At 37.1% G+C, this 125,964-nt stretch overlaps 1 protein-coding gene across 3 annotated transcripts; it reads left to right on the top strand.

Moving 5' to 3' along the window:
- Positions 1–18,028: 18,028 nt before the first annotated feature.
- Enoph (enolase-phosphatase E1) lies at positions 18,029–109,795 on the top strand. 3 transcript variants are annotated; one of them, XM_090375629.1, is made up of 7 exons: positions 18,029–18,487; positions 30,899–31,000; positions 48,432–48,643; positions 59,280–59,412; positions 76,954–77,077; positions 92,550–92,692; positions 109,723–109,795. In XM_090375629.1, the coding sequence occupies exons 1-6, from the start codon at positions 18,407–18,409 to the stop codon at positions 92,678–92,680; spliced, it is 783 nt and encodes a 260-aa protein (XP_090231755.1). In that variant the 5' UTR covers positions 18,029–18,406; the 3' UTR covers positions 92,681–92,692; positions 109,723–109,795. The 3 variants fall into 3 exon arrangements, with proteins under 3 accessions (XP_090231755.1, XP_090231754.1, XP_090231756.1); XM_090375628.1 differs by lacking the exon at positions 109,723–109,795 and having other exon boundaries at positions 18,030–18,487; positions 92,550–92,704; XM_090375630.1 differs by lacking the exons at positions 18,029–18,487; positions 109,723–109,795 and adding an exon at positions 18,494–19,415 and having other exon boundaries at positions 92,550–92,704.
- Positions 109,796–125,964: the final 16,169 nt, after the last annotated feature.

The raw sequence follows: 125,964 nt of genomic DNA, 5'->3' as shown, positions 1-125,964 counted from the left end.
ACACACACACACACACACACACACACACACACACACACACACACACACACACACACACACACACACACACACACACACACACACACACACACACACACACACACACACACACACACACACACACACACAGGGGGTAACTCGGGAATTTTTTTTTTTTTTGGCTGGTGCAGCATAAGCCTCAGGCTTCCTTGTACCATATGGCTAATATTAATTACCACTCTCTGTATTCTCCCCCTCAACCACCCTTTATCCACAGCAGCAATTTGCCACCAATGCCACACTGTTCCAATTTGTGCAGCAGTCTTCCATGTGCAACAGTATCAAAAGCCTTTCTAAGATCCAAGTATATAATATCAAAGTTATTCCCAGCATCCAGTTCTTTTGTGACTGCATCATAGTATCCAATCAAATTGGTCAGGCAAGACTTCCCCTTATTAAAACCATGCTGTGTCTGAGCTATGACTGAAGTCTTGTCTAGATGATCCTGCAGTGCTTCTTTAACCAGTGCCTCCATTAATTTTCCAGGAACATAAATTAAACTAACAGGTCTATAATTATTTGTGTCGCCCTTTGATCCTCCTTTATGAATTGGGGTTACATTTGCCCATCTCCAGTCCATGGGTACTTCCCCTGAGTCCAAGGAAGCTCTCATAATTATGGCTAAGGGTTTGCTTATTTCCTTTGCTGCTTCCTTTAATATAACTGGATAGATCCCATCCACCCCAGGTGCCTTTCTTGTATTTATCTTCAACAATTTCTCCTCCACTTTACTCTCAATTATTACAAGATACTCTAGCTTACTGCCAGAGTTGAATACACCTCTGGCATTCCCCTTCCTGAATAACTCCTCATGTGTGAATGTCGATGCAAAATATTCATTCAGTTTGTTAGCTACTTGAGCAGGATCATCAACAGTTGACCCATCGATATCAAGTGGACCAATCTGATTCATCCCCTTCCTTCTAGAGTTTACATAAATAAAGAACTCTTTGCTGTTTTTCTTTGCATCCCTTGCCAAAGATTTCTCGTAATCTGCCTTCGCCTGCCTAACCTCCTTTGTAACTTGGTTACAGATCAACTTGTATCTATCATAGGCTTCTGTGTCACCCATTAATTTATATGTATCCCATGCATTTTTCTTCTCTGCCATATGTCTCATTAGTTCATCTGACATCCACTTAGGCCTAAACCTTGAACAATATTTCTTAGTTGGTATGTAAAGCCTAGTAGCTTCCAAGATAAGTTCTTTGAATGCGTCCCATTTTGCATTTGCTGTTGGTAACATCATCAGTTGGTCCCACTGTATAGAATTTAAATACTGTCTCAGTCCATTGTAGTCGCCTTTACGAAAGCAATACCCCTTCCCTTTACCCCTAATGGTAGTTACCTCTTTGAGTAACTCCCACTTCAGCACACTATGATCATGCCACGTAGCGGTTCATTTACCTGCAGATTCTTAATGCATGAAGAATCACTACTGATAATCAAATCAAGAGTATTACTCCCGAGTTGCCTCCCGAACATGCTGATGTAGAAAACAATCATCCAATAAATCCACAAAAGCCTTGCTAGTGTGTGGGTGACCAGCCCCCCAAATTCCAGTCAATATCTGGGAAATTAAAATCCCCCATTATAAGACTCTCTGATTTATTGGCCCACTCTATTTCCCCGTACAGTTTCTTATTATACTCATCAGAGTCATTAGGCCTATAGCACACTCCTACTCTCAATTTTGATCTCCCAATGCTTATGTCACACCAAACTGACTCGACACTGCACTGTCCAGCAATGTCGACTGGCTTCACTTCCTTGGATTTTATGCATTTCTTAACTAATAGCTATATAATATCGGTGTAAATATACCATAGTTAACCCATATATTTGAGCTACGATTGTAGCGTAGAAGGCATCGTTTTAATTGTATCTCATAATGTGGTTTGCCTTCACAACAAGATAGCTACTATTGAATTACTTCAAATAAATAACGCTTCTCTAGTAGAGAAGGCTACTGTTATTTATTTTCAGCGGTACCACCACCCAGACGATCGTTTCGAAGCTGTTTGGCTTCGAAACGGGCAGGTACCCAGGTAATACAACAAGCCATCTCAGTTGCGAAGTTATATCCACATACAGAAGTCTAGGTGTGGTAATACAACAAGCCATCTCGCAACTGAGATGGCTTGTTGTATTACCTGGGTAACTGCCCGCCCACTGATGACTAAGCCAAACAGCTTTGAAACGATCGTCTGGGTGGTGGTACCGCTGAAAATAAATAACAGTAGCCTTCTCTACTAGAGAAGCGTTATTTATTTGAAGTAATTCAATAGTAGCTATCTTGTTGTGAAGGCAAACCACATTATGAGATACAATTAAAACTATGCCTTCTACGCTACAATCGTAGCTCAAATATATGGGTTAACTATGGTGTATTTACACCGATATTATATAGTTAATTATCAAAACCCATAAGGATTATGCCTAGTGCATTTAATTTTCCAAATACATTAACTAATAGCATAACCCCTCCTTCCTTCCTACCCTGTCTATCCTTTCTGTAGACATTGTACTCCCCAAATTCCAGTTCTGCATTCCTTATATCTGTGTGACACCACGTCTCTGATATCCCAACAATATCTGCCTTTGATGTTTTGAGCAATACCTCAAATTCATCAAATTTATTTACTAAACTCCTAGCATTGGTGTGCACGCAAGTATACATGCACCTGTTCTTCTTCTTAGCTACCCTAACACGACCTATGTGTTTATTTGTACCCCAGTGATTCCCAGCAGTCTCTGAACTATCCTGCATCTTATTTTCCAGGCTGCGGCTCATTCCAATAGAAGCAGTGCAAGAATCACTTTCACATCTGCCAGTGGCTACTGTTAATCTATTAGTTCTTGTATCCCCCCAATCTAGCAGTTTTCCGACCCACCTAACACTGCCTCGATAGCATCAGCAAATAATCTTGCACCCTCTCTAGTTAAGTGTATCCCATCCATGAAGAAGCAGTCTCTCCTGTTAACAAGTACAGACCAGGCTGAAAATAATTCTACCCCTTGAGCCTTGCACAATCCTTCCAGGGCCGAATTGAACGACAGGGCTCTCATCATATACTCCCTCCTATCGTGTCTGGGCAGAATTGCAGACACTTTCAAATTCAACCCTAATTCACGGCTGTTTTTCAACAGAGACCTGTACTTGTTAAGTAATTCCGCCGGTCTCCTACTCTTAATATCATTAGTGCCAACGTGTACAACTATATCACCTTTTGTGCCCTTCAAATCACCTTTATCACCTATATCACCTTTTGTGCCCTATTATGATGTAGGTCGGATGTAGTGACGTGGCTACCATGTAGGCAAGCAAGGCAATTGCCTACAGGCCTTTGGCTGTCTCCTCTTTTTGCAATATTCATTAATTAAGTAGGGGCCCGAACATGTTCTTTGCCTCCAGGCCCGAAAAAGGGTAGCTACGCTGCTGGTCCGACGTATGTATCATGTCTGCAAATTGAGTGTGTTCTGAGGTCGATTTATTGTTTTCTGGAACGAAAAATCCCAAATTTCCGAGAGAAAAAAAAAAAGAACGTTACCTTCGGCAGAGACCGCCTAACTCAGCCACGTTAAGACAACAGCCGATAAAATTTCTTTGGATCATTGATGGGATTCAAACCAGGGAAAATGTTTACCCCGTGAATTCAAGGCGGATTCTAAAAACTGTGCTACTCCTGGAAATTTAGTGGCTTTTTTTTTACTCCGTGGATGATTAAGACGGTCTCAGGCGTAGATACCGAGATTTCCCTCCGAGAAACTGGGATTGTTTCGTCCACAAACAGGCAAATCGACCAGAAAACACACGCAATTTACAGACATAATAAATATATGGGTAGATGTAATCATTTAAAGGGGACGCTAAGATCATATTTTGTTGTGCAACTCATGAGAACAAGCATTTTGGTACCTCCGTGATAGTGTCGTAGCTTTTCCAATTGCCTTTCTAGATGGAAGTCCGTCCCATCAATCAACCACCCGCTGGCTAAAGGAAAATTTCCGCACATCTATTCTACAACTGTCTTTACTCAATTTGAATCGATGCCCCCTCAGGTTCTTAATCTGAGGAAGAGATTTCAAGGCCTTATACACCTCAATCAGATCGCCTCGCAGGTGCATACACTCCAGGAGCTGAAATTTGCAGAAGTTAAACCTTTCTTGGTAAGAACATCCCATTGTTCCCCTCACCAATCTTGTTGCCCTTCTTTGTACTCGTTATAGCAAATATACATCCTTCCTAAAATGAGGCCTTCAGACCTGAATACAGAAGTCTAGGTGTGGTCTGACAATTGCCTTCTAAAACAGGATAATTAACTCCCTGTCTTTGAAAGCAAAATTCCTATATATCATTGTCAAGATTCCATGACCTGCCCTGGCAGCCCGTCTGCACCCTCAGCAAACTTCATATTTGACTGCACCATTACTCCAAGGTCTTTTACACTTCATTCAGTGTAGTACAACACAGTTGGTACGTTTCTCTTCGGATATTAGCATTAGCATTAGTAGAGGCATTTGATGCAAGAAAGCAAGCTTATGCAGCATCAGCCAAAAAAAAAAAAAAAAACCACTACTTCACCCCTCTGTTCGTTCAAAATACCTGTCCAACTGAGCCTTAAACTTATTTAGGCTATCAACTTCCACGACAAGGGATGGAAGTCTCTTCCACCATCCAACCACCCGCTGGCTAAAGGCAAATTTCCGCACGTATATCCTACATCTGTCTTTCCTCAATTTGAATTTATGCCATCTCAGGTGATTATTCTGAGCGAGAGGAAGAATCCCATCAGCATTGAGCATGCTCAAACCATTCAAGGCCTTATACACCTCTATCAGATCACCTCGCTGGTGCCTGGTCTCCAGACACTGTAATTTGCAAAACTTAAGCCTTTCTTCGTAAGAGCACCCCTTTGTTCCATTCACTAATCTTGTTGCCCTTCTCTGTACTCGTTCCAGCAGCTCTACATCCTTCTTGAAATGAGGCCTCCAGACCTGTATACAGTACTCTAGGTGTGGCCTGACCATCGCCTTATACAAGGGAATAATCACCTCCTTATCCCTGCTAGAAAAATTCCTATATATCATTGACAATACACCATGAGCTACTCTTGCAGCCCGTCTGCACTGCTCAGAGAACTTCATATCTGCCTGCATATTGCTATCCATATGCAGTACTTGGCAATTGTCAATGTTAAACTTCAATTGCCACTTCTCAGCCAATTTGCCCAACTTGTCAAGATCCAGTTGGAGTTGCATACTGCTTTACTGTAGTTAACAACCCTGTAAACCTTTGTATCATCTGAAAACTTGGACATTAATCCTGATATACCTTCATTAATATCATTGAAAAGTACACAAAATTTGTACAGCAGTCTTCCATGTGCAACAGTATCAAAAGCTTTCCTGAAATCCAAGTACGGTATATGATATCAAAATTATTTTTGACATTCAGTTCCTTTGTAACCACATCATAGTATCCAATCAAACAATTCAGACAAGAGCTCCCTTTAACGAACCCGTGCTGTGTCTTAACTATTATTGCAGTCTTGTCTAGATGATCCTACAATGCTTCTTTAACCAGTGTCTCCATTATTTGAACACAAGTTTAACTAACAGGTCTAGAGATACTTGTCACCGTTTGAACCCCCTTTGTGAATTGGTGATACATTTGCACACATCCAGTCCATGGGGACCTCCCCTCAGTCCAAGGAAGCTCTCATAATTATGGCTAAGGGTTTGCTTACTTCCTTTGCTGCCTCCATTAATATAACTGGATAGATCCCATCCACCAGAGGTGCCTTCCTTATGTTTAACTTCAACAATTTCTCCTCCACTTTCACCTCAGTTATTACAAAATCACTTAACTCTCTGTTAGAATTTGAAAAACTTCTGGCATTCCCCTCGTTGAATAACTCCTCATGTGTGAATCATGCAAAATACTCATTCAGTTTATCAGCTACTTGAGCATGATCATCAATAGTCAACCCATCTATGTTAAGTGGTCCAATCTGATTCATTCCTTTCCTTCTAGAGTGTTCATAAGTAAAGAACTCTTTGCTGTTTTTCTTTGCATCCTTTGCCAAATATTTCTCGTAATCTGCTTTTGCCTGCCAAATCTCCTTTGTGACTTGACTATACGCAAGCTTATATCTGCCATAGGCCTCTGTCACCTGATAATTTATATGCATCCCACATTTTCTTCTCTGCCACGAGCCTCATTAATTCATCTGACATCCATTTAGGCCTGAACCTTGAACAATATTTCTTCGAGGAATAGGAGCCTACAAGATTAAGTCTCTGAAGGCTTTCCATTTAGAATTCCACGTTGGTAACATCATCAGTTGATCTCAATGAACAGAATTTAAAAACTGTCTGAGAACCCTGTAGTCGCCTTTACGGAAGCAAAGGCCCTTCCTTTTATCCTTGATGGTAGATACATCTTTAAGTAATTCCCATATCAGTACATTGTGACCACTGTCACCCAGTGGTTCCTTTATCTCCAAATTCTTAATGCATGAATAATCACTGCTGATAATCAGATCAAGAGTATTTCTCCCTCTGGTTGCCTCTCGAACATGCTGCTTTAGAAAACAGTCATCAAATAAATCCAAAAAGGTCTTGCTAGTGTGCGAGTGACGAACCGAAAGTTCCAGTCAATATCGGGAAATTTAAAATCCTCCATTATAAGACATTTTGATTTGCTGACCCCCTCTATTTCTCTGCACAATTACTCCTTATACTCATCAGACTTATGTCATACCAAACAGACTCAACATTGCATTGTCCACCAATATCAATTGGATGCACTTTCTTAGATTTTATGTGTTTCTTAACTAACAGATAACCCCTCCTCCCTTCCTGTCCTGTCTATCCTTTCTGTACACATTGTACCCCAAGTCCAAATCTGCTCTGCTTATATCTGTGTGACACCACGTCTCTGATATCCCAACAATATCTGCCCTTGATATCTTGGCTAACATTTCAAGCTCATCAAATTTATTAACTATACTCCTAGCGTTGGTGTACATGCACCTGTTCTTACCCTTAGTTGCCCTAACACAGCCCTTGTATTTACTTGTTTCATGCTGATTCCCAGTAGCTCTTGAAATCTCCAGCAACTTGCTCTCTAGGCTGCTGCTTATTACAATGGAAGCAATGGAAGAATCACTTTCGCCTCGGCCTGCGGCTACTGTTAATCTATTAGTCCTTGAATACCCCCTCAAGCTAGCAGTTTTCCAACCAACCTAACACTGCCTCTATAGCATCAGCAAATATTCTTGCACCCTTTCTTTTTAAGTGTATCCCATCCCTGTAGAAGCAGTCTCTCCTGTTAACAAGCACAGACCAGGCTGAAAAAAAAATCTACCTCTTGAGTCTTGCACAATCTCTCCAGGGCCGAATTGATCGACAAGGCTCTCATTATATACTCTCTCCTATCGTGTCTGGGCAGAATTGCATACACTTTCATAATCAAACCTAACTCGCCACTTTTTTTCAACATTGACCTATACTGGTTGAGTAAATCTGCAGTTCTCTTACTCTTAATATCATTAGTTCCAATGTATGCAACAATGTCACCTTTTGTGCCGTTAAAAGAGTATATATGCTCTACAACGTCATCAACTTTTTTTCCCTGGCAGAGATACCCTGGTCCTGTTCCACCTATCCTTCTTGCATAGTATATGCCTCTTCTCCCTAACAACAGAGACACGAACAATAACTAGTACCTTTGGTACCAGCTATGCTACGGAACGACCACCAGGTCAGTGGCGTTTACAATCATTCATCAATACAGGCGTTAATCTTATTTAGTAGTCACGGGCTGTAACCCTGGTCCACTCAAAGAACGCGTGCTACCGCACTCTTGTTCAAATCAACTAAAGAATAGAAGAAAATTTCAGGCCCTGTCTGGTATTTTCATATTTACATTTTTCACACTTTCAATGAGATTTTATCACCAGTCCCCGAAGAATCTCACCTTGGTTATTCCTTTAGAAACTTCAAGAGAAGGATTAAACCACACAGGTCTAATTTTGCAGTGCTGATAATGTTAACTGCCCCTAGTTGGAACTAGGGATTTATTATTATTGTTATTATTATATTAGGGTCACCCGTAATTCATTACATAAATCGTATTTGTGTCTGTAAATTGCGTACGTTTCCTTGTCGATTTGCCTGTTTTGCTGGACGACAAAAACCCCACTTTCTGGGGAAAAAATCCTTGTTATCCACTTCTGAGACCGACTAACTCAGCCACGCTGTGAAGAAAGTCCATTAAAGTTCCTCGAGTCGTCGACGGGATTCGAACCCGGCCTTTTACCCCCGGTGTGGGGAGGACGGTGGTGATACCACTGTGCTACTGCGCAGACTTGGAAGTATTTGATAACAAAATATACTAGAAATAAAATCCATATGTTGATTATGTGATAATGGAAAATCGTATAGAGATACTACAGATATATGGTCACCAATATGTCGAAATTTAACATACATACATATATCGATATATCGAAAATTTTATATTATGCACTTCCAGTTCTTCACCACTGAAATGCAAGGTTCTCTATATGGGTAACAGTAATCCCATTTTAACGTATTAGCTATAAGTGTAACAACCACTTTCAGGGTAGAATGGAAAACTGTATTATTATTATTATTATTATTATTATTATTATTATTATTATTATTATTATTAGCTATGTGGTGCAAGGAAGCCTGAGCATTGCTGCACCAACCAAAAAAAAAAAAAAAAAAAAAAAATCCTTAGTTACCCTGAGAGAGAAACGAAAGTAGAAAGGAATCACCAGGAAAGAGAAGAATGATGATATCCAGCTCAGGACCCTGGGTGTGCCAAGCCCATACTCACCAGATGTGAGTCCCTCGGGGTATATATGTAGGAGTACTTGTACAGTCAGATAAGAAATACATTGAATGAACAGAAATCATTACATACCTACCTACCTAGTAAAGGGTAGGCCCACCTTTCGCCCGGATAAGGCCAGTCACACACCCATGCAGTGAATCCACAAAAACATTCCATAGGTATTTCCATTCATGCTTGCTGCACCGCTGTTCACAAATCCGTCTCATTCCTGGGTGGAGGCTCCGAAGCTCAAATGGGACTTTCCAGAGCATCCCAAAGATGTTACACAGGGTTCCTGTCCGGTGAAGGGGGTGGGCCATTCCATGGTGGTGAAATCTGTGGAATGCTCTTTGAAACATGTTATAGTCACCACGGCTTTGTGGGGAGGCGCTTTTTTCTGTTGGAAGAGTCCGTTATCCTGTGGGTGCACGATAACCATAAGGGATGCAGATGGTCTGCAAGGATCGAAACTTAATCTGGACCGTTCAGAGATGCGTCTATACGTACTAGAGGTCCAAAGGTGTGCCAGTTGAATACGCCCTAGACCATTATCGACCGTCCACCTACCTGAACAGTTCCTTGTTCACATGACAGGTGCATAGCTTCGTGCGGTTTCCGGCAGACATGCACCCGACCGTCCGCTCGAAATAACTGGAACGGGACTCATCGAACTAGGAAACTCGTCCCTAATGATCCAAAATCCAATGCCAACGTTCTTTCGGTCATGTTGAAGCGTAGAGTCCGTGTCGTGGTGCTAGCAATGGCACTCTAGTGGGTCGACGGCCCCCATAAACTATTTCGGCTAATGCTCGCCTGATATTCTTGGTGGAGGCATTTCAGACAAATCCTTCGTTGAAGTCGGCGGTGATTCGTGCCACTGTCACTCTCCAGTTGGGTGAAATAATGCGAGACAGACGTCCACGGCCATGTTCATCCAACACATTTCTCGTCCCACAGCGTTGCCCACAATAAGATGTTATTCCAGAAATGCCGTTTTCCTGATTCACTTTTAGCATTAGCATTAGCATTAGTAGAGGCATACGATGCAAGAAAGCAAGCTTATTCAGCATCAGCCAAAAAAAAAAAAAAAACCCTCTCCCATTTCACCCCTCCGTTCGTTCGAAATACCTGTCCAGTGAGCTTTAAATTTGTTTAGGCTATCAACTTCAACAACAAGTGATGGAAGTCGGTTCCACCAACCAACCACCCGCTGGCCAAAGGCAAATTTCCGCACATCTATCCGACATCCGTCCTTCCTCAATTTGAATTTATGCCCTCTGAGGTGATTATTCTGAGAAAGATGAAGAATCCCATTGGCATTGAGCATGCTCAAACCATTCAAGGCCTTATACACCTCTATCAGATCACCTCGCCGGTGCCTAGTCTCCAGACTCTGTAATTTGCAAAACTTAAGCCTTTCTTCGTAAGAGCAACCCTTTGTTCCATTTACTAATCTTGTTGCCCTTCTCTGTACCCGTTCCAGCAGCTCTACATCCTTCTTGAAATGAGGCCTCCAGACCTGTATACAGTACTCAAGATGTGGCCTAACCATTGCCTTATACAAGGGAATAATCACCTCCTTATCCCTGCTAGAAAAATTCCTGTATATCATTGACAAGACACCATGAGCTACTCTTGCAGCTCGTCTGCACTGCTCAGAGAACTTCATATCTCCCTGCACAATTACCCCCAGGTCCTTTTCATTCTCCACCACTGTCAGTGTGGTACCGCAGAGTTGATACGTTGCTCTGGGGTTACTGTTTCCCATATGCAGTACTTTACATTTGTCAATGTTAAACTTCATTTGCCACCTCTCAGCCCATCTGTTCAACCTTTCCAGATCCTGTTGCAGCAGCATAGCGTCAGTAGTGTCCTTGACGACCCTGCCAACCTTTGTATCATCTGCAAACTTGGACATTAAACTTGATATCCCATCATCAATATCATTCATAAACACCGAAAACAACAACGGACCCAACACTGAACCTTGAGGAACTCCACTAATAACATTAGTCCACGTTGAGCAGTGTCCATTGATTACCACTCTCTGTCTTCTGCCACTCAACCATCCCCTTATCCATAGCAGCAATTTGCCTCCAATGCCACACTGCTCCAATTTGTGCAGCAGTCTTCCATGTGCAACAGTATCAAAAGCCTTTCTAAGATCCAAATATATAATATCAAAGTTATTCCCTGCATCCAGTTCTTTTGTGACTACATCATAGTATCCAATCAAATTGGTCAAGCAAGACCTGCCCTTAACAAAACCATGCTGCGTCTGAGCTATAACTGAATTCTTGTCTAGATGATCCTGCAGTGCTTCTTTAACCAGTGCCTCCATTAATTTACCTGGAACAGAAGTTAAACTAACAGGTCTATAATTACTTGTGTCAGCCTTTGATCCTCCTTTGTGAATTGGGGTTACATTTGCACATCTCCAGTCTATGGGTACCTCCCCTGAGTCCAAAGAAGCTCTCATAATTATGGCTAGGGGTTTGCATACTTCCTTTGCTGCCTCCTTTAATATAACTGGATAGATCCCATCCACCCCAGGTGCCTTTTTTATGTTTATCCTCAACAATCTCTCCTCCACTTTTGATACTGTCGAACGGGGACAGTGCTATTTCCTTACGAATTCCGCGATAGAGTGACTAATTCGAGCATCCACTATCATCCCTCTTTCAAAGTCGATTAACTCACGACGTTTATCAGTACTGACATCGAATTACCGTCTCCGTGAATCCAATGCACCTGCATAGCTGTGAAGTCATCCACTGGAAAAAGGAATGACAGTGTCGCGTTGCCCAGGAACCAGGTATCCCATGTATTTTGTGCTTCAAGTTTCCTCTAGGCAGCAGGGTATCGTGGGTAGCACAGTTGGTAGGATCGCCTTCCTCTCCAAACGAGGAGGTGAGGAATTTTTATGGGTTCGAAGAGTGATAACCGAGCCACTGAGTTAGTCGGTCTCAGGCGTGGGTAGCATGTTTTTTCTCCCGTAAACTGGTGATTTTCATCCAGCAAACAGAAAATCGGCCTCAGAACACACGCAATTTACAGACAATATACACGGAGAACCATTGCCTTAGTTGCTAATGTTTCTGAAATCCGATAATAACAACAGCAAATACACGGAGAACCATTGCCTTAGTTGCTAATGTTTCTGAAATCCGATAATAACAACAGCAATTGGGAAGTAGGGTGCCTCCTGGGTTAATCGCTTAGGATTTTATTAATGATATATATGAATTTTAAGAATAAGGATGAGGAGGTCATCATCCCACTGTATAAGGCAATGGCTAGACCACATGTTGAATACTGGAAGTTCTAAAAGGTTCGTTTTCAGAAGGATTTATTTGCTGTTGCTACCGAGGCAGAGTTAGGTGGGTCGCAATACTGATAGCTTGGGGGGGGGGACACACGGAGTAATAGATTAACAGTAGCCACTGGCAGAAAGTGATTCTTGCACGCTTCTACTGAAATGCAATTGATCAGAAGCCTGGAAAGCAATGCAATGGGGATTTCCAGGACTGCTCAGAGTCATAGTGGAACAAGTAAACACATGCACTATGTTAGGATAACTAAGAGTAGAAACAGGCATTTATACTTGTGTGTACACCAATGCTAGGAGTATAGTTATAAAATTTTATGAGCTTGAAGTGCTAGTCAAGACATCAAAGGCAGACATTGTTAGGACATCAGAGACGTGCTGTCACACAAGACATAAGCAGTGACGAATTGGAATTTACGGAGTACAATATGTACAGAAAGGTAAGACTGGACAGAAAGGTAGGAGGAGTTATGCTGTTAGTTAAGAGACACGTAAAATCTAAGGACAACATTGCATTGTCTACCAATTGATATTGGTGGACAATGCACTGTTGAGTCTGTTTGGTGTGACATAAGCACTGGAAAAGGAAAAATGAGAGGTGTGTGTTATAGGTCTAATGAATCTAATGAGTATAATGAGCAATTCTGCAGAGAAATAAAGTGGGCCAGTAAATCAGAGTGTCCTATAATGGGAGATTTTAACTTCCCAGAGATTGACTGGAATTTGTGGGTTGGTCACTCACACACTAGCAAGGCTTTCTTGGATTTATTGGATGATTGTTTTCTATAGCAGCATGTTCGGGAGATAATCAGAGGGAGTAATACTCTTGATCTGATTATCAGTAGTGATTCTTTATGCATTAAGAATCTGCAGGTAAAGGAACCACTGGGTGGCAGTGATCACAATGTGCTGAAGTGGGATTTACTCAAAGAGGTAACTACCATCAGGGGTAAAGGGAAGGGTTTTTGCTTTCGTAAAGTTGACTACGGCGGTCTGAGTCTGTATTTAAATTCTAAACGGTAGGACCAACTGATGATATTACCAACAGCAAATTCAAAATGGGAAGCATTCAAAGAAATAATCTTGGAAACTACCAGGCTTTTCGAACCACCTAAGAAATATTTTTCAAGATTTAGGCGTAAATGTATGTCAGATGAACTAATTAGACACGTGGCAGAGAAGAAAAATGCATGGGATACATGAATTAACAGGTAACGCAGAAGCCTATTATAGATATAAGCTGGTCTGTAACCAAGTCACAACGGAGATTAGGCAGGCAAAGGCAAATTCGAGAAATCTTTGGCAAAGGATGCAAAGTAAAACGGAAAAGAGTTCTTTATTTATGTAAACTCTAGAAGGAAGGGAATGAATCAGATTGGTCCACTTGATAACGATGGGTCAACTGTTGATGATCCTGCTCAGGTAGCTAACAAACTAAATGAATATTTTGCATCGACATTCACACATTAGGAGTTATTCAGGAAGGGGAATGCCAAAGGTGTATTGAACACTGGCAGTAAGCTAGATAATCTTGTAATAACTGAGAGTAAAGTGGAGGAGAAATTGTTGAAGATAAACATAAGAAAGCAACTGGAGTGGACGGAATCTATCCAATTATATTAAAAGAGGCAGCAAAGGAAGTAAACAGACCCTTAGCCATAATTATGACAGCTTCTTTGGACTCAGTTGTGTCCAAAGAAACCCTTTGGACTGGAAATGACTAGAAAAGAAGTACCTGTGACTGGAAATGTGCAAATGTGACCCCAATCCACAATGGAGGATCAAAGTGAGACACGGGTAATTACAGACCTGTCATTTTAACTTCTGTTCGAGGGAAATTAATGGAGGCACTGGTTAAAGAAGCATTGCATGATCATCTTGACAAGACTTTAGTTATAGCTCAGACACAGCATGAGTTTGTTAAGTGGAAGTCTTGTGTGACCAATTTGATTGGATATTATGATGTAGTCACAAAGGAACTGGATCAAAGAATAAATTTTATATCATATATTTGGATCTTAGAAAGGCTTTTGATACCGTTGCACATGGAAGATTGCTGCACAAATTGGAGCAGTGTGGCATTGGAGGCAAATATCTGCTAGAGATAAAGGGATGGTTGAGTGGGAGAAGACAGGCAGTGGTAATCAATGGACAATTCTCTTCGTGGACTAAGGTTATTAGTGGAGTCCCCCAGAGTTCAGTGTTGGGTCTATTGTTGTTTTATGTACTCACTAATGATATTGATGATGGTGTGTCAGGCTTAATGTTCAGGTTTGCAGATGATACGAGGTCGGGAAGGTCGATAATGACAGTACGCTGCTGCAACAGGATCTAGAAATGTTGAGTAGGTGGGCTGAGAGGTGGCAACTGAAATTTAACATTGACAAATGTAAAGTACTACATATGGGAAGCAGTAACCCGAGAGTAACGTATAAACTGTGTGGTACTACCCTGACAGAGGTAGACATAAAAAGGACCTGGCGGTAATTGTTCAGGCCGATATGTAGTTTCCTGAGTAGTGGAGAACCGTCTGCAAGAGTTGCTCACGGTGTCTTGTCAATGATATACAGGAATTTTTCTAGCAGGGATGAGGAGTTGATTATCCCCTTTTATAAGGCAATAGTCAGGCCACACCTTGAGTACTGTATACAGGTCTGGGGGCCTCATTTTAAGAAGGATGTAAAGCTGTTAGAAAGTATACACAGAAGGGCAAGGAGATTAGTGAATGAAACAAAGGGTTGCTCTAACGAAGAAAGGATAAGTTTTGCAAATTACAGCGTGTGGAGACTAGGCACCTGCGAGGTGATCTGACTGAGGTGTATAAAGCCTTGAATGGTTTGAGCATTCTAAATTGTGATGGGATTCTTCCTCTTGCTCAGAATAATCGCCTGAGCAGGCATAGATTCAAATTGAAGAAAGACAGTTGTAGGATAGATTTGTGGAAGTTTGCCTTTAGCCAGCGTCAGTTGATTGCTGGAACAAACTTCCATCTGTCGTTGCAGAAGTTGATAGCTTAAATAGATTCAAGGCAGAAGTTGGCAAACATTTGGAGCTAGTGGATGGGTGAAATAAGGGTTTTTTTTTTTTTTGGCTGATGCTAAATAAGCTTGCTTTCTTGCATCACGTGCCTTTTCTAATGCTAAATTGCAGCAGATGGAGACTAGCCACCTGCGAGGTTTGTTTTGTTATTTGGTTTTTAGGAGTATTAGCAACTAAGGCCATATTGCTCCAGGATATGCGGTGGTCATTCCCTGACCTTTCCGCATCCTCCGTATTTGGTGGTGACGGGCTCGAACCCCGGTCTAATCAAGAAGCGTGTGCTACGCACTGCTGCTCCTTCCTACCTGGCTACGGAGGTGGCCACCTGCGAGGTGATCTGATTGAGGCGTATAAGGCCTTGAATGTGTTGATCATGTTGAATTCTGATGGGTTGCTGCTGCTTTCTGAGATTATGAATATGAGAGGGAATAAATTCAAATTGAGGAAGGACAGTTGTAGAACAGATGTTTGGAAATTTGTCTTTAGCCAGCGGGTGGTTAATTGCTGGAAGAAACTTCGATATGTCATTGTGGAATTTGATAGCTTAAACAGATTCAAGGAGAAACTGGATGAAATTTAAGAGGGAATGGATTTGTGAAATGTTTTTTTCTTCCGCTTTTGGGCGATGCTACTTAAGTTCATACGCTTGCTTTCTTGCATCCCATGGCTCCATTACTGTTACTACTATCTCTACAAAAACTACTAACTTTGCTACCATTCGAAAGCGTGTTACACAAAAGCAATATATGTATTTTTTTGTTTTGCTTTTTGAAATCTGTTTATTATCAGCCTAGATTCCACTGAATGTAGGAGAAGAACCTAGATAAAACATCGTATTTTCTTTTTTTTTTATTTTTTTATTGTAATTATACATGACCACTCGAAACTGAAAAATGGTATTAACTGAAACGCCAGCAGGGAACATGGAATAGTGAATATATGGACTGGCACCAAATTCAAAGATTTATAACTTATCATAAATGTCTCACATTAATGAAGCATCTACTTTTCGTAATTCTAAACATGCCATGAGGGTGAGGTTTCTCTATTCTCGCAAGTTTAGTGGAAATGCAAACAACATTTCAAAAAAACGAATGTTGATTTCAAAAATGTTCTACTTGGACGGGTCATTCACTTTTCCGATTTAAAAATAAGGGCATAGAGGGATTATATCCCCGGCCCCTACAAAGTTTTTTAACCGGGCAAATGGATAAATGGATATTTTGTCCTGTTATCGGTCCATCACATCACACTGTCATCATATAAAGTAAACGGTGGTGTAACGTACCTTCATTAGGTTAATATATGAAAAAAACATTTAATTATATACAAAGGCTTAAAAGAAAAAATTCCCTGAATTTTGAATAATTCTGAACAATTCAGTAAAATAACAATAAAAAAAAAGGTTATAGTAGTAATATAGATTATTGCTATAGTAATCTTCTTTATCTTCGCCTTCTTCCCACGTTTATATGGGGTCAGTATTTCCGTCCTTAATTCTTTTCCTCCATTCCTCCCTATCCTGGGCTTCCTCTCTCCTCCATCCTCTCTCTTTTAAATCCTCTGCCACCTTGTCCTTTCATCTCAGCTTAGGTCTCCCCCTCTTCCTCTTCCTTATCACCTCCAACTTTTCGCACCTCTTCCCCACATACTCCTCACTTCTTCGTTCCACATGTCCAAGCCACCTCAACCTAGATTCCTGCATTTTTTTACTCAGAGGCCCCACTTTAACCGTACCTCTGATGTAGTCGTTTCTTATCCTGACCTTCCTCGTCACACCACACATCCATCTTAGCATCCTCATCTCCGCCACTTCCATATTTTTCTACTGGGCCCTTGTAATCGCCCATGTCTCAGCACCGTACGTCAATGCGGATCTAACCACAGTTTTATACACTCTTCCCTTCATTTTACAATTTACTTTCTTATCAAACAGCACCCCACTCATCTTTCTCCAGTTCAACCATCCACATTGCACTCTATGCTGTATTTCTGCGCTCAGTCCTCCATCCCTCTCAACGTTCGATCCCAGATACTTAAATTTCGAAACTGATGGTAGCTTTTCCTCCTGCAGGTTTATAGAGCTCTCATCTTCTCCATTTAATACCATATATTCTGCCTTTGTTCTACTTATCCTCATGCCTCTTTCTTCCAACGCTTTCCTCCATTCCTCCAATTTCTTCTCTACCTTTCCTTGAGATGGTTCGCCCAGTACGATATCATCCGCGAACAGCATACTCCATGGTGCTCTACTCTTCACTTCTCTCACCAACACAGCCATTACCAGATCAAACAGATATGGGCTGAGAGCTGATCCCTGGTTCAGTCCAACTTCTACAGAGAACCCCTCAGTCATACCTACACTACTCTTAACCTAAGTCACCGCTCCCGCGTACATTTCCTTCACAAGCCTTATGTACTTTTCTGATGCACCCTTCTCCCTCATGCATCTCCATACCTCTTGTCTGGGCACTCTATCATATGCTTTTTCCAGGTCTATGAACACCATGTGCAACTCTACTTGCATCTCCCTGTATCTTTCCATCACCTGCCTTAAAGCAAAGACCGCATCTGTTGTAATAATACACACAAAATAACAGCTCATTGATAATGAGGGCGCTGCAAACACTTTTCGTTGAACTTGAGTAACTGTTCTTGTAAATTTGCAGTGATGTATATTTTTTTAACGATTTATACAGACATTATTATGTTTAATAATGAGAAAAAAAAAATGTAGAAAAACGTAACGATTTGAAACGTTATTCGATCTTTCTGACTGCGGGGGTAGACTGTTTCGTTACACATTTGATCTGTGAAACGTCTGTAGCAGTAACAAAGTCACTGGTTGCGATTTCGTGACCCATCCCTAATTTGTGTGACCGCGTTGTTCCCATTTCTCGTGAACGTTTATGGATCTCGTTGGTTGTATAATTTTTTGGGGTATAGATAACATATCCATTTACTTACTATCGTTTATTCATTAGTGGTGATAACTTTTTATGATCACCACTTTCGCAAACGTGGAAACAATGGGCCTTATAAGAGAGTCCAACTGACGTAGTGTTACGACTTTGAACTGTGGCAGTGGGTTATAGAATTGAATTAGTGTTACTGGATAGACCGCTTAAAAAATGAAAAAAGTTTCAGTACAGAATGTGAAATGTGTTTTGCTAGATATTGAAGGAACCGTCACACCGATAAGTTTTGTAAAGGTGAAGTGACTTTCTTTTTCTCTTCAAATGAACATAGCAGATTTTCACGTAAAAAAACTCACGGTTAGGGAGTTTTTTACGTGAAAATCTATCTATACGAATATGGTTGATGTTATATTAAAAAGTTGGGCATATAGTCTTAATGTTTGAACAGAGAAATTACATTACATCAGAGAATGATGAAGTTCAGCAATTAAACTATGCCCTATGGTGACAACTGGCATGAGACCAAATATGCCGAGAAAAATTGCACACCTCCATTGTGGTGCCATATATTTGTTTCCTTAAGCAGTTAAGTTTGTTTTTTTGATTGCACAATCCATGTTCTATATGGATTGTGCAGTCAAATAATAAAGTTACTGTAACAGGATGGTCCATGTGCATGCAGAAAGTAAGACTGAAAATTCTTACAACACCATGGTATGGTGTATTGGAGCAAAGTCATCTAACCAAGCCACCTTGGAAAGTGTTGGTAATACACATCCATGGGAAACTTCAAGCAGCATTAGGAAGTGCTGTGTTTGTCAGTTCCAGTCAGACTCACATTATGATAGTATTAATAGTGACCAGTGATGCAAGAAAGCAAACTTATACAGCATTAGCCAAAAGGAAAAAAAAATTTCCATTTCACCTATCAATCCCCTCCAATAGTTTGTCTAGTTCTTCCTTGAATTTATTCACACTAACACAACAGATGGAAGCTTGTTCCAGCAATCAACTGCCTGTTGGCTGAAGGCAAACTTCTGTTCTGCGACTGCCCTTCCTTACTTTGAATTTATGCCCCATCATGTGCATAGCCTGAACAATAGGAAGAATCCATTAGCATTGAGTTTGCTCAAGCCATTTGAAGCCTTAAACACCTCACTTAGTTCATTCACAGGTGCCTAGTCTCCAGATGCTGCAATTCACAAAACTGAAGCCATTCTTGGTAAGAACACCCCTTTGTTTACCTCACCAATCTCATTGCCCTTTTCTGTACCCATTCCAGCAGCTCTACATCTACATCTTTCCTAAAATGAGGCTTCTAGACCTGTATGCAGTACTCAAGATGTGGCCTGACCATTTCCCTATACAATGGGATAATCACCTCTTTATCCCTGCTAGCAAAATTCCTGTACAGGGAAGGGGGGGTCCCCGGTATCCGAGTACCCACAGTTATGAGGATTTGAAAATTAAAGAATTAACAGAAGCCCTTTAAAAAATTGACCAAGCACTTTAATATTTTTGAGAGAATGATCTTCTTCACAATTGTGCAGCAAAAGTTAAGCACAAAGTTAAAGACATAACTAAATGCCATGACACAATTTTATCTAAAAACAATACGGCAAAAAACAAAACAAACAAACAACTGTGGATTTATTCTTTATTCGTAAAACTGAAAAACAGGGTAACACCAATAGACTTTTCTTAACCTTACATTGTTCAACATATAATAAAAAATGTCTAATAAAATAATTGTCTCATTTTTTAGTTCCTTCAATCTATATTTACTATGTACTAGTACATAATACACATGAAAATTTGGTCCTGTTTTAAGTGGAATTTTTCTGGAAACAATTATCCTCGGATAACAAGAACCCCCTTTATATTATTAAAAAAAACCCATGAGCTGCACTGCAAAGAGGACATCATATCTGGCTGCACTGCAAAGAGGACATCATATCTGGCTGCACATTTACCTGCATGTCCTTTTCAGTTTCCACTTCCTGAGTAGTACTACACAGTTGGTACATTACTCTGTGATTACTGCTAGCCATATGCAGTACCTTGCATTTGTCAGTGTTAAACTTTTTCAGTTGCCATTCTTCAGCCCATTGCTTAATATTTCTAGATCTTGTTGCAGCGGCATACCTTCATTACTGTCATTAACGACTCTGCCAACCTGTATAATATCTTGGTAAAGATTTAGTACTCGGTGCACCTTTCAAAATGGCGGCAGTGGTTAAAATCGGCAACTCGTTTTCCTATTTTAAAACAGCTGGAATAGGGGGAATAAACACCCCAAGACCGCCGTTTTAAAATCGGCAACTTGTTTTCCTATTTTAAAACAGCTGGAAGAGGGGGAATAAACACCCCAAGACCATTGCCTCGTCGGCGAGCATAGAGGGTGCACCGAGTACTAAATCTTAGCCATATCTACTAACTTAGATATTAAGCCTGGTATACCATCAGTATTATTTATGAAAAACTGTATCATATATATTGGGTAACAAATTTATTGGGTGCACTGCATTTTCCAAGGAATTTGTGGCATTATCAGCATGTTGGTGTTTGTACCAGGCTGTATAGGGATAGTGTGCATACAATTCAGTGAAAGAATGGGCCAACGGCATGACCTAAGTAATTTTGTGTGTGGTATGATTGTTGGAACTAGATATAAAGTGCAAGTATCATGGATACTGCTTTTTGGATCATACAGTACATTGGACCTTGTTATGGTTGAAGTAAAGCAGTAGATGATCACACTTGATTCTGCCCTTGTCAGTCAAAAATAAGCAGCTATGAGGAGAAAAGTTTGCCTGGTCTGATGAATCTCAATTACAGTTGTTCCAGGGATACTTCTTAATGAGCAGAATAAATCAGTGTGTCAATCTTGCCAGGTATCAACACTGTAGACACTGGTAGTGGCATTGTGGTGATGTGGGAAGTGATTTTGAGACATGCATATTAGTTGTCCTCCGATTTTGGTATCCCCCCCCTGATATGGGTGGATAAATCTCTTAATACTGCTACAGGTACATTGTTATCAGCAAGATTCATTCCTTCATGCTAAGTCATTTCCAACTGGATAATGTGTCATATTGCGAAACACTGAATCAACTGAATATCACACGCAAATCACTGAATATGCCCAAACACTGAATCAATTTGACTGACCATCTATAGGATGAGGGGTATCAGCTCAGACACCAGGGGATTCCTGTTTGTGGCAGGAATCGCCTGCTGTCTGAGCTGATAGTAAGTCTGTATGGGCCAATATCTCTGTGGAATGTTTTTGGCACCTCTTGAATTTGATAATGATTTGACTTGAGGCTGTTCTGAGTGCTAGAGGAGGTACTACAGTACTTGTTATTATGTTGGCATGCCTAATAAGCTGGCCACTTGGTGTGGTATATCTCCCATTGGTTATTCCTAATTACAGAAAGCTGATGTCATTTAGGCAATGTTATATGAATTTGAAAAGTGATCATTTTTTTTTTTTTAGTTTCAAATTTGCGTAATATAATCTGATGTAATGATTGCATACAGTTAGGGTGAAAAAATTCATTGAAGTATATATAGAATAACATAGAATAATTTATTACTGTATTTCCAATTTGTTGTTAAGCCTCTAGTGGCTGTGTGGTTTATTTTATACACCATTTAGCTCTACAGGGAGAAAAAAAAAAGCAAGAATTAGTTTAAAAATAGCATACTTTATAATTTTATTCTTTATTATATTGGATAATAAGAATAAATAACATATTTAATAACAGTAGTCTTGTACTAAGAATGAAAGGCTTTGTTTAGTTTTACTATTCTGCACGAACTAAAAATGATTTATTGACTAGCAGTAAGTGCTTATGACATATAGGCTAAAAAAATAATAAATGGGTGCAGAAAGCAACAAGAATAGTGAGAGGAACAAAATGGTGTTAACATCACGAAAGGCTTCCATTCTGTAAATTGTAGTGTCTGGAGATTAGGCACCTTTGATCACATCTGATTGAGGTTTTTAAGGCTTTGAATGGATTGAGTAAGTTCGATGCTGGTGGAGTCCTTTTTGTTGCCCAGACTACACACAGGCATAAATTCAAATTGAGGAGGGATGGTTGCAGGTTAAATTATAATTATTATTATTATTAGCCATGAGGTGCAAGGAAGCCTGAGGCTTATACTGCATCAGCCAAAAAAAAAAATTTTATTTACCCTGTGACCCAGAGAGAAAGAGGAGGGGAGAGAGAGAGAGAAGTAAAAGGAAATCACCAAGAAAGAGAAAAATGATGATATCCAGCTCAGGACCCTGGGTGTGCCAAGCCCATACTCACCAGATGTGAGCCCCTGGGGTTAAATGTGCAGGAATTTGCCTTGAGCCAGTGAGTAGTTGATTGTTGGAACAAACTCCCAATTGGTGTGGTAGAGATGGATAGTTTGAACAATTCAAGGAAGAACTAAGAACTAAATACACTGTTATTATAGGGGATGGACAGGTGATATGGGAAGTTTTTTTTTTTTTTTTTTGTGGCTGATGATGTATAAGCTTGCTTTATTTCTGTGTCATTTGCCACTGCTAATACTAATATTAAACACCAGTGAAACCCAAAAAAGAAAAAAAGTAAGGGAAGGAGAGATTACTATGTGTTTTAGCCGAAGTGTTACAGCCTTCAACAATAGATTTTGGGGTTTTTTTTAGACTGAGAAAATACAGGATATAATCAAAACTACATGGAAATAATCAGTGAATTGTTTCTAGTTTATACAGCATGGTATTCTACCTTCTATTCTTTGTGTATCAAGTTATCAATGTGGAAGATGCCCTTCAGCTCATGTTATGAACAGCAGTTTATTATTTGAAGAAAATTATTTTTCTTATAAACTTCAAATAACTTTGCAAAAGTTAGGTGACATAAGTTCCTGTCAGTTGTAGTTAGAGAAACTGGCAAGAGGCATACATCATAGTTTTGTTATCATCACACCATCCAATCATATAGTGAGTTTGAGTAATATCGAAAACTTATTGCTTTCTGGCACTGCTGAAAGTTTCCCATGGGTACAAATAACTAACAATTGCCTCCATTCTTTCCAATAAAAGAAGCCTTCAATCAGACTAGGGACAATCCCATCATTATGAAACAGATCAGCTTTTTATGGAGTCTCATCAAAATGCTACTGAGCAAATTGTCTGCATTTCTGAAGCTTCGCACTAAATGGCTTTATGTGATGAATGTTACTTGGTGTGGGTGTATTTGAAAAGTTTCTGGTCTACCATATATTTTATTATTTGAAAATAAATAAACACTAATATTAAATTATAGATATTTATATGCATTAATGTAATTTTTAGAGTAATGTCTTGAATATTATGAATTCTTTTTTAGGTTTAAAAAAATCATGTCCTCCAAAACTAATTTCACAAAAGTGCTGTGCAGTAATGAAATATTGTTTTTTTTTGTAGACATGATTGTGATTGTCAGTTTGGGCTATGGTACATAGTAAAGACACAAAATGTGTTCTGTGCTCAAGTGTATCATGCTGTCTGCAAAGAATTGAACAGCAAAAAATTTTTAACAAAATAAGTTCTGATAATGAATTGAAAGATATAAGTGCAGACCAGGAGAAGGGTGAATTTTGTAAAGACATTTCTCAAGAAATTTTCCTGGGATTCAAACAAGTGTCAGCCATGAATGATACTTGGATTCATTACTGTGATCCAAAGTTCAATGTTAAAATATGAATATGATAAAACTTTTGAATTTATCATAGCTGATTTAGCACAAAGCATTCAACTGATAATTGATACCGTTCATGTTCAGTAAAACTTGTGTGTTTGTGTGTAGATAGGTAGTGTCTCAAAAGTTTGAGGACTGACTATAAAAAAAAAAAAGGAAGAAAAAATACAAGATATTTATGGATTGTGGGTGGCTCCTTTAAGGTAGCTTTCCTCTTCATTGATATGCTGTTGCTAGCATTGTTTAAGGTCATTGAAGCAGCTCTGGAATGCACATTTTTACTATTTTTTTGCTGTTTATATGTTTAAAAATAAATTTAGGCAATGTGAAAACTTCAATTTTTTCCACCCTCCTGTCACTTATTCTTCCTAAACTAGGACCTTGTGCATCTCAAAGGATTATGTATAGACATAAAAACCTCCAGCCACCATCAGTGTCACTCTCTCTCAGCAGCACATTGTCAACATTATGTTCTTTGCTATGTAGCAAGTCCATGACAGCTAGAACTCATGACTATATTGTATTTTTCGCTATCCATAGCCTCTCTTTCAGCCAGCAATACCTGTCAACCCTTTCGAATCAAGACAGCATATACTACATGACGGAATTGTAGTCTTTGATGCAGTTCCTAACTTTTATTATATTCCTTTCAGGAAATTGTTTGCTTGTTACATTTCTGCTTAGTAGGACATACTTTTTAGGCACATATTTGTTGCATTAAGCAAGAAATTACAGAAGAATTCTAAGTATCCAAAATTTCATTTAATCAAAAATTCCTTTTCACTTTTATTTTTCTTTTCTCTATTTTATTTTTCCTTTTGCCTTTATTTATTACGCCTAGTTTCCCTGACAGAAATTAACATTATACTTAAGTGTAAGAAACAAAACTGTTGCATGAATATAATTTGCTATGATTCCTTTAACTTCAAAGGTGCATATGTCTGCTCTGACATTCCTTGCCAGGCACCTCCATAGCCAGGTGGGCAGGAGCATCAGTGCGTAGCACACGCTTCTTGATTAGACTGGGGTTTGAGCCCGTGACCACCAAATACAGAGGATGCGGAAAGGTCGGGGAATGACCACCGCATATCCCCAGAGCAATATGGCCTTAGTTGCTAATGCTCAAAACAACAACAACAGCAGGGCATATTCCTTGCCAGAGACTTCCTAACTTGGAATCTCCTTTTTTTTTTTTTTTTTTCTAATCTAGCTTAAAACCTTCCTCTTCTCAATTCTGTTGTCTCTATCATTCTCCCATCTCCACTAAATGCTCGGAACTCTCTGACTTCCTTTCTTTGAAACTTTACTTTTCTCCATTCTAACTTTCCTAACAGAGGTAGTTTTCCTTGGTGATTTTAATGTTCCCAACCCATTTTGCTTCAGTTTTATAGATGCATGCACCAGCTGGTTGAGATTGTGTGACTTTTGTATTTACCAATGGCCTCACACAGTTTGTTTATTTACCTACCAGAATATTAGATAATCCAAACCACATAATCAACACCCTTGACTTTTTTCTCCCCAACAAATCTTCTAAGTACCCCCATGGGCTCACATTTGGTGAGTATGGGCTTGGCACACCTAGGGACCTGAGCTGAATATCATCATTCTTCTCTTTCTTGGTGATTCCCTTTGACTTGTGACTCTCTCTCTCTCACTCAGGGTAACTCGGGAATTTTTTTTTTTTTTTTTTTGGCTTGTGCAGCATAGAGAAGGGCAAGACCATCCAGCCCCACCAACTGGAAGTGCTTCCTGTGCAACTGCACTAGTGACCACCCAGGAAGGAAGAAAATGCGAACGCATGAAGTGGAGCACTGAAATGAATAATTACATCATGCGAGCATACTATGAAATAACCAGGCTAGGGACCGATATGACAATGTACAGGTCGTGACTACATACCAAGTAGTTGGAACGATACCCGGATATTCAGGTCACTGAACAGCAATTAATGGACCAAAGAAGGACCATCGTCACGAAGAACCTAATAGCTCCTGCCATCTTGGAAAAAATCAAGCAGGATGTGAGCGATAAACTACAAAGCACAAAGAATATGGTCAATATGGAACCAGAGGAAGAACAGCATACCAAGGAACCAGAGGAGGAAGAGCAAGAAGAAATACAACCCAGAGTAGCTGAAGTGGAAAGAGACGAAGTCATGATATCTAGAATAAAAGACGAGTAGAAGAAGGCCCTAACAGAATTCGAAGGAATGGACTCCACAAGAACCCACGTGATACCTAAGCAGAGGCCAAATAAAATCCTGTGGAGAGTAACAGACCACCTCAATCGGCAAATAATACCACATTACCTTGACAACAATGCTGCAACGCTGGAGGCTATCTACACAGCCATATACTGTGCTGCCATAGCAGCTACTAGGATTAATGGAAAAGAAACGAGAGACCAGCAGCAGAAGAACCGAAAATAGAAGGAACCAAAAACAGAAGGAACCGCCAGCTTGGGAAAGAAGACTTCAGCAGAAGATAGAAGAATTAAGAGTCAAGATAGGTCAGTTGATCCAGTACCAACAGGGTAATAGAAGTAAGAAATTGATTGGAAAGGTGAAGAGCATCCTCAAGAGAGACAGCGTCCACATCAAAACATCAAACATGAGAGCAGAAATCAGAGAATAGGAGAATACTTGGACACACTGAAGCAGAACCTCCTTGCACTTAGCAAGAGACTACACCCATACAAAGAGAGCACCCAGAGGAAAATAAACAACTGAATCTTCGATGAGGACCAAAGAGCCTTCTACAGGAAACTGGGTGAAGATGAGAAAGCAGGAAATGGACCACCCAAGAAGAAGACGATCGAGGAGTTCTGGGGAAATATCTGGAGCAGTGAGGTAAGACATAACAGCAGAGCACCCTGGATAGAAGTAGAATGGAAGAAAACCAAGGACATACAAGAGATGAGAGAGAGAGAGAGAGAGAGAGAGAGAGAGAGTGGGAGATTCGAGAAGAAGTAAAACAGTCGATCAGCAATACACACAACTGGCGAACTCCAGGAATTGATAACATCCACAACTACTGGTACAAGAAGCTCACCTGCACACACAAGCACCTAGCAGAGCAGTTCACTCGAATGATAAGGCACCACAGACAATCCCAAAGAAACCTGGCAAAATACAGTCCAATCACCTACAAAGCCATTAATTAAGTAAATTAGTATTAGTGTTAATAGTGGCAAATGATGCAAGAAAGCAAGCTTACAGAGCATCAGCCAAAAAAAATGCCCATCTCACGTGTCTATCCCCTCCAAGAATTTGTCTGGTTCTTTCTTGAATTTATTCAAACTACCTACTTCTGCAACAATAGATGGTCATTTGTTCCAATGATAAATTACCCACTGACTGAAGGCAACTTTGCACATCTATCCTGCAACCATCCTTCCTTGAGTTGAATTTATTCCCCCACATGTGTGTCTCAGCAAGAGGAAAAATGCCATCTACATTGAGCTTACTCAATTCATTTAAGGCTGTAAACACCCCAGTCAGGTCTGCTTGCAGGTGCCTAGTGTCCAGACACTGCAATTTGCAGAACTGAAGCCTTTTTTTGGGAAGAGCACCCTTTTGTTCTCTTCACCAATCTCATCGCCCTTTTCTGCAACCCATTTCAACCAATCTACATCCTTCCTAAAATAAGGTCTCCAGACCTGTATACAGTGGTCAAGATGCAGCAAAACTGTGGCCTTGTACAAAGGTATAATCACCTCCTTATCCTTGCTAGCAAAGTTCCTGTATATCATTGACAAAATGCAATGAGCTTTCCTGGTAGGTTGTCTGCACTGCTCAGAGAACTTCATATCTGACTCCACTGTTCCCCCAAGTCTTTTTCATTTTCCACTTCTGAATGTTTTACCTCTGTACAGTGAAGTTTTTTTATGATCATGGCTAGAATCTTAGGACAAGAAGAAAAACAATTTCCAGTTATTTTCTGATGAAGCAACAGTAATGGATTTGGAAGTGGCAGAAGAGCAACAGTCAAGTATACTACAAAATGCATTAAGTGCATACTCTTCAGAAACCCAATTTCTGAAGACAAAACTGGCAATGCTATATCATTCTATGATGTAGGTGGTGCATCTGCTCTAAGGCCCTGTGCTCAGGGAGGGGCCCAAAACCAAAAGAGAAAAATGTAAGTTGCATAAATAAAAAAATAAATTACATTGCACTTGGGCTTTAATGGCATATCAGTTTGTGGTGATATGCCATTGGAAATAGCTGTTTTATCAATAGATTCCTAGAAAAAGTTCGGTTTTTCAGAAAGGAGACATGTAAAGACTGGAAAATTGCCAAAGAAAGATTAATTGTATTTTTGTTGTGTAGTGTTACTAGAAAAAATTGACACCTTCAGTGTTCAACAATGCTGCACAACCTCAGTTTATTTAGGAATGTCATGGGAACATGAAACATCTTCCCATTATTTGGTGTTCCAATAAGAAGGCATGGGTGACTACAACACTATTAGAAGAATGGCTTATAATTATGAACTAGCATATGAAGATAGAAAAATCAGATTCTGCTGCTGATTGATAATGCTACCAGTCATCATGGAACAAAAGTAATGAGCCTATAATGATGAAATTTCTTCCACTGACTGAAACCGAAGAAACTGACTGAAGTTCAGACATTAGACGAAGGAATAATATGAGCCATTAAAGTCCATTTCTGAAAGAAGAGATACTGCAGTATCTAATATTCAGTTGCAGAAATCAATATTAGAATTTTATGCATTTTTATGGTTAATCAGTGTTTGGAAGGAAATTTCACAAGAAAAGTATTGTGTGGTGCTTCCAACATGTAGGTTTCCATCACTATGTGATAGAAGAAGGTGAATGTGAAGAAGACATTAGTCTAGCTAATGTGATTTGTTCTGTTTTGAATATTCAGAAGGATGTGTTCTCTGACAACAATATGGAAAATTCTGGTAATGATGCACTTATTGGCCTGCAGTGATTAAGTGCACAGTAATTAGTCACAAAAAATAAATTTTAAGTTGGGCATATTTCAATTGAACTGCACGTGGTCACCATGACAGGTTTCATTATTTTTATAATTTTCTATAAAAATACTTTCACTAAATATGGCCGTAGAAGGTTCTGCTGCCATATTTTGTTTTCTTGTTGAACCAGTTTCTTTCATTGATATATACTAATCTGCTTATTTTGAAAACATTGTGTATGGTAATTATTTTCCACGCTGCAAGTAGGCTGATGACACGGATAGCTGAGTGTAATTTTAAATGCATGACTATTCTTAATAATTGTGCTTTAAAACAAAAAGAAATGTAGCCAAGTGGACAGACAATCAGTGTGGTGGTGGCTCTGACTAACCATGTCCACTGTACTATTAGGAATAAGCTATCAGTGGTTGGTATACCTTATATCTGCTTTTTACTCACATTTAATAGGATCACTATAACTATTGGTGTAATATATCAGTGATTTCCAACCTTTTTGTGAATGCAACCTATTTGACAATTCGGTAAGCTTTGCAACCCAAGTCAATTCAAATATGGGAAAGGTCTTGAATAGGAAAATTGTTTTGAAAATAATGATGTCAAATACACCAAATGGAAGCTGTTTTCATATTACATCAAAGGGAAAAGGAATACACATTTCCACCCTTGCTATGATTATCAAAGTAAATCTGTACTTGATGTCGTCAACATACTTTCTGTTTGCTGAAATTATTTTTCAAATAAAGGCCAAAAAATATTGCTGTATACTAATAACACACATGCACGCACACACATAAATAAGGTTGCACAAAGAAAACATCAGATTGTCACTTTACTAATGAAAATTGTGTACATGTTAAGATTGTATGAGCCGACCGGGCTAGCCGAGTGGGGAAAGTACCTGCCCGGCAACCCAAAGGTCGCGGGTTCGATTCCCGCCTCAGGCTTGGATCAAAGTACTGCAAAAACCTTGAGAGGTGCAATATGGCCACAGAAGCCGATGCGCCAACAACTACCAAATCAAAAAAAAAAAAAAAAAAAAAGATTGTATGATGTTGACTGATTATGTCAAAAAAGTGAAGCCAAACATGTGTTGTGACAAGTAGCATAAGTTTAGTACTGCATATGTAGTAATTGTTTCATTCACATTGTTAAAAGTAATATTTTATTAAATATTATTTATCAATATTTTATTAAATATATAAATATAGCCATAATAAAAATATATGTTTGTGATCCATAGCAAATCTGGTGGTGACACACGTTTGTGTTAGAATTCATGTTTGGAATCACCTTAATACATGGATGGGATACATATTATTGAATATTAAAATGCTGGCTGGACAGAAGTAAAAAAAAGCCTAACATGTCTGGTAATCATACTTATAACAAGATATCTGCATCATTCTGATCTGGTATTAAAGCTGCATCATCCAGGTTGATGCAATAAGTTATGAGTTTTGTTGCACTTTTACCTAATGAAAAATTTAATGATCACTTGCTTATCCATTCCTGTACATCATTATTATAATTACATGATGTGCAAGCTTAACAACCATGCCCATCCTGCTTTCTCTAGTAGCAGGAATGAATTATTCAGAGCCATTTGTAAGTTGACAGATGAATCCAGTTTGTTCTGCTGGTTAAATTCAGTTCAGATTTTGTTGTTAAAAAAAATCAGTCTTGGAACTTTTATTTTATTTACAGATTTTTATTTTAACTCTCCCAGTGAAGATACCAATAAATCAGGATAATAGAATATACTTTAAGGCTAAGCTAATGGAAGTATTCATTTCATAGTTTAAGGGTGGATGGCAGAACTCAGAGGAGCAGAATATAGACAATACTATTATAGGAGCAGAATATAGGACAATACTATTAGTTCACAAATGGGAATAGGAAGTAGGCTTTACATGATATTAATGTTGTGTTGTATAAATGTTTTTAAATATGCATACTAATAATAATAGACATATAACAAGTGTATGACAGTTGAAAGTTTTTTTTTTTTTCAGGAGACACTTTTTCCCTACATAAGACAGAATATTGAAGAGTATATTAAACACCATTGGGGTGATTCACAATTAGCAGAGGATGTGGAGGCACTTAGAAAACAGGTATAATTTAAAATATTGACAAAATGATTAATTTTTAAAAGAATTTGCTTTTTAAGAATCATAAATTGGATATTTATTTAAAATTTATAGAATAGGGGGATGAATGTATTTTTTGTAAGTGGATAATTGCACTGATTCATTTAAGTAGCATGTGTTTACATGTGTGTGAACTCCCCCTGCTAAGGAGACCAGATTTTCAATGATGAAAAAATTGGGACATTTCTGGGACCTATCTGTAAGCCAGAGTGATGCAGTTTTTAAGGATGCCCTAATATTTCATAAAATTTAATAAAAGTTCATAAAATATTAGGGCATTCTTTTCAAGGATTCCCTAATATTTCATAAAACTGTACAAAAAAGATCCTAATTTTATTTTTGGTTCAAGTAAACTTATCAGCCAGGAAGGAACATTAACCTTAATCCAGATAAAATTATCATGTTTTATGCAAGAAAACATTAACAGTAGGAACCCAAATATCAAAATATATTTTACATTAAAAAATACTATACTTGATAATCCTATAATAACCATTAGTTAGTAGAGGCATACGATGCAAGAAAGCAAGCTTATGCAGCATTATGAGAGCTTCCTTGGACTCAGGGGAGGTACCCATAGACTGGAAATGTGCAAATGTGACCCCAATTCACAAAGGAGGATCAAAGGCTGACACAAGTAATTATAGACCTGTGAGCTTAACTTCTGTTCCAGGAAAATTAATGGAGGCACTGGTTAAAGAAGCACTGCAGGATCATTTAGACAAGACTTCAGGTATAGCTCAGACACAGCATGGTTTTGTTAAGGGGAAGTCTTGCCTGACCAACTTGATTGGATACTATGATGCAGTCACAAAAGAACTGGATGCAGGGAATAACTTTGATATTATATACTTGGATCTTAGAAAGGCTTTTGATACTGTTGCACATGGAAGACTGCTACACAAATTGGAGCAGTGTGACATTGGAGGCAAATTACTGCTATGGATAAAGGGGTGGTTGAGGGGGAGAAGACAGAGAGTGGTAATCAATGGACACTGCTCATCGTGGACTGATGTTATTAGTGGAGTCCCTCAGGGCTCAGTGTTGGGTCCATTATTGTTTTCTGTATTTATAAATGATATTGATGATGGTATATCGGGATTAATGTCCAAGTTTGCAGACGATACAAAGGTTGGCAGGGTTGTCAAGGACACTACTGACACTATGCTGCTGCAACAGGATCTGGAAAGGTTGAGCAGATGGGCTGAGAGGTGGCAAATGAAGTTTAACATTGACAAATGTAAAGTACTACACATGGGAAACAGCAACCCCAGAGCAACGTATCAACTCTGTGGTACAACACTGACAGTGGTAGAGAATGAAAGGGACTTGGGGGTGGTTGTGCAGGCAGATATGAAGTTCTCTGAGCAGTGCAGACGGGCTGCAAGAGTAGCTCATGGAGTATTGTCAATGATATACAGGAATTTTTCCAGCAGGGATAAGGAGGTGATTATTCCATTGTATAAGGCGATGGTCAGGCCACACCTAGAGTACTGTATACAGGTCTGGAGGCCTCATTTCAAGAAGGATGTAGAGCTGCTGGAACGAGTACAGAGAAGGGCAACAAGATTAGTGAATGGAACAAAGGGGTGCTCTTACGAAGAACGGCTTAAGTTTTGCAAATTACAGTGTCTGGAGACTAGGCACCAGCGAGGTGATCTGATAGAGGTGTATAAAGCCTTGAATGGTTTAAGCATGCTCAATGCTGATGGGATTCTTCCTCTAGCTCAGAATAATCACCTGAGAGGGCATAAATTCAAATTGAGGAAAGACAGATGTAGGATAGACGTGCGGAAATTTGCCTTTAGCCAGCGGGTGGTTGGTTGGTGGAACAGACTTCCATCCCTTGTGGTGGAGGTTGATAGCCTAAATAAGTTTAAGGCTCAGCTGGACAGGTATTTTGAACGAACGGAGGGGTGAAGTGGAAGTGGTTTTTTTTTTTTTTTTTTGGCTGATGCTGCATAAGCTTGCTTTCTTGCATCAAATGCCTCTGCTAATGCTAATGCTAATTAGCCAAAAAAAAAAAAAAAAAAACCCTTCCATTTCACCCCTCCATTCGTTCTAAATACCTGTCCAGCCCAGTCTTAAATTTATTTAGGCTATTAGCCTCCACAACAAAAGATGGAAGCCTGTTCCACCAATCAACTACCCACTGGCTAAAACTGTGCTATTCACCATATCCTATCTTGCTTAGAAGTTTTTCTGTTTTATAACAGAATTAAAAATTTCATATAAAACAACTTGTACTCATGTGATTTCGTTCTTCTGTCCAGTGCATATTCAAATAAATATTATTTCTGCATCTAAATGATGTTAGAGAATTTGGATAAAAAAAATAAATAAAGATATTGGCATAGCTTCATCTTTTTAAGTATGGAAAAGACCTGGATTCAAATTCTGTATTGACAGGAGAAACTATCATCATCCTTTTTCATAATGTTGCTGAAGCTCAGCTTGATGAGTGGGGTTGGATGGTTTCTTTCTCCTGAAAATTGTTTTTCATTGCAAAATGACTGAAGAATGTCTCAGTTATAGACGCAATATTTTTATGCTTCATAGCCTTAGTTGCTTTGACACTCAATACAAGTCACCTTTTGAGTATTGCATTGTTTGATCACATTTTTATAAAGAACAATGCTTTTCAGCAGTACTAAGAAAATCGGTGGGAAAAGTTTGGCAGCACTTTATTTTAATTCTTTATTAGAATGCTATTCGTTAAAAAAAAAAAAAATAAATAATAATAATCGATTTGTTTTGAACAATCTGGAGTCAGTGCTTCAGCCAGAGCCCACATTAACATGGAGGACTGAACATTCAGGTGGTAGCACCCAGGGGGCAAAAATATAGTAGTTTTACTGTATTCTTTTCATGTAATGAGTGGTGGCATTTGCTGTTTGCATCGGACATAGTGATATCTTGGAAAGCCCTGTGTGCATGGAAAAACTACCATACCACCAAGTCAGCCGTCATAGAGGTACTCAAAAGTTCAGAAGACTGAACAGTTGATTTGGTATGGTTGTTAAAGAACCTAGGGTGGGTTAATTTGAGTATCTCACAATGTAAGGGCAGACAGAATTTGTAATTCCATCTCTGCAATTTATCTTGTTTTCTTTATTTTAAATAGGCATTTATATCACCATGTCTATTACTTAAAAATGTGCATTCATCTTTATCATCAACGTGATCTCTTTTTGTTAAATTTCCATTCCTTCAAATATTGTTCCTTATAAATATATTGTAATATAATAACTAATTCTCTATTTTATCAATATGATAAAAGCTCCTGCTTTTTGCTTAATTATTTAATGCATGAAAACAGTACATGATATCAATAAGTAGTGCATGAATAAGCAGAGCATATTGTTAGTACTGATGCTTTGTTTCCCTGTGCTTCGAGAGTATAAGATATAAAATGTATGAGTGTTGCTATTTATTACAATGATATTAATTGTTATTCTAAATTAATAAAGCAATATTAATTTTAACATCGTATATTTGAACATATCCATTATCTCCAGTGAAGAAAAAAAAAACATTGAATAGCTAGATTTTCCCAAAAAAATAATGGTCAGTTTTTGAAGAAGGCTGATTTTGATTGAGATTTTAGAGATAGAGAAGGCTAATTTTGATTGAGATTTTAGAGATAGAGAAGGCTAATTTTGATTGAGATTTTAGAGATAGAGAAGGCTAATTTTAGAGATAGATCTGACTATAAATAAGGAAAGATATTGTCAAATGCTTTTTAAGCTTAATAGGGCTATAAAACAAAAAGGGAAAGGTAACAGGACACAAATTACACATTACATTATGATATGCCAAGCCACACACACTGCCCATATGATTCCGACGAAAGTTGCAGAACTACAGTGGAGAGTTTTGCCTCATCCTGCTTGTAGCTGAGACTTGGCTCTGTCTGATTTTTTTTTTTTTTTTTTTTTGTATTTGGGCATATGAAGAGGTGCTCATGGAAAAAGCGTTTTGTGTGATGAGCTGAAGAGGACAGTGACAGTCTGGCTTCAACAGCTGGGTCCATCATTTTACCCAGTATATATGTGAGTTGGAAAGAATGATGACAAAAGTGTATTGATAAACAGGATGGATATATAGAATATCCAAATGCTTTCCAATTTTTTTTTGTCATCTCTGACAGCATGGATATATAAGCTTGCATGATGGAGCATTTGAAATCTAGCAAAGACAAAGGATCTTTTGCAATTGTGGAATGATAAATCCTTGCATTTACTAATTCAACATCAAGACAGTTAGTAAGCAGACTAAAGTACCATTTCTTGGATCTGATTGATTCAGAATATGTTCTGAATGAGTCAATAAAGATGATCAACTCCACCTGTTAATTTATTGTACTCTTTGTTGTAATTTGTTGTAACACACATTTTGGCAATGCGAATTTGCTCCAATGTGATTGATATATTTGGGAACAATGCGAGTATAACGCGATTTTCATGTTGGCTCATGCACGATTTTGTCTAGTCATCGAACCGGGTTTTGCTTTCAACACCAGGTGAATGCAAAACCCGGCACCGAGTTGAATGTAGCGATCTGCGCAGCAATACAAGCTTATGCAGCTTAAAAAATGTCACATGTGTGAGAGCTATATTTCCTGTAGTTGTATTGGTCGGAGACACACTGTTGTCATTCGCTGTATTCACAAGATAACAGGTGATATTGTAGGACGACTCACATTTTCAGGAGCTTACATTTTTCCGTTCGAACATAAATTTTGTGAGGCATGATAGCATGAGCAGAGGAGCACATTTCTGGTGGTCACTACCATAAAACAATAAAAACAATTTGCAGTTCCCTGTTTATTGAGCTTTTCTGTTAGTGCAATAAATGGATAATAAACTCGATCTTATTGCATTTGTGATAATACCAATAGCTGGAATTCTGGAATTATTATGGTGAAATGTGTTTCCCCTTCATTGAAATCATTTAATAAATATAAATAATTTTCAGAATCTTCTCTTCATTCCTATTTTTTAAATACTTTTACTCTGTATCTCACTTGTGCAATTTGTTCGTGCTGTATTCATTGTTATTGATTGTTTATCTTTTTTACTGTTTTAAATTTTACAATCCAAAAAAAAATGTCATTGAACAGAAATATCAATTAGTATGTATTATATTACAGTGCTATATTTACTGTAATATTTATTTATTTATTAGAAATTTAAGACGTTTTAACTTATGTTAGTAATTTTATTGGGTTTCTGTTTTTAGTGTTTTACTTACCACACCGAACAAATTTTTTGAGTGCTCTGCCCCTATGCCTATTTTTTCCATAAGCCCAGTTGTTTTTAATGTGCGAAATACCATAATGCGGGGATTTTTAGGAACACATGTACTGCATTATAGCAGAATTTACTATACTTACCTATGAAGGAAATGAAATAGAGGAAAAAATCTGTTTTTATTTTTCAATGTAACTCCCTTGAACTTGTTCCATTTTGTTGGCAGTGAGGAAATACCAGACAAATAAAATTCTTTGCCCTGTCCATCAAAGAAAGCAGAAACAGCAGACTTCAGTTCTTTATCATTAGCAAAGTGATGTCCACTTAAGCTTTTCTTGAGGTGTTGAAACAGGAAATATTCTGGGGGCCAGATCTGGAATGTAAGAGTGATGGGTAAGTTCTGTAAAGTCAGTCTTTCAAACAGCATGGACATGTGACCTGTGCACTGGTTATGTCATCATGAAGATGCTGCACCTCTGCAAAGTTTTTCCATGGCATTTTTCCTTTATGACATCCCTTAGGTTGTACAGTAGGGATGGGATGCATATAACTCCCTAATAACTGTCTGCTTTTGTTCCAAGTAGTGAATGTACAAAATTCCCTCATCATCCAAAAATGGTGGCCATAATCTTGTCTGCTGAAGGTGTCTAAAATTTTTTGGGTGGGGGAGAACCTTTGTGCTTCCATTGCATTGATCCTTGCTTAGTCTCAGGATCCCAGTGATGAACCAATGCTTTATCAGCTGTAACATTTCTGGAGATGAAAGTTTCAGGATCCATTCCATAAAGCTCTAAATTCTCCTTGCAACACCGTACTCTGAATTGCTTCTGCACAGGGGTCAGAAATCTGGGGATCCACTTTGCACTACCATAGTCATCCCCAAATGTACATGGAGAATGGTTATAACTGCTCCCTCAGATATGTTATATTCCCTAGAGATTTGGGACACCTTTAAACATCTGTCATTCAGAACAAGGATTTCCACAGCTTGGCACATTTTTGGAGTGGTCACTGTCACAGGCTTTCCTGGACATGGATCATCTTCGATGGACTCTTTATCCCACTTGAATTGTTTTGATCAGAATTTCACCTGATACTTTGAAGGTGCACTGTTGCCATACACAACCAACATCCTTTCATGAATGGCCTTTGACTCATTCCCTTCTCTGGTGAGAAACTTGATGACCGAATGAGGCTCAAATTTCAGAAAATCCCTAATTTGATACGGGTATCTTCCTTCTTTGTGTTACAGCAGCACAACCTAAAAACATAGTGAGATCAAAATTAGTGTGATTCAAGTTGAGATATGTAGGAACATGGTAAATCACGAATCATGTTCCTACATGATTCATGATTTATCGATTTATGGAAATATAACTATGGAAAGTACCTTAGGTAGATAATTTATTGAATGCCCCTCTTATTTCTTTTTAATGGGAATTAAACCATCTCTTAGCACTTCCAGGAGGGTTGAGCGATTGGTGCCTACTGAAGCTATGCTGTTGTCATTCCATTTGACAAATAATATTTATTTCTTATCAAACTGTAGTCAGAGGCCCCCCCCTTGCATTCTTTTTTTAAATTTTTTCATGCATTTTTCTTCTTTCATGTGAATCTCATAGTTCTATTTGTCTGTGTAGTCCCCACGACTCTGATTCCTAAGGATTTTATGTGAACTAACAAGCTGTAACTTATAAAAAAGTTATATATATTTCATGATTTCTGGAGTTTGTAAATGTTGTATCATCAGCAAAACAACTTGTGAACCATGGTTGTTTTGTTTACCACTGAGTGATGAAATTCCATGATTGTTTTCTGGAAAAAAAAAAAGAAAAAAAAGTTATATATAAATATAATAATCAACTATTTGAAATAATTAGTTGCAACGTTGAAAAGTTCCCCATAAACTATGAATTTTCTATAATTTATGTCCATCAAAGAAAATAAAGATTTTGTCATACACATGACCATAGTCCTAAAATAAGGACCAAAGTTATAGTAACTATGACTACTAAATAGAGAATATTTAGATATTATGAAGTGTAACATACCAAAATATAATGAATAAATAATATTTTTTGGAAATATGACATTATTTAATTGGGAACATTTGTAAATAATTGTCAATATAACATGAGAGAAAATGAAATGCAGCTTGTCTCTGCGATTTCAGGGTTAATGATTTGCCAACTTTTCAAGAAAAGTTGGCAATTGAGGATAAAAATTTTCATCACACTTTTCTTTAATAAAATAATTTATAGAAACCTAGATAACACACACTCTCTGAAAAGTATAGTGAAAAATTTGAGTAGTCCTTAAAAAAGTCGATATTCTGCAACTGTCTTTCCTCAATTTGACTCTATGCCCCTTCAGGTTCATAATCTGAGCAAGCGGAAGAATCCCATCAGCATTCAGCCTGCTCAAACCATTCAATGGCTTATACACCTCAATCAGATCACCTTGCAGGTGTCTAGTCTCCAGATGCTGCAACTAAGCCTTTCTTGGTAAGAGCAACCTTTTGTTCCTCTCGTCAATCTTGTTGCCCTTTGTACTCGTTCTTGCAACTCTACATCCTTCCTAAAATGCGGCCTCCAAATCTGTATGCAGTACTCACCAAGAAAGGTGTGGCCTGACCATTGCCTTATGCAAGGGGATGATCACCTCCTTGTCTCTGCTAGCAAAATTCCTATATATATCATTGAGAAGAATCCATGACCTGCTCTGGCAGCCTATCTGCATTGCTCAGAGAACTTCATATCTGACTGCACAATTACCCCCAAGTCTTTTTCATTCTCCATTTCTCTGAGTGTAGTAACCACACAGTTGGTATGTTTCTCTTGGGTTACTGCTACCCACATGTAGTACTTAGCATTTGCCAATGTTAAACTTCGGTTTCCACTTCTCTGCCCATCTGTCTAATGAGAGTAAAGACAGTAGCATACTGTCTTTACTGTCATTAACAACCTTGCCAACCTTTGTATCATCTGCGAACTTGGACATTAAGCCTGATATATCTTCATTGATAGTATTGATAAATAAACAAAACAACAATGGACCCAGCACTGAACTCTGGGGGATTCCACTAATAACATTAGTCTACGAAGAGCAGTATCCATTTATTAGCACTCTCTGTCGCATCCCACTCAACCATCCCTTTATCCATTGTAGCAAATTGCCCTTAATGTCATACGGGTCCAATTTGTACAGCAGTCTTCCATGTGCAACAGTATTAAAAGCTTTCCTGAAATCCAAGTATATGATATCAAAATTATTTTTTGCATCCAGTTCCTTTGTGATCATAGTATCCAATCAAATTGGTCAGACAAGACTTCCCCTTAACAAACCCATGCTGTGTCTAAACTATTACTGCAATCTTGTCTAGATGATCCTGCAATATTTTTTTAACCAGTGACTCCATTATTTTCCCCCAAACAGAAGTTAAACGAACAGGTCCATCTATAATTCTATAATTATTTGTGTCATCCTTTGAACTCCTTTTGTGAATTGGGGATACATTTATACATCTCCAGCCCATGGGGACCTCCCATGAATCTATGGATGCACTCATAATTATGGTTAAGGGCTTGCTTACTTCCCTCGCTGCCTCCTACAATATAACTGGATAGATTCCATCCACCCCAGCTGCCTTTTTTATGTTTAACTTCAACAATTTCTCCTCCACTTTGCTCTCCGTTATTACAAAATCATTTAGCTCCCTGTTAGAGTTTAGCAAGCTTCTGTCCTCCCCTTCCTTACAGAATTCCTCATGTGTGAATGTAGATGCAAAATACTCATTGTTTGTCAGCTATCTGAGCAGGATCATCAACAGTCAAACCATCAATGTCAAATGGACCAATCTGATTCATCCCCTTCCTTCTAGAGTTTACATACGTAAAGAAGTCTTTGCATCCTTTCCCAAGGATTTGTCGTAATCAGCCTTCGCTTGTCTAACCTCCTTTGTGGCTTGATTACAGACTAGCTTATATCTCCCATAGGCTTCTGTCTCACCTGATAATTTATATGCATCCCATGCATTTTTCTTCTCTGCCACAAGTCTCATTAGTGACATCCATTTAGGTCTAAATCTAAAAGTATTTCTTAGTTGGTATGAAATTAGAATTCACTGTTTTTAACATCATCAGTTGATCCCACTTTATAGAATTTAAAAACTGTCTGAGACCACTGTAGTCACTTTTATGAAAGCAAAAATCCTTCCCTTTACCCTTGATGGTAGTTAAATCTTTAAGTAAATCCCACATCAGTACACTGATCACTATCACCTAGTGGTTCCTTTATCTGCAAATTCTTAATGCATGAATAATCACTTCTGATAATCAGATCAAAAGCATTACTCCTTCTGGTTGCCCCTCAAACATGTTGCTGTAGAAAACAATCCTCCAATAAATCCACAAAAGTTTTGCTGGCATGCTTGTGACCAACCAAAAGTTCTAGTCAATATCTGGAAAGTTAAAATCCCCATTACAAGACATTCTGATTTACTGGCCTACTCAATTTCTCTTCAGTTGTTCATTGTACTCATGAGTCATTAGGCCTATAACACACACCTTCTCTCATTTTCCCTTTCCCAGTGCTTCTGTCACACCAAACTATCTCAACATTGACTGCCCACCAATATTAACTGGATGCACTTTCTTAGCTAAATTTTATGTGTTTGTTAACTAACAGCATAACCCCTTCCCCCTCTTCCTACCTTTCTGCACACATTGTACTCTGCAAATTCAATTCTGCACTTCTTATGTCTGTGTGACACCATGTCCCTGATATCTCAACAATATCTACCTTTGATGTTTTGATCAGCATTTCAAATATATCAAATTTATTTACTATACTTCTAACATTGGTGTACATGCAAGTATATGCACCTCTTCTTACTCTGTTACCCTAACACAGCCCATGTATTTACTTTGTTCCATGATGACTCTCAGCAGTTCTTGAAATTCTCAGCAACTTGCTCTAGGCTTCTGCTAATTCCAATAGAAGCAGTGCAAGAATCACTTTTGCCTCTGCTTGCGACTACTGTTAATCTTTTAGTATGTGAATCCCCCCAAGCTAGAAATTTTCCAACCCACCTAACACTGCCTCAATAGCATCAACCATGCTGAAAAAAAATTCTACCCCCCAAAAAAATTAGAGCATGCAGTGGGTTCAAAATCATTACCAAGGCCCACAGCATTTTGTTTACAGAAGTCTAGGATGATGCATTGCATGACTGATTTGATTTTGATTTTTTGTGGCGCAAAAACAGCATTGCATGACAATGCCCCACACCCATGATGAGATAAATGCTAGTAGTCCTCCATTAAGGAATGCCTTTAATGAGGTAACATGAATTATATTACATTACATATGATATATAAACAGTATGATCAGTGCTCAATTTGGAGAATATTAAGAACTGGAACCTTAATATATGGCAATATATGTAAACTATATATTGTAATGCCTTCTCAACACATACAAACATTTATGCACAGCTTGCTTTGGTTCTGACATTCGAACACCATTATTAAGAATGTGCTTTGTAATTGGTAATGATTATTTTAACATTTTGGAAAAATATTTTTGGATAATTTTAAGAAGTAAATTTATTTTTCAGAATGGTATTCCAACTAATGTGATTGGTGAGTTAATATAATATAACCATCACATAGCACTTACATGTGCTTTTTATGTGAATGAAAACCAGACCAAACTAAAAGATTGTCTGAGCAAGACAAAAAATGTCTTTGGTGATCTCTCAAGTATGAGGTTATCAAAGTTATCCGTGGACAAAGTATAGTATATTAACATACAGGATCTGCACAAAAACCCTTTGACAGTTAAGAAAAGTTCAGTTTCTTTTCTTTTTTTTTATGTATATTGTGGAGATATTTAGTAACTAAATGTGTCCACTATGACACTTAGATACTAGCATCTAATACTGAATAATTTTCTGTAATGTAAATGAAAACTTTGATTTGGTTGTGAGGCATTGTTCTCATTATTTTCTTCATTCTGCATTGTTTAATTCATGATATTACTGACTATTTAAAAATCTCTAATACACAGAATTTAAAATAATTTTACAGTGATTAAACTGATATTAAAAGATACAGATGCCATGATTGTTGAAATCATGGTATCTATATCTTTTTTGCCAGTACCATTAGCATTAGTAGTGGCAAATAATGCAAGAAAGCAAGCTTATAAGCATCAGCCAACCCCCCCCCCCCCAAACTTCCCCCTCATGCATCCATTCTCTCCAAAAGTTTGTCTAGTTCTTCCTTGAATTTATTTAAGCTATCAGCTTCCAACAACAAATGGAAGTTTATTCCAGCAATCTTCTGCACATTTGCAACTGTCCTTCCTCAATATGAGTTTATGCCCCCTCATGTGCATAGTCTGAGCAAGAGGAAGAATCCCATCAGTAATAAGTGCATTCAGTCAGGTGGTGATTATTTTGAGTAAAAATAAAACCAATTTTGAGCTCCTTCACTTTTTTTTTTTTTTTTTATTGCATCAGTCTCGGAACTTTATGGATGCACACAGTATGTGTAAAGTGATGATTGTCATGAAAATACTTTGAATAAAATAGATCACCTCACAGGTGCCTAGTCTCCAGACACTACAATTTAACTGAAGCCTTTCTTGGTAAGAGCACCCCTTTGTTGCCATCAACAGTCTTGTTGCCCTTCCCTGTACTAGTTCGGCAGCTCTACATCCTTCCTAAAATTAGGCCTCCAGACCTGTATGCTCTACTCAGGATGTGGCCTGACCATTGCCTTATACAAAGGGACAATCATCTCCTTATTATTACTACAAAACTTCTTGTATATCATTGACAAAACCCCATGAGCTCTCCTGGCAGCTATTTGTTATTTGGTTTTTAGGAGCATTAGCAACTAAGGCCATATTGCTCGAGAATATGCGGTGGTCATTCCCTGACCTTTCCGCATTCTCCGTATTTGGTGGTGACGGGCTCGAACCCCAGTCTAATCAAGAAGAGTGTATTATGCACTGCTGCTGCTCCTCCTTCCCACCTGGCTACGGAGGCGCCTCCTGGCAGCCTGTCTATGCTGCTCAGAGAACTTTGTAGCTGACTGCAAAAATTACCTGCCCTTGTGGCTAGCACAGTTGGTAGGATCGCCATCCTCCCCACACTGGGTGGAAAAGACCTGAGTTCAAATCCTGTCGATGATGGGAGGAATTTTTATGGGTCTTTTTTCACAACATGGCTGAGTTAGTCTTCGGCAAGGGTAGCATGGTTTTTTCCTTCCCAGAAACTCGGGTTTTTCGTCCAGCAAACAGAAAATCAACCTCAGAACACATGCAATTTACAGACAATATACATGGAGCAACATGGCCTCAGTTGCCAATGCTCCTAAAGCCCAATAACAATAACACAATTACCCTCAGGTCTTTCATTTTCCACTACCCCGAGTGTACTATACACAGTTGGTATGTTACTCTGGGGTTTCTTCTACCCATATGCAGTACTTTGCATTTGTCAATGTTAAACTGTTTAACATTGACATCTTTTATAACTTTTCTAGATCCTGTTGTAGTAGAATACTGTTATTACTGTCATTAACTACCCTGCCAACCTGTATATCATCTGCAGACTTGGACTTTAAGCCTGATATGCCTTCATCAATATCATTGCTAAATATGGAAAATAACAATGAGTCCGACACCGAACCCTGGGGAACTCCACTAATAACATTAGTCCATGAAGAGCAGTGTCAATTGATTGCCACTCTCTGTCTTCTCCCACTCAACCATCTCTTTATCCATAACAGCAACTTGTCCTTAATACCATACTGCTCCAATTTGTACAGCAGTCTTTTATGAGCAGTAGTATCAAAGTATCAAAAGCTTTCCTGAAATCCATGTATTGATATCAGAATTATTTTTTGCATTCAGTTGCTTTGTGACTGCATTGCAGTATCCAGTCAAATTGGTCAGACAAGACTTCTCCTTAACACCATGCAGTGTCTGAAGTATAACTGCAGTCTTGTCTAGATGGGCCTGCATTACTTCTTTTGCCAGTGACTCCATTATTTTCCCTGGAACAGAAGTTAAGCTAACACATTTGTAATTACTCGTGATACATTCGCACATCTCCAGTCCACGGGGACCTCCCCTGAGTCGAAGGATGCTCTCATAATTATGGCTAAAGGTTTGCTTATTTCCTTTGCTGTCTACCAAAAGACATAACAACTAATCAGATCCTACTCCCCATCTTGATCTATACTTGCATCTTTCATCTGATGAGTTATCATTAATATGATACTTCATCTGATGAAAAAGAATTACGAGTAGTAAAAAATAAATGAAGTATTGATGTCAGAGAAATCTGATGAAAGGAATGTAGACAATGGAAACCTTCAGAAGAAATCTAGGGGAAGCAAGAAATTGAAAGATGGAAGTGCATATAGAAAAAGAAAATGGAATTATTACAAGTGGGAAAAGAACATTAGAAAAACATAGAAGACTCCAGGAAAAAATATACTACACTAACAGGTAAAGTGATTCTTGAAAAAAAAAAAAAGGTAAAGAATGCTCATAACTGTAGAAAAAAAGTGCTTCAAAAAATTTAGTGCAGAAGAAAAATATTTAAAAATTTTTGTAATTTTACTACTGAGGTACAAAACCAATAGTTTAATAGAAGAACATAAAAAGCAAGTTCAAAGATTATGAAATAGCAAAACTGGAGAAAGTATATGAAGATTTACAAGATGGCACTACATGCAGAATTGTTCAGACAGAATTGAAGTCTACAAGTTACTGTTTTTAAATACTTTAGATTTAGATTTAAAGAAAGTTAGGGTAGTGGCAGAAAAAAAAAAATAGAATACCTCCTTGGCAATTTGTCCTCCAGATGGCAGAGGTAAGCATGGAAAACAACCAAAAATTTCTGAACAAGATAAAGAAATAATAAAACAACATATTGACACCTTTCCTGCTTATAACAGTCATTACTCTCAGAGTCATATAACAAAAACGTACTTACTATCTGATTTGTCCATTTCAAAAATGTACAAATTGTACTTAGAATATTTTAAAGAGAACAACTACACTGCAAGAAATGAAGCATTCTATTGAAAAATATTTTTAGAAGAGTTTAATCTATCCTTTCAAAAACCACAAAATGATACTTGTAGTACCTGTGATAAATTTAATTTACTTTTAAAAACCACCACTGAAGAATATAAAAGACAACAGATAAAAGAGACAAAAATAGAAACATCTGGATTTGGCTGAATCTACTTACAAAGAAAGAAAAGAAAAATGATGAGTTGAAAGTCAATCATTAGATTCAAGTATTATAACTATTAGCTTTGATTTGCAAAAGTGTCTTCCTATGCCTTATTTAAAAAGTGGCATTGCATTTATTAAATGTAAGCTATGGACTAAACCTTACTATATTTGAGACACTGGAGGGCAAAAATTCACCTCTGTGTTATCTCTGGAATGAGACTATCAAAATAGATGGTCAAGAAATAGCTTCATTCCTTTGTGTGTTTTTAAAAAGCCTTCCAGATAACATAAATGAAGTTATGTATAGTGACTGTTGTCCTGGACAAAACAACGATATTTTCTTAACCGTATCATCACAATTGAATAATATTACTGGGAGACAGTTAATCATAAACCACAAATTTTTAGTACAAGGGCATACGCATATGGAGGCCAATACAATTCATGCATCTATTGAGAAAAACTAAAAAAACAACTACTGCATTCATATATCCAGAGATTGGGCCAATTTGATGTGAATGGTACGATGGAATCCATCAATTAAAATTAATTATAGAAGTTCAACAAAATCAGTTTTTATATTTCAAAGCATTTTTGAAAAATAATGTATTTCAATATCACAAAATAAATACATTGGAGATGTTGTTTGGTCAAAAATTAGATGATGCATTATCATCCTAATGAGCCTGGTAAAGTATATTACAAAAATTCTTTCAAACCCAAAGAAAAATTTAGTATTCCTGATCTGATGAGAAAATGTCCGAAACAAATTTCTCTACCAACTAGCAACTATCTCAGAAATACCATTGAAATTACCTGATTTGAAACTTAAAAATCTAAATAATTAATACCATATATTGACAAAAGCAGCTCTCCATATTATGAAATGTTTTTTGGGCACTTTATCACTTTTACCTGAAGTAGAAGAGTATTTACCTGATGAAGAACCAAAAGCCTTTGATGAAGAAATGGAGTAATAGTTGATTATTAAGTAAAAGTTTATGTTTATAGAATTTAAACTTTTGTTTTTGAATAATATTTGAAAATAATAAAGGTATTTTATAAACTAATATTTGTTGTTTCATATTTAACAAAGGCCAATAACATACTTTGTAATATTTTATTCTTATGAAAAATGGCCAGTATCAGTTTTAGTGTCATTAATTTTCAAAAAATTAAAATAAATAAAATTAAATTCCCATAAAGATGATTGCATATGTATAATAAGCTATAAAAAACAAACCATAGAAATATACAAGATCTATCCATAAGAAAGGTCCGAGATTCTATTAAAATTTCAAATGTCATTTACTCAAAACTAGCAATTTCAACATTGGCCTTTTTTTGGAACCAAGCCACAGATATGCACTTGGAGGATATGTGCCCAACATTTAGCTTTGTGCAGATTGCATTGCATCTACAGAAAATATTGGCGATGGCAGAATAGCTTGGAGTTACTTCATAGTTTTGCCTCTGCCAAAAGAGCCAGTATGAATGGAATGGTGAATGCCAGCTGTCTTTTGAGGATGGTGAGTGCAGTGGATACAGTTGATATTCTTTTACTATATGGAAAAGACATGAATTTGATTGCCATTGTTGGCCAAAGTTAAGAAATGCTTCATGTTGAATTGGAGAATTTTTTTTTTTTAATACAGTTGCTTAGTTATATGGTGTTTCTGGAAAGGGTTGCATAGTCCTTGCCTTTGAGCAACTTGGTTTTTCACTCTGTAAAACAGGCACACTAATCACAGAATACACACAGATTACAGTTATGATATATTGGTGCCTTGGTGCAAATTCTAAATGACCCAACCCAAAAGCGATGCTAGACAATTCTGTGTTACCTGCATTGTGGAAATTCTGTGGACAGAAATCTCACTTCTATCAGTACGACTACCACACGTTACAAAGCTGGCCCAGGTGCCTCCTTAGCCAGGTGGGCAGGAGCAGCAGTGCGTAGCACACACTTCTTGATTAGACCAGGGTTCAAGCCCGTGACCACAAAATACGGAGGATGCGGAAAGGTCAGGGAATGACCACTGCATATCCCCGGAGCAGTATGGCTTTAGTTGCTAATGCTCCTAAAAACCAAATAACAAACAAACAAAGCTGGCCCAGACCTAAATCTTAATCCACTTAAGAACATCTCAGAGATTAGCATTAGTAGGGCATATGATTCAAGAAAGCAAGCCTATACAGCATCAGCCAAAAAAAAAAAACCCAAAAAAAAAACACCCTTCCCATTTCACTCATCCATTCACTCCAAATGTTTGTCTAGTTCTGCCTTGAACTTATTTAAGTTGCTGACCTCCAACTACAACAGATGGAAGTTTGTTCCAACTATTGACCACCCTCTGGCTAAAGGCAAATTTCCACACAATCTGTTCTACAATTGTCTTTCCTCAATTTGAATTTATGCCCCCTCAGGTGAGTAATCTGAGCAAGAGGAAGAATCCCATTAGCACTGAGCTTGCCCAATCCATTCAAGGTCTTATACACCTCAATGTCTTAGAGCAGCTATCAAAAGCCAGATCCTCAATATCTCTGCATGAACTTTCCATAGTCTTGTTGAGAGTGTACCTCAAAGGATCACTGCAGTCATTACTACCCAATAATTGCCACAACAGGTATTTTGTTTTTCATCAATTTTTCCACACAAATTTTGTTTTTTTCTAACTTATATTCTTTCTATACACCAAAAGTATGTCTGCATATCCAATGTGTGTTGATAGATATTATATATTAGCAAAAGCTAATGTATACTATCTAGCAAAATCACTCTAATTATCTTCTCTAGTATGGTATATTCAATAGTGAATATACCATACTAGAGAAGATAGTATGGTATATTCAATAGTGATTACTATTTGCCATTTTTTCAGGCAGAAGATGATATTTCTGCAGGGCTTACAGGAGTTATTCATATACCTCATCTTCCAGATAATGCTTTGCATGCCGATGTGAGTTCTGTTCAGAAAGCAGTTATAGGTAACATTCTTTGGCAGATGGATGCTGACAGAAAAACAACTGCACTTAAACAGATTCAAGGTCATGTGTGGCTTTCAGCATATAATAACAATGAGATAGTTGCATAGTAAGTTATTCTATTTTCTTAAAACTTGAAAAAAAAAAAAAAAAAAATCCACTCAGCAGATATGCACTAGTCATGATGAAATTTAGATTGGTTTTGTTCATGTTTTTATTTGTTCATTCTGAACTAAGTATAAAATCTTATTATCAAGGTAATTTTTTTGATTAGTATGAATTGGTGCTAAGTGCATTGATGAGATCAATGCACTTAGCACCAAATTTAGTTTTCTCAGTGGTCTATACAGACTGAAGTTTTGCTTTACTTGATAATCTAAAGTAATTGCTTGCTTCCCAAGATTACTCCATTTGTTTGCAAGCAGGATTTTCCATTTCAGCTGTATGAAAAACGTAATTTCCTTGCATTCCTTACAAAGAGATAGCAAACTTTTTATATGTACTGATACACTGATATCTCATATAAATCATGCACAGAATATGGCCCCTTTGTCAATATCCTTGATAATTATTGGCCCCAGTTGGTATTTATCATAAGTAACTGAATTTGAATAAACAAACTTAGATAGTTATCTGAGATGTTTTTTTTAAACAAGTAAACATATTTTTTAAGTTAAACACAGTAGAATAATATAACAAATTGGACAAGTCTACCTTTGGCTTAATTGAAATGCCCTCTCATACAAATACATTCATCGTAAGAGATTAACAGACCTATAAATGTAGAAGCATCTTATGTTTGCACTATAATTTTACACCTTCAGCTCAGCTTAACTCTGCATGTTACTTGCTTGTTCTAGTGTTAAATATGCCCTTGCAATCAGTCTTGCCTTTTTTTTCCTAGTAGTTTTATATGTTTGTTTCTTTTAGTATTGGCAATGATAGTATTAATGGTGGAAAATGATGCAAGATAGCATCAGCAAAAAAAACCAAAATAAACCATTTCACTTGTCTATCCCAAGGAAGCACTAGACAGTATTTTGTCTAGCTCTTGTATTTATTCAAGCTATCCACTTCCACAATATCAGATGGAAGTTTGTTCTAGCAATCAACCACCCATTGGCTAAAGGCAAACTTCCGCACATCTATTCTGCAACCATCCTTCAATTTGAATTTATGCCCCCTCATGTGTGCAGTCTGAGTTAGAGGGAGAATCCCATTAGTATTGAGCTTGCTCAATCCATTCAAGCCCTTAAACACCTCAATCAGATCATCTTGTAGGTGTCTAGTCATCAGATTCTGCAAGCACAACTGAAGCTTTTCTTGGTGAGAGGATCCCATTGTTCCCTCACCAATCTCGTTGCCCTTTTTTTGTAACTGCTCCAGCAGCTCTACATCCTTCCTAAAATGAGCTCTCCAAACCTGTATGCAGAACACAAGATGCAGCCTGACCATTGCCTTATACAATGGAATAACCACCACTTTATCTCTGCTAGAGAAATACCTGTATATCATTGACGAAACGCCATGTATTGTTCTGGCAACCTTTCTGCACTGCTCAGAGAATTTCATATCTGACTGCACAATTACCCCCAGATCTTTTTCATTTTCCATTACCATGAGTGTAGCACCACACAGTTGGTGCATATCTCTGGGATTACTGCTACTTATATGCAGTATTTTGCATTTTTCAGTGTTAAACCTCAGTTGCCATTTCTCAGCCCAGTTGCCTAATTTTTCTAGATCTTGCTGCAGTAACATTCCATCACTAACCACCCTGCAAACTTAGAGATTTAGCCTTGCTATACCTTCATTAATAAATACAGAAAACAACAATGGGCTCAACACCAAGCCCTGGGGAACTCCACTGATAACATTAGTCCATGAAGAGCAGTGTCCATTGATAAAAACTCTGTTTTCTCTCACTAAATCATCCATTTAGCCATAGCAGTAACTTTCCTGTAATGTCACGCTGCTCCAGTCTATTATGTGCAACAGCATCAAAGCTCTCCTAAAATCCAAGTATATGATATTCCTAAAATTATTTTTTGCATCCAGTTCCTTTATTACTGCATCATGTTGTTGTTATTATTTGGTTTTTAGGGGCATTAGCAACTAAGGCCATATTGCTCCGGGGTTATGCGGTGGTCATTCCCTGACTTTTCCGCATTCTCCATATTTGGTGGTCATGGGCTCGAACCCCGGTCTAATCAGATTGGTCAGACAAGATATCCCCATAACAGACCTATGCTGTGATTGAAGTATAACTGCACTCTCCTGTCTAGATGGTCCTCCATTATTTCTTTAACCAGTGACTCCATTATTTTCTCCAGAACAGAAGTTAAGCTAACAGGTCTGTAATTACTCATGTCACCCTTTGCTCCTCCTTTCTTAATTTGGGATACATTTGCACATCTGCAGTCCACAGGGACCTCCTCAGAATCCAAAATTGCTTTGATAATTATGGCTAAGGGTTTGCTTATCTCATTTGCTGCCCTCAATATTATTGGATAGATTCCATCCACCCCAGGTGCCTTTCTTATGTTTAACTTCAACAATTTCTCTTCCACTTTCCTTTCAGCTATTACAAAATCATTTAGTTCCCTGTTAGAGTTTTATAAACTTCCGGCATTCTCTTCCCTAAAGACTTTATCATGTGTCGATATAAAATACCTATTCAGCCTCTCAGTAACCTGAGCAGGTTCATCAACAGTTAAACTATCGACATCAAATGGACTGATGTGATTTAACCCCTTCTTTCTACTGTAAATGTAAGTAAAGAAATCTTTTCTGCTTTTCTTGGCTTTCTTTTCCAGAGATTTATCCTGATTTGCCTTGAATTGCTTAACCTTCTTTGTGACTTGATTGCAGACTACTTTATATCTGACATAGGCTTCTGTAGCACTTTGTAATTTATATGCATCTTTCTTCTCTGCCACATGTCTAAACAGTTCATCTGACATCCATTTAGGTCTAAGCCTTGAACTGTATTTCTTAGTTGGTATTAAAAGCATAGTAGCTTTTATGATTATTCCCTAAATGTTTTCCTTTTAGAATTTGTTGTTGGTAACATCATTAGTTGGCCACACTGCTCAGAATTTAAAAAGTGTCTGAGATTACTATAGCCTCCTTCACGAAAGAAAAAACCCTTCCCTTTACTCTTGATGGCAGTTATGTCTTTAAGTAAATCCCACCTCAGTACACTATGATCACTGCCACCTAGTGGTTATTTTATCTGCAGATTCTTAATGCATGAAGAATCACTGCTGATGATCAGATCAAGTTTATTGCTCTCTCTTTTTTTTTTACCTCTCTAACATGTTGCTGTAGAAAACAATTATCCAACAAATTCACAAAAGTCTTGCTAGTGTGTGTGTGATCAACTAACAACTTCCAGTCAATATCTGGACAGTTAAAATTCCTAACTGTCCAGATATTGACATTCAAATATGGTGATTTGAATAAATTTAAGGAAGAGAGGGATGAAGAGGTGAGAGGTAATGTGGAAAGTTTTTTTTTTTTTTTTTTTTGATGATGCTGCATAAGCATATTTCTTTGCATAAGTTTCCACCACTAATTATTAAATGCAGCTTTTGTTTGGTATTCCTCAGAGCTCTTATATTTTTTCAAGTTGCTGTTTGCTTCAAAATCTTTAATCAGTGGTAAGCATTATTAAAATGAAGCTTATTTATCCTCAGCCATGTTAAATCAGAGTCTGTAAAACAACTATAGTGGTGAAAAGTGGAATTGTTAAAGAAACTTGAAGCTTATTTAAAATTTTGTTTTTATAAATTATTATAGATTTCTGACAGTGACCCTTGGGGCTTAATTTACAAATTATGTACTAGTAAAATTAAACATCCAGCGGGAGATATCATATATGTTCGATTCAGGCAAGTGATGGTACTTCTTGAACGTGGGAAGAAAGTGTAGGTATGATTTTAGATACTTTGGTGAGTGACATGAAGGCAAATGGGGAGCCTGGTGACAGTGAAAAAATTACTTGGAAATGAAATTGCTTAATGAAAGTTACAGAGGCAGCAGGGAAGACTGCAGCTTCCAAATGAACGAATTAGAAATCGCAGTAGAAAGAATCAAGAAAAATAAATGCCCAGGAATGGACCTCATTGAGGGAGAGCTCATAAAACGGAGTCTGGAACTGATACCAGAGCACCTGCCAAGCACTTTTAACACGTCTTAGAGATGGAGTATTTCCACCACCATGGAAGGAAGCACTTTTAAAACTTTTGCTGAAATCGCCATTGAAACTGAAAGAAAGGGCAGCTTAATATCGTCCAATTGCATTATTGAATGGACATGGAAAAGTTTATGAAAGATTACTAGCAGGTAGAATTATGGAGTATGTTAAAGAACACCGTGAGTGGTCTGAAAACCAATATGGGTTTACACCAGGGAAAGGGACTTATGATGCATTGGGAAAATTGATGGAATCTGTACACCAGTGCAGATCAAAATATTGTCTAGGTATCTTTGTAGATTTCTCTAAGGCATTTGATAGCATAGACTGGCACAGTGTTATGGTATTATGTCAAGCAAAATGCACACCACACATCTTTTCTGTTATAAGAGATTACTTCTGCGACAGAACAATTACAGTTAAATCAGCATGTGGGAGTATTACCAGACAAGTTGGCCCATTAATGTGGAATTTAGTCCTAAATAATTGGTTAAAACTGGACTATAACAACATTGTTATAATTGCTAAGTCATCAGACTTAGTTTTGCTGGTGGACAGTGACTCGAGGCTCCAATTAGAGGAATGATCACACTTCATTTTGTCAGAGCTGAGTACCTGGTGTAAATTGCACAGACTTATGATCTCAACAGAAAAGAGCAAAACTGTGTTGTTAAAAGGATACCTGTCTATTACGAGAAATCCACAATGCCAGATAGATGGAGTGAATCTACAGTGTGTGAAAACTATCAAATATCTAGGAGTTCAGATTGTTAGACAGTTATGCTTTAGCATTAGCATTAGTAGAGGCATTTGATGCAAGAAAGCAAGCTTATGCAGCATCAGCCAAAAAAAAAAAAAAAAAAAAACCCACTTCCACTTCACCCCTCTGTTCGTTCAAAATACCTGTCCAGCTGAGCCTTAAACTTATTTAGGCTATCAACCTCCACTACAAGGGATGGAAGTCTGTTCCACCAACCAACCACCCGCTGGCTAAAGGCAAATTTCCGCACGTCTATCCTACATCTGTCTTTCCTCAATTTGAATTTATGCCCTCTCAGGTGATTATTCTGAGCTAGAGGAAGAATCCCATCAGCATTGAGCATGCTCAAACCATTCAAGGCTTTATACACCTCTATCAGATCACCTCGCTGGTGCCTAGTCTCCAGACACTGTAATTTGCAAAACTTAATCCTTTCTTCTTAAGAGCACCCCTTTGTTCCATTCACTAATCTTGTTGCCCTTCTCTGTACTCGTTCCAGCAGCTCTACATCCTTCTTGAAATGAGGCCTCCAGACCTGTATACAGTACTCTAGGTGTGGCCTGACCATTGCCTTATACAAGGGAATAATCACCTCCTTATCCCTGCTGGAAAAATTCCTGTATATCATTGACAATACACCATGAGCTACTCTTGCAGCCCGTCTGCACTGCTAAGAGAACTTCATATCTGCCTGCACAACCACCCCCAAGTCCCTTTCATTTTCTACCACTGTCAGTGTAGTACCACAGAGTTGATACGTTGCTCTGGGGTTGCTGTTTCCCATGTGTAGTACTTTACATTTGTCAATGTTAAACTTCATTTGCCACCTCTCAGCCCATCTGCTCAACCTTTCCAGATCCTGTTGCAGCAGCATAGTGTCAGTAGTGTCCTTGACAACCCTGCCAACCTTTGTATCGTCTGCAAACTTGGAAATTAAGCTTGATATACCATCATCAATATCATTTATAAATACAGAAAACAATAATGGACCCAACACTGAGCCCTGAGGGACTCCACTAATAACATTAGTCCACGATGAGCAGTGTCCATTGATTACCACTCTCTGTCTTCTCCCCCTCAACCACCCCTTTATCCATAGCAGCAATTTGCCTCCAATGTCACACTGCTCCAATTTGTGTAGCAGTCTTCCATGTGCAACAGTATCAAAAGCCTTTCTAAGATCCAAGTATATAATATCAAAGCTATTCCCTGCATTCAGTTCTTTTGTGACTGCATCATAGTATCCAATCAAATTGGTCAGGCAAGACTTCCCCTTAACAAAACCATGCTGTGTCCGAGCTATACCTGAAGTCTTGTCTAAATGATCCTGCAGTGCTTCTTTAACCAGTGCCTCCATTAATTTTCCTGGAACAGAAGTTAAGCTCACAGGTCTATAATTACTTGTGTCAGCCTTTGATCCTCCTTTGTGAATTGGGGTCACATTTGCACATTTCCAGTCTATGGGTACCTCCCCTGAGTCCAAGGAAGCTCTCATAATTATGGCTAAGGGTTTGCTTACTTCCTTTGCTGCCTCCTTTAATATAACTGGATAGATCCCATCCACCCCGGGTGCCTTTCTTGTGTTTATCTTCAACAGTTTCTCCTCCACTTTACTCCCAGTTATTTCAAGATTCTGTAGCTTACTGCTAGAGTTGAATACACCTCTGGCATTCCCCTCGCTGAATAACTCCTCATGTGTGAATGTCGAGGCAAAATATTCATTTAGTTTGTTAGCTACCTGAGCAGGATCATCAACAGTTGACCCATCAATATCAAGTGAACCAATCTGATTCATCCCCTTCCTTCTAGAGTTTACATAAGTAAAGAACTCTTTGCTGTTTTTCTTTGCATCCCTTGCCAAGGATTTCTTGTAATCTGCCTTCGCCTGCCTAACCTCCTTTGTAACTTGGTTGCATATCAACTTGTATCTATCATAGGCTTCTGTGTCATGTGTTAATTTGTAAGTATCCCATGCATTTTTCTTCTCTGCCATATGCCTCATTAGTTCATCTGACATCCATTTTGGCCTAAACCTTGAACAATATTTCTTAGTTGGTATGTAAAGCCTAGTAGCTTCCAAGATAAGTTCTTTGAATGCTTCCCATTTTGAATTTTCTGTTGGTAATATCATCAGTTGGTCCCACTGTAATTTAAATACTGTCTCAGTCCATCGTAGTCGCCTTTACGGAAGCAATAACCCTTCCCTTTACCCCTAATGGTAGTTACCTCTTTGAGTAAATCCCACTTCAGCACACTGTGATCACTGCCACCTAGTGGTTCATTTATCTGCAGATTCTTAATGCATGAAGAATCACTGCTGATAATCAAATCAAGAGTATTACTCCCTCTAGTTGCCTCCCGAACATGCTGATGTAGAAAACAATCATCCAATAAATCCACAAAAGCCCTGCTAGTGTGTGAGTGACCAACCCCCAAATTCCAGTCAATATCTGGGAAATTAAAATCTCCCATTATAAGACTCTCTGATTTACTGGCCCACTCTATTTCCCTGTACAGTTTCTTATTATACTCATCAGAGTCATTAGGCCTATAGCACACTCCTACTCTCAATTTTGATCTTTCAATGCTTATGTCACACCAAACTGACTCAACACTGCACTGTCCAGCGATGTCGACTGGCTTCACTTCCTTGGTTTTTATGTGTTTCTTAACTAATAGCATAACCCCTCCCCCCCTTTCTATCCTGTCTATCCTTTCTGTAGACGTTGTACTCCCCAAATTCCAGTTCTGCATCCCTTATATCTGTGTGACACCACGTCTCTGATATCCCAACAATATCTGCCTTTGATGTTTTGAGCAATACCTCAAATTCATCAAATTTATTTACTAAACTCCTAGCATTGGTGTACACGCAAGTATACCTGCACCTGTTTCTATTCTTAGCTGCCGACCGGGCTAGCCGGGTGAGTAAAGTGCCTGCCTGGCAACCCAAAGGTCGCGGGTTCGAATCCCGCCTCGGGCTTGGATCAAAGTACTGCAAAAACCTTGGGAGGTGCATTATGGCCACAGAAGCTGATGCGCCAATAACTACCAAAAAAAAAAAAAATATATTCTTAGCTACCCTTATAACACAACCCATGTGTTTACTTGTACCGCAATGGCTCCCAGCAGTCTCTGAAATATCATGCATCTTGTTTTTCAGGCTTCTGCTCATTCTAATAGAAGCAGTGCAAGAATCTCTTTCACCTCTGCCAGTGGCTACTGTCAATCTATTGGTCTTTGTCTCCCCCCAAGCTAGCAGTTTTCCGACCCACCTAACACTGCCTCGATAGCATCAGCAAATATTCTTGCACCCTTTCTATTTAAGTGTATCCCATCCCTGTAGAAGCAATCTCTCCTGTTAACAAGTACAGTCCAGGCTGAAAAAAATACTACCCCTTGAGCCTTGCACAATCTTTCCAGGGCCGAATTGATCGACAAGGCTCTCATCATATACTCCCTCCTATCGTGTCTGGGCAGAATTGCAGACACTTTCAAATTCAACCCTAATTCTCGGCTTTTGTTCAACAGTGACCTGTACTTGTTAAGTAATTCTGCCGGTGTACATCAACTACATTGCTGAGAAGATTCGTTAATTTGTTGGTATGATTGGCCATGTAACTAGGAAGGATTGGGGGGATAAAAGACAAGGTATTGAATCTATTTTATGACTGTATCTTCTTGCCAATTGCAAGCTATGGTGCACATGTCTGGCTAGATTGTGCATTGCAAAAGGCAAATGTTAGGAGAATATTTTCAGTTCAACAGACAATGTTGTTACAACTTAGTATGTTACAACTTATAGGACTGTGTCAAATGAGGCCTTGCAGGTGATAACAGGTCTGCTGCCGCTGGATATACTCTTATTATTCAAATCAGTGTGCTTCTATCTGTGGCGTAGACAGCCATACGAGCGGATATCAATTGAAATTTGTTGTGATGAGGGTTATAATGAGAGGAAACGATTGTGGACTCTTCTTATTGATCAATGGTAAAACAGATGGAACAGCTGCACCAAGGGTTTAATAACCAAAAAGTTTCTTCCAAGCATCAAACAGTTTGGGAAGGGTATGCCAAGTTGGTTTCAACCAAATCTATATTCAATGTTCCTGCTTACAGGACATGGGTCTTTCTTTGGAAAATTAAATGATTTAGGTATTTCAGCACGTTCATCCTGTGCTTGTGGAGAAAGAGAAGACTAGGTACATCTTCTGTATAGGTGCCCCGAATACCAGGATCTACGAGTGGAATTGATTGATGGAGCACCCAGTGTGCAAACACTGACTTCTGGATGCGAGGCCCTTCTACTGAAGACAAGGGCAGACTTTGATGCTTTCATACTGATACTGTACAAGATTTCAAGAGATGACACATACTGCTGCAAAAGGAGCAAGAACAATGCTGATAAAATTAGCTGAGTACCTCCATGGCACATCAAATTTTCTTGAGTGAAATGGATGTAGCACATTAAAGTTTTTTCATGACTCAAACTGATACATGTAAAATGTTTCTGTCAGCTGCGGCAATCAAACCAGAAGAGGTGATATAACCACAGGTGACACTCGTGTAAAACTCACATCTTCTATTGTATCCTTTATGGAGGTGAAAACCAACATCCTCTTCAGTAGTGGGTGACTATTTCTTCCTTAAAACGTGAACCATGCAACATTATATTGAAAACAATTTCAACTGTGCCGTGAAAGCTCCTATAACATTTTCTTGAATGATCCTTGCTTCACGAGTTGATCCTCCGGCTAATTACAATTTCAAGTCTGAAATTGTAATTCCAAGGTGTCACCAGTTCCTACAACGTGATGTCCTAAGGTGAGCTGTTTCATTTGTCGATCATTAGATTACAGCAGGGCGGTTCCTTGAGCCATGGACGACAGCTGTGTGATGCGGTTCCTGATATGCAGGCATGAGCTTTGGCAACTGCTAGATAATCACTAATGATTCAAGAGGACTAGTACAGATAGGCCAAACAAACATCCTTAGTTTGCCCACATTTCATCAGCGAGTGCTCTTTCAAGGTGGAGTATTCGAGGACAGGTGCTTCCCTGAGTGGCATTTCAAGTCTGAGTACTTGATGAGGATAGGCGATTCAGGTTATGCATTTCATCACTGATTGGTCTTTTAAGTCGGTGTACTGGACGAGTCGATTGTAAACATCAACCTCTAACTAAACATATTTCAACACTTATGAGGTCGATGCATTTGCAATAGATCTGTGTTCGTCTTCTAACTACAACTTACTGATGAGAATACTTTTCCGGCCTGACTGCAATTTACTTTGGAGAATACTTCCATGGTGTGGAATTCAGCTTTCCGGGTAATATTTCATTTAATAAAAAGACTTTTCCTTCTAACACTTGACATTACATTGAAATTGTATGCACTGACGGCAATTTCTCACTAGCTACTTTCTGTAGCAGGGACTACAAATTCATTTTATATGAACTGCAGCTCTTCAATGTCATATAATTGTGCAGGAACACGAAGTGTAGAACTTCAATATCTTGTAATGGAACGGGAATTAGTGATGTAAGTCTTTTTAAATATCTGTACAGTATTGTTATTAGTGGCGGGGATGCCAGGAAAGCTGGCTGGAACTGCCTAGTACAATAAATAAATAAATAAAAAAAAATTTAAGTATCTGTATATGTTCACACTTAAAATCTGGAATTTTCTAAATACTGAGCTAATTTTATAAAATATATTAGTATTTCTGATATCAAAATAAAATGAGGAACTTGCTTTATTCTTATTTGAACATGTATACATTTTCAGCATTTATGAAGATGTTGCCCCTGCTATTCACAGTTGGTATAAGCAAGGAAAATCCATCTGCATCTATTCTTCTGGAAGTGTTGAAGCTCAAAAGTTATTTTTTGCACATACTTTATATGGAAACCTTTCCCAGGTAATCTAACTGTGGAGACTTAAGTACTTAATTAGCATATGGCCATATAGTTATATTAATATAATCAGCAAGTGTTTTATTACTGTCTTTTCTAGTTATATTAATATAACTAGAAAGTTTTTTATAGACAGTACAGTAAAACCTCACTAATTGGAATCCTCTATAATTTGGACTGTAGTATTTTTTATGTTTGTACATTGAAACCTCTCCAAAGCACACACCATTGGATCAGAAGTGTTATTATTGGTTATTATTATATGTATTTGTGTTTCAGTCAATTAACTTTTCAGAGGTCTGTGTAGCCAGTTTCAACTGGTGCTTACTCAGTTTTTATTGGTTCTTATTATTATATGTATTTGTGTTTCAGTTAATTAACTTTCAATAAATAATGCATAATTAACTTTTGTAAATAACACATAATTATCTTTTTAATAAATAACATAACTTTTAGTGAAAATAAATATAAATTACTTTGTTTATTGCATTTTGTTTTGACAGTTTCATTTTCATTAAGCATAATTAGATTACTAACTTAAGTTCATATTCATTGTTTTTGTTCACATAGAATTCTTTTAATGTAATAGAATACAGTCTCCCCATCCACAAATGGCAAGAAATTTAGTTTTTTAAAAAATTAACATGCAGTTAATATAAGGCACAGGAAAAGTTTGACCAGTATTTCACAGGGATAACTTTGCAAACATAAGAAAACTTTGATAAAAAAACTTTTATATGGTAGTCTTTTAAGTAGAAAAACTTTTCTACTTAAAGACTGCCATTTTCATTGCTGAGTGAAAGTGGTATTTGTTAGTGCAGAAAATTGCCATCATCCCCACTTGTTTTATAAAACTATTTTATAATCATTTAAGTAACATTTATTCTCCCCCCCTTCTTTGCTGGGGTTTGGGTCAATCAAATGTGTGGCCTTGATGCATCACAACATTTTTATGAAGTATAATTTGTGGGTGTGGAAAATCCCCATAAGGTATTGTTCAAAATTACCTGGGCAGTTCATTGTATTGTTATTTTTTATTTATTTTTTTGAAAGAAATGTATTACAGCTATATTCTTGCACTTTTTTTATATGTATGGCACCACAAACTGAATCCTGTATACAGACTTGCTATGGTGTTTTCTTTTTTTCTTATTGTGGCAACCCCGTTTCACAGTTTAGCATTTTTATTGCCTTTCTATGTGATGCATTCCAGTGAAACTGCAGATAGTCCAAATAAGTTTGTAAACAATTCTTACCAGTAGTGGTAAGCAAATTAATGACATTGTGTCATCTGCTCAGTGAGTAGCCCTTAGCCATCACAAGTCTAATTAGTATTAATGTAATGACCTTGGTCTTCATCGCAAATCCCATTGACCTACAAAAATGTGTTTGCAGTTCAATTACTTTTGAAAGTGCCTGGTCCAGAGAGATCAAAAATACAGAAAGGAATTCACTTATTAAAGTGCCCTTTTCATATTTTGGAGAGGTAATTTAACACGTAATTTCTAATACTGCTGGCCAGGACCCAAGCCTTAGTGTTCACAATAGGAGGTATCTTTTTAGAGAGGCTGTTAAGGAAGGCTTAATTATTTGTATATTATTTATGCAGATTAGAGATTTCTCATAAACAATAATTTTATGATATAATTCCAGAATTCTTTCAGAATGGTTTCACAATCACTTCAAAAGAAGTGAAGTCATTCAAAATAAAATATTAACTGCAAATGAAAACATTGACATTTTTATTGTTAGATAATGCATCTGTTCATCCTTCTGAAGAAACTTTATCAAGTGACGATCATATCAAGTTCCTTTTTTTACCTCCCAGTACCACAGTCCTTATACGACCTGCTGATCATGGAGTCATACTCAGCTGTAAATTTATTTTTGTTCTGTTTGATTTTAACTCTGAGTATTCCATTTTGTTTTAAATATAAACATTTTCTTTTTCTTTTTGTCGTATTTGTGTCCTAATATCTAAATTAATGTGTGTTGCTGGCTTGTGAATGAATTTTCTTTTTTCATGAACTGTGAAAAATATTTACATATAATTATATTCAGACTAGCCTCCTTCCCCAGTTTGAATTAGTGAGGTTCTGCTGCCAATAAAATTTTGATATAGCTATAATGACTGATGAAAAAAAAGAGAAATTATAAGATCTATTAAATTTTTTTTCCCATTTTTTTTTTCATTTATTGTTCCACCATTAAGCCTAAAACTTATATGATAGAGCAGTGGTTTTCAACCGGGATGCTGCAGCGCCTCAGGGTGCCACAACAACATTCCAGGGGTACCACGTAATTTGGGTTTAAGTTATTTAAACTTATTTTTTTAAATTTATATATTTATTTCATTATAAAAAGGTGTACAGTATCTTTTTAATTTTGTGGTGATCTATAATTGATGTTTATTTAGTACCTCTATATAAAGAATAAAATTATACAGTATATATATAATTTGTATTATGAATTGTAATTTTGTTTATATATATAGAGAGAATCGGATCTAAAGAAAATTGAATAGGGGTGCCACAAAATAAAATAAATTACTTAGGGGTGCCATTATTAAAAATAGGTTGAAAACCACTGTGATAGAGAGTATTGCTTATGTTAGTTAAACTGTTTATGAGTAGGAAACATCTCTTATCCTAATGACAAGTATGCTTTCTGGTCCCTTGCATTTGGCTCCAACTTCTATTCTCTGACATTATTGTGGATTTACCACTTGTCATTTGTTTGCAGAGGTCTGGGTTTGAATCTCATTAGTACCAGGGGAATTCTAAAAGGCCTGTTCAATTCACACTGTAGTAATTCAGCTTCTGGTGTAGAGGGTAGGGTTCCTCTACACACTTGTATGTATATAATGTACTGGCACAATATGGTCTGAGATGCTAATCTGCTGTACAAATAACAGTTAGCATTAGCATTAATTGAGGCATATAATGCAAGAAAGCAAGCTTATATAGCATAAGCAAAAAAAAAAAAAAAAACCCTTCCCATTTCACCTATCCGGTCACTTCAAATGTTTATCTAGTTCAGCCTTAAATGTATTTAAGCTATCAGCTTCCACAACAACAGATGGAAATCTGTTCTAGCAATCAACTACCAGCTGGCTAAAGGCAAACTTCCACACATCTATTCTGCAACTGTCTTCTCTATTCTACAACTTCCCTTCCATATATTTACAGGTTTCTTCAGCCAGTCATTACCTACAGATCTGAAATCTGTGCGTCAGCAGCAAAAAACCATCTCATCTGATGAGTACTGAGTACTTGCTTTTTCGGTGGGTGTTCTTCAAGCACAAGCTTCCACCCCTCACACATACTTCAGAAATGACCAAACTTCTAAACTACAGAAAAGTCTCAGAACAGATCTTTACCCTCCGCTTACTCGTCATCATTAAAATGATAGTGGGTGAAATCAATACAGCAAGTTTTTGGCAGATTTGTAATTGGAGAATCCCCCAAAATCCTTAAGGGCCCTCCTTTCTTTACAGCCCATGGCATGGAGACTCAGGAAGGGGGCGCCTCCGTAGCCAGGTGGGAAGAAGCAGCAGTGCGTAGCACCCGTTTCTTGATTAGACCGGGGTTCGAGCCCGTCACCATCAAATACGGAGTTTGCGGAAAGGTCAGGGAATGACCACCGCATATCCCGGAGCAATATGGCCTTAGTTGCTAATGCTCCTAAAAACCAAAATAACACCAAACCAAAAAATAACTCAGGAAGGGCAACAGATTTCTGCCAATGGAGATGCTCCAAAACATCCAAGATATGGATGCTGACTACAAGAAATTCATTAAGGACACAGAAGCCTACAGAAGACGTATCATCAAGGAGCAGCTCGTCTTCAACCAAGTGACTTTCACTGTTTTTCCTTGATTGGTTTGTTGATATTGTGAAAAAATAAACAAACTGTTTTCATGTGTTTACAACTTATTTTTTTTTTTTTTAGAGTTTTAGTTCTTTTCTATGTTAAACCCCTAGCATTTTTGCTGTTATGGGCATTGCATCAGGCATATACATGTCAAAAATATACTTATTTTTGTCGATTGCAATAAAGAAATTGTATGTCTTTCCTCAATTTGAATCTGTGCCCCCTCAGGTTCTTAATCTGAGCAAGCGGAAGTATCCCATCAGTGTTGAGCCTGCTCAAACCGTTCAAGGCCTTATACACCTCGATCAGATCACCTTGCAGAACTTAAGCCTCTCTTGGTAAGAGCACCCCTTTGTTCCTCTCACCAATCTTGTTGCCCTTCTCTGTGCTCGTTCTAGCAACTCTGCATCCTTCCTAAAATGAGGCCTCCAGACCTGTATGCAGCACTCAAGGTGTGGCCTGACCCATTGCCTTATACAAGGGAATAATCACCTCCTTGTCTCTGCTAGCAAAATTCCTATACAGTGAAACTTCTCCTAACGGACACCTCTCGTTAATGGAAATCTCTCTACAACGGACATTTTCAAATTCCCCAACTCACCTCCATTGGTTTTAACGTGTTTGCAGCTTCTGTCTAGCGGACATTCTCTGTAACGGACGCGGACTGCACTGTTTCGTTTAGATTAACACTTAATTTGATCTCCCCATAACAGACAGCGGGCGAGCTCACGGCCCTTTTTCTAGGAACGTTTCTTCCACGTATTGCCTCAATCATGTGTTTATTTTCTATTTCCAATTCTCTGAATTTTATCAAGGTTTACGTCGCGGTTCTAAACCCTTTTTCAAGAATTTTAAGGCACGTGTAAAACTTCTGATGAATTCGGTGTGTGCAGGGAGGGGGGGGGGGAATATGGTCGGCCTTTCGTCTTTTCAGTTTCAGTTTTCAGTTTTGTTCAGTGTCGTGTGAAGTGCACAATGTCTTCTCGTAAACATTTAACTTTAAAAGATAGTCGAACTCATTAATGCGTATGATCGGCAAAAAAATAGTGTTCGCAATCTTGCTGTAAAATTCAAAATTGGGAAGACGCAGGTAAGCGACATCCTAAAGAAAAAAAATGAACTGCTCAAACAATTTTGGCAACATGTAAATGATCAGGGTCAAAAATCATTCCCGAAAACTGTTGGACTTCAAATTTGTCGTGCACGTGCTAAAAAAATTCCCATTAATGGGCCTATTATTAGGGAAAAGGCTTTGGAGGTTGCGAAATCTATGGGAGTAAATGAGTTCAAAGCTTCTGTGGGATGGCTAGACAAGTTCAAAACTCGGCATAAAATTTCTTGGAAAACCGTAAGTGGTGAAGGTGGATCTGTTGATACTGGGGTTGTAACAGAGTGGACCGTCAAATTGGAAGATTTATGTCGTGATTTTGAAGCTAAGGATATTTACAACTGTGACGAAACAGGGTTGTTTTTTTAAAGCTCTTCCTGAAAACACAATGAGTCTAAAAAACGAAAAGTGCAGGGCGGAAAAATTTCTAAGGAACGCTTGACTGTACTATTGTGTACAAATATGCTGGGGGACTTTGAACAACCTCTTGTTATAGGAAACCCACAAAATCCTTGTTGTTTCAAGGGCATAAAGTTGAATCTTTTGGATGTTGACTGGAAGTCTAATAAAAAAGCGTGGATGACACGAGATATCATGAGCGAATGGATAAGTCACCTTACCCAAAAGATGATTCGTCAAAACAGAAAAATTATTCTTTTCATGGATAATGCTGCATCTCACCCGCACATTGAATTGTCCAACATTCAAATCATTTTTCTGCCACCAAACACATCTGCAGAGTGTCAGCCCTTGGATCAAGGGATAATAAAAAATTTTAAACTTCACTACAAAAAACGTGTTTTAAGACATCTCATTGCAAACATGAACGATGTAACATGTGCGAGTGACCTTGCAAAGAAAATCAGCATCCTAGATGCGATTCATGGATTTCCTCTTCAGTAAACGCAATTAGAAAACAAACTGTCGTGAACTGTTTTGTAAAGTCTGGCTTCTCAAACGCAAAAATTGAAGTTGTGAACAGCAATGTGGAGTACCAAGAAGAACAAGAACTTCAACGTCTATTGATAATGTACGATACTTCCGCTACAAGTGACCCTGGCTACAAAGACTCAAACCTCACTACAGAAGATGGTGCTCTAGATATCAACGACATTATCATCGATATTTTTCAAGAAGTTCGTCATGAGGATGAAGAAATGGAAGGAGGTTATTCTGTCGAAGAACATATTAACGACGAACCACCGATGAAAATAGAAGAAGCGCTCATACAAATCAATCGTTTAAAAATGTTTTTTGCCGCTGAAGAAGATACTGAAGGACTTTCGATGGTTTCTTCACTCCAAACAAATGTTGAAAACAAAATTATCAGCCGGAAGAAGGTGCAGAAGAAAATAAGTGATTACTGTATGCATTTTTCTTAAGATAAAGTCATAATATGCATAGCACAACTGTATGTATATTATTTACAAAAATATTGTGCAAAATCTGTATATAATTTAATTTAATTTAATTTTACATTAAACGTTTAACGATTTTTCTTTATCTCTTGTGTATGTAATTGTATATTATTTGCAAAAATATTGTTCAAAATCTGTATATATTTTAATTTAATTTTACATTAAACGTTTAACGATTTTTCTTTCTTTCTTTTTTTTTTTCTCCCTCAGACTTCTTGTTAGCGGACACTTCTCTCTAACGGACAGATTTTCGTTCCCCATGGCTGTCCGTTAAAGGGAAGTTTCACTGTATATCATTGGCAAAAACTCCATGACCTGCTCTGGCAGCCCATCTGAACTGCTCAGAGAACTTCATATCTGACTGCACAATTACCCCCAGGTCTTTTTCATTCTGCGCCTCCCTGAGTGTTGTACCACACAGTTGGTACATTTCTCTTGGTTTACTGTTACCCATATGCACTACTTTGCATTTGTCAATGTTAAACTTTAGTTGCCACTTCTCTGCCTAACTTTTCTGGATCCTGTTGCAGTAGCATACTGTCTTTACTGTCATTAACAACCCTGCCAACCTTTGTATCATCTGCAAACTTGGACATTAAGCCTGATATACCTTCATCGATATCATTGATAAATACACAAAACAACAATGTTGCAGTTACATATATATTTTTGTCTAGTTAACATTCTGATGGTTTTATTAGAGATTCATATAAAGATAAAGCTGGTCTACTAACATCCTGCTTTTTTTCTAATCCCTGCACTGATGATCATTGCTTGTTTTGGTTTATCACAAAGGAAAAATGAACAGAATTTTAAAACATTTCAGTACTGGTAGATCTGGTTTTAATGACATTTCTTCAGTTGTGTGTGTGTGTGTGACTCCAACGTTATGACTTGTATTACTTTTACAATATTCTCCCAGCAACCATTTGCACAGAGCAGTTGTGCAATAATTTTGCTGAATGACTGTACTCTTAAATTTAAGTAAAGATTTAAGTATTTATTTACTGTTTGATGCGACAAAATATAAAAAAACAACTTCTGTTGTGACCACTTGGGTCTCCCTACTGACACAAGTCTGAAACCCTAGGTTTAATTTTGGTATCCTTTGAGCACTTTGAATCTTTAGGAATAGCTGAAAAATTGGACATAAAGTCATTTTAGCTTGAATGAAATCTTTAAAAACAATTTACAGTAGGTGTTCAGATTTAGCCCAATCCAATATGTTTCAAAGGCTTCACTATTGGACTTCAGTAAATCTTTTATGGCTGCCACCATCAAATTCCATCCATGCATCATGTGCTGTCTCCTTCCAGAAGGTTGGCTGCCAGGGATCTGTACTCTTCTCAGCAGTCTTGCAGGTTGCTGGTTAGGACAAGTAACGCTGGTATGATAGGGCTTACGGAAACGTGCTGCCACCCGGAGATAAGGGATGATGATTTTCAGTATGGTATGTATGTATTTAGATAGAAGGGGTGGTGGGGTCATGCTTCTTATCAAAAGCAGCCTGAGCGTGATGAAAGCTTTCCCGGATTCAGATGTTTTGAATGCTAGTATAGAATCTGTATGGTGTGAGATAGTTGGAAGCAAAGGTATAATGGAAGTGGGAGTAATATACAGGTTGGGTGATTGTGAAGATTATGATGAGAGCCTCTACATGCAAATGGAATGGGCAAGTAAGCATCAATGTCTTATTATGAGTGATTTTAATTTGCCTCTAATTGATTGGAGCTAATGGGAAGGAAATTCCACATGGGGGACAAATTTTTAAATCAACTAGATGATTGTTATTTGTATCAATAAGTCATGAAAGTACTAGGGAAAAAGAATATTTTAAATCTCATCATCATCCACGAACCAGATAACATACGAAGGCTGACAGTACAGGAACTAGCAGCAGGAAGTGATCACGGAGTTCTGTGGTGGACGATGAAGAGAGAGAGAGGTAGTTAAAGGCAAAGGAATGGGTTATAATTTCTAGAAAGGAAATTACAATGGCTTAAGATGCTACATGGCCTCTATTAACTGGGTAGATATCTCACAGAGAATGAATACAATTGAATTAAGGTATACTTTTCAAACATTAATCACAGAAGCCTTGAATGCTTATATATACAGTACAGTATTAACAAGTACAGGTCAATGTTGAAAAAAAGCAAAGAGTTAGGGTTGAATTTGAAAGTGTCTGCAATTCTGCTCAGACACGATAGGAGGGAGTATATGATGAGAGCCTTGTCGATCAATTCGGCGCTGGAGAGATTGTGCAAGGCTCAAGGAGTAGAATTTTTCTCAGCCTGGACTGTACTTGTTAACAGGAGAGACTGCTTCTATAGGGATGGGATACACTTAAATAGAAAGGGTGCAAGGATATTTGCTGATGCTATCGAGGCAGAGTTAGGTGGGTCGGAAAACTGCTAGCCTGGGGGGATACACGGACTAATAGATTAACAGTAGCCACTGGCAGAGGTGAAAGTGATTCTTGCACTGCTTCTATTGTAATGCAATTGAGCAGCAGCATGGAAAGCAAGGCAATGGGGATTTCCGGGACTGTTGGGAGTCATAGTGGAACAAGTAAATACATGGGCTGTAAGGTGTAAAGTGTGTTTAGTTGTCTGACGACACCAGGGGTTCTCCCCATATCCACGTTGTATTCTTTGTGAGTGACGCAGAACTCTGTGGAGGCCAGAGGTTTAAAAAGTGTGTGGGGAGTGGTCTGTTGTGTAGCATCATGTTTTGTTGTTTCTCTGACCATTTAGCCGTTGGGCCCCTATTGGGACCCACCGTTGCCCACACTTTGCCACGAGGAGGCAGGTCAGGCACCCAGTATTATTTAAGTATTCTGGCAGGTTCCACCACCTAATTTCAGTGGCAAGCCTAAAAAAAAAGGGGAGTGTACACTAGAATTTGGCCGAAAGAGATTTACAAGAAAGCGGTAGAATTTAGACGTTGATTAGAATTTGGCGGCATTGTTAAGGGGTGTACTCGGTCGGTTTAGTGAGAGAGGAGGGGGGGAGGGGAACTGAAGACTTTTTTTTTTTTATGTAAACCCCAAACACGAGAGGTATTAGAACCTATAGTACTTAGTACCGTGCTTGGGTTGGAGGTTGAGAAGATGAAAGAAGATATTTGTTGACATTGAACTTGAACTTCTGTAGACTGTAATTTTCAGGAAATACATATGAAGGAAGGTTGTCCCAGAAAATGGCAGTTGAATGAATAAACGAGGAAGATGAAAAGTTGGTTCTGTGAGTTTGAAGTTGGACAGTAAATGGATGTTGGCTTGTGGAGGCACGTGTTCGGATTGTTTTGAAAGAGAGAGCGGGAATTATAGAAGCCAATTCAGAAGAACAGTGCCCATGGAAGTGCGCATGCAGCAGAAACAGTACATCTATGAGACAGCGAGTGGAGAGACTGTTAGAGATGAATCATTAATTAACCTAACTGTCCTCTTCTTGAATAGAATCAAGAAGCCTGAGAGAGGTTTTGGGGGCACCACCCCAGATGTGGGAACAATATTCCATGGCAGGGCGGATTTACGATTTATACAGAGAGAACAGCTGTTTGGAAGAAAAGTAACGGTGAGAACGAAAGAGAAAACCAAGTTTTTTAGATGCAGAGGAAGCAATATTTGTAATGTGCTTGTGCCAAGAGAGATTAGAAGTCAGGGTAATCCCCAAAAGAGATATATCATTTTGCCTAGAAATCAGAGGAGTGTCACTAAAGATAAGCATAGGAGCTGAAGAATCCTTTTTGCAAGATATAAGACAAGACTGAGTTTTAGAAGGGTTGAAATCAACTAAGTTCTCTTTGCCCCACTGGAGAATTACCTGAAGATCGGCATTTAAGGAATTGTTAGCAGATTTTCGAGAAGTTGAAGCTGATTGAGCAGGACAAGGTTTCTCAAAATGGAAAGTGGAATGCAATGTGCTATCATCGGCAAAACTATGGATAGGATTTATAGTCAATGGAAGAAGGTCGTTAATATACAAGAGGAAAAGAGTGGGGGAAAGAACTGAACCTTGGGGGACACCGGCATTAGTGGCGAAGTTAGAAGACAGAGAGCCATCTACCATCACCCTCAGTGAGCGATCAGAGAGAAAACTGGATAACCAATTACTAAAAACAGTTGGGAAACCATAAGATGGAAGCTTGTTTAGAAGACTTTTATGCCAAACATGATCGAAAGCCTTTGAGGTGTCAAGAGCAACTACTTGTGCTTCACCAAACCTTTCCATTGAATTAGTCCATAAATGGGTAACATAAGCCAGAATATCACCAGTGGATCGACACTGACGGAATCCATACTGGCGATCGTTGATCAGACGGAAGGTTTCTAGGTAGTTTAAGAGTTGGCAGTTAATTGATTTCTCCATTACTTTAGAAAGAGCAGAAGTAATTGCAATGGGACAATAATTGGATGAGAGGGATTTGTCACCCTTTTTAGGAACTGGCTGGATATGAGCAAATTTCCAAGCAGAAGGAACAACACCTTTGGAATAAGAAAGTGAAAAGAGGCGGCAAAGAATAGGAGTAAGTTCAGGAGCACAGTTTTGAGAACAAGTGGAGAAATGCCATTGGGACTTGGAGCTTTCTTAGCATCAAGATTCGTCAAAATCCTTCTGAAATCCTTTTGACGGAAGACCACAGGAGGCATTGAATGGAGTGTGTTGGGAATGGTGGGAGGTGTTTTACCAAGATCATTAAGACATGAGTTGGATGAAAAACGGGATGCTAGCAAGTCAGCTTTATCCTTGGCTGAAGTGACAACAGTACCATCTGGTTTGGACAAAGGTGGGAGCAGAGATGGGCAAAAGTTGTGGCCAATAGCTTTGGCAAGAGACCAGAATGCTCGGCTACCATTAGGGCAAAAGCAAGTTTTCTGCTCTTAGCCTGTTCAAACTCAGTTTGGACTGATTAATAACTCCTTTACAATTGTTGCGAGCTTTGGTGTAGGCAGAAAATGAAACTGAAGAATTAGAAACAAGCCAATTACGATATGCAACATTCTTCTCTTGAACAGCCTTAGCACATTTATTGGAAAACCAAGGTTTAGATAAAGGATGAGATTTTAAAGTGGAGTGTGGGATAAAGGATTCCATTCCTGCAAGAATAATTTCACTGACACGATCTGAGCAAACGTTGATATCAGAAGTTTTGAAACAGTAATCTGACCAAGGAAAAGAAGAAAAGAAATCTCGCAGGTCATCCCACTTTGCATTCTTGTAATGCCAAACAACACGAGGTTGGGAATAGCCATGAGATAAAGGCTCCATTGGAGAAGAGACAATCACCAAGTTGTGATCTGAAGTGCCTAAAGGACCTCTCACTTCGACCGTGTACTTAGAAGGGTTGTTTGAATCATTGAATCATTAGTAGAGGCATACGATGCAAGAAAGCAAGCTTATTCAGCATCAGCCCAAAAAAAAAAAAAAAAAAAAAACCCTCTCCCATTTCACCCCTCCGTTCGTTCGAAATACCTGTCCAGTTGAGCTTTAAATTTGTTTAGGCTATCAACTTCAACAACAAGTGATGGAAGTCGGTTCCACCAACCAACCACCCGCTGGCCAAAGGCAAATTTCCGCACATCTATCCGACATCCGTCCTTCCTCAATTTGAATTTATGCCCTCTGAGGTGATTATTCTGAGAAAGATGAAGAATCCCATTGGCATTGAGCATGCTCAAACCATTCAAGGCCTTATACACCTCTATCAGATCACCTCGCCGGTGCCTAGTCTCCAGACTCTGTAATTTGCAAAACTTAAGCCTTTCTTCGTAAGAGCAACCCTTTGTTCCATTTACTAATCTTGTTGCCCTTCTCTGTACCCGTTCCAGCAGCTCTACATCCTTCTTGAAATGAGGCCTCCAGACCTGTATACAGTACTCAAGATGTGGCCTAACCATTGCCTTATACAAGGGAATAATCACCTCCTTATCCCTGCTAGAAAAATTCCTGTATATCATTGACAAGACACCATGAGCTACTCTTGCAGCTCGTCTGCACTGCTCAGAGAACTTCATATCTCCCTGCACAATTACCCCCAGGTCCTTTTCATTCTCCACCACTGTCAGTGTGGTACCGCAGAGTTGATACGTTGCTCTGGGGTTACTGTTTCCCATATGCAGTACTTTACATTTGTCAATGTTAAACTTCATTTGCCACCTCTCAGCCCATCTGTTCAACCTTTCCAGATCCTGTAGCAGCAGCATAGCGTCAGTAGTGTCCTTGACGACCCTGCCAACCTTTGTATCATCTGCAAACTTGGACATTAAACTTGATATCCCATCATCAATATCATTCATAAACACCGAAAACAACAACGGACCCAACACTGAACCTTGAGGAACTCCACTAATAACATTAGTCCACGTTGAGCAGTGTCCATTGATTACCACTCTCTGTCTTCTGCCACTCAACCATCCCCTTATCCATAGCAGCAATTTGCCTCCAATGCCACACTGCTCCAATTTGTGCAGCAGTCTTCCATGTGCAACAGTATCAAAAGCCTTTCTAAGATCCAAATATATAATATCAAAGTTATTCCCTGCATCCAGTTCTTTTGTGACTACATCATAGTATCCAATCAAATTGGTCAGGCAAGACCTGCCCTTAACAAAACCATGCTGCGTCTGAGCTATAACTGAATTCTTGTCTAGATGATCCTGCAGTGCTTCTTTAACCAGTGCCTCCATTAATTTACCTGGAACAGAAGTTAAACTAACAGGTCTATAATTACTTGTGTCAGCCTTTGATCCTCCTTTGTGAATTGGGGTTACATTTGCACATCTCCAGTCTATGGGTACCTCCCCTGAGTCCAAAGAAGCTCTCATAATTATGGCTAGGGGTTTGCATACTTCCTTTGCTGCCTCCTTTAATATAACTGGATAGATCCCATCCACCCCAGGTGCCTTTTTTATGTTTATCCTCAACAATCTCTCCTCCACTTTCCTCTCAGTTATTACAAAATCATCCAGCTCACTGCCAATGTTTACTTTACCTACATCATTCTCCTTCCTGAATAACTCCTCATGCGTGAATGTAGATGCAAAATACTCGTTTAGATTGTTAGCCACCTGAGCAGGATCCTCAACTGTTGAACCATCAATATCCAGTGGACCAATCTGATTCATCCCTTTCCTTCTCGAGTTCAAGTATGTAAAGAACTCTTTTCTGTTTTTCTTTGCATCCTTTGCCAAGGATTTTTCGTAGTCTGCCTTTGCCTGCCTAATCTCCTTTGTGACTTGGTTTGTTTGTTGTTTGGTTTTTAGGAGCATTAGCAACTAAGGCCATATTGCTCCGGGATATGCGGTGGTCATTCCCTGACCTTTCCGCATCCTCCATATTTGGTGGCGACGGGCTCGAACCCCGGTCTAATCAAGAAGCGTGTGCTATGCACTGCTGCTCCTTCCCACCTGGCTACGGAGGCGCCTTTTGTGACTTGGTTACAGACCAACTTATATCTATCATAGGCTTCCATGTCACCCATTAATTTATATGTATCCCATGCATTTTTCTTCTCTGCCACATGTCTCATTAGTTCATCTGACAACCATTTAGGCCTAAACCTTGAACAATATTTCTTAGTTGGTATGTAAAGCCTGGTAGCCTCCAAGATTAGTTCCTTGAATGCTTCCCATTTTGAGTTTGCTGTTGGTAACATCATCAGTTGGTCCCACTGTATAGAATTTAAATACTGTCTCAGACCATCATAGTCGCCTTTACGAAAACAAAAACCCTTCCCTTTACCTCTGATGGTAGTTACCTCCTTGAGTAAATCCCACTTCAACACACTGTGATCACTGCCACCTAGTGGTTCATTTATCTGCAGGTTCTTAATGCATGAAGAGTCACTACTGATAATCAGATCAAGAGTATTGCTCCCTCTTGTTGCCTCACGAACATGCTGGTGTAGAAAACAATCATCCAATAAATCCACAAAAGCCTTGCTAGTGTGCGAGTGACCAACCCACAAATTCCAGTCAATATCTGGGAAATTAAAATCCCCCATTATAAGACTCTCTGATTTACTGGCCCACTCTATTTCCCTGTACAATATCTTATTATACTCATCAGAGTCATTAGGCCTATAGCACACTCCTACTCTCAATTTTGATTTCCCTATGCTTATGTCACACCAAACTGATTCGGCACTGCCCTGTCCATCGATGTCGACTGGCTTCACTTCCTTGGACTTTATGTGTTTCTTAATTAATAGCATAACCCCTCCTCCCCTCCTGTCCTGTCTATCCTTTCTATACACATTGTATTCCCCAAATTCCAGTTCCGCATTACTTATATCTGTGTGACACCACGTCTCTGATATCCCAACAATATCTGCCTTTGATGTTTTGAGCAATACCTCAAATTCATCAAATTTATTTACCAAACTCCTAGCATTGGTGTACACGCAGGTATACATGCACCTGTTTCTATTCTTAGCTACCCTAACACAACCCATGTGTTTACTTGTAACGCAATGACTACCAGCAGTCTCTGAAATATCCTGCATCTTGTTTTTCAGACTTCTGCTCATTTGAATAGAAGCAGTGCAAGAATCACTTCCACCTCTGCCAGTGGCTACTGTTAATCTATTAGTCCTTGTATCCCCCCCAACTAGCAGTTTTCCGACCCACCTAACACTGCCTCGACAGCATCAGCATCAGCAAAAATTCTTGCACCCTTTCTATTTAAGTGTATCCCATCCCTGTAGAAGCAATCTCTCCTGTTAACAAGTACAGTCCAGGCTGAAAAAAATTCTACCCCTTGAGCCTTGCACAATCCCTCCAGGGCCGAATTGATCGACAAGGCTCTCATCATATACTCCCTCCTATCGTGTCTGGGCAGAATTGCAGACACTTTCAAGTTCAACCCTAATTCACGGCTTTTTTTCAGCAGTGACCTGTACTTGCTAAGTAATTCCGCCGGTCTCCTACTCTTAATATCATTCGTGCCAACGTGTACAACTATATCACCTTTTGTGCCCTTAAAAGATGATATCCGCTCTACAATGTCATCAACCTTTGCCCCTGGCAGACATACCCTGGTCCTATTCCACCTATCCTTTTTACAAAGCATGTTCCCCGTTTCCCTGACAATAGAGTCACCAACAACTACTAGATCAAGCATGTTGGCTGTATTCTTGTAGGTAAATGAACAATCTGTGCTACATCATTAGTAATTGCAAAAGCTTTAGCATCTTGACCAGCTGGGTCGGTGTGACTAGAAAATGGAAGCCAGCTGGAGTTGTGAACATTAAAATCGCCACAGAAAATTAACTCACTGTTAGGAAAGTTGGACTGGAGAAAGTCAAGTTGCAAAGAGAGGAAGTCAAAGAGCTCCAAGTGATTAGTGGAGTTGGGAGAACGGTAGAGACAACAGATGAATTTGACACAATGAGGTAGAGAGAGATTTTAAGCCAGAGAAGATCAAAGAGAGGAGATTCCGAATTGCCAAGTCTCTGATAGGGAATATCAGAATGGACATATGCACAAGTACCACCTTTGAGGCGAAAGGAATCATACAGCGAATAATTTGGGCATCTGAGATGAGCAGTAGTTTAATCAACTGATAACTGAGATTCTGTCAGAAAAAGTACATGGGGTTTGGCAGACTGCAAGTGGAAATGGACATCGTTGAGATTAGAATTGAGACCACGTATATTTGTGAAATGAATTAGGAAGTGCTTGGAAAGGAGGTTTAGATCTTTTCGCAGATAAGCTTGCTCTCTTAGTTTGACAATTCATGGTGTATTCAATAGTAAGGAAAAGTGGGTGGGACATGCTGTATGAAGTAATGAAATTTTTGGATATGGCGTACACATGGTAAGAATATACCTTTGTTTGTTTGTTATTTGGTTTTTAGGAGCATTAGCAACTAAGGCCATATTGCTCCGGGATATGCGGTGGTCATTCTCTGACCTTTCCGCATCCTCCGTATTTGGTAGTGGCGGGCTCGAACCCCGGTATAATCAAGAAGCGTGTGCTACGCACTGCTGCTCCTTCCCACCTGGCTAAGAATATACCTAGGTCCTTGACATAACATGGCCTCGACAATGCTCCTCAGCATATACACTATGCGGACTCCCTCATCACTTCTGGCAGAGTAGAGGTAGCAAGATTATACACTAGCTGATCTGGAAGCCTCCTAGAGAGTTACCAATAGGTTCGGTCCGCTGTACTAACTAGCGGCCAGCCTGCAAACACCATTTTAGACTGGAGGAAAACAGATAGAAGAATAGGGATGATAGAGTAGGCAGCCCCAAAGAGGTCAGTGGAGACTAGCCCCACCAGGTGAAGTATGGGGGGAGCATATCTTCCATCAGTGGTTATTGCATGTACAAGATAGATAAAGTTATCAACTTACTCTATTCTTTCTCCATTTATTTCTATTCTTATTTTTGGGTTATCTTCTCTTTTGCTGATGGTCGTCAAAAAAAGAGAAACTTCAATGTACTAAACTTTAAAATCAACAAGAACAGCAAGAACAATGTAGGAAATACACTTAATTAACATTTTCATATGCCTTAGACTTTGCATTTTGAATTAAAATACATTACTAAGTGAGTACCGTTGTGAACAAGCATTCTTTCACTTCATTTAACTGAGATATTTTTTATAACCTTAGGTTTCGGTTTGAGAGAGGAGAGAGAGAATTGTATTTTTTGAATGGTTTATTGGTTCCAAGTTTAAACTGAACAGTTCATTTTGGCTTTTACACAGTTTTGTTAGTGTAACTTGAGAATTTTAAACATGAAGCAGTTACATTTGGGTTCAAATCCTATTGACAGAATTTGAATCTGTAGGCCTTTTTAAGAATTGAATTAGCTCGCCTTGGAACAGATAACAGTGGAGTTCCCAAGATTTTTCTCTCTTTTTTTTTTTTCCTTCTCCTATGGAGAAAGGAGGGGCACAGAGAGAGAGAATCAGAATGTGTGCTGTAGTTTGCAGATTTACTTCTCCAGTACTCCATGCCTTGGGACTAATGCAAAACCAAACTCAAATGCCATTATTATAATTAATGTACAGGAAGAATATCCTTTTTTCATTATTTTCATCAGATAAGCATGATACAAGAAACTCATTGTGCTGATGTATTAAAAAAAAAAAAAAGGAAAACTGATGCTTGGATTCTTTTTTTTTTTGTTACAGTATCTTCATGGGTTCTTTGATACAAAAACAGGTCCAAAAATGGAAGAAGAAAGTTACAGGATGATTGCCAATGCTCTGGATTTGAATCCAACAAATATTTTATTTCTCACTGATATTCCTAAAGGTAAGGAATTCATTTTAGTGATATTTTTCTTTTTTTATATTCCAGTAAAGAAGTTTGGAGTATAGCATTAATAGAGATATCATAAAACACTCCTTTTTTAGCATTAGCATTAGTAGAGGCATTTGATGCAAGAAAGCAAGCTTATGCAGCATCAGCCAAAAAAAAAAAGAAAAAAGTAACATAATAAATAAAAAATAACCACTTCCACTTCACCCCTCTGTTCGTTCGAAATACCTGTCCAGCTGAGCCTTAAACTTATTTAGGCTATCAACTTCCACGACAAGGAATGGAAGTCTGTTCCGCCTACCAACCACCCGCTGGCTAAAGGCAAATTTCCGCACATCTATCCTACATCTGTCTTTCCTCAATTTGAATTTATGCCCTCTCAGGTGATTATTCTGAGCAAGAGGAAGAATCCCATCAGCATTGAGCATGCTCAAACCATTCAAGGCTTTGTACACCTCTATCAGATCACCTCGCTGGTGCCTAGTGTCCAGACACTGTAATTCGCAAAACTTAAGCCTTTCTTCGTAAGAGCACCCCTTTGTCCCATTCACCAATCTTGTTGCCCTTCTCTGTACTCGTTCCAGCAGCTCTACATCCTTCTTGAAATGAGGCCTCCAGGCCTGTATACAGTACTCTAGGTGTGGCCTGACCATTGCCTTATACAAGGGAATAATCACCTCCTTATCCCTGCTAGAAAAATTCCTATATATCATTGACAATACACCATGAGCTACTCTTGCAGCCCGTCTGCACTGCTCAGAGAACTTCATATCTGCCTGCACAACCACCCCCAAGTCCCTTTCATTCTCTACCACTGTCAGTGTAGTACCACAGAGTTGATACGTTGCTCTGGGGTTGCTGTTTCCCATATGTAGTACTTTACATTTGTCAATGTTAAACTTCATTTGCCATCTCTCAGCCCATCTGCTCAACCTTTCCAAATCCTGTTGCAGCAGCATAGTGTCAGTAGTGTCCTTGAGAACCCTGCCAACCTTCGTATCGTCTGCAAACTTGGACATTAAGCCTGATATACCATCATCAATATCATTTATAAATACAGAAAACAATAAAGGACCCAATACTGAACCCTGAGGGACTCCACTAATAACATTAGTCCACGATGAGCAGTGTCCATTGATTACCACTCTCTGTCTTCTCCCCCTCAACCACCCCTTTATCCATAGCAGCAATTTGCCTCCAATGCCACACTGCTCCAATTTGTGCAGCAGTCTTCCATGTGCAACAGTATCAAAAGCCTTTCTAAGATCCAAGTATATAATATCAAAGTTATTCCCTGCATCCAGTTCTTTTGTGACTGCATCATAGTATCCAATGAAATTGGTCAGGCAAGACTTCCCCTTAACAAAACCATGCTGTGTCCTAGCTATAACTGAAGTCTTTGTCTAGATGATCCTGCAGTGCTTCTTTAACCACTGTCTCCATTAATTTTCCGGGAACAGAAGTTAAACTCACAGGTCTATAATTACTTGTGTCAGCCTTTGATCCTCCTTTGTGAATTGGGGTCACATTTGCACATCTCCAGTCCATGGGTACCTCCCCTGAGTCCAAGGAAGCTCTCATAATTATGGCTAAGGGTTTGCTTACTTCCTTTGCTGCCTCCTTTAATATAACTGGATAGATCCCATCCACCCCAGGTGCCTTTCTTGTGTTTATCTTCAACATCTTTTGTTTATCTTTTTGGCAGCAGTGAATGTAATTTTCAGCACAGTTCTAGATTTTTTGTTCTAGAACAACAGCTCCCAAATTGTGGCATGCAAAGCTTTGCCAATAGCATGAATTTAGAGCCAGTATCATCCTTGAACCTGCATTGGTTTCTTTCCATTGCTGGCTGTGTTTCTATGTAGTTAACATTTTATGATTTATTGTAGTATATATAGCAGATGTGTAAACATAATATCATAATGATGAGAATTTTTTTTATATATTAATAAGTTATCAGGCTATAATTAATTAGAACCATTTATTTACAGTAGTTAAGAATAAGTGTTTAAGCAATCTCAAGAACATTTTTAAGATGGCATTGCTTGAGCTGGGTGTTCTACGAATTTAATATGAATCCAAGTAAAAATAACGAAAGAATGTTGCCATTAAAAAAATTACTTCTGCAATTAGCCTTAATATGATCTAGAGCTGCAGTCGCCAACCTTTCGAACCTCACGGACCACTAAACTCAAAATTTTGAATCCCGCAGACCACTACCATGATTTTTTCCATAAAAGTAACATTCTGAATATGAAATGGTACTTACACTTGTTTTTGCACTCCAAGTTATTCGCAAAAAATTGGATATCATTAATGTTAATATAATTAATAATATAATGGCCTTATAATGATAAAAAAAAGAAAAAGTATAATAAATAAATGCAGATATATGCATTATGAAAAATGCAAAAAAACATTTTAAATTTTATTTTATTAAAAAAAGAATTAACAGAAACAATTAATATTAACAATTATCAAATATCGAGTGCACCTCAACATAGAGGTGTATAAAGGATTAATTATAGCAAAATAATCAGTGTGACATTTGTTGCTGCTTGTTTGAAATAAGCTGTTGGATCCTTGGCTCCAATGACATTACTGCAACATGGAGAGCCGTTTGTATTTCTAGCCGACAGCGGTACTTGTTTTTAATTGCTGTAACTGATGAAAATGTCATTTCACACATATATGTAGTTGCGAATGGAATTAAAATTTTGATGTCCTTTTCACTCAGCACTTGGTACTCACTTTTTACAGAAAGCCAAAAATGAGATCTTGTTAGGGACGAGTGGAATTTACCTTTGAGACTATCATTGGATGATAGATTGATTAGGCTTTCTTTTTCTTCCATGTTAAAATTACTATCCTCGATTTTTGCCGAAAATGGATCCATTATCCAAGTATTTCCATGTCTGGGGTCCTCTTCCTTTGGGTAATAACGACCAAAAGAATCAGTGAGCGACTGTAAGTGCAATCGAACAAGAGTTATTACCTGTCGGTTGACATCCTCCTGTTTTATATAATCATCAAAATTTGAGAACATTTGCAGATCTTCTTCAGCCAACTGTGTTTGCCACAGCAATATCTTCCTTTGAAATGCATCCATTTTGTCTTGCAGTGTGAACACGTCTGTAAGCTGTCCTTGCAAGGACGTGTTCGGCTCATTTAACAGAGAAAAAATATCTGCCAGGTATGCAAGCTTGGCTAGCCAATCATTGTCGGACAAGAGATCATGGAACCTTGAATTATTTTGCTGCTGGAAGAATAACTTGACTTCATGGCGCAGGTCAAACAATCGGTTTAGTACTTTGCCCGTCGACAGCCATCTCACCTCAGCGTGAAGAAGAACATGAGTATGCTGAGAGCCCATTTCTTCACAAAGTGCCTCAAATATTCGAGAATTGAGCGCTTTGTGGCGAATTTCGTTTACAATTTTAATTACATCAGAGAGTACTTCATGCAGTTCTGGAGATAATCTTTTCGCCACAAGTTGCTCATGATGTATAATACAATAAGTAAACAAGATGTCTGGGTGTCCAATGTCTTTCACTTTTGCAACAACTCCTGAGTGATGCCGAGTCATGCTTGCAGCACCGTCTGTGCATATCCCAACACATTTCTTACATTCAGTACTGTGTTTCAGGAAATAACCATTAAGTGCATTGAAAATTTCAGAGCCTGTTGTTCTACCCGACAAGATTAGCGAACAGAGTTCTTCCTTTAATTCTCCTTGCAATCAAACCTCACAAAACGTAGAAGAACTGCCTTGTTAGTTATGTCTGTTGATTCGTCAAGTTGAATTGAATAAAACATAGAATTTTTCACAATTGCAATCACTTGATTTTCAATATCTTCGGCCATGTCTTCAATTCTGCGCTTCACAGTGTTAGCAGACATAGGAATTCCTTTTAGTTTCTGGACAGCCTGTTTCCCCAAAACCTCTTCACAGGATTGTAACAAGCAAGGCTTAATTAATTCTTCTCCAATTGTATATGGCTTTTTACGTCCCGCGATTTGAAGTGCTATCAAATAAGATTTTACTAAGGACTTACCTTCAACAATCATTGTTGTGAACTTTTTTGCTTTTGAAAATTTTCATGCATCCTTTGGAAGTATTCATCTGGCTTTTTAGCTAAATCTGGGTGTTTTGACTGCAAATGCCTGCCGAGTTTCGAAGGTTTCATGGCATCATTGGATAAACGCTCAGAACATATAATACAAAGCGGCCGTGGATCCAGTTCACTTCCAGGTTCTTGAATAAATCCAAACTTCAAGTAGTCCGCATCATATTTTCTTGAAACTTTGAACTTTTTCTTCTCTCTGCCTCCAGTTCTAATGTCCTTCAGATGGATGCCTTGCGGTGGCTGCGGAGGCTCTGATTCATTAATCAACTCATGACAACGTGATGTATTACCTAAGAAGCACAAAATGCTTGCTTGTTTTTTCTCACTCATTGGGGTTATTTTATTTGAATCTAAAACCAAACAATAAATAAGATAGTTATCAAACTCAAGCTCTTTGATGCCATTAAATATCACTGTGCACAGTTAAAATAAAAATATCATTGGTCACTTACCTAAGAACTGCAAACCGTGCTGTGCCTAGGCTAGGCCATCGATAAGAAATAGAAATAGCTTTCTATATTTTTTTACAATAAAAGCATCGCTAATACCGGATATTGCACTGGGCCTTTTATAAACATGCAACGTAATAAGTCGAAAATTGCAAAAAAGTAGAATCAGAATATAATGAAACATTTTAATAAACACGAAAATTGCAAATATATTCAGATTACTCTGCGGACCACCAGTTGCTGACCACTGATCTAGAGGACATTATTGAATTAAAACCAAGCTTCTTTTCTTGTTATACAGAGGCAAGTTTCAAGTAATTATTCCCAGTTAATGATGTCTATAATTTGAGCATGAAATTAATGTTAAAGAAGAATTTGTTTTGGGAGACTCTCTCCTTTTTTGAACATCAGTTCAGAAATATCAACAGGCAGCTAAGTAATAGTAATCGTGGCATTTGATGCAAGAAACCAAGTGTATGAGTTTATGTAGCATCAGCCAAAAAAAAATTCACACAACCATTCCCTCTAAATGTTTGTCCAGTCCCTCCTTAAATTTATTTAATCTATCAACTTCCACGACAGATGGAAGTTTGTTCCAGCAATTAACCACCCGCTGGCTAAAGGAAAATTTCCACACATCTGTTCTACAGCTGTCTTTCCTCAATTTGAATTTATGCCCCCTTAGGTTCGTAATCGGAACAAGTGGAAGAATCCCATCAGAATTCAGTGTGGTCAACCCATTCAAGGCCTTATACACCTCAATCAGATCACCTTGCAGGTGCCTAGTTTCCATCCACTGCAATTTGCAGAACTTAAGCTTCTCTTGGTAAGAGGATCCCTTCATTCCCCTCACCAATCTTGTTGCCCTTCTCTGTACACGCTCAAGCAAATCTATATCCTTCCTAAAATGAGGCCTCCAGACCTGTACGCAGTACTCAAGGTGTGGTCTGACGATTGCCTTATACAGAGGGACAACACCTCCTTTTCCCTGCTAGCAAAATTCCTATATATCATTGACAAAAACCCATGACCTGCTCTTGAAGCCTGTCTGCATTGTTCACAAAACTTCAATATCTGACTGCACAATTACTCTCAGGTCTTTTTCATTTTCTACTACCCTAAGTGTAGTACCACACAGTTGGTACGTTCCTCTGGGGTTACTTGTACCCATATGCTGTACTTTGCATTTGTCAATGTTAAACTTCAGTTGCCGCTTCTCAGCCACATCTTCCCAAATTTTCTAGATCCTATTGCAGTAGCACACTGCCATTACTGTCATTAACAACCCTGCCAACCTTTGTATCATCTGCAAACTTCGACACTAAGCCTGATATACCTTCATAAATATCATAAAAATATACAAAACAGTGGACTCAACACCGAACCCTGTGGGACTCCACTAATAACATTAGTCCACGAAGAGCAGTGTCAAAATCTTTTGACAACAGGGTCAAAAGCTTTCCTGAAATCCAAGTATATGATATCAAAATTATTTTTTGTATCCAGTTCCTTTGTAACCACATCATAATATCCAATCGTATTTGCCAGACAAGACTTTCCCTTAACAAACCCATGCTGTGTTTGAATTATTGCTGCAGTCTTGTCTAGATGATCCTGCAATGCATCTTTAACCAGTTACTCCATTATTTTACCCAGAACAGAAGTTAAACTAACTGGTCTGTAATTACTCGTGTCACCCTTCAATCCCTCTTTGTGAACTGGGGATACATTTGCACATCTCCAGTCCGTGGGGACCTCCCCTGAGTCCAAGAATGCTCTCATAATTATTGCTAAGGGTTTGCCTAGTTGCTTTGCTGCCTCCTTTAATATAACTGGATAGATTCCATCCACACCAGGTGCCTTTCTTATGTTTAACTTCAACAATTTCTCCTCCACTTTGCTCTCAGTTATTACAAAATCATTAAGTATCCTGCTACAATTTGATAACCTTCTGGCATTTTCAATCCTTAATAACTCCTCATGTGTGAATGTAAAAGAAATAGTCCTGAACTTCTAAGTTTACTTGCTGTAGCATTTACAGGAAAGCTTTAGCTTCAAAAGAAATACCAGATCATTTAATTTGTATTCTTAATCCGGCAATAAAAATTAAATTTGTGAATGCAAACTTTAAATTCTCATACCTAACATATGAGAATTTAAAGCTCATCAAATTCTCATTAGATTGGTCAGCTGAATCATTGGAAAAGTTTTAGCATAACTTTTTGAAGTATGTTCAGTTCAATTTTTTCTAAAGAAAAGTAAATTAGAATATCAAAACTATCACAGATGAACTTTGGCTAAGCAGTTTGGCTTATCTTGCCAATATATTTAGTCATCTCAAAGAATTTGATTTAAGCTTATAAGGATGCAATGTGACACCATTTGCTATGAATGATAAGATTAAAGCATTTAGTATAAAACTTTATTTAGTATATAGAAGACAAAATGTGATAATAAGCTTGAGGGGAGAACTGACAGAAAAAGCTAAAGTTAAAAAAGGGAGTATAAGACAGGGGGGTGCTTACTTTCACCTGGATTGTTCAATGCTCTTGCCACCTCAAAGGTGGTACTTGTGCATATGTCCATTCCGATATTCTCTGTCAGAGACTTGGAAATTTGGAATCTCCTCTTTTCGATCTTCTCTGGCTTAAAATGTCTGTCTCATTCTGTCAAATTCATCTGTTGTCTCTACTGTTCTCTCACCTCCACTAATCACTTGGAACTCTGACTTCCTCTCCATGCAACTTGACTTTCTCCAGTCCAACTTTCCTAACAGTGAGGTAATTTTCCTTGGTGAATTTAATGTTCACAACTCCAGCTGGCTTCCATTTTCTAGTCACACAGACCTAGCTGGTTGAGATGCTGAGACCTTTGCAATTACTAATCACCTCGTAGAGATTGTTCATTTACCTACCAGAATACCGGACAATCTTAACCATACAGCCAACACGCTTGATGTTTTTCTTACAAACAACCCTTCTAAATACACGGTCGAAGTGAGTGGTCCTTTAGGCACCTTAGATCACAGCTTGGTGATTGTCCCTTCTCCAATGGAGCTTTTATCTCATGGCTTTTCTCCATTTCGTGTTGTTTGGTATTACAAGAATGCAAAATGGGATGACCTGCGACATTTTTTTTCTTCTTTTCCTTTTTTTTTTTTTTTTTGGTAGTTGTTGGCTCATTGGCTTCTGTGGCCATAATGTGGCCAAAAACCTCCCAAGGTTTTTGCAGTACTTTGATCCAAGCCCAAGGCAGGATTCAAACCCGTGACCTTTGAGTTGCTAGATAGGCACTTTACCCACCCGGCTAGCCCGGTCGGCCTTCGTTTCCTTGGTCGGATTACTGTTTCAAAACTTCTGATATCAATGTTTGCTCAGATCGTGTCACTGAAATTATTCTTGTAGGAATGGGATCCTTTATTCCACACTCAACCTTAAAATCTCGTCCTTTATCTAAACATTGGTTTTTCAATAAATGTGCTAAGGCTGTTCAAGAGAACAGCCTTAGCACATTTATCTCAAGACTTTCTTCAACCATATTGTTAACAGAATGTTATCAATTTCTTCACTGTCTTCATTGACTTCCATGGGCTTTAGTCCTGCTTTATAAAAACAGTTTTTGATGGTCTGTGATGTGACCTTATCCCATGCCTCACTCATGAATTGGATGGTATCAAGAACTGAAATTTGAATTTTTTCTTTTCATTTCTTTCAATGGACTCTGTAGTTTCCAATAGGAATGGAATCCTGTATCCCACACTCCACTTTAAAATCTCGTCCTTTATCTAAACCTTGGTTTTCCAATAAATGTGCTAAGGCTGTTCAAGAGAAGAACGTTGCATATCGTAATTGGCTTGTTTCCAATCCTTCAGTTTCATTTTCTGCCTACACCAAAGCTCGTAACAATTGTAAAGCAGTTATTAATCATTCCAAACTAAATTTTGAACAGACTAAGAGTAGAAAACTTGCGCGCCTCCATAGCCAGGTGGGAAGGAGCAGCAGTACGTAGCACACGCTTCTTGATTAGACCGGAGTTCGAGAACGTCACCACCAAATACGGAGGATGCGGAAAGATCAGGGAATGACCACCGGAGCAATATGGCCTTAGTTGCTAATGCTCCTAAAAAACCAAATAACATAACAAACAGAAAACTTGCTTCTTGCCCTAATGGTAACCGAGCATTCTGATCTCTTGCCAAAGCTACTGGCCGCAACTTTGGCCCATCTCTGCTCCCACCTCTGTCAAAACCAGATGGTTCTGTTGTCATTCAGCCAAGGATAAAGCAGACCTGCTAGCATCCCATTTTTCTTCCAACTCGTGTATTAATGATCTTGGTAAAACACCTCCCACCATTCTCAACACGCTCCATTCAATGCCTCCTGTGGTCTTCCGTCAAAAGGATGTCAGAAGGATTTTGACGAATCTTGATGCTAAGAAAGCTCCAGGTCCCGATGGTATTTCTCCACTTGTTCTCAAAACCTGTGCTCCTGAACTTACTCCTATTCTTTGCCGCCTTTTTTCACTTTCTTATTCCAAAGGTGTTTTTCCTTCTGCTTGGAAATTTGCTCATATCCAGCCAGTTCCTAAAAAGGGTGACAAATCCCTCCGATCCAATTATCGTCCCATTGCAATTACGTCTACTCTTTCTAAAGTGATGGAGAAATCTATTAACAGTCAACTCTTAAACTATCTAGAAACCTTCTGTCTGATCGACGATTGCCAGTATGGATTCTGCCCATGTCTATCCACTGGTGACATTCTGGTTTATGTTACCCATTTATGGACAAATTGAATGGAAAAGTTCGGTGAAACACTTTCTCAAACAATTTCTCTTGATATCTCAAAGGCTTTTGATCGTGTTTGATATAAAGCTATTCTAAACAAGATTCCCACTTATGCCAGTGTCCTCCAAGGTTCAGTTCTTTCCCCCTACTCTTTTCCTCTTGTATATTAATGAGCTTCTTCCATTGACCAGAAATCCTATCCATAGTTTTGCTGATGATAGCACATTGCATTCCAGTTAGAGACCCTTTCCCATCTCTTCCATCATGCAGTATGATTGATGACTTTTGTGGTTATGATGAACATCGTGGTGAGATCCAATATTCGTTACATTTCGAGGGTACAGCTCTAAAACGGTGTTCGCAGGCCGGCCACTAGTTAGTACACCGGCCAGAACCTATTAGTAACTCTCTAGAAGGCTTCCGGATCAGCTAGTGTATAATCTTGCTACCGCTACTCTGCCAGAAGTGACGAGGGAGTCCGCATAGTGTGTATGCGGCGAGCATTGTCAAGGCCACGTTATGTCAAGGATCTAGGTATATTCTTACCATGTGTACGCCATATCTAAAAATTTTATTGCTTCATACAGCATGTCCCACCCACTTTTTCTTACTATTGAATACACCATGAATTGTCAAACTAATAGAGCAAGCTTATCTGCGAAAAGATCTAAACCTCCCAAACACTTCCTAATTCATTTCACAAATATACGTGGTCTCAATTCTAATCTCAACAATGTACATTTCCACACAATCTGCCAAACCCCATGTACTTTTTCTGAGAGAATCTCGGTTATCGGTTGATTCAACTACTGCTCATCTCAGATGCCCAAATTATTCGCTGTATGATTCTTTTTGCCAGAAAGGTGGTACTTGTGCATATGTCTGTTCTGATATTCCCTGTCAGAGACTTGGCAATTTGGAATCTTCTCTGGCTTAAAATCTCTACTTCATTGTGTAAAATTCATCTGTTGTCTCTACCGTTCTCCCAATTCTACTAATCACTTGGAGCTCTTTGACTTCCTCTCTTTGCAACTTGACTTTCTCCAGTCCAACTTTCCTAACAGTGAGGTAATTTTCCTTGGTGATTTTAATGTTCACAACTCCAGCTGGCTTCCGTTTTCTAGTCACACTGACCCAGCTGGTCAAGATGCTGAGGCTTTTGCAATTACTAATGATCTTGCACAGATTGTTCATTTACCTACAAGAATACGGGACAATCCCAATCATACAGCCAATATGCTTGATCTTTTTCTCACAAACAACCCTTCTAAGTACATGGTCGAAGTGAGAGGTCCTTTAGGCACTTCAGCTCACAACTTGGCGATTGTCTCTTCTCCAATGGAACCTTTATCTCATGGCTACTCCCAACCTCGTGTTGTTTGGCATTACAAGAATGCAAAATGGGATGACCTGTGAGACTTCCTTTCTTCTTTTCCTTGGTCGGATTACTGTTTCAAAAGTTCTGATGTCAATGTTTGCTCAGATCATGTCAGTGAAATTATTCTTACTGGAATGGAATCCTTTATCCCACACTCCACTTTAAAATCTCGTCCTTTATCTAAACCTTGGTTTTCCAATAAATGTGCTAAGGCTGTTCAAGAGAAGAATGTTGCATATCGTAATTGGCTTGTTTCTAATTCTTCAGTTTCATTTTCTACCTGCACCAAAGCTCGCAACAATTGTAAATCAGTTATTAACCAGTCCAAACTAGAGTTTGAACAGGCTAAGAGTAGAAAACTTGCTTCTTGCCCTAATGGTAGCCGAGCATTCTGGTCTCTTGCCAAAGCTATTGGCCACAACTTTTGCCCATCTCTGCTCCCACCTCTGTCCAAACCAGATGGTTCTGTTGTCACTTCAGCCAAGGAGAAAGCTGACCTGCTAGCATCCCATTTTTCTTTCAAACCGTGCATTAACGATCTTGGTAAAACACCTCCCACTATTCCCAACAAGCTCCATTCAATGCCTCCTGTGGTCTTCCATCAAAAGGATGTCAGAAGGATTTTGACGAATCTTGATGCTAAGAAAGCTCCAGGTCCCGATGGTATTTCTTCACTTGTTTTCAAAACCTGTGCTCCTGAACTTACTCCTGTTCTTTGCCGCCTTTTTTCACTTTCTTATTCCAAAGGTGTTTTTCCTTCTGCTTGGAAATTTGCTCATATCCAGCCAGTCAAGGTGACAAATCCCTCTCATCCAATTATCGTGCCATTGCAATTCTACTCTTTCTAAAGTAATGGAGAAATCAATTAACCGCCAAATTTTAAACTACCTAGAAACCTTCCGTCTGATCAACGATCGCCAGTATGGATTCCGTGAGTGTCGATCCACTGGTGATATTCTGGCTCATGTTACCCATTTATGGACTTATTCAATGGAAAGGTTCGGTGAAACACAAGTAGTTGCTCTAGACATCTCAAAGGCCTTTGATTGTGTTTGGCATAAAGGTCTTCTAAACAAGCTTCCATCTTATGGTTTGCCAACTGTTTTTAGTAATTGGTTATCCAGTTTTCTCTCTGTTTGCTCACTGAGGGTGATGGTAGATGGCCCTCTGTCTTCTAACTTCTCCACTAATGCCGGTGTCCCCCCAAGGTTCAGTTCTTTCCCCCACTCTTTTCCTCTTGTATATTAATGACCTTCTTCCATTGACTGGAAATCCTATCCATAGTTTTGCCGATGAAAGCACATTGCATTCCACTTTCTATTTTGAGAAACCTTGTCCTGCTCAATCAGCTTCAACTTCTCGAAAATCTGCTACCAATTCCTTAAATGCCGATCTTCAGGTAATTCTCCAGTGGGGAAAAGAGAACTTAGTTGATTTCAATCCTTCTAAAACTCAGCCCTGTCTTTTAGTTGCAAAAAGGATTCTTCTGCTCCTGTGCTTATCTTTGGTGACACTGATTTCTAGGCAAGATGATATATCTCTTTTGGGGATTACCCTGACTTCTAATCTCTCTTGGCACAAACACATTACAAATGTTGCTTCCCCTGCATCTAAAAATTTGGTTTTCTCTTTCGCTCTCACCGTTACTTTTCTTCCAAACAGCTGTTCACTCTGTACAAATTGCAAATATGTCCCACCATGGAATATTGTTCCCACATCTGGGGTGGTTCTCCCAAAACCTCTCTCAGGCTTCAAGATTCCATTCAGAAGAGGGCAGTTAGGTTAATTAATGACATCTTTAACAAGTCTCTCCACTCTCTGTCTCTTATACACGCATGCCTTTTCTACAGATACAGGAACTCCCCGACTTATGTAAGTGTTGCGTTCCGCAGAACACTAAGTCGGAATTTCCCCCCATGCTTGTGCAGCACTTGCAACTATGCTCGCTGAATTGATTGAATCAAAAAATAAATGTTCGATGAACATGTAAATAGAATTATTTATTGTATTTATTCAATTTTTTATCATATGCGCTGGCGCAGGAAAAATTACAAAAGCGTGCAATTTAAAAAATTTCAAAATTATAAAATTACAAAAAAGAGAGGAGACAGGCATAATGTCAGTAAGTTTTACTTCTCGAGAATCGTTGCCAGAACTGATGTCTTCAGCTGATAAGCACGCGGCTGCGGAGATTGAGGGCTGTGTGAATTTAGAAGGGGTTGGCCGTTCAACCTTATGAAAGAACATATTAATGGATGACTGGACGGTGGCTTTTTTCTTTTCATCGTAGATTTCTTTGTAGCGATCAAGCATATCATTCACCCCTCTGTTAACTTTTAAGAATCGTTTGCTGTCAGGATCCATCTTTTCAAACCTTGGCATTGCCATTTCTCTGGTGGTGAAGTGTCTCGGCTCCTCATTTGGTTCGTCTTGAGCTTCGTCAGCATTTTCTTCTTCCACTATCGCTGCCTGCAAGTCACTAAGTTCTTTGTTAGATAATTCCCTCTCTTCTTTCTCTATTAACTCCGCCATGTCTTTGGCATCAACCTCCAACTGAAGTAGCTCTGCAACCTTTACAATGTTATCTGTAACCTCTTCATGTGATTCATCTTTTTCAAATCCTTTGAGGTCTTTTATGTGCTGTGTGCATATTTTCTTCCATGTGCCATTTAAACAACTTAGTAATTTCCATCTAGAATATCGTAAAATTTCCAAACGTCTCTTAACGTAAAATTTTTCTCATCGTCTACTGCAGACAATGCCTGAGTAAATGTTGTGTTTTTAAATTCGAAATAACACCCTGATCCACAGGTTGGATGAATGAAGCCATGTTTGGCGGTAGAAATACGACTCTCTCTCATTCGAATTGAAAGGCAATTGCGACTTCACTGCATACTTTAATGTCGTGGAAACCAGCGGGATGCTTGAACTTATTAAACCACCCGTTGCTTGCCATGAACTTGGGTTGGGGTTTGCTATACTTATCCTTAATATCTTCATAAATAGTTCTTGCTTTTGGTGCCTCCGTAGCTAGGTGGGCAGGGGTAGGAGCAGCAGTGCATAGCACACACACTTCTTGATTAGACCGGGGTTCGAGACTGTGACCACCAAATATGGAGGATACCAAAAGGTCAGGGAATGACCACCGCATATCCCTGGATATGCGGTGAATCTGATTTTCGATCCATATTATTAACAGCTGTTCCATCTTCGATATAGCACCTGAAAGCTGTTTTGTGATCACTGTTGATCTTAAGTGCATTGATCCTTTGACATGTTCTTTTATATGTGCACTGTCCTTTAAAATAGTATTCACTGTTGAAGCAGCAAGACCTAATTCCTTTGTGATAGATGACAAACTTTGTGCTGCTGTGTACTTCATTTCTAAATCAATTTTCTTTGGTTTCCCAGCACTTTCACTTTCGGGTAGTCCCTTTCCCTTCACCGTTGTAATAAGTAAATAGGAATGAAGAGAAGATTCTGAAAAATTTTTTTTTTTTTTTTTTTTATATGATTGAAGATTTCAGTGAAGGGGAACACATTTCACCATAATAGCGTAAAAACCCACACAATTGCAGTTAGCGGTATTATCGAAAATGCAATAAGATCAAGTTTACTACCCATTTATAATTAGATGGACTAACAGAAAAGCCCAATAAACCGAAAAATGTATTGTTTTATGGATGTGACCTCCAGAAACGTGCCTTAGAAACATATCACGAAGGTGTTTAAAATTGATTCTTTAACGGGGACACATGATAATGATGAAAGGGTAGTGCATTTTCCATTATAAATATGACCTTTTAGAGCGATAAGTAGCTAGTAATATAGTGAAATTTTCAACTTCTAAGGACTTGGAACGAATTACAAAAAAAAAATAAATAAATAATAGTGTTATTGGGTTCACATTACGATATTTTCATGATACCTCCATTTATTCCTATGGGATGCAAAATACATTTCCCTGATTTTTTTTGAGTTTGCACCGGCTGGCAAAAACTTATGTGAAGTCAAATTTTCGTAAGTCGGGGAGTTCCTGTATTTCCATGGGCACTGTTCTTCTGAATTGGCTTCTATAATTCCTACTGTCTCTTTCAAAACGGTCCGATCACGTGTTGCCACCATCCATTTACTGTCCAACTTTTCATCTTCCTCGTTTATTTATTCAACTGCCGCTTTCTGGAACAACCTCCCTTTATACGTATTTCCTGAAAATTACATTCTACAGAAGTTCAAGTCTAATGCTAACAAATATTTTCTTTCGTCTTCTCAACCTCTAACCCATGCACGGCATTAAGTACTGTAGGTTCTAATACCTCTCGTGTTTGGGGTTTTCATGAAAAAAATATATATATTTGTTTACCACATAGTGTTATGTGGTAAACAAGGCACATTACAGCCATTCCTCAGTGGGAAACTGGGTGTTGGTCCAAAACAAGAATTTGTATATCAGCAGGCTATATACCATAGTGGATCCTTCATCTGATTGGGCCAGAACAAAGAGAAGCCAGTGATTTGTGCTATACCAGCATGTGATTTTGTCCTGTAACTCTTATATCAGTAAATGCTAACTTGCCTTTCACATGAGTATATCAAAATGTAATAACATTTTTCTGAGATACCCATATTAGCGAAAAGTAAAAATAAAAGTATGAATTTGCTTTATTGTTATATTTTCAAAATAATTTATAGTCCATTTTAAAAACATATATAATTTTTTTATTTCAGAAGCACTTGCTGCCAAGCAGGCAAGAATGCAGACTATCTTAGTTGTCAGAGAAGGAAATATTCCACTCTCATATGAGGAACAAAATATTTGTGAACAGATAACATCATTTGATGACCTAGAAATGCTCTGACTGCTATAAATGGTTAGTATTAATGCAGAGAACTGAATTTTATTTAACTGTGCTAATGAAATAATTGATGCAAAGGTTAATCCAAAATTATTTTATTTTTGACAAACAGATACAAGTTTTTGTTTGTTTTAATCAACCATACATGGCAAAACAACTTCCACTTATACTAGTGCCTATTTTACATTTCACTCTATTAAATCTGGAGGAAATTTTGGAAAGAATAAATATACAAAAGGCTTCTGAGACTGTTGTCTCCCCTATAGCTAGTATTTTTGTAGCATTTTAAAATATAATAAATAGAATAAAAATTTTATGTAACGAAGAGAATTATTCAATAGGATCCCATCAGGCACCACAAAGCCTCAATGAATAAAAAAAATCCAAGGGACATAACATTTAAACTTCCAAACCTGGCCAAAGAGCTGAATTTTAAAGTTTTGACCTCTGCTCTGTGGAAATCAACTTCAGTGATGACCTGATCACCAGATGGGGAACTGAGAAATTTAAAAAAAAAAAAGCCTACAATCCATGAAATAACTCACACATTTGCCTTTTTACATTCATTGTCATACAGAGCCAGGATGTAGGTGCTAAATATGAACTACTATCTAGACAGTCAAAAAAATTCAGGATAAAATTTAGACTAACACCTATTAGACAGTCTCTTGCACCCATCGTTCTTATATTGATTTCACTCATATAATATCGGTGTAAATACACCATAGTTTACCCATAAATTTAACTACATAAGTAGTGTAACAGCTTGTTTTGATTTTATCTCATTGTGGCTACCTTCACAACAAGATACCAGGTATTGCACTACTTCGAATAAATAACGCTTCTCTAGTAGAGGAGACTACTGTTATTTATTCTCATTGGGTACCACCACGCAAACGCGTTCTGGAGCTTGTTGGCTCACTCATCAGTGGGTGGGCAGGTACCCTAATAATGCAGATATGCCATCACGGTTGCGAAGTTAATTCCACAATATGAGAGATGTCAAATGATGAAGATAATGATAATATTTTGAAGACTAAATGCACAAGGCATAATACGTTATGGGTTAAAATTAACTATATAATATCAGTGTAAGTACACCATAGTTTACCCATAAATTTAACTACATAAGTAGTGTAAATTATATAGTTAATTTTAACCCATAACATATTATGCCTTGTGTACCTTGTTTACCTGGGGAAGTGAAGGTGCCTGGATGCACCATGGGATGAAAACAAGCCGGTGGCAGTGTTATGCTTTGGGCGATGTTCTGCTTGGATTCTGAGTCCAGTCATCCATGTGCCGGGCCCTCTGACGTCTATCACCTACCTAAACATCACTGCTGACCAAGTACACCCTTTCACGGCAGTGCAGTCTTTTAGCAGTATAATGGGGCATGCCACACCGGATTGTTCGAGACTGGTTCACAGAACCTGAGGAAGACTTCCAGGTATTGCCCTGCCCTCCAAATTCCCCAGCCATCAATCCCATCGAGCATCTGTGGTTTGTGTTGGAACAGCAACTCCGATCTGCGGCGTCTCAACCACAGACCTACAATCCCACAAGACACATTTAAAAATCTTATAGCGTCCATGCCTCGCCAGGTACGAGCTGTTTTGACTGCATGTGGAGGACCAACATATTAGGTAGATGGTCATGTTTTGGCTTATCGGTGTATTTATCATCAAATTATACTCCCCATTTCTCAAGATATATACTGTACAGACATGACAGAAGGAGTACCTCAAGAATTGATTTTAAGTGCAACACGTTTTATGTTACATTACCAGTGGAATTACTCGAGACATCCCAGCTACAGTGGAAACTTACATGTAGGCAGTCAACCTTGCTGTTTTCTGTCAATCATCGAGCATGGCTACCATTGAAATATAACTACAGTTAGTAATAACTGAAACTTGGACAAAATGCAATGGCTATCAATTAGCTGAGGGGAAACAACGGCATTACACTTCTGTAAATTGTAATCGCTTCATTGGAACCTGTATTAAAACTGAAAGGCAGATAAACGCTGATGACAAATTCTATAAGACTATAGCCACTCTCCGATTAACATAAGGGTTGCATTCCGCAGAACTCTATGTAAGTCGGAATTTTCCCCAAGCTTGTGCAGAACTCACAACTATGCTTGCTGAATTTATCAAAAAAGGAATGTTCCATGAACATGTAAATAGAATTATTTATTATATTTATTCAATTTTTTATCTCATGCTTAAAAAAATTATAAAATTACAAAAAAAAGAGGAGACATGCATACAGGCATTAGTAAGTTTTACCTCTCGAGCATTGCTACCAGAATCGATGTATTCAGCTGATAAATATGCAGCTGCAGAGATGTAGAAGGGGTTGGCCGCTCAACCTTACGAAAGAACATATTAATGGATGACTGAACGGTGGCTTTTTTCTTTTTGTCGTAGATTTCTTTGTAGCAGTCAAGCATATCATTCACCCCTCTGTTAACTTTTAAGAATCGTTCGCTGTTAGGATCCATCTTTTCAAACCATGCCATTGCCATCTCTCTGGTTCATCAGCTTCATCAGCATTTTCTTCTTTCACTATTGCTGCCTGGAAGTCAATAAGTTCTTCATAAGATAATTCCTTCTCTTCCTCTATTATCTCCTCCACGTTTTTGGCAACAACATCCAACTGAAGTAGCTCTGCAGCCTTTACAATCTTATCTGTAACCTCTTCATATGATTCGTCTTTTTCAAACCATTCGAAGCCTTTTACGTGTCATGGGCATATTTTCTTCCATGCACCATTTAAACAACTTTTAGTAATTTCCACCCAGGCCTTATTAATGGTAAATATTGCAAGATTTCCAAGTCTCTTGAGTAAAATTTTTCTCACCGTCTGCTGAAACAATGCATGAGCAAATGTTCTGCGTAAATAGTATGCTTTTAAATTCAAAATAACACCCTGATCCATAAGTTGGATGAGTGAAGTCGTGTTTCGTGGTAGAAATATGAGTGTCACGTTCAAATTGAAATCGTCTGGATGTGTAAGATGTCTAGGAGCATTATCTAATAGAAGCAAAATCTTGAGAGGAATGTCATTGTCTTTACCATATTTTTCGAACTCGCTGAATGAAGCAGCATTAAATCCTCAAAGAGAGATATTGTTATCCATGCTCTTTGGTTCGATCAGAAATGCATGGGTAGGGTGGCTTTATTGATGCCCTTAAATGCACAAGGATTTCCAGAGTGGTACACAAGCATTGGTATTAATCTGCAATCTCCCACTGCATTAGTCCCAAGCAAGAGCATGGCCCTAGCAGCATTAAAACCAATCCTCAAAGAGAGATATTGTTATCCATGCTCTTTGGTTCGATCAGAAATGCATGGGTAGGGTGGCTTTATTGATGCCCTTAAATGCACAAGGATTTCCAGAGTGGTGCACAAGCAGTGGTATTAATCTGCAATCTCCTGCTGCATTAGCCCCAAGCAAGAGCATGGCCCTATCTTTTGAAGCCTTGAAACCTGGCATTGTCTTTTCCTCTTTGGCAATGTATGTTCGATCTGGCATTTTTTTCCAATACAGAGCAGTCTCACCAACGTTAAAAATTTGCTGTGTTGAATAGCCACCTTCATAATTTTTTTCCAACACATCACAAAATTTCTCTGCAGCTGCAGAATCGGCACTGGCGACTTCACTGCATACTTTAATGCCTTGGAAACCGGTGCGATGCTTGAACCTATTAAACCATGCGTTGCTTGCCACGAACTTGGCTTGGGGTTCACCGTATTTATCTTTAATATCTTCATAAATACTTGTTGCTTCTGCTTGAATGGCCATTGGACTCAGGGACACTTGCTTCTGAATCTGATTTTCAATCCATATTATTAACAGCTGTTCCATCTTCGATATAGCAACTTTGATCTTAAGTGCATTGATCCTTTGACATGTTCTTTTATACGCACACTGTCCTTTAAAATAGTATTCACTGTTGAAGCAGCGAGACCTAATTCCCTTGTAGTAGATGACAAACTTTGTCCTGCTTCGTACTTAATTCATTTTCATCTTCATTTCTACATCAATTTTGTTTCATTTCCTGGCACTGCGAGCACTTACACTTTCCCTTCATCATTGTAATACATAAATAGGAATGAAGAAAATTTGTTTTTTTATATGATTGACGATTTCAGTGAAGGGCAACTCATTTCACCATAATTGCAAATGCAATAAGATCGAGTTTACTACCCATTTATAATAGATTGCACTAACAGAAAAGCAAAGCCCGGTAAACTGGAAAGTGCAAATTGTTTTTGTTTTTTTTGGTCGCGACCTCCAGAAACATGCTTTAGAAAAATATCAAAGGCATTCAAAATTGATTCTTATAATGGAACATATGAAAATGATGAAAGTGTAGTGCAATTTCCATTATAAATATGACCTTTTAGAGAGATAGAGAAGTAAGTCTTTTAGAGAGGTAAGGAAAAAAAGCGAAATTTTCAACTTTCAAGGACTTGGAACGAATTACAAAAAAAAAAAAAAAAAAACTGTTATTAGGTTCACATTACAATATTTTCACAATACCTCCATTTATCCCTACAGATGCAAAATACATTTCTATACTTTTTTCAGTTTGCACCAGCTGGCAGAAACTTACTTAAAGTCAAGTATTACGTAAGTCGGGGAGTTCCGTGCCTCCGGAAATTAAACATCCTCCAATGCAGTATCCTCAATGTCTTAGGGTGCTTACAGGCAGTCATTGCTGAATTTATATTGTTTTGATCCAGTGACAGTTAGTTTATTGAGCTGTAGTATATGCTTCAGCCAAAAATAGCATCTTACAGTCTCTTAACATCATCCAACCAGTGCCCTTTGATCTGCCACTAGGTGCCTACAGAACCTCACCAATTCAGAGCTTGTACATCGAAACATGACCCCCCCACTTTATCTTAGAAGACAACACTACTCTGCCAATATGCTGCCAAAATAAGCTCTCCATCTCAACCTTAAGAATACCTCAACCAACTTCTTTGGCCAACACTCTACAAATCCAAGCCTGCTGCCTTCAAGAAGTAATACAGAAGTGGAAAATTTATTTTAACAAAATTAAGGAAAGTACAAATATGCCTTTACCTCCGTGGGATAGATAGACATTGATCTATACTTCGCTCAGTGGTCAAAAAATACTATTCCATCGCTTAACATCCAACAGCTACATGCAGTGGCATCACTGGGGGGGGGGGGGTGGACTGCACCGAGTGACATCAAAATGACTGTCAATAAAATTTTTGTGCAGTTTTCAGCAAAAATTTTATTTTTAATCAAAATATCCTTGTAGTTAGTTATTACCACAGAAACATTTTTTGTAAGCCCAGCTTACATGTACTATATCAACATACCTACAAGGCTAAAACTCTATGCTAGTTTCTTTTTGAACCTTCTAATGCGCATGCGCTCCAGTCAGAGCTGTCATTATTATCCAATTACGATGACACTTCAAATCATATGGTTACATCTGCACGTGCTACAAGCACACGCTGTTGTTTTCGTTGCTGTGGTGTTTTTATAGTCGCTGATTTTGTCAAATTTTCGGTATTTTTTATTTTTTTAGCTACAATATTGTGGTAATTAGTATTTGTGAACCTTACCAATAACGTTTTTGAGAATGAAGTAGTAATTAAAGGAGAAGGAGAAAAATCAAAAAGTTTCTGCTCAGTTACTATATGGGAATTCCTGTAGTGATATATGGGAATTACGATTTACGAGTAACATTAGTACCAAAAAAAAAAAAAAAAAATCTGAGGTCGATAGGGGTGACACCAACCCTAGTAATGCCACTGGCTACATGCCAACCATATTTCAGAACACACTGGGTCTATATGGATGACTGTAAGTCCCACTCACATGTAAGTGCAGCAGCTGTATTCCCTTCGCATGTAATTTCAAAATTCTTTCCAGTTGAATACAGATACTTTCTGCAGAATTATATGCTATCCAACTTGTATTAAGTGAAATATGTCAGTAGTCATCACTTTCTTTCCTAATATATTCTGATTCGCTCTCAGCCATATGGTGCTATCTCAGCTAAACATTCTCATCACCCTCCCCTATAATAAATTGGCTTTCTGTTCAACCTCTGTCAAAAAAAAAAAAAAAACCCTCTGAAATAACTCTTTGCTGGATCCCTTGATTCTCGGGAATAGAAGGTAGTGGTAAAGCAGACAAAAGCCAGCATCAGAATTGCCAAACAAAACAGATAGTTCCATATGCTGAATTTAGGCCAATTTTTACTAGAGCAAGTGAAGATGAATGGGCCCAGATATGGAAAAATCAATCCAACAACAAACTACAAGAAATAAAACCAAATACACAAATATGGGACTTTAACATCAGAAAAAGTCGCAGAGAAGTAATGCTTGCGAGACTGCGAATTGGCCACACACACACATCTTACGCATTATTATCTATTAGCTAATGAAAATCTCTCTGTTCAATGCCAAGTTCAGCTTTCAGTAAGACACATTCTTTTGGTATGCCCTCGATTCAGAAAATTACAGATTCTTTTGCTTCCAGAGTTTATGTAATAAGAATCCACTTGCCCTTCAACAGATATTAGGTAACTCTGCAAGTCTAGATGAACTGTTTAATTTCATTTGGAAAATATAAGGCAAAACTATATTTCCACTACACGTAGAGAGCGGCATATCATGGATTTTTACAGAGGCTGCAGCCCACAAAACTTGGATAACAAAAGCAAATGAACATCCTATATTGGCCTGTACGTCGTACATTGAATCAGAATTGTCGATCAGTTGAAATTGGTCCCGTAGAGTGAAATTACACTGTACACTTTTTTTCTAAGAAGTGTTTGAATATTACTGTCCAAGCGTGTAATCCCAACTATGCAGTTGGGAGGAGGAATTGTTGTATGCACAACTGAAAATAGTAATATCCGAAGATTGCAGCGAAAAAATATACAGCGCCTCCCTCAAACCAGTTGAACATCTTTGTAATGAATTGGAACGCCAAACTAGGGCAAGGTGGCTCTTTTTGTTAGTAATTTGATTTACATTAAAAAAACCTGGAAAGACACATCTTGGCCTTTGATGCCCTTGTGCCTTAAAACAACAACAATCTTCCTCCTTAAAACAAAAACATACTTTTAGTGATGTCAGACAGTCTTATAAAGAATTTTTTGATCAAATGAAAATATAGCTATACACAGGTAACGAGTTCATAAAAGACAAGATACTAAAATTTATTTTTTTTCACATAATAGCTATAGTTCATAACAGATGGCAATACAAAAATAACTTGGAAAATCAGAGCAGAAAATTGGCAATTTTGGATTAGCTGAAGTTAAATTCTCTGGAATTTAGATCCAAAAGTTGATAAAATCAAATCAAGTAATACAAATAGTTTGAGGTTATTACTGTACCAAAAGAAAGAAACTTTTTTTTCTTTTTTTGTACAAGTGATTTTATTTTTGATGGTTTCACTATAATGTCAGGCAATAAAATCAAAATAAAAACAAATTAATATTTAAAAGCATTTACATACAAAGTATATTTTTACAAAATTCACTCCATGAAGCTTGCCATCAGAAACTTGCCTCCTTGAGTCCATGCATGTTTTAGGAATGCTTGCACACCTCGCTCATTCAGAAATCTTGCTGCCATTCAAAGTGTGCTTGGAAAACTCACTCATGAAAGCAGTTAAATCAGTGTAAAATCTTCTGCTTGTTATATAACTTAACTTACTAGTGACTTTATCCTTTCATCAGAGTGGTTTGGAATTCTGACTTTATGTGAATGCTTGAATGTAAATTTTGATTGCAATAATATAATAAATTTGATCCAGTTTTCATATTTTGTGTTTATATGATACGAACTGAAAGTCATCTACTGCTGGATAACGATCGTGTTGAACATTTTCTAATTGTACATTCCTTTAACCAGTCACACATATGATTAGGACTGCTCTTCCTCTAAGCACATGGGGTTGCTTTTACCACATGTGCCTACATTTGAGAAATCAGTAAAAACGTAATTCAAAATTGTTCACTTTTTTGATGCCACCTATATTTTCAACACAACTATGAAAAACCCATTTTTTATATTAAAACAAAATTAATGTTGTGTTACCAATTGGAGGAAAGCATGCGGCAGTAAATCCAACTTGCTATCAATAAATGACAGTCAACAGGGCATATAATTAGGTTTAACTTAATTCATGAATTTTTCCTAATTGTGCAATAATTAACAGACTTCTGGATTTTTCAAGTGGAGAAATCAAAGAAAACATTTTTAAAAATAGCTATTAGTAGTTACATGTGGGCAGAGCACAAATTGCTGAAATATTTTCTGGGGTCTTATTAACCCTGTGCAACCATCTCAGGATTAATAAAGTCATTGCAGCCATTTTGATTATATTCCTTATATGTGTCTGTACACCACAATAAATGTTTTGTTCATACTATATATATATATATATAGTGTGCTTTAATGGCTGGTATCTGAATGTTGATACTGATTTAAAAAGTACAAGAAAAGACATAATTATAAATAATAAAACATTTTAATCTTTTTTTCTTTACAAAATACAACATAAGTTAAAAAGCAAAGCTAGTATATTCTGTTGCTTATTGTCATAATAAAATGCACAAAATATGTAAATAAGTGGAACTACTGATGTATGACAACTGGTATGTTTATCTTTCAGTATATTCTTATATTACATTTAAAAAAAGTGCATCCTTACTTAAAATTCAAGTGCAGGCATGCCACTATTACAGATATTTTCTACAATTTAAAAATATATTTTTAAAATACTGCTATAGAAATGCATAAAGAATTAACCAGCAAATGCAGTTCATATTTTTCTGATTTAAAATCCTTGTACAAAATCTTAACAGTAAAAGCGGTTTACTAAACAGCTGAGCAATGACAAGATCAACAAGATAAAACCTATATAAAGCAATGATCTCAAGCCAAGGTTGCTTTCAAAATAGACTTTGTGATAAACTAATCTCTTATATAACACAGCTTCATTTGCAACCCAACCTGTTGATCATATTTAGCTAAATTTATTAAAAATTATCACAGAAATATAAATTCACCTCTAAATAACAGGTTCTCCTTCTGTTACACTGCTTTATTTCAACTTTGCAGTTCATTATTTATACCTCTACTCAAATTCTGGGCACTATAAAGTTCCAAATAACTTATTAATGACTGCAAAGTTAAAAGTCTGCTTGTATTCGTCGACCAAAGTACAATCATTATCAGATCATTTTTGTCCAAATAAATACTTCAACAACCATATTCAAATAAATATTTTATTCACAAAGCCAAACAACTGGCATATAAACTTTTCACTAAAAGTTATTAATTCATTTTTTTTAAATGGCATATAAAATATTCATTATGAAAACAATCAATCCAGCTTAAAAAATATTGAGGGAAGACTATTTAGTAACTTTCAAGAACACTAAGTTCTATATTCTGAATGTATTATGCAGCCGATGACAATGAACAGTTTCTTACTGTTCTAGGCATGTATAGCAATGAAATGTCACAAAATTTACAATTTTATTTTTATTAATCACTAAATCACAACAAAAAAAAATGAACTGTACATATTAATTTACAAGTGGAGAATAAGAAATCCAAATATTCTGCATAACAATAGACATAGGAACATCTTCTTAAGATGTTTTAGAAGGGAATGAACAATTTAAAGGGGGGAATAGTGTTTTAAAAGGATGTAACAATTTTTAAATTGCATTGGACCTAATGAATGGGCTTGACTATTTGAAACTAGTGACTATTAAGTAATTTTAACATGGGTGTATGTAAAAATCCTTTACATCATTGATTCAACAAAAAAAAAATGTATGAATGAATAAATTTTCAGTAGTCTAGCTTTGAAATTCATAGCAAGTCAAAATAAAGCTAAATATGAATGTATTTAAATTAATTTCTTACATTAACCACTTATGTGCAGTAACATCAGACTAGCCATTCATCACTGTTTCTCTACTTTTGTATTAATGGCCATAATGACTGAAATATCTGCCAAGGGCAAATCCTATTTCCATATTAGTTAGTAGTGGCAAATGATGCAAGAAAGCAAGCTTATAAAACATCGGCCAGAAAAAAAAAAAAAACAAACAAACTACACACTTTGCCTTCCAGTTCTTCCTTGAATTTATTCAAACCACCCACTTCCACAACAACTGATGAAGTTTGTTCCAACAATCAACCACTTGCTGGCCAAAGGCAAACTTTGGCACATCTATCCTTCAGCCATTCTTCCTCAACTTGAACTTATGCCCCCTCCCCCATGTGTGTAGTCTCAGAAAGAGGAAGAATGCCATCAACATTTAGCTTACTCAATCCATTCAAGGCCTCAATCAGATCTTCCTGCAGGTGCCTAATCTCCAGATGCTGCACTTTGCAGAAATGAAATCTTTCTTGGTATTTGTTTCCCTTCACCAAAATTCTAATGTTATAGGGAATTACAGAATAGGAAAACCAAGGAAGATCCAATCCAGCCTTTGGAGGAGATGGGTAACAGCATAGGAAAATTGTTCGTTCTGTTTACAAATGATGAAAAAACAGTGTTTTTGGAATAATTTATTAATCACTCTCCCTAACTGAAAAAAAAAAAAAAAAAAAAAAAACTGTCCTTGATATCTACTGATCAGATTAACAGACTTTAAGCATTACCTTCAGAGAAATCTTACTATTAAATGTTGCAGGGCCAAAAAATTTTATTTGCTGTTTTATTTACCACACCACAGGTAACTGAAAATTAAAATTATCATTCTGAATGATTTTCTTAGTATATTTAAAACCACTTGAAGCTTTTCATACTAAATTTTTACTATTAGTACATTTTAAAGGCCACTGTAGCCGAGTGGTCAGGCACGAGGGTGCATAAGTATACGTGCCTTGAGTGACCAGGGTTCCAGCCTGTGACTGCTAAATATGGTGCCGTTTCTTGTATTCTCTCTCTCTCTCTCTCTACCGTGTGGTTGTCCCAGAGTATAAATAGAAAATTTATTTATTTATAATATGGCTTATTATTTTTTACATTAAAATCACTAATTTCTTAAAGATAAAATCGAAGTTAAAGTTATAGGCTGTGACATTCTATAATAAAATATAGAACTATACAATATATCGAATTGAACAAGATCTAATGTAATTTCTTTTCCCAATCGGTAAGTTAATATTATCATTAAAAATAAATATTTACAGAAACTACTATATGCTAAAGACCTGCACTGATCAGGACAGCAGCCAAGGGTGCATGTAAAAATTTTGTTGCTAGGGCAGGCTGAGGATTATTCTTAAAATATGATAACAGGCTAATACCCAATTATTTGTGTATAATTTTTTCTTACTTGACAGAATTTAGTGAAGGTTTATAACAAACTGAATTGCTATTGTTCTCCCCCCCCCAAACAAATGTATTTAAGTCTTTTGGTTTCGTCCTTTTAACCAGAGGAAAATAGGATTATAAGTACAGGAATTTCTAAGGTCCCTATCCTCTGTAAAACTATACCTTGTCACATGTATTTGTGATCTTGCTCCCACCCTTCCCATTTACAGCAAACTAGTTTTGCAGTTTCTTTCAAGGAACAGAGGGCTTTGATGCACTATACTTTTACTCAAGTTACAGTTGAGGACCAGTAATCACAATGAGTAGCTTATTTTGAACATTGCAGCCCCATTAGTGCAAAAAAAAGAACAAATTTTCATTTCTGGTACAGACTATGTACAATAGCTCTGATCCAACCTCTCTCTCAAAAACTGAAGATCCCTCCCCTCTCCTTTTTGCAATATTTATTTTAGGAATTGGTAACTTTTTTTTAACTAATTGGTTGAAGTGGCCAGTAAGAAGTCCCTAATGTTTCATATATTTTAGTTTTAATGGGAATAAAAGATCACTCTGATTTCATTAGATGTTTATATAAAGCAAAGATTGTTCTTTTGAGAAAATAAGCATTTCCAAAATGAAAAGTAATGCATGCTTATATAATTTCATGTAAAAACATTTTCTGCTGTCATTCTGTGATTTAATTTTAAGGCACTGATAAAGATATCAGTCACTGGCACCTTTATATTATATATTTACTATATTATCAAGAATTTTATAACATATGAAGCAAATATCGTAGCCAGAAATGCTACTTGATCTATATGGACAAACTACAGAACATTCCATGCTGATTTTATTTGCTATATATTACCCAAAACTAGATATGCAGTTCCATATTAACAATTTCCTCAAAAGGTTAGCATAAACAGTTAAATAGCAATAGAAATGCTCATAATATCAAAGTTGTGGTGATTTATCAGTTGTAACAAATATAAAAAACCACAATGAGAATGAAAGTTTAAGAGGAATCATCACATGATATTTAAAATTAAACATGGACTGTGTTGGTTTTATAAGTGGTTTATGGCCCAGCTTATTTTTAAGAGCATAATGCAGTGACCTGTAGAATGTTTATTCTGTGTGGATTATAATGCAACCATTAAGACACAATTGTGGCAACTAATGTTGCTTCATCAGTCCAAATGATTTCATTGAGAATAAGTCTCAGCAAATTCCAATCTTCTAGCAGGTAATTTAGGGACTGATTTAATTACTGAAATATAATCTTTTATATATAAGGAATTTTAAAATTATAACAGAAGTTTCCAAAAAGTTCAGTTCAGATGACATTTGAGGACTGCTTTGTACAGCAGATGTGTTAAACTTAGAATTACTTATGGGCCATGGCAACAATTATCAGGAGTGGGCAGGCCAAACCCAGAGCTCTTGGGGACAATGACTGGAATCTAATTTGCACTTTATTTTACTTAATTACAAACTTTAAATTATCATTTTAAAAGTATCTTATTTGTAGGAAATAAGTATAGCAGATTTTTTTTTTTTTTTTATGAAAACCCCAAACACGAAAGGTATCAAAACCTAAGTACTTAGTACCGTGCATGGGTTGAAGGAGAAGTATGGGGAGAGGGGGATGCCGGAAACTTTGCTCTAGAGACTAAACATGGGTTTCACCACTTCAAGCCTCTAATAAGCAAAGTGGTGGTATTTCACCGGTTGATGAAAGTCATCTACCACCAGCAGATAAAACTTATTGCCAATTTTCAAGATTACTGATTTTTTTTTTTTTTTAATTTCAACTGGATGTCTTGCAGGAATTCTAGAAGAGACAACTCTAAATCACAAAAACATAAGGCCTCTTTTGTTATGGTCCCAGATAAAGCTTTTTGTTTTCTTTGTTTGAGCAATACATTCCCCTTCCCATGGGGTAAAAAAGTAGTTACCAAAACTCATCTCACAGATTGTGTCATCACAGAGCTGGAATAGCCTAGAGAATTATAATAACTATCTAGGGGGGGGGGGGCTATAAATTAATAGTTTCAGGTTTGATTAAAATTTGAAAATGTAAGCTATGTATATTCTATAAAACACTTCTATAAAATAAAATTGTTATTTAAAATTATATAGAATTTAAAATATATAGAATAAAATATAGACTATATACAATTAAAATGTTCAAATATTGCAAAACAAGTTAAAAACCATGTAACTATCCATGCTGCTATTAATGTTGATTATGAAAAATATCAGCATTGCTGCTGTTGGCTGGAAGTAACTCACATTCATCAAGTGTCTGAAACACTTATTATGTGATGTAATTTGCATCAAAATGCAAGGGAAAGGGGAGGGAAAAATACATTAGCCTATACAAAATATGAACTATGTACAGATATTACTGTGAGATCACATTGCAATCATGCACATTCTGTTTCTGTATTTGTTACTTTAAGGAAATTGAATTTGTTACTTTAAACTATTGAAAAAATTTCATTGGGAAAGATTAAGTTTAAACAATACTGTATATACATATATATAAAAAAAGTGTTGCAATGTGTGGTATATTTGCAGATTTTAATTAAACATAGTCTTTACATTTTATTCAATATACATGTTTAAATATCAAAGTTTAATCACAGTGTTAATGCTGATTTTAATTAAAACTCAGCCTCAGTTAGTTGTGTAACTGTTTCATAGAATGTTATTATTTTAATTGCACAGAGCCTGTCAAAACTTCTACAGGCAAAATACCCACATAGGGTATTTTGTCTGTAGAAGTGTGTTTACAGACTGGTTTTCATGTGTAGGCTAAAAACAAAATCTGGAATAATTCATGATGAGACTCTCTACTCCTTCCAATTGAGATAATCTAACCACACTCTCAGCTGAAGCAGTATTTTGAAATTCTTCCAGTTGTAGACAGGAATCAAACCCAAACCTCTCCAAATGAGTAGCAGACCGCAAAGTAGTGTGCCAATTAAGTTGTCACAAAGTGGTTTTATAGAACATAAAAAGGTTTGAAAATTAAGTTCCAGAACTGAATAGCCGACCAGGCTAGCCGAGTGGGTAAAGTACCTGCCCGGCAACCCAAAGGTCGCGGGTTCGATTCCCGCCTCGGGCTTGGATCAAAGTACTGCAAAAACCTTGGGAGGTGCAATATGGCCACAGAAGCCGATGTGCCAACAACTATCAAATCAAAAAAAATCAATCCAGAACTGAATATACTGCACATATGTCAAAGTAAGGCTATGATGCAACATGGCACAGCAGCCATCCTATGTGACTGCTTCCCTCTGCAAGGTAATATACATGCTATAGGTCATTCGAATACTGTTGAGCTGTTCAAAGCAGTGTTGCTGTTTTAAGTGATATGACAAAGAGCAAACATTAAATTTTGTTTCAGGTTAGGAACAAAAGGCACTGAAACCTACAAACTGGTAAAACATTGGTAGTGGTTTCTTGCTTGCATGTTCTTCGCTGGTTTGCAAGAATTTCGGATGGCCACGAGGATCTGGAACACGAGCACTGTGAACATCCAGAAATGATTCTAACCCAGGAACAGTAAAAAAATAAAGGGTGCACACTGTGTGTGATTCAAATGATGGAAGAACAAACCTTATATTAACAGAGGAACATTATGCAATTCTGGCAGAAGATTTTGGGTAAATGGACAATGGAGTTATTCTGAATGGTTTGATTGACAAACAAAAGCTGCTGCTCAGACTAAGTATGCAGAGAACTCACTCAAGATATTGATGATAATCCCTCTTTGCTCGATCATAGCAGGTGATCAGTCATGGTGTTTTGAATACAATCCACAAACAAAGAGCCAAAGCAGGAAATGACATGTTCTCAGTTAAAAAAGGAAAAAAAAAAAAAAAAAAAACTACTTTTAAAAATGTGGAGCTTACCTCCCCCGACTACATCCATCCGATTTATTTCCCCCAGACTACTTGTTTCCCAAAATCAAATCTGAGCGGAGGGTGACTTTGTTGGTGTAGAGGACATTATATGAAATGTGACAAAGGATTTGGTGGCAACTTTGAAAAATATTAAAAGGTTTTTTTTTTTTTTTTTTTATCATGGAGCTTTCTTTAAATTAACCCTGTCCGAGAACTCTGGCCATTAGATAATTTTTAATAATATATAAAAAAAATCCCCCTTCAGAATTGTGTTTTGAGCTTAATTATTAGATATTATGAATTAATTACTGATGTTTAAATAAAAATACTCGTTTACAAACAACCATCAAAATATGTTATGTTAATATAATGTTCCTGTAAGAATCATGGGACTGATAATCTCTTTCGAGTTCCCCCATTGCTAATTATCAGTGAGTCAATTTTGCCACCAAAAGCAACATACAATCCTGACTTTCAAACAAACTTCTCTATGTCACATGTTTTAAAACTAATGTAAACATGTTAGTGAAGTTCAATAGTAGCAAAAATTTTTATTGCTCTAATATGAAATCTCCAATCATGCACATCACCATTTAATGAGTGGGGGTGGGGCATGATAAATGTTACTGGCTGGACAATTAGACTTCATGATATACGAGATAATGGAAAGTGACTCTTCTTTCTGTAGACTTCACTTGCTTATAATTTACATAAAAACTTCATGATCTTATTATTATGCTATATTTATATCTAGATACATACCTCACACAAGTAGTAGTAGTAGTGGCATGTGATGCAAGAAAGCAAGTGTATGAACTTATGCAGCATCAGCCAAAAAAAAAAAAAAATTTACAAAACAATTCCCTCTAAACGTTTGTCCAGTTCCTCCTTAAATTTATTTAACCTATCAACTTCCACAATGACAGATGGAAGTTTGTTCCAGCAATTAACCACCTGCTAGTTAAAGGCAAATTTCTGCACATCTATTCTACATCTGCTCATATAAATACATAAAAAAACTGTATAATGCTTAATGCATTGGCTTTTCAGATACACTGTATACTGGGATTTTTTCACACACAAGATGAATTCCATGCAAGAATTCCCTAACATTTATGTTTCACTTCATGTGCTAAAAGCAATCATTGTAGAAAAAAGGCTGTAAATATATATTTACAATAAATCCTCATTAATTTGGACCCTTTATTTTTATGTACCTATTTTATTTGCACAGAATGGTTTCATAATTACTTTGTAAAATAAATAAATTATTCAAAAGGAAAAATTAAATATAAATAAAATTAAGGCATGAAAAATGAAACAGCAATATAATTCAGGGCCTTTAGTGAACAGAAAATTTTAAATTTCTTCAAAAAACAAAACTTGGAAACGGACTGCTTGCATATGATTAAATTTGTAATTATTAAAATTTGTTTAAAAAATGCATCATTTGCATTGAATTTCATTTGAACTCTGCATTACATTTTGTTCTGAATATAATGGAAAGGCTATTCATATTTTTATAAAATTCTCTCTCTCTTTACATCATATTTGCTGTATTGTGAATAAATGTGCTTGTTTTTATGAACTACAACTTGGAAACATTTATGTAGACTTAAATTGTGTTTTCTTTTATGCAAACTCACCTAACTTAGAATGTGATTTTTTTTTTTTTTGAACTTTTGTTTTGTAAATGTAAACTGATTCATACTTTATACATGTGTATAGATGTAAATATAGTTTTAGTGTGATTAATTTTTTGTTTTTTAGTAGTGAGTGGGAAGGGACTACATTACAAAATTCTCCTACTGAGATTATAGATGGACGAATAAACGTATTGCTGCATATAGGACAAAGCTTATGAGTTACAAACAGTTAATCCTCTGTATATGGCAGAAAAATTCATTTGTATACACTATTCTTAGTGAACCCAGAAACATGTAGGAAATGTCAGCCACTATAAAAAAATATTTTTGTACACTCCATTTTTTTAGAAAAACAAATGTTTTTAAAATAATTTAGAAAAAAAAAAATGAATCTACTGCATACAAGTTCTTAAGAATAAAGAAAACATTTCACAAGGCTCCACATTCTGCTATAAAATTAATAATTGTGAAATCTTCACAGCTGATTTAACCAGATAGTGTAACAGCATACAAAGGAAGGCATTATAAAGGAATCCTTATGCTAATATTAATGTGTGGAAATTTATTTTGAAAATTAACTTGGAAACACGAATTGGTTGACTAGATTTGGGCAGAAAACTAGGCTATAACTTTGTGTTTCAAATGAAAGGTTTTTTTTTTTTTTTTTTTTTTTGAGTCAAGAAACAAAGTTTTCCAGTCTCTCTCCCCCCCCCCAAAAGGTCTCCTAAAAATGTCCAAGGCTAATATCATTTATAAGGATATTTTCCATCTACTTGAATGTTCAATGCTAGTAGCCCATTTGTGGGTTATGGTGCACAAGCCACAGTGCTAATATGAAAATAGTAAATATATAATTTTTTGTTGCAGTCAAGTTCAAGTTATTTTGTTTAATATAACAGACGTTCCCCCACCCCATTCTATTATCACTATTGCTGTATCTCAGTAATCATTCTGTTAATGGAATAAATAATATGAGAACTAGAATACAAGAAATTCTATAGTATGATGAGATCCAGGCCTTAAAAACACCTAAACAAAATCATAATACAACAGAAGAGCCAACAACAGTCATGACCAAGAATGATTTTTAAGACAAATTAGATAAAAATTCTCTGACATACATCAGAAATGGACATTACCAGTAACAAAAAATATTATTAACATCCACAGAATTTAAAAAAATGCAGCAATACAAATGTCACAGAACAATAACAGGTCCCATTGGATGACAGGACAGCTATAAAAATGTACAAACCACAAACACTAACAGTTGTAGGTCTATCGTACATAAAAAAATCTGTCATCATGAGTCAGTTTTTTGATGTATATCTTCAAATACAGTGCAGATCTGGAAGTTGACATTACTCCTCTTAAAAACAGATTTTTGGCAAGAGTGACTCTCCTTTGTGATTCAATGATTAGTTGTTTGGAGGATCCTTGGCACATCTGATTATTTTAGTCTGTGCCCGTTCATGTGATACAAGATGTGATCTCACTGCATATTATTGCTGTACAAGCATGTATTTATAGGCTGACCTTCATGCTTCATGTTATAAATATGTGGTTTATAGTCCTATTGCATGTAAAGAGGAGAGTACAGTTACCCATGTGAGTTTTTCCAGGATTTACAATGTGTATTTCTATTATGTCTAGGCACATTCATGCATGTCCACTTCAAACTGCTGTCTTAGATGTTTAATAACACTAAAATGAATCCCAGAGCAATACATGTAAAAATACAGGCATTCAAAACTGTCCTGTCTTTTCTTGATGAGATGACTGTATACAATAGCCATGGAGGAGTTACAATGAGGAATTGCTATGACAAGCATCTAAAAATGAGATGGAGTAATGTTGGATGGCAGGAGAAATAAGAAATAAAATTAGTAAGAAATCTTCACGTCACTCACTGTGAACATTTCATTATCGACCAGAAAGTGATTCATACACCTACTATTAAGAAAGTTAATCATTTTTTTTGCTTTCAATGACATTTTCTTTTTAATATGGAGTATTATTGTTAACTTGAGGGTGATGTGAAAAAACCTCTGCTGATGCTATATATGAGATGGTTGCAGTGTGACACTTAATTTCTGAGAATCTTGCAGCAGAAAAAGATGAAAGTAACATGGACAAGTTAAGTTGATATCATAGAAAAAGAAGGCACATCCCACTAGTCAACAAGACAAGACAGTTCAAGTCATAGTATTATACAGTATAGTATGTAATTAAATCTTTAATTATTCTTCCAGCCTAAATTATTCTTCTGCCTAATGTAATGGTTCTAGGAAATTGAACAAAAACCTTGCTATCAGTGTTAGCATCATTCAGAACACTGGAAAGATGTAAGAGTAAAAAACAAGAAAAGGTTTGAAGCACTTACGAAGAAAATTAAATCAGGCCTGACAAACAATGTCCTAATTTATGTATAAAATACAATTTACAACAGGAAAAATGTTATTTAGAGCTGTCTGGTTACTGTGTTCTTATTAATTAAACTCACCACTATATTAGTTAACCAATAAACTGGAAGAATTATTTTTTTCATCCTATATACGACTATATTCGCTTATATTTCATCCTATATAAGCGACTGCCATTTATATAATTTATAGATCACAAATTATGTGAGCATGCTGAAATGTTTTTAAATAAATTCAAAATATTCTGTAGATGATATAATATACTACAAGTGAATGCAAATACCTTTACAGTACAGAAGAAATGAGGATATGAGAAACTTCAAGCCATTCTTCAAGGCTACAGGTTATTAGCATTAGTATAGGCATACAATTCAAGAAAGCAAGCTTATGCAGCATCAGCCAAAAAAAAAAAAAAGCCTCCCATTTCACCCCTCCATTCATTCCAAATGCCTGTCCAGCTCAGCCTTAAATTTATTTAGGCTATTAGCTTCCACAACAAAAGATGGAAGCCTGTTCCACTAATCAACTACCCGCTGGCTAAAGGCAAATTTCCACACATCTATTCTACAACTATCTTTCCTCAATTTGAAACTGTTCCCCCTCATGTTCTTAGTCTGAGCAAGAGGAAGAATCCCATCAGCATTCAGCTTGCTCAACCAATTCAAGGCCTTATACACCTCAATCAGATCACCTCACAGGTGCCTACTCTCCAGGCGCTGCAATTTGCAGAACTTAAGCCTTTCTTGGTAAGAGCACCCCTTTTTTCCCCTCACCAATCTTGTTGCCCTTTGTACTCATTCTAGCAACTCTACATCCTTCCTAAAATGAAGCCTCCAGACCTGTACACAGTACTCTAGGTGTGGCCTGACCATTGCCTTGTATAATGGAATAATCACCTCCCTGTCCCTGCTAGCAAAATTCCTATATATCATTGACAAGGCTCTATGACCTGCCCTGGCAGCCCACCCACACTGCTCAGTGAACCTCATATTTGACTGCACAATTATCCCCAAGTCTTTTTCACTTTCCACTTCCCTGAGTGTAGTACCACAGTTGGTACATTTCCCATACGCAGTACTTTGCATTTGTCAATATTAAAATTCAGTTGCCACTTCTCAGCCCATTTTCTCAACTTATCTAGATCCAGTTGGAGTAGCATACTGTCCTTACTGTTGTTAACAACCCTGCCAACCTTTGTATCATCTGCAAACATGGACATTAAACCTGATATCAGTATCACTGATAAATATACAAAACAACAATGGGCCCAACACTGAACCCGGGGGAAATCCACTAATAACGTTTGTCCACGAAGAGCAGTGTCCATCGATTACCAGTCTCTGTCGTCTCCCACTCAACCATCCCTTTATCCATTGTAGCAACTTACCCTTAATACCATACCTCACCAGTTTGTACAGCGGTCTTCCATGTGCAACAGTATCAAAAGCTTTCCTGAAATCCAAGTATATGATATCAAAATTATTTTTGGCATTCAGTTTCTTTGTGACCACATCATAGTATCCAATCAAATTGGTTAGATCCAATATAAATGAACATGTTTTATAACGTTAAGATAAGAATTCTTAAATTATGTGAAAAATGCTGCACCCACCCTATGTGAAATTAAAATAATTTGCTTGATATTTATAACAAATAAAAAATTTCCCACAACCAGAAACATTTAATACATTAATTAATTAACTTACTGTTTGCTTATAACATTTCTAAACCCACTTTGGGTTTCTGTTCTTAAGTCTTAGGAGAAAAGTATGACACGGAGAAAAAAAAAAAAAATTGCATAAACAAAATGACTTGAAAACAGAATCAAAAGGTGTGTTCAAAAACATTGTAAGCAAATAGCATAATTTGTTGTATTGAATGTATTTTGTGGAGAATAGCTTGTTTACTATATTATAGAGATCAAAAAGCTATTTTGTAATTTCATGTGGAGTACAGTGTTTTTCATAATTTGAATTAAACAATGCATGTGATATCCTTCACTCAAATTAAAATTATATAATTCAAATTATATGAAAAGCAGTTTTTCATATAATTTGAATAAAACAATCCATGTGATATTCTTCACTCAAATTAACATGTTAAAAGAACTGACATCATCTATTTTGTCTATTATTCAGTACATTTAACTACAGTATTCACATATTATATAAACATATTATATTAACCAATTCCTAAGTTAGGAACTGTACTAGGCATTAATTTTATTTGTCAATTTTTGGATGAGAGATTCTACACAATTTGATCAGATTAATGTCACGTTTAGCTCAGGACATGTTAATAAACGGAACTTGAAAATTCACAGACTGTCCTCCTCCAGAGGATAAACTCAAAAACAGTTATATTCTAAATAAGTATGGGCATAAATAGGAGTTTTCGAACCTATGGTCAAATATCAGAAATGCACCTTTGTTCTTCATTACATTTTTACTAAATTATTTACTTTATTCAATTGTTAAATAATAATTAATAAAAACAGTTAAATTCAATGCAAAAAGCCTCCAGCTATGAAAGCTATACAGTCATTGTACATGGTTAGGCACAGGCTCTTTCTGAACATAGCTTTAAACAAACTGGGTTTGCTACTTATTGGGTTGATCTTATATTGTGGAGGCACTTCACCCACCATGAGTTGTCTTAGTATTGAATTACTCTAAATAAAAAAAACATTGCTCCAATGGAGAAGTACATTGCTGCTGCTTTTATTTTTTCTAAATTTAAAATGTCTGCCACTACCCAAACTTGGGTTTCAATCTTTTTTGGGATTACACTGATCCTTTCTTGGGAAATCACAGTTATGTACAGAAAAGAGAACATGCCCAAAATGTAGAATAATTATAAAATTTAATTGTTAATTAATATTGTTTTAACTGCTTAATCATATGTAATTTAGTTATTCATGTTAATATTGAACACATGGTGCAAGGAAGCCAGAGGCTTCTGTTGCACCAGCCAAAAACATATATATATATATATATATATAAAACAATACCTGTGTTTTCCCCTCCTCCAAATAGGTACAAATCCAGCTGCCCTTTGAATTTCTCCAAACTGTTGGCCTCAACTACCCACAAAGGTGACTTATTTCAATGATTAACAAATCACACAAAAGGAAATCTTCCTACAAATTCAGCCCTCTCACCTAATTTTAATTTATCCCTTCAAAGTTTCATCATTGCTTAATATCATGAAAATGGAATCTCCATTCACCTCAATATCCCCTCTTAGAGCCTTAAATATGGAAACCCCTTTTTGCCAACCTTAACAGGCACAATGCCTGACTATGGATCTTTTAAAAAAAAGCCCTCCCCCCAACTCATTTTTAAGTGTGGTGCATTCTTATATTGCAGTTGTTTGTTAAATCATCAGTAGGACAATAAGCTTTCCTTGCTTGTCTGCATTATATTAAAAACTTTGTCTGCCCAAATTGTAACTACCTGTCCCATTCCAAAATCCCTTTCTTTTATACTGTTTTTAATTCAACCTCTCCCAGGGTATAAGATATATCTGAGTTATTTCCTAAATGTAAACCTTTAATTTTTCAAGATTAATTGTTAGAAGAAACATCCATCTGGTGTCATGAAAGTTGATAGTTTGAATAAATTTAAGGAAGAATTAGACATATTGTTAAGACGGATGGACAAATAAGGTGGGTTATAAATTTTTTTTTTGTTTTTTTTTCGGCTGATGCTATATAAGTTTACCTCCTTGCATCATTTGCCACTACTAATACTAATTTCTACATGCACCAAGTATAACTTTGGATCTTATATGCAGAGAATTTTAGGCAACAGTTTACAGGGAAAAAAAAAAAAAAAAAAATGTGCATTTATGATCCATAAAATTAACTGAAACTAGTTGTGGTGTAATGCAAAATACATATGAAATGCATGGAATTACTGACCTGTATTTCTATTGAAGGAGGAGGAATAGCTTTTTACTCAGAGATGTATCGGAGGTAGGCATACCTCAGATTTTTGCATAATTATTAGCTTAGATATGAAAATAAATTAGGGAAAAGAAGATGCTCTAGTGATGAGAAGTATTTCTCCACAGAATTGCATATTTTCATGCTTCATACTAAACTAAACTGTGGAAAATGATGCGAAGCAAACTAAAACAGTAATGTAAAGGAAAATCACACACACCCACGCACACAAAATCATAAACATAACATTGGATAAAGGCAGCATGACTTAAAGATATCTTATGCTAAGTTGTAAAGTGCATGCATGTGTCATTATTTAAATTCTTCTTGATCTTTTTTAGATAAAAGGTAAACATTTTTGTACTCCTGTTTTTTTTTGAAACCTAAAAACTGAAGGCATTCAATATTTAATTCATTGATTGAGACCTTTTGGAGTTAAAAGAAAAATCTGATACTTCAAAGGAACAAATATTTTAGAATTTTCTTTAACAAACATGATTTTTGTATAAAAGCAGTTATACTTCAATATTTCCACAAGGCAGATTTTTCTTCTTTGAGCACTAAACATAATTCATATAATATCACTTATTGTTTCTACACATACTTCTTCATGCTAAGCATGCATATTATCAATTTAAAAACCATACAAAAATCATATTCCTGCATTATTATGAATGGAAACCCAAGGCATGGAATATTTTAGATTTGAGCCCTGGTCCAGATGCTTGGTTCCCCGAAGACTGCTCAAGCCCTGGCTGTGGACTGGGGTTGTCAGTTCTCTGTACATATGCTAGTGTAGCTGTGGGCTATATGAAAATAAAAATAAGATGTCCTGTGACACCAAAATATAATAAACTTCTTCAGCTGATAACAGAGTGAAAGACACTATTACTTAGGGATAAGATTGCACTCAGAGTTAATAATTTGTATTTCATTACTTCCTTGGAGGGGAGGAAAAAGTAAAAATTGCAAATAAATGTATGCTACAGAAATAACTTTTTAATAATTGGTAATTAATAAATGAGATATTCTTTGTTTTTAGTTCTCACCAATGATTTTTATATAGTCTTATTTGAAGTTTTTAAGTGAACAATAAAAGTGAATGTAAATAAACAAATAATACAGTTTTAGTTAATTAAATGGTAATCCACTTCTGTGTACTGCAAGTGCAATCTTAAGCAAGCAACAGGAAAAGCAATTATAAACACAAATCAAAGAACTAAAATCTGATTATGCCAATCTTTATCTTTATCATGAATGATAGAGCTTTGAGGTTAAACTGCATTTATATGCTGAAATATATAAACTAAGAATGATAAAATAATGAGATGTTTACTGTGCAGAGTGCTAAAAAAAGCAGTGTATCATAAACAGAAAGAGCAAATAAAATGTAGAGTAACAAATGCTTATACATACACGTAAACATACAATTGCACCCCTTAATCATTCTATTCTCACACATCTAATAATTAGTTGCATTATTGTATATATTATGCATATACTTTCTCAAGCCAGTACATTAATTTGGGAAAAACCATGATATCTATGGTCGAATCATGGCATACTAAGTGCTGTAGTATATATTAAGTGCTCTGGGACAATCGATCTGAAGATGGGAAGAAAAAGGCAATTTTTGTGCTGCATTAATTGTGGATACTACTGAATTAAACTGATTGTAATCCAACAAGCAAAAGGACATACACCGTAACTAAGCACACATCTCAACTCATATAAGTCTAATTATTATTAAAAGAAAGGGTCAGCAAAAGTCTCATACTTATATATTACATTAATATAATATTAATTAAACAAGAAAAAGTCTGAACTCTGATTAAAAGTCCCCTTTTACAGAATATTTTGTTCTCTAACATTTTGTCAAATATTTTATTTTATTCTAACTTTCTGCAATTTTCTGAGAAAAAAAATATTTTTTGTTCCCAGACGTTTATTAAAAAAAAAAAAAGTTGAATTTGAGAACATGAAAACATTGAGAACAAAATATGTTCTCATATTTTGTTCTGCTGTTTACACTAATAAAAAAATTTATTAGTGTAAACAGCACTCTGCTGTTTACACTAATATTTCATGGGTATAATTTTTTGTGTACTGCAAGTGCAATCTTAATCAAACAACCCCCCCCCCTCCCCAGAACTAAAACCTAATTATATCAATCATTATCTTGAATGATAAAGCTTCAAATTAAATTGTATTTATATGCTGAGATATATAAGCCAAAACAGCAACATAATAATTCAAAAAATTAATTTTGTTTAACCCTACAAAGTGTTAAGAAAGGAAAACATAAAAATGTGGTGTATCAAAAGAAAAGTGAACAAAATGTTTATATACGCAGCATGAGAGTGCAATAGCATACATGTTTTTATGAACCATGGTTCAAACCCACATGACTACTAAATATGATTAATGATTGCATTCATTGTCAAAATTAGTAATTATAAACTCCTCTGACCAAGTGGTCATGCCAGAGTACAAACAGAACATTTTACGGCTCGATGTAGCTGAATAGTTGAGCACGAGAAAGAGCCATGTGTTTGGGGTGAGCCCATGGTTCGAGCTTGTTTTACTGCTATATAAGGTAATGATTGTATTCACTATCAAAATAATTAACTGTAGACTCCTCTGAACTAGCGGCCATACCAGAGTATAAATAAGAATTTTTTAACTGCTCTGTTCTCATAGATCTAATAAGCTGTCACAGTTTTGTAGAAGTCAATTGTAAGAGCAGCTTCTATTCTGAGGAAGAAGTTTAGAATTATACCCATGCAATGTCAGTTTAGATGAGTTTATTTGTGTATTCAGAAGAGTAAATACTAATCTTCATAACCCACCTTATAGAATTTTCATGCAACATATCTTTTAAACAATATGTCATGATAAAGTCTTTTTTTTTTTTTTTAGGTAACTAATATTTGAAGGTGCTATGTTTTAACATGCTAAATATGACCAAAATTCTGAAGAAAGAATCTCTGGTTGGGAATCATGGTAAATACAACTCTCACCTTGTTTACCTCAAAAAAAAAAAAAAAAAGCTTCAAGATAGTTTTAGGTTTCTGCAACAAGATGTCAGTTGTATTCATTAAACTATGAGGTTATTTATTAGAGTAGATGTTATCTTTGTACAAGTACTGTCTTATTTAATTTATAATACAATAAACCCTCTGTTTAATGGACCTCAGAAATAACAGCCAGTATCTAGTGAACTACATTTTTGGTCTGTACGGAACCCTCTGATATAACAGCCTCAAGCCAGGTGGAAATCTGGTTGAGGCTGTTATATCAGCCCATCAGTAAAAATATTTTAATTAACAATAAAGCAAATTTAACTTATTAGCTTTCATTTACCAATACGGTATTAATTAGAGGTGAAAACCCAAAAACTTTATTGAAGCATTTTTTTCCTCTTTTATGACCATTGAAATAACTTGGTGCTGAAATTCTGCATTTGTCTTATTTACAGCTCCTGCTGTTATGAGGAAACTATAAGCTTAACTAAATTTCATGTCCTGAGCTCTTTAAAATGTGCCAGGATTTTCCTATTCATCACCTTCCATCAGCCTACTGCACTTGAGTTTGCTTTAGCAGATAACCATATGATCTGATCATAATTTTTAAATATACGATCTGATTTTGCAGTTAGGTGACATCTGAACCTCATTTTAGACTACAAATAAGCTTCAGTCAATTTTTCCATTGCCACAACATAAATAATTTTGTCTGTGCAATAACTAATTTTTTTAAAGAATGATACTATCATATATGTAAAAAATTATCAAACTACATTTTCAGTCAATTTTTTAAATACATTTTATTACCAGATTCCATCCCACTGACACCTTAGCCAGCAAGCAAAGGGAGCTGAGGAAGAGGTGTAATTATTTCAATATTAATCTTTACTTCTTCTCTGAAACAGTTTTGGCAAAATATTTTCCATGGTACACTAGTCTTCCATAATAAATAATATGAAATATTCATATCATAAGCTTAAAGCTATTGTGGAATGTGTGGCATGTAACTACTTGTGTTATCAATGCTAAATACTTTGTGAAAACTCCTTCAATTTATGATTAGGTACTTTTTTTTTTTTTGGAGCATGTACAGTATTAATCACCTGAGAAAAAAAAAAGCAAATTCATATGATTCAGTCCCTAAATGTCCAGAGATTCATTTCACTCTCAAAATCTTGTGTATTCTTTGATAATGAATCTTCATGCTTTATCTTGTAAACTGGGTTATTTTCCACATCAACTGTAACGGTCATAGTGTATTTTTGTTTGTATGCTTAGTGTGTGTGTATACTCAAAGACTAATTTACATACAGTACAGAATGAAAAATCCAGAATAACTTAAAAGAAAAAGGCTACTCCCTCTGCTTGAAATCAGCTATTCTTTTCTGAAGTAGGAGAGAAGCAGTACTCCTATAATGTAAGTGCATTTATATAAGTGATCTTGGTTTTGTATAATTATATTTCTAGCCATAAACATTAATACAGCAATCATGTCATTCAAAACAGAACTTTCAATGAAAAGTATCCATTTGCAGTGCATTATAAACTAAACGTTGAGAGTAGGAAAATCAGTCAGTTCTGAAGGGAAGAGGGGAGGGGAGGTGTTGCTAACTAGAAAAGAAAACTAATGAGAAAAATTGAAACAATAATAATTTAGAACTAATATCTAGGGTCTGTCAGGTTATGGGTGCTATATAGTACTGACATGTTTCATGTGAAAGCATCATTTTATATTTAATGAAAGAGCAACTAAGTTCTAATACAAATGGATCAAAAAAAATCTTATACTGTGAAATAAATAACCATGTGTGGCTTCAATCCTACATTAAAGAAAAGTAATACTCCTATGCCTTTATAAATATACAGCAATTTACTTTTCTTCAGCTTATGCTGTAAATTTATAACGAAAGACTGAGCTCACTCATAGTGATTTGCTTCACCATAAGATTTTTTGATGAATCTGTAGCAGACTACAAATTTACAAGAAATAGTCAATCCATAATAATTCACAGGGCAAAAAGCTTTAAGATACAGATAATGAATAACCATTATGCAACAATTATATTCATTTTTCTTAGCTTGAGGCTTTCCACCCTAAATCATTATAGACTTAGCTACCCACACCTCTTGGCATCTCTCATACAGGCCTGATGTAGCTGAGTGGTCAGGAGCGTGAGTGCAGTAGCACACAATTTTTGAGTAGACTGGATTTCAAGCCTGTGACTGCTAAATACGATTAACATTTGTATTGATTGATTTATTGTAAACTCCACTGACCTGGTGGTCATGCCAGAGTATAAACAAGAACATTATGTACTTAAATCACAACTGGGCTGCTGATGCATACATGCAGGTTGCCTCTCACCCACTGATGAGATGACTATCTCAAAAATGGTGGTCTGGGTGATGGCACACCAGAGGGTAAGTAACAATATACTTCACCCATTGCTTTAAGCTTATGAGTAAGGACTTTTGTAGAATAATTCATGTAAGATGTAATGTAATGATTCTCTCTCTCTCTCTCTATGAAAACTTTGTTTTGCCTTTAATTGTTATAGCTATGTATAAAAATGATGCTATGCACTATCTGCAACTACTTACATGGGTCTAAATAATTTTGGTCATACAGTGTGTGTGTGTGTGTGTGTGTGTGTGTGTGTGTGTGTTTATATCTCTGTAAGTCCAAAGGTATTTTATTTTCAGTTGTTTTTTTTTTTGAAATTCAAAGATGACTTGTGCATGCCTTTCAATGGCTTCAAATCCAGGAGAGAAAGCTTTTATAAATAAAAGTGTTGAGTTGCAAAAGTGATACTATATGTCTTTCTTGTAAATTAAACAAGTGAAGTTTCATCTTAAGTGTTTACTTAAATCTAATTAATTCTTCATGTAACACCAGATGAACATCCTGATATAAATGGTCTTGAAGGACTTGTAAGTATTCCTTGCATCACATCATAATGGATCGGTCTGACATTTTCAGGGAATGAAATCATATTTTACATTATGAACTGAACCCATTTGTAAGTTAGGAATTTCCTGTACACATTTTATTTCCACTACGTAAAAGTTTCATTTAATACATTTTCCTACTTACATAGTTGATAAATTAGGGAATGAACTTCCACATCACATTTCATATTTAAAAACCTTTGAAATAGTCAAAATATACAAATTTCTATGGCTGTCATTTATTAATACATGGCCATGTTGAAGACCTAAGTGCCTAGAGGCAAAAAAGAAAATCCAATCATCCCACTACACAAAACAGTCCTAGTAATGTGTACTCACTTTTACTGCCACACCACTATGTTGAAAAGGCTCCTACTGATACTTTATATTTAAATTAGGCAAAAATATAAAGTATCTACCAACCAACCCTAATTTAAAATCAGGGCCCTTTTTGAAATTATCATACTCATATATATAAATTGCTCCTACTTATGCCCTCGTATGCTGAATTTTTTAAAAGTATCATAAATATATAAACAGCTACTATTTCTTGTAAATATAATTAATAGATGGGAGCATGCGGAGTTTCAAAACAATCTTATATACAAATGTAATTTTTCAATACTGCATAGAAACAACCTTCAAAATGTATGCATATATACATGTTTTTTCCCCTCACATACTCACAAAAGGGTTAAGTACATAATGAAAACATTCACCCTGTAAATAGACAGTATTCCTAAAGAAACTAATGGTTTAATAATGCATAAATTAAAATAACGAATAAAATACAGAAATTATGTATTTAATGATATATTTATTTATTCATGTTATATATAATTTATGGCAGTTTTTCATATTTATTCTACAAAGGAATAGCGAAAGCTTAAAAACATTAATTTTAGAAAAAATAAAAATCTTTTATTTCGTGCAAAGCAAATAAGACTATGATGTCAATGTATTCTGTATGTAAACTGCATATGAGGTAGGGAGAATTGATCAGTCTTAAGGTACCATTTGGTACCTGAGACTGACTAGCTTGACTATAGTGTGAAATAGTCCATAAAAATTCTTTCCATTTGATGCAATTCAAGAGGTTAAAATTCCTCTGACACAGCATAAAGGGATAGAGTCATGAGTAACTGATATGCATAGTACAAATACAGGGTGTTTCATGCTGTGGGCCATAATTTCAGGATCGATTCAGGAGCTGAAAACAATGACAAAAGTTTGTATAAACATATGTCCAATTCTGAGCAGCTATGGAGCTATCACTGTTAATTTTAAAAAATGGCTATGGAGTTTAATGTTGAAAAAATAAAAATATAATAATAAAAATACTAAGAATAAGAAAATGTGTACCTAGTATGAATAAACATTTTAATAGAAAGTGCCATATTCATTTTTTAAAATTTAAATAGCCATAACACTGTAACCATTCATATTTGAACACCTGTTTATATAAAATTTTTCATTGTTTTCAGAACCTGATTTGATCCTGAAAGTAGTGAAAGACCCTATATACATATACTGTATATATATATATATATATATATATATATATATATATATATATATATATATACAGTAACCCCCCGCTATTCACGGGGGTTACGTTCCTGAGAAATGCCGTGAATACCGAAAACGCGAATACTGAGTTATGGCTCCCATAGTAATAAAGGAGTTCCGTTCCAAAGTATGAAATATATAAGAAAAACTAGTCTAAAATTTTGTCTATGTATGTATTATAGGTACTTTCATAATATGACTATGTACATAGACAGTACATAGTGAAATGCAAGCATATGGCATCGAAATGAAAATAAGAAACACTTTAATATTAAATGTAATATTTATTAGAAATTTCAAACAAATCTTTCAAACCAGTGCCTTTGCTAACTAAAATAACTTATCCGCCAGTGCTATTACCAGTTTCGCTTAAGTGTTGATAAAGGAGTTTTGCCTTTTCACGAATAATGAGTGAACTTAATAGAATTTTATTTTGAGTTTGGTCTTCTATCCACAGATTTAATTCTATTTTTTTCTAATTTAACATCATGAGTACAGAGCAAATTTTTGAAGCAATTAGTGCGTTTTCACGGACACTATGGCGGATTTTTTTCTTCCGATTTCTTGATTGATCGTACCATTGAATCATTGATTTTATAATGTTTTGCCACTGAGAAGACACTTTCACCATTAGAAATTTTGTCTAATAACTCAATTTTATTCGCCAATGTCATCACCTTCTTTGATAATTTCACATTTCTCTTGTTATTTGTAGCCATATTTTTGTATGGGTTAGAAAGAACTTGTCCAAATAAAGTCACTTTCTTCTGTTAACACACTCGAAAAAGTCTGTTTTACACTGCAAAATGGTAGATTTATCAATTTTGTAAGCATATCAATTTATAAATTGATAAATTTATTCAATTTTAAAAGCATATAAATTAAAAACAAACGACGAAACCTTCCATGGCAAGCGCATAACACATACTGAACAAGGATTAGCGAGAAACATCCACGCTCGCGATTTTGTCACCCCCTCTCCCCCCACCCACTGAGTGCTGTTTTGACTGAGAAAGATAATTTTAGCCACGGCCATGTTTTTTATGGCGGAAAATGTTTACGGCGCTTTAAAATTCACATTTTTTTAGGTTTCATTTTATGTTAAATCAGCGACCGCGAATAGCGGGGGTTTACTGTATATACTGAACAATATGAAACCAAAAGTAAGAATGACTTTAAAAAACACAATGAAACTCAATTAAGGTTTATGTGATATATAAAAAAATGGTTTCTATATGGGCACAAATAAAGAAATATAGATCATCTGCATATGACTTTGTGAATTATTTTTTATTAAATTGGAAAATTTATTGAAAGTTGGAATTTAATGAAATGGGCCACTCTCTATAAACTGGAGAGGGAGGGGAACTGTCATCTCTCACATTTTTCTAGTTTTGTGTTTGGAACAGTGTATTAAGTTTTATTATGGTTCCTACCAGGTAACAGAGGGTAAAAGGACTATCAGTATCCATTCCCCTTCCCCTTAGTTTCATAATTACTTCACAAATTGAAAATATCTGTACCCATGCAACTTTATTTGTTTCAAACCAAAAACGTAAACAAGATGATAGGGATGTGGTACTAAAAATTGCTTAGTGAAGGTCATCAGACTACATCAATCATTAGCTTTTAAAAAGAATGTCCAGATCACTGGCCATTGAATATGAAGCACATGAAGAAATAAATGTAAATTTGCTATTATTATTCAATAATTGCTTTTTAATCAATCATTTACATCAGTATATGCAGTTAAAGAAATTACACTGGTGATATGATGCAAAAATTTGGTGACACCCTTCTTGACAAGATGCTGCATCCACTTTGAAAGTGCTGGTCTACAGTAGTTTCTTCCCAGTTGATTCTAGCAGAGTAGTCAGCTTTACAGTAAAGTTACTATTATCATTAGTATTAGTGGAAAATGATGAAAACAGGCAAGCCAGCATCAGCCAGGGAAAAAAAAAAAAAAAACACCAACACTTCCCAATTACCTGGATATCCACTGTACCAGTTTATCTAGTTCTTTCTTGAATTTATTCAAACTACCCATCTCTACAATGTCAGATAGGATGTTTCTCACAATGATATCAACTATCTTCAGGCTTAAGGCAAATTTCCACACATCCCACCAATTTATGCCCTTCATGTAGCCTGAGAAAGAGAAAGAATTCCATCAGCACTGAGATCAGTCAATACATTCATGGTCTTAAACACCCCAATCAGATTTCCTTGCAGGTGCCTAGTCTCCATGCACAATCTGCAAAACTGAAGCCTTTCCTGATAGGAGCACCCTTCTCTCTCTCTCTCTCTTTTTTTTTTTTTTTTTTTGTAGTTGTTGGTGCATGGGCTTCTGTGGCCATAATGCACCTCCCAAGGTTTTTGCAGTACTCAAGCCCAAGGCGGGATTCGAACCCGCGGTTGCCAGGCAGGCACTTTACCCACCCGGCTAGCCTGGT

The sequence above is a fragment of the Mastigoproctus giganteus genome, chromosome 6, assembly GCF_048544385.1.
Source record: "Mastigoproctus giganteus isolate SK-2022 chromosome 6, ASM4854438v1, whole genome shotgun sequence".
Taxonomy (NCBI): Eukaryota; Metazoa; Arthropoda; class Arachnida; order Uropygi; family Thelyphonidae; genus Mastigoproctus; species Mastigoproctus giganteus.
The sequence above is the reverse complement of the archived record's forward strand: the minus strand, read 5'-3'. Positions and strand labels throughout refer to the sequence as shown.

Excerpts from the sequence above, each read along its gene's own strand:
- Enoph (XM_090375629.1), top strand. The coding sequence starts at position 18,407 with ATGAAAAAAGTTTCAGTACAGAATGTGAAATGTGTTTTGCTAGATATT. Across the intron at positions 31,001-48,431 it reads TGGAGGCACTTAGAAAACAG|GCAGAAGATGATATTTCTGC; the intron begins GTATAATTTAAA and ends CCATTTTTTCAG. Across the intron at positions 59,413-76,953 it reads TATATGGAAACCTTTCCCAG|TATCTTCATGGGTTCTTTGA; the intron begins GTAATCTAACTG and ends TTTTTGTTACAG.